General features: G+C 40.6%; 1 protein-coding gene, 1 non-coding gene and 1 pseudogene across 10 annotated transcripts; 2 read left to right on the top strand and 1 right to left on the bottom strand.

Moving 5' to 3' along the window:
- The first annotated feature begins 7,381 nt into the window (after positions 1 to 7,381).
- Positions 7,382 to 9,300, top strand: LOC118715733 (annotated as a pseudogene).
- A 25,429-nt stretch (positions 9,301 to 34,729) lies between these two features.
- Positions 34,730 to 34,846, top strand: LOC118715800. The gene has a single exon (XR_004986957.1). It is a non-coding gene; the product is annotated as a small nucleolar RNA SNORA32 (small nucleolar RNA).
- A 6,660-nt stretch (positions 34,847 to 41,506) lies between these two features.
- RAD18 (RAD18 E3 ubiquitin protein ligase) lies at positions 41,507 to 121,652 on the bottom strand. 9 transcript variants are annotated; one of them, XR_006741095.1, is made up of 14 exons: positions 121,499 to 121,650; positions 116,994 to 117,075; positions 110,324 to 110,385; positions 109,069 to 109,139; positions 100,284 to 100,618; positions 98,938 to 99,037; positions 93,754 to 93,938; positions 83,870 to 83,946; positions 82,605 to 82,665; positions 71,310 to 71,459; positions 67,224 to 67,398; positions 63,185 to 63,309; positions 50,898 to 50,960; positions 43,977 to 44,120 (listed from the first exon to the last, which is right to left on the bottom strand). XR_006741095.1 is itself a non-coding variant. In XM_045579117.1 (13 exons), the coding sequence occupies exons 1-13, from the start codon at positions 121,547 to 121,549 to the stop codon at positions 44,021 to 44,023; spliced, it is 1,488 nt and encodes a 495-aa protein (XP_045435073.1). In that variant the 5' UTR covers positions 121,550 to 121,651; the 3' UTR covers positions 41,507 to 44,020. The 9 variants fall into 9 exon arrangements, 7 of the variants coding, with proteins under 7 accessions (XP_045435073.1, XP_036286873.1, XP_036286874.1 ...); XM_045579117.1 differs by lacking the exon at positions 63,185 to 63,309 and having other exon boundaries at positions 41,507 to 44,120; positions 98,938 to 99,013; positions 121,499 to 121,651; XM_036430980.2 differs by lacking the exon at positions 63,185 to 63,309 and having other exon boundaries at positions 41,507 to 44,120; positions 121,499 to 121,651.
- Positions 121,653 to 123,490: the final 1,838 nt, after the last annotated feature.

Raw genomic sequence — 123,490 nt, forward strand, 5'->3', positions numbered from 1 at the left:
GCATGGACCAGGGAAGACAGTGATGGGCCAGGGGGACGGGCAGGAGTGGGCAGGGGTTCTAATGGGGGATCTGCCCCAGTAAGAGGAAGAACTTCCACCCTCTGGGCCTCAGACTCCTCACCTAGGTATCAGCTCTAACAATCTGAGTCTCAGAATTTCTCAGGACGGGTGTGTGGAGGACATTCACCTCACCAGGCCAAAATACCAGCTCATTGAGAAGCACAGATGGCTCTCTCCTTGTCGGTGCTGCATCCTGATTTCTACCCTAGCCATGCTGCTGGCACACAATGTATTTTAAGAATCAACGGCAAAGGCAGCTGGCAGCTGGTTTCCTGGTGCTACCTAGTGCTTCCCAGGCTCCCAAACAGGAGCTCAGGTTATCGCAGAGGCTGCAAACAGGCAGCAGCCAGGGGTGGGCCAGCAAAGAAGCATAGAGAGTATTTGTCTATGTGCACCCCAATGTCCTCCCCTACAGTCCCCAAATCTCCCCATTAGAAAGCTATTCCTTTGGTGTTAGCACTATCCCATTCCCACTCACTCTTAAAATACAACCAAACACAGCATATTAAGCCCAAAGTCCTGGGACTTTTCCCATGTCTATAGCTGTACCTTTCAGTCTCCCATGAGAAGGCCTCTTTCTCGGTCCATCTACTCCCTTTGCACTCCCTGTCTCCTGGGGTGAACACATTCAGACCCGTCACTTCACCTACTATCTACATGCTAAGCAGTCTCAAACCTACATCTCCAGCCAAGATTCCTCTCCGTGCTTTCTGGCCCTTATAACCCACTGCTTCCCAGACAATCCAAGTGACCCATAACCACCTCGAATCAAGGAGTCCATAGGCCTGTCCCCACCTTCCTCAGATGGTCCCTTTATCAATGACACCAAAAACCTGGCGGTCTTGTTTTTCTCTCCAGTTGCTCTCATCCCCCACCACCACCCACCCACCCAGTCACGCAGTCCTGTCACTTCTACCTTGTAAGCAGCCTGCAGCACCGTCCACTGTCATGATTCACTTGCCTAGTTCAGGTCTAATCATTTTCTGAAAAGGACTGAGTGAGTGTGATTAACTTAGGGATCTTATGATGGGGAGATAGCTGGATTATCCAGGCGAACCTAAGTGCTAGCACATGTGTCCCTATAATGAGGGAGACAGAAGGAGAGTTGGCCCAGGCAGAGGAGGAGGAGGCAAGTGATCACAGAGGCAGAGACTGGAGTGATGTTGCCACAAGCCAAGGAATGCAGGTAGCCACTCCAAAGCTGGGAGAGACAAGGGATGGATCCTCCCCTAGAGGATCCTCTGGAGGGAGCATGGTCCTGTTGACACCCGGGTTTTGGCCCAGTGAAACTGCTTTCAGATGCTGGCCTCCAGAATGGTAAGAGAACAAACTTGTTGCTTTATGCCACCAGGTTTGTGGTGACTTGGTACAGCAGCTCCAGGAAACTAATCCACCCCCAGCCCCAGGCTAGATGAGGTTCACTAGGACACCTGCCATGTCATGTTGTAATTTCTGTCCTCATGTCTGTTTCCCCAACATGCTATATTGTGTATCTTTAAGTACAGATAAAATAATGAGGCTTTAATAAATATTTGATGAGGAAAAGGAACAAATGAATGACATTACCCACTGCCTGGCCTGACCCATAAGAATCCAACATATTTGGGCTGTCATCACACTAGGCCCACCTCCCTCACCTCAGACCTCCAAATGCCAACTATTTGCTGAACTGTGATGCAGACTCTGCACCATTGGACTTGGCCTGAGCCACTGTCTCCAGCTCAGCCATAGCTTCAGGCCAGCGTGCATGAGAATCATCTGAGGGCTTGTTAAACTTGCAGTTTCCTGGGCCCTAAACAAAGTCTCTCAGCCAATGGGCTTATGAATCTGTAATTGGGAAGGCTCTCCTACTCAGCATACCCCAGCCAGGGTATGCCAATTCAGACAAGATAAATAAATAAGGACTAAGCTTCGAGCAAAACATGTTCCAATGCTACCCTCACCGATCTCGTCCCAAGCCCAGGCTCACTGCTTATCCCCTTCTGCCTGGGCTATGGAGAACTGACCTTCATGTCTTGCCCCTGAATCTCAAAGCAAGTCACTACTCCTCAGAGTCAAAGATTAATTAAGAAGTTCCTCTGCAAGTCCAAAGAGGTCTAAGTTCAGGAATCTGGAGAGTTTCTATAGCTACAGCAGCATGACACTGAACAGTGGACACTTCTGGTTCTTCCTCCATCCTCACAGAAGCCCAAATTTGTTTAGCTCTCTACCTCCACCCCCCTCAAGACCACTCCTGGATGACTCAAAGAAAAAAGGATTACTCTAAGCTCATGGTGAGAACCTTATTTCTCTTCTAGCCCGTGGAGTTCAAGGAATGGTTTCCTGTGGGATTTCTGGGAGAGATTTCTTTCTCTTTAGAAGAGTCTTGGAAATTAGTGTCCCTCTCCACAGGGTGCAGTCCCTGCTGCTACTGGCAGCTGCCCTACAACAGGAGTGAACCAGCCTTGGATGGAGCTGACTTTGGGATAACGGAAGGAATCAGGGTCTTGAAGACATGGTTATGCTGTTAGAAGAGCCAATCCAGAGCCTTACTGCCCCCTCAACTTCCTCATATATGGCTGCATGTTACTGATGCATCCTGATGACCAACCACTCTTCTGGAAAGAGCCTCCTCTTGAAGACCTGCTCCATGACTTAGACATTTGATCAGCCAACGGACTAGACTCACAGCTGGATAAAACTGTGTGGTTTGACCTCTGCAAAATCAGAGATAGGGCTTACATCCCTGGCCCATCCTCACTGCTCCTGGGATGTTTATTTCTAGAAGGACCTGGCACGAACACACCTGTAATGATGGGTGCCATCTACACCCAGCTGGTTCTGCATGTCAGATCAGGATGGAGCAACAGCCTCTGCTTTTTGTCTCTGCTAACAAAGGAAGTAGAGAATGGGGTCTGTCATCACTTCTGGGCAGATATGGGACCAACAGGGCGTCTATTTACAATTTTAAGGGAATGGAAAGGAGACTCGGCTTCAAGACTGTGATTGGAGCTATGTCTGGGCAGTACTTTCTCAGGACCAGCTTGCTGGAGTAGCTTAAGCAAGTCGCTTCAAAATAGCATCAATCCTTTGCTGGTGGACCCTGGCAATGGGGTGGGGAGGGGTAGAGGCAGGCTCCATCTTTGCCTGGCCCACCTGCTGCCCCTCTGCAAAAAGAACTGCAAAACAGCCCGGTGACAAAGTGACTGGTCTTCTAGAGTCCGATGTGATGGATCAGGTCACACCTGCACTGCTGGCAAGCTTCACGTCTTTGAGCTTTAGTTTCCTGGTCTATGAGATTGTGGTGACAGTACCCATTTCAAGGCCAGATATAAGGATTAAATGTCATGACCCCTGTCACTGAGGACACGCTAGGTACTAAATAAATGATGGCTTTTATTGTGATGTTTTCTTGTTATTATCTGCTTTTAATTTTAGAGGGGATGTCCTCAAAGCACAGAACGTGGCAGGCACTTCCCAAGCATGTGGACGGAACATCCAGGCCAGCTGGTCACTGTACGAGGGGCACTGTGATTTGCAAACTGTCAGGACTATGACTAAACACTTAAAGGAAAAGATGGCCTAGAGGTGGGACCGAATGAACTGAGGCAGGAACTGCACGGCGAGGCAGACGAGAAGGAATTCTAACAGCTAGAAACTGGGCAGAGTCAGCCATCTGCCTTTCGGGGACTGACAGACTCCCATGGAAAGCGTTGGTCTTTTCATGAAGTCATTGGGTAGTCAGACAACACTGATCCCCGTCCCCTCATTTTAGACCCCAGGAACCAGGGGTCCAGGAGAAAAGGGGACACGCCAAAGACAGACAGGGGTTGAGAGTTACGCTGGAATTACAACTGAGGGCTCCTGATACCAAAGTCCATTGTTCTGATCCTTGAGGGAATTGTGACTAATGGTGTTGAGTTTGCTATGACAGGTCATATTTCTCCAGATTTATTTGTTTATTTGAACTAGAATGTCCTTTCTGCACTCACTTGGCAAAATTGTGGAGGAGGCACAGGACTGTCCTCAGCCTCCCTGCCCTCCTCCCCATTCTCTTCTCTCAGCAGACAGCAGGGCTCCCCAGCCACCTCAGCTCACCCCCCTCACCTGTTTTCATCAGGGGTTATCACAATGTGTCATTATTTGATGGGTTATTTACTTATTTTCCGTGTATCTTCCCCCACTGGGTTGTACACTCCAAAAAGGGCTATGCCCCGTGTCTAAAACAGTATTTGGTACACAGTATGTGCTCAATAAATATATGTTCAAGGAACCAACCAACCAACCAACTCACTTACACTGGGGCAGTTAGGCCTTACCATGTTCCCTCCCATGGTGTAACATAAATTGTGAAAGAGGATCCTTAGGGAAAGCAGGGGTGGACTGGGAGGAGGCGACTAAGATGTGCTGAGCACTTTCTGAGGGCCAGGCCCTGAGCCAGGTTGATGCGCATTAGCCATGACAATGGTCAGACATGGCTGATCCCCTTGACAGGCAAATGCTTAACCCACAGCAACAAGTCTCTGTGGAAGGAATTAAGGCATGGTAGAAATCAAGACAATATTTTTGGTCTGAGAATGGAATCTTCCTGGTGCCTCTTTTAGCATACTTTATTGGCAATACTTGCTTTGTCTATCCATAGAAGGAGCCTACTTTGAACACCATGACCATAGCAACTATCACTGTCATCTAGACAAAAGGAATCCTAGGAATTTTAAGGACATTGTCCCATGGCTGCCTGACAAGCCCAAAGTAGCTGCGAATAAATCTAAAAGAGTCATATCTCAAAAACAACTGTGGGTATGACTTTTGTCATATGGATTGAGCAAAATCATCCTATTCAAAGGAAGCCCACACAGTTTTTAAGAAAATTCAATATGAGAAAGTGCTGCCTGCTTGAAATTGTTTAAATTTAGGTCCCCAATTTTCTATAGACAGGAGGCAGACAGAGAAAGCTACCTTGCTGCAAATGCAGGCCATTTCCCAGGAGTCCGAGAGGGTAGACCTAAGAGTCACATAAAAAATCAACTGGGGAACTACTACTTCCAGGGAGCAGGACCTAGACCTAATCAAGGAATAGTCCCTACTTTCCTGCTGGAGGACCTGTTAACAATAGACCTTTGGGATGAAGCCAGGGCTGCAGCCATGGAATTGAGGCAGCTGCCACAGCTGTGAAGGCCTACTCTTGCACAAATTTCATGCATCAAGCCTCTAGTATGGTCCCATATGGGAAAAAAAAATGTGGAAAAATACACTGTGTATCAATGGAAAACAATAGAGCAAAGAAAATAATCTTGGATAAATTTCTTTTTAAAAAATACATTTTTATTGATTTCAAAGAGGAAGGGAAAGGGAGAGACAGATAGAAACATCAATTATGAGAGAGAATCACTGACCAGTTGCCTCTTGCACGCCCCTTCAGGGGATTGAGCCAGCAACCTGGGCATGTGCCCTTGACTAGAATTGAACTCATGACCCCCCTCAGTCCGCAGGCTGATGCTCTATACACTGAGCCAAGCCAGCTAGGGCTTAAATAAATTTCAAAAACAAAACCTTGAGCAAAAGAAATGAGCCTAGCCGGTTGCTCCAGTGATTAGTGTGTCTACCACAGACTGAAGGGTTGTAGGTTCAATTCTGGTCAACAACACGTGCCTTGGTTGCAGGCTCAATCTCCAGCCCCAGTAGGGGCATATGCAGGAGGCAACCAATTGATGTGTCTCTCTCTGCATCAATGTTTCTCTCCCTCTCTCTCTCTCTCTCCTTCTCTTCCACTCTCTCTAAAAATAAATGGGGGAGAAATATCCTTAGGTGAGGCTTCATAACAACAACAAAAGTGAGACACCAAAAAATATCCTATATAATAAAGATGTAATATGTAAATGGTCGTTACGCCGTGAAGCATAATGACCCACCACATAGTGACCGGATCACGGAAGCATAATGACCCACCACATAATGACCGGATCACGGATCGACAGGAGGGTGGGACAGCAAGCTACAAGCTACAAGCTGGCTGCAGAGAGCTACAGGAGTGGGCAGTGCAACAAGCTATGAGGGGAAAGAGGGGACAGAGGGAGCTACATGAGAGCAGCAGCGAGCTAATGAAGAACGGATTCATGCACAGGACTACTAGTATTTAATAAGATTCCATGTATATAATATTCAAATAGGCAACACGAAGCATTAAAATTGGGAATGCATACATAGATGCTAATACTAAAGAAAAGCAAATAAAGGTTAATACAAAAATCAAGGTAGGGGTTAGTTATCACAGAGGGAGAAAAGGATGTGATTGAGGGGGTACACACTGATAGGTTTTTTTTTTTTTTTTTTTTACCAACATGGTGACCCATGAGTTGTTTTACCATAAATATGTTTTATCTTTCTATATTTGATATTTATTTTTCTCATTGAGAACACACAAACTTCTACTTCTGGTAATGACAGATTAAGTAATTCAGATTAACCCTCCCAGTGCGAACAACTACAAAAGCTGAATAAAATAATGATGATAACAATAATAAGTTTCCTTCGGGGATTAATAAAGCAGGAAAGAATGAGCAGGCCATGATTTGGAAGAAAATATAATGCAGAAAGCTGAGTGTTTGGGGCTACTTTTTCCAGGGTCAATTTGCTAGTTCAGGAAGAGAGAGAGCTAAGAGGCTGAGCGTGTTAATAATACTCCAGAGCCCTAACTGGTTTGGCTCAGTGGATAGAGGATTGGCCTGCAGACTCAAGGGTCCCAGGTTCAATTCCGGTCAAGGGCATATACCTTGGCTACGAGCACATATCCAGTAAGGAGTGTGAAGGAGGCAGCTGGTCGATGTTTCTCTCTCACCGATGTTTCTAATTCTATCCCTCTTCCTTCCTCTCTGTAAAAAATCAATAAAATATATTTTAAAAATAATACTAATACTCCAGACATTTTTGCCAGGGGAGAGGACCAAAGTTAAAGTCCAGGGACCACCACAGAGGAGCCGTGGCCACTCTCCTTGCCACGTGGACCTGGAAACCTGAATGGCTGCCTTAGGAGAAAGAAAGAATAGAAAGTAGAGCAGCTTGGAAGGCTCTGCAAACCAACTTCCAATCATCTCAGTGCCTACAACTGGCTCAAGTTCATCCTGAATCTCTAAAGCCCTTGATGCCTTCCAAGAGCATACACAGAGGCTCCTTGGAAAAGGAATAATCCAAGGCCTACGTCACTGGGTTTATTCTAAGAATGCAAAGGTTGGACTGGGCCTGGCTGTGGTGTCTTCAGCAGCACCAGTGCTGGAGGTGGCTGCCCTAGTGGCGGCAGTGGGAGGGGGTGCTGTAGTGGCAGTGGTGCCCACGGGTGTATGAAATGGCAGATTTCAAGGAGTTGAGGAATATGGCTCTTGGGCTACAAGTGTTACTAGGCTTTGCTGGATGAAATAAAAGTAGGCGCAAGCATGACCTCCTGATGAGGGTGCTGCATTTACTGAAGGGTGGCTGCAGCCCTGCGGCTCAGGCTGAAATCTGAGAATCGTACAGACACGGACACCCACGGCTCTTGAAGAACTTTCTAATGTATCCACGATCAAAGCATCAGCTTTCCATTTGGATGGTGGCCCACCACCTGTAGAGCCTGAGGAGGCTGTGGCTGGAATCCACTTCAGTTACACCTCACTCACCGTGCCTCTGTTTGTTCTGTGTTGCCTCCAGATACCTACTAAGCGCACACTTAGATGCAGCAGCCATCCCCCAAGGCCTCTTGTCCAGACTGTTGTGCAGTTAAAAACCTTGTCCTTTTATGATGTTCCTGATGTTCTCATCAAGCCCATGAGTTTAAAGCAGTATTCAACAATTTCAAGAGAAGTTTTTATTTTTGGTCTGACATTTGAACTAGTTAAGAGAGATAAGCATATCCAGATTTATTTATTTATTTATTTATTTAGCCAGGTGGTAGGAGAAATTATACAGTCCAAGTTCAGCAGAGACTTTGCTTGGAAGAAATAAGTTGTCCCCAGGAAGTTAACTACTATCTCAACAGTCTATGTATAAAAGCAAACGGGAAGCTTTTTATTTTACCTGGCTACGCACCACCACCTAAAAATGAGATCGAACAGAGGCACCCTCTGAACATTACATGTCTAGTAAGGTTATTTTCACCTGTGCCAAACCAGAGTTCCATTTCTTGGGCATCAGAAATTGGAAAGTTAAAGTAAAACTTACTGCAGATCCTGATAGTGAAATTGCCACAGCTTGTTTTTTTTTTTTGTTTTGTTTTGTTTTTTTAATATATTTTATTGATTTTTTTACAGAGAGGAAGGGAGAGAGATAGAGAGCTAGAAACGTCGATGAGAGAGCAACATCGACCAACTGCCTCTTGCACATCCCCTACTGGGGATGTGCCCGCAACCAACGTACATGCCCTTGACCAGAATCGAACCCGGGACCCTTCAGTCCGCAGACCGATGCTCTACCACTGAGCCAAACCGGCTTCAGCTGCCACAGCTAGTCTTAAGGCCATGGTCGGCAAACTGTAGCTTGCGAGCCACATGCGGCTCTTTGGCCCCTGGAGTGTGGCTCTTCCACAAAATACCACGGCCTGGGCGAGTCTATTTTGAAGAAGTGGCATTAGAAGAAGCTTAAGTTTAAAAAATTTGGCTCTCAAAAGAAATTCCAATGGTTGTATGGTTGATATTTGGCTCTGTTGACTGTTGAGTTTGCCGACCACTGCCTTAAGGTATCCTTGATGTGCCCCCTAGGGAACATGAGGCTGGCAATCCCACACTGAGCACTGGTTTGTGCACACCTCTAGTGTTTTGATGCTGCTCTGCAAATGTATGAGAAGGAGCCACCTGGATTTGTCTTGTGTGTGTCAAAAAACTGCCTATGAATGTCTAATTTTAGATGGGCTTTTTATGGAAATTCTCAGTGACTGTTCTGATGTGGATGAGATCAAATTCCAAGAGGATGGCTCTTGGTGTCCAATGAGACAAAGAAAGAAACTATGAGAGTATCCAGCCAGCCCTGTACAAAAATAGAAAGTTCAAGTGTCCTCAGTAATCTTGATCAGTGACTAGACAATGAGGCGGCAAGAAGAAAGCGGATGTGATCGACTGAACAACAGAAAGCTCTTCTGATGAAGAGGAAGACCCACCTGCCAAAAGGAAGTGCATCTCTATGTCAGAAACACAAGGCAGCCCAACCAAAGGGGTTCTCACATATGGGGGAGCCCCGTGTGATCGGGTGCTCCTGCTGCTGTTCCACTTCCATGAGCAGACCACATCACTCTAGGCAGCAGGCAGTACGTCTGTCACCAGCAGCCCCCATGAAAGTAGTCCTCACGTAGCTCATGCAGCAGCAGGAGGGAGACAGGGTCACAGCCAGCAGTGGAGGGAACATTCCTGACATCGACTCATTTGTACTGAAGGAGGACTCACTCGATGCTGGGAATCATTCATCAAAACTGCTCTTCCTTAAACCTCTGGCCCGGAGAAGCTATTTATTATTATTATTTGTGGGGGGGGGGGGGGGGGTAACAATTACTTTGATATTTATTGAAACATCAAGTGGATACTTTTGCTTTCTGAAAGAGGAACACAAACTGCAGCAAGGACCAAATGTCACACAGGATTGGTCTTATTCATGCTGTACTCTGAGCATCGGATGTGTTCAGCCATAACTGTATCTTCTTGGGGAACGGATTTCAATTTCGTGTTACTATCAATAGATGGATTCTACAAATCAGTTCAATAATTTTTTGTTGTAATAAACAGCAATAAAATTATGTAAATGTTCAATAAACGTTTTTCTATTTAAAAATATCTCATCAATGATTCTAAAACGACAGCAACTTTTATTTAATCTGATGTGATGGAAAAAAAATATATAGGAAGAAGCTATGTTTGCCAAATGAGTCCTTTCCACAGAGATTTGTCCTATTTTGTTGAACTGATGAAGTTTTGATAAGTGGCCATAGCTTGGGTTCCACTTTCCCTCCTGACCCATCAAAGAAAAATGGCCTTTGTGTCACCCATTTTCCCCTGGTTGTCATTTACACTTTGATAGTGTTTGCTCCCGAATGCAGAGAGAAGGCCTAGGATCTGGCTGCTCTTTATTAGTGAGTATGTTGAAGAACACTATCCAGATCTTACTTTGATTTTTTATAATTGGACATTCTCATTCGAGAGCTTTCTACATATTTCGGGGTTTGCCTTCTCAAAAAAAGAAATTCTATGCAGCTATTAAAGGAAATGTTTTTAGAGTAAGGTGGCTGGAATATTTGTCAGAATTTTGTTCATACTGTCCAGAAATATTGAGAGCTTGGATACAGTGAAGTACAAATTTAGGGGAGGTGGGGATAACAAAGTTTAATTTGTTCTTAAGAACTTCTTTTGCTTTTTTTACTTTAAAGAATAATATTGTTGAAACTTCTCAGATTTTAGTAACAGTGACCAAGAAAATATGTTTTAGATCTCTGATCATATTTAAAGAAAAAGCAAATAACATGAGATATGGAGGGCATCCGATTTCCTCTTTCATTTTTTAAAAGAGAAATATTTTACTTTTTTAAAGGGAAATCTTTCCTGAAACCACAAAAGACAAAACAGAATTAGAAAATATTTGAATTTAAGCAAGGAAGAGGTTAAGAGGGACCTGACCCCCACTTTGAAAACCACTGTCTTATAGTGTGTGTTTGATTTTAAATCCCTCAGAAAACTGAGTTTTAACCTTAGAGAAACATTTTCATCCAAATTTTATATTTCATCCAAATTCTATATTTCCTTTCTCTTCATTTGGCTTCCTAAATACTTTTTGAGTGCTCAAGACAACTTTCTCTCCCTAAGCTGTCTCTACTTTAAATAAAACATGTTTTTATTGATTTTAGAGAGAGAGGAAGGGAGAGGGAGAGAGAAAAGCATTGATATGAGAGAAACAGCTACATTAATTGGCTGCCTCCTATATGCCCCCTGCTGGGCATGTGTCCTGACTGGGAATCAAACCAGTGCATGGCCAATGCTCAACCACTGAACCACACTAGCCAGGCTGTCTCTATTTTAATCCCCTTTTTGTAAAATGACTACTCTGATTCTCAAGCTGAAGTGCCCAGATGAAGAGTATAAGGACAGAAAAAAAGGCATTTCTTTTTCTTTGCTGCCGCCTTACACAATTTATGAGAAGCACCTGGTAATTAATCTCCAAGTATGTTAGCTCCTCTGATTCATACTCTGTTTAAACTGCAAGACAAGGTACTCTCTTGCATACATACCCCTCCTCCCCCCCTGCTGGTTTTGTTTCTTTGTTTGTTTACAACTCAGGGAAATTAGTAGAAAGTTCTTTGCCCCCCTCCCCCTTCAAACAAGCCTCTTTTGAACTCTTCATAACTTCTGCTCCAAGAATGTTTTACAGGCTTTGCAAAAATACTGATAAGACATCTCCCTAGGACATCTGCCAGGACTGTCTCCTGAAGAACTAACAAACTCTTCAAAGATGATCCCCCTGATGTCTGTTCAGTTTCAGCCCCCAATCTTCCTCCCTTCCTTGTCACCTAGCCAAGGCTTTAAGGGGGGGAGGGAGTAGCTGGGGGATGGGAGGGGACAGCTTTTGTTCTTGACCTTGGTCCCTTCCCTTCGGGGAAAGTAAAACCAAACTTTCTCTCTGTATCTATCTCTTCTTTCAGTTGTGAAGAGCACCAGTTTCAGTGAGAAACAGACGCATTACTCTAGGGTTGGTGCACTCCAGGGAGGTGCCCAGTCCATGCTTGGTTTTTACACCTCCTCAAGTTTTCATGGCCTCTGTGCACCTTTTGTACTGATTCAAGTTCATATAATTTTCTTTGTCATCCCTTCTTTGGCTGCATCATCCCTTTCGTGCATTACCCTTCTTGGAGAGCTGCTTATTATTGTATTAATTCATGGAAAATAAACCTCTTGCAACACTTGAGGCATTGTTCCCAGTTTTATCTTGTCATTAGATTCCCAATTCATGTTACAGTCCTTTGATCCAGATACAGAATTTCTTCATAATAAAATTTTATGTTGCTGCTTTAAATGCAGATATAATGTCTGTTAACTTTGTAATAATATAGAAAGAGTAACCTGATTCGTGTGTATAATTTGTTAACAAAGAAATGTTATATGTTTGTTATTTTATTACCTTTTAAATTCTCAGAAATTCCCCTTCCAAATTTAACCAACAGAGTTTTATAAGGCAAATGAAATATTAATAGAAATTATTTCACTTATTTGGTTATTATAATGGATACCTTTATGCTTTTATAGTTGTGATTTGTTCCTTTTGATATTTTATGTGTTGTTTTAATGTGCATTTTTGGTACCTTCCACGGAAATTACATATAAATTTTTAATTTATCTCATGCAAAAAAATAAAGACAAAGTAAATAAAAATGCAAAGTTGGTTTAACAACAGAAAGATCAATTATGTGATGCAATTTTAACATAATTAAGGGAAGTCTGTATTATCTACATAGATACAAAACATATATTTAATAAAGACATCAACAACCATTAATAATTTTTAAAACTCCTAATAACGTAAGAAAATAGGTAACTTTCTGAATCAGGTAATGGATATTCTCAACAAAGTACTATAAAAATTATACTATTGGTAAAATATTGAAAGCTTCCCCACTTCTATTCAACATTATACTTTAGGTTCAAGCCAGTACAACAAGGAAAAATAAATAAATAAAACTATAAAAATTGTAAAGAAATAAAATCAAGTTAACAGAATATGAGAAAATAAATGAAATTTAACTGCTACTTCACACCATATTTTAAACCAATGGTTTTCAAGTGAGGGCAATTTTGCCCCTCTATGGAACACTTAACAATTCTTGAGACACTGATTTCCATGACTGGAGAGGGACTGTCCAATTAGCATCTAGTGAGTAGAGGCTAGATACACTGCTAAATACCAACATTGCTCAAGACAGCCTTCAAAAACAATGAGTTATCTGGTCTAAAATGCCCAGAGTGCTGAGGATGAAAATGCCTACGTTAAATCAACTCTAGATCTCCTGTAGATATAAAGGGGGAAAGTAAATTTGAAAATCTAAAAATAAATAAATAAGAAAAGTAAAGCAAAAAGGCTTCTAGATAATACAGGATAACATATCCTTGACCTTGAAATAGGTAAAGGCTGATTAAACAGAAAACCCAAAGCATCCAAAATGAAAGGAAATATTGGTAAAATAAACTACATTAACATTAAGAACTTCTGTTCAAAAGCTACTATGAAGGAGTAAAGAGTAGAAGATATTTGCAATATACATAAAAATCAGAGGACTCTTAGCCAAAGTATATAAAGAACCTATACAAGTCATTAAAAAAAAACAAAAACAAAAACAAAAAACCATTGGCAATAGGCTTGAACTTCATAAATTAAGATATATAAATGACCAATAAATTTATAAAAAGATCCCAATCTCATTAATAATTTTAAAAAGAAAATTAAAACTATAATGAGATACCACTATTCTACCACCAGAATGACTAAAATTAAAAAGACTGGCAATACTATCTTGGCAAGGACATGGAAAAACGTGAACTTCATACACTGCTAGCAGGCAAATGTTCTTACAGCTCTATCCACTGAACAAAACTGGGTAGGGCTAAATTCTATTTTATATATATATATATATATATTTATTAATTTTTTACAGAGAGGAAGGGAGAGAGAGATAGAGAGCTAGAAACGTCGATGAGAGCGAAACATCGACCAGTTGCCTCTTGCACACCCCCTACCGGGGATGTGCCCGCAACCAATGTACATGCCCTTGACCAGAATCGAACCTGGGACCTTTCAGTCCGCAGACCGCCGCTCTACCACTGAGCCAAACCGGCTTTGGCTAAATTCTATTTCTTAAACAGGTATGCTAATTTTGCGAAAATGTATTAACTGTATAATTTGTGCATTTTTCTTTATATACATTATCTATACTTCAATATATGTAGTACAAAAATTAAGTGCAAATAAAATAGAAAATAATAATAATAATAAGACCAGTATTTAATGAAATAGAAAACAAATGCACAACATAGAAAATTAGTTGGGTTTTTGAAAAAAATCCTAGGATAAAAAATTAAGAAAAGGGGCAAAGGTATAAAGAATCAACTGGGGAATATGAAAGAGATCATCAATACAGACCCACCAGAAACATGAAAAATCGTGTTTGGACCAAAGGCATGGATACATGGAACAGATCTCAGAGGATGGGAAGAAATCAATCAAAGGATATGTACGTATATATGCATAACCCATGGACACAGACAATAGTGTGGTAAAGGCCTAAGGGTGGTGGGACAGGGTGGAGGAGACAAAGGAGGGGGGAGGGAAGATATCTGTAATAGAGTCAACAATAAATGCCATAAAAATAATATACAATAGCTCTGAAAACTATATTTTTTTAAAGAATGTCAATTCTTCCCAATTTGGTCTATTGTTTCAACTCAATCCCAAACTCCCAGCAAGTTATGCTGAGTTATCAACAAACTGATTCTAAAGTTCATATGGAGAGGATAAAGACTCAGAATAGCCAACACAACATTTAAAAAGAACAAAATCAGAGGGCTGACACACTTCCAAACTTTAAGACTCACTAAAGAGTTACAGAAGTTGAGACAGTGTGGTATCAGTAAAAGAACAGGCAAATAGATTAATGGAACGGCATAGAGAGCTCAAAAATAGACCCACACAAATAGTTAACCAACCGTTGACAAAGAAGCAAAGCCAATTCAATGCAAAAAGGATAGCTTTTCAACAAATGATGCTAAAATAACTGGACACCACATGCAAAAAAATAAATAAATCTAAATGCAGACCCATACCTTTCACAAAATTTAACTCAAAAGAAATCAGATCTAAATGTAAAATGCAAAACTATAAAATTTTTAGAAGATAACATGAGAAAAATCTAGGTTTGGTGATGAGTTTTTAGATACAACACCAAAAGTTTGACATATGAAAGAAAAACTGGTAAATTGGACTCCATTAAAATTAAAATCTTCTGCTCTGTGAAAGACACTGTTAAAAGAATTAATAGACAAGCCACAGATTGGAAAAAATGTATTTGCAAAACAATCTGATAAAGAACCAGTATCCAAAATATACAAAGAACTCTTAAACTCAATAAGAAAACAAACAAACCAATTTAAATACAGAGAAAGATCTGGACAATTATCAGTGAAGATATACAGATGGCAAATAAGCATATGAAAAAACGCTCAAATTTATATGTCATTAGTGAATTGCAAATTAAAATGATACCACTACCCACATATTAGAATGTCTAAAATTCAAAAACTAACAATACTAAATTCTGATGAGGATGTGAAGTAACAGGAAGTCTCATTCATTGCTGATGGGAATGAAAAATAACCACTCTGGAAGAGAGTTTGGTAGTTTCTTATAAAACTAAATATTCTCTTACATAGCAGTTGTGCTTTTTGATGTTTATCCAAATTAATTGAAAACATATTTCCACACAAAAACCTGCATATAGATGTTTATAGACACTTTATGCAAAAGCTGCTAAAACATGGAAGCAACCAAGATGTTCTTCAATATGTGAATGGATAACTGTAGGTATTTTGGTTACTAATCCAAACAATGGGATATTATTCAGCAATAAAAAGAAATTTAGTTACAAACCACAAAAAAGACATGTAAGAATCCTAAATACAAATTCTAAGTGAAGAGGCCAATCTGAAAAGTCTACACACTGTATGATTCCAACGATATGACATTCTGAAAAAAGCAAAACAATAGAAACCATCAAAAGATCAATGATTGGCAGAGGTTCGAGAAAGTGGGTCAAGATACATGGATGGTGCACAGATTTTTAGGGCAGTGAAATTATTCTGCATGATACTGTAATGATGGATTCATGACATTATACATTTGCCAAAACCCAGAGAATTGTACTACACAAAGAGTGAACCTTAATGTAAAGTATAGACTTTAGTTAATAATAACACACTAGCATTAATGCATTAGTTGTAACAAATATACCACACTATAATACAAAATGTTAATAATATGGGAAACACTGTGTGTGTGTGTGTGTGTGTGTGTGTGTGCGCGCGCGCGCGCGCGCGCGCACGCGCACGCGCACTCACACGTGCACATCAGAGGTACTATATGGGAACTCTGCACTATCTGCTCAATATTTTTAAAAAATAAAAATTTTTTTAAAAATGTGCTCAACCTCATTGAGCATGATGGAAATGCAAATTAAGCTATAATGAGATACCACTAAAAATCTGCCAGAAGGACTAATACAAAAAAGACATAATATCAGATGTTGGCCAAGATCCAGTCACATATTGAAACCAGAATCTCATGCAAGTAAAGGAGGAAATATGAATTGGTAAAATCACTTTAATGAAGACAAACATATCTGTACTTTATGACCCAGCAATTCCATTCCCAGATATATACCTAACAGAATGTGTGTGCCAGGAAGACATATATACAAGAATGTTTACAGCAGCATTATTCACAAAAGCCTCTCCGAATCTAATTTACAAAATGAGAAAAATAATAACTCCCCTCAGGAAAGTTGTAGGATTAAATATCTATACAAAGTGCTTAGCACCCTGCTTGGCACCTGGCACCTTGGTCAATGGAAGCCATTGCTTATTATTTGTGGGTGGCATATTCAGGCTTTCAGTTGCAAAAACACAAAAGTTTACTGTGGCCCTGGCTGGGTAACTCAGTTGATTAGTGTCTTCCCAATACACCAAGGTACAGGTTTGATCTCTGGTCAGGGCAGATTCAAGAATCAACCAATAAATGCTTATATAAGTGGAACAACAATTCTTTGTTGTTTTTTTCCCCTTCTCTCTCTCTCTCTCTCTCTCTCTCTCTCTCTCTCTCTCTCTCTCTCTCTCTCTCTCTCTCCTCTTCTCTTCTCTTCTCTTCTCTTCTCTCTCCCTCCCTCTCTCTCTCTCTGTCTCTCTCTCTCTCTATTTCTCTCTCTCTCTTTTTTTTCTCTCTCCCCCTTCCCTTCCTCTCCTTTCTTCTCCCCTCCCCTCCTCTTCCTCACTCTCTATAAAATCAAATTTTTTTAAATTTATTCTGATTGACCAAAGCAAAAGAAGGAATTTACTGACGAGACATTGCACAGTTCTCTGAATCTAACACACACAAAAATGGAGAATCAAGCTCAAAAAATAGGCAGAAACCAGGAGGGTAGATGGCAAAAGCACAGCCCAGGTCAGGCCCATGTATCACTTCCTCTGCTGCCACTAGAGACCAGCTGTGGCTTCTGTTACTCTCTCAGCTTGTCCACTCCTCCTGTATGAATTATTTCTCATGTTACCATTGTTATTGTGAGATTCCCTCAAGTTTCAAAGTGCAAGGTGGGAGCATCTAGTTGGCCAAGCCTCGTTGGCCACATTTACCTGAGGGGCCAGGGACTGGGGAAAGGGAATGTCTGGTCCCCTTAGAACTCTAACGAGAGAAACAGAACTATACCTATCACCAATGAAGGCTTCCCCCAAATATAAATACAGGTCCATTACAATGGACCAGCCCAAATCTTTCTTGATTCTACACCTCCACTCAATTCCTTTAGTCCTGTAGAGGCAAAATCACAAATAGTACCTGGAAACACAGCGCCCTCGAGGGATTATGGTCTAGACAGAGAAACAGACACATAAATTGTCTAACTCATACATCTTACAGTGGAATGGGTGAAGCAAGGCTGCAAGTTGAGTCCCAGGGAGTCAGCCAGGATGACTATAGCAACCCAAGCCTCAAATCAAACCAGAAGAACTAAATCTCAATTAAATCCATTTTTGGGTGTTGCTCTAGATTGGAAGGTGTAGGTAAAAGGCCTTCTGGAAGAGCTGAGATGCAGGGGCTGACAATATCAGATGAAAAACACCAAATGGAAAAGTACAAGAGCAAGGTAGTAAATGCAATAGAGCCAAAAGTCAGGAATTATACAGGAACCAGAGAGAAGTGGAAACAAGTAGGGAAAACAAGCAAGTAAAGTCTGAGGCAAGAATCAGTGGGTGGGAGATCTTAACTTGCTGTTGTGATCCATTGGTTGTCAAGGATTAGTGTGCCCTGTTAGTTTAAAGGATCAGAGCCTAGACAGATATAACCAGCATTCTGCATCCATGGCCACACCCCTTTGATTGGCCTGGCTAAATCACAGGTGTATACCTGAACCAAACTTGGTCAACCAGATTTCCCCTCCCAGAATCCAGAACTGGGATCCTGATAGATGGTGTCAGAAACCTCAACTAAGACTGCAAATAATATGTATTTTCTACAAGAAGAATGGGGTGGCATCTTGTCAGGCACTTCTCAGGATCACACCAGCCTAAGTCTCAGGAAACTATTCTCTCCAAGCTGTATGATAACAAAATTATTTCCTAAGATCCAAACACCTGGATCCTTCTCAACACAAAATGTGACACCCATGGTAGGGATGTCAGGTACAACAACCCTTACATTTCATGACACACTATAATCTCTGGTGTTTGGCCCTCTCGGCAGACGTGAGAAAGACATAGCTTTAGATCCCGTTATAAAGGGTTAAGGAAAAAGAAGCCACTTTTCCAAAGGCACAGAGAGCAGAGTCTATGGCAGATTTCTTTTTCTATGGCAACAAATCCTTACCATCCCTGCATGCACACCGCCTTGCTATATGACTTTGCTATTTTGCTTTAAGAGATGTCTATTCCTTTCCATCCTTTGAAGCTGAACTTGACCATGTGATATGCTCTGTCCAGTAGGACATTAGCAAGTGTGACCAAGGCAGAGGTTTGAAAGTGCTTGCACACTGAAGGTTGCCCTCCTTGCTGCTGGGAGCACTGAGATCCCTTGGGAGTAAGCCTGGGCTAACCTCCTGTAGGATGAGATGAGAGAGAGAGAGAGAGAGAGAGAGAGAGAGAGAGAGAGAGAGAGAGAGAGAGAGAGAGAGAGAGAGAGAGACCTATTTAATTATGATTCAGGTATGGTGAGGCCAGCTGCCATTACAAAGATGGTTTCTTACAATTCTCAAGAGGTGGGGTCATACCACACCACAGGAGTCAGGAGGGCCACACGGAGAAGCACCAGGGTCAGTCAGGAGGCAGAGGGAGCCGGTGGAAAACATGGGCAGGAGCCATTGTGGTTTCCATGGTAGGAATGGGAGGTGGGTAACAGCCTCTATGCCAGTTACCTGGTGCCTGCCCTGAGTGAGCAGGGCAGGGGGAGAGGGACCCATAGTGCAGGAGCTCTTCAAGAAGCCTGGGTTGGTCAGTTTGCACATGACAGGTATGCCCTTACGGGAGAGTGATTTACTGTCTCTAGGAATTGGCCAACCTGGGTAGGGGCAGTCCCTCCGGGTCTGCAAGGCCCCAGTATGTTAAAACATCAAAAAATACAAAAAATAAGAGTATGATGAAGATAGTGAGGAGAAGAATGAAGACGATAAATTACTGCCATATATTGAAGACTTCTTTTTCAGGCATTATGCTTAGTCTGTAACATAAGGTGTTTCAATGAACCGTCACAATAATCTTAGGAGGTGTTTTATTATTATTTCCATTATACAGATGAGGAAACTAAATCTTAGACAGGTTAGATAACTTTCCCAAAGTCACACAGATAATAGGTGATAGAGCCAGGATTTGAACCAGGAGTGTCTGGTTTTAGAGCTCAAGGTTGATGGAAGATGTTGGTTCTGGTCCCACCCAGTATGAAGCCTGAGAAAGTAGCTGATAATGAGTCCTGGCCAGGGTGCCAGGATCAGGCAACACTCACGGGCTGCCAAGGAAATGTGGAGATTACGGGTATTTAAGAATTCCTGAGGTGCAAAGCCGAGCGTCTCCCTTGTTCCAGTTCTGCCTTCCATACCTTTCTTTAACACCAGGTAGCCGCTGTTGTCTCCAGCCTTCTCTCTGCCCAGTATGGGAACCAGCCGGGAGGGCAAAGCTGGCTGAGGCAGTGCCACGGTGCAGAGGGGAGCAGGGCCCCGAGTCGCTGAGGGCTCAGCGCCCATTTGGCACAGATTCCAGGCTGCTACTCCAGGCTGATTATTTTTTCTTTTGGGTCAAGGTATGAAGGGATACGGAGGAAAGTACTGAACAGAGATTGATGCTCTGAGCTCTCACTGGAGAGAGCTGACTGTGGAGCACCTGAGGATGACAGACATCTACATCGCCCCCCAGTGGCCTGTAGGACTGCATAGGCCAGGCTGCGCACACGCCGAACAGACCCCATCTGTTGTCCACATGTGGCCCAGCAGGGCTAGGAAGACCTCCACCTAAAGTTGTCTCCCCTGTGTCTTGTAAGAACAGTGAAATCCATCGGGTAGCGTCCAGTCTTGGGATTTAAGAGCTTTTCAAATGCTCAGAGTCCTCTGAGGAAAAGAGGAGCAGCACCTTTAGGCTTTCAAGTCATACTAGAGGCTTCCAAACATTCTAGGTTCACAATGTCCTTGGCGGGCACCGGCCTCTTTTCACAATGCCCCTAGGCTGAAAGAAATACCCAACAGTCCCTTTTATTGCAGAGTTAGGTCCAAGCAACTGACTATGTATGTCCTAGCAACAAATCATACACAAAAATAAAAGAAAAAAAAAATCTCTTTTAATTTCATTCCTAAATAACATTAATCACTCCCTCAGGGACACGTATGCCTGTTGGACACTGTACAGCATCTCAAACCTTGGATCCAACCGGCCATCACTGCCTTCAAGTCCCATCCCACGCTGATTTCACTGGCACTCACTTTCCATCGTGGCAAACACTGAAAACCCAACTTTGCAAAGGTACGTCATCATCGAAAGAAAGGGATACAGCCCTAGTTGGTTTGGCTCAGTGGATAGAGCATCAGCCTGTGAACTGCAGAGTCAAGGGCACATGCCCAGTTTGCAGGCTTGATGCCCAGAAGGTGGCATATAGGAGGCAGCGGATCAATGATTCTCTCCCATTCTGTCCCTTCCTCTCTGAAATCATTAAAATTTATTTTTTAAAAATTTATTTTTCCCTCAAAAATTCCAGATGCTGTCCAAACACCTTGGTGCAGTGTGGGAACTGCAGAGGTACACGTTGGCAGGTACCATTCAGCAGCAGACAAATGCCAGGGCCTTTCATAATGCAATACAAGGCAGGGGTGTGGGGGATGCAGGGCGCTAGGTTTGTGGAGTGAGGGAGGGAATGAAGGGTGATTGTGGCCAGAAGAGGCTAAATACCATAGGACCTCTCTGAGACTCTTTCCTGCGTGGTTAAAGAGATCTAATCCTAGCCACACCCCGCCTCCTTTAAGGATTGCCATGAGTTCAAAGGAGACCACGAACTGAGAATGCTTTGCACACTGTAAAGCCTGGAACAAGTGCAGGGTACTGCAGCTCACACACTTCCCCTCCTCAGAGAGGACTGGAGGAACCCTTTCCCACTAATTCATCACAGACTCCGAGCACCTTGGGGAAACATGGCAGCTTCCAAATGATGCTCATTTCCTTTCCTTTAGAAATCCATACACCCTGCTGGTTACTTCCCAAAGACCAGTCACTATCTCAAGGGCAAGATTAGTGCAGATTTCAAAACTCAGAAAGGTCTTTGAGGGAAGGAAGTGTACAACCCTGAATGCAGGCAAAGCACCATCAGCCTCTGAAACCTCACTCACAATGTTACAATTACTGTGCTGGGCTTCCCTCTCGACTACACAGGCTTCCCATCAAATATGAATGAGGAGGAGGTTGACTATATTACAAAATTAATCATGTAGGGTGGTGGTTGTCAAAGCCATTCATAATGGTAATTGTTTTTGCATGTGTTTTCTTGAAAGCAATTTCATGTTTATCAAGAGCTAGGAATGATTCTCTTTTCTTAGATACTTATATGGGCAGGAACAAAACAGGACTGAACTTTGCTGCACACAATAAATGTGGCTCTGAAAATATGTGTTAAAAGTGTAAGAAACAGACTTATTTTCCCCAAGTTAAATGGGAAGACAATGTATTCTTTAATGAAGACAATCTCCCACTCTTTCACCCCTTTTTTAGTTTAGATTTTCACAGATGGTTGTGAAAAGGCAACCACCATGTAGATTTTCAAACTAAAGGCAATGTAAGGTTCTTGCAATTGCAAAGGTGCTGAAAAGGGGGTAAATGAGTGTAGTCTGAAGAAAGTGTATGTACATAGTTCCACCAAACTGCACAAAAATTCTGCTCATCATGCCGAAACAAGTTTGGCTCAATGGATAGAGTCAGCCTGTGGACTGGAGGGTCCTGGGTTCGATTCAGGTCAAGGGCATATGCCTTGGTTGCCAGCACATCCCCAGAGGGGGGTGTGCAGGAGGCAGCTGATCGATGTTCCTCTCTCATCGATGTTTCTAATTTTCTATCCCTCTCCCTTCCTCTCTGTAAAAAATCAATAAAATATGAAAAAAAAAATCTGCTCATCATGTGTACAGGGTTCCAGGAGAAAGGAAGGGTTTACAAGCCTTCCTTCGACAGCACAAGAGAGCGAACAGGAGAGCATAAATGAACATGTTTTCTTGTGAGCACAGGACCGAGTCTCCCAGTGTGGACTTCCAGAGCCGCTTTGAAGAGACAAAGAGAGCATCATCTGAGTTAAGGCACAGATGAGCTCTCTGGTGCTCCTGACAATAGGGGTCACAAAAGAAAAACCATGACCATCCATACCCGGAATCGGAGGCAAGCATATCTGCAGTTCAAATCACATGTGGCATTGAGCAAGCCGCTTCCTACCTGTGAATGTTTCCTCATCTGTAGAATGGAGGCAATACCAACTTTTGGTGGGTGAAGGTCTAACATAGTGATGTAGGAGGTAGAGCTTCAAAGTCACAAAACCTATACAGAAGTTTTTATTTTCCTTCTGGCTGTGGGGCCAAGGAGTCGTGGATTTGTGAGCTGTCCCTGGCCCCAATCTTTCCACTCCCTCCCACTGGTACAAGCTCTGACCAGAGTGGTTTTCCAACGTGGGTGCATCTGGGACTCATCTGGGAGCCTGAGGCTGCAGAGAGGCTTGGCCTGTGTGTGCTCACCAATTCTCCAGGTGAGCCCGACACTCTCCAAAGGTAGAGAGCATTCCTGTCCTTAAAGCCCAGGAGCCCTTCAGCAAGAAAAACTTCAGAGACATATTACCTAAGTTAGTTCAGTGGTTCTCAAACTTGGCCTACCCTGTACTCACCCAAGGAGCTTACACTACTGAGGCCTAAGACTGCCGCCAGAAAACCTGATGTGACAGCTATGAGGTAGAGCCGGCATCTGGGATTTCACACTTCAGAGGTGTTATCATGTGCAGCAAAGTGTGAGAAGCAATGAGTTAGACCCAAGCGGAGCACTTGGTGGCCTCTCCTTACCCCCTTCCACCTCTTCCCCTCTTTTCCTGCCTCAAGGTGGCCCCTGAAGCATCGCCACCAGACCCCAAGAGAACAGTGGGCAAACCAAGTAATCCCAAGCCTGGCAGAAATGCCCTGCCGAGCTGGTGACTCAGCACACTATTTAGCTCTGGCCAAGTAGCGTCCTCAGCAAGGAGGTGAGCACAGCAAAACTGTAACATATTTTGGGCAGCCTGCCCCCAGCACTGCGCCCCAGCCCGCTAGGGCCTAGTTGTCAGTTGTCCTCCTCCCACTGGAACATAGACCCTAAGAGCTTAGGGGCTTTGCCTGTTTGCTCAGAATTATATCCCTATCTATAGAACTGGACCTGGCACTTAATAGATGCTCAGCAAATATTAGTGGAATAAGTGGATGTGATTGGGAATGGGCCATGTATTTATTGTATTATCTTTCCCAAGAATGCCTGCATTTCTATAGGGCATTCTGGGAAGATTAAATCTTCCAAAGCCTCCAAGAGATGGAATTCCAAATTTAATAGGCAGCTGGTCAGGGAGCTTCCTTAGGGTTAGGAACCTCAGCAGAGCTGAATTCATACCAGGGATAGTGTATACACAGAACATTACCTACACTAGAAACGAACTAAAGTTTATCTAATTTGGGGGCTTCAAGCTGTGCTCTGCAGAGACCTGTGGCTCTCACCAAGATCCTCAAGGGCTCCCTGGAGAGGATGAGGTTGAATGGGCAGGACATCCTGCTCCTCAAACCAGCATCAACCAGGGACCACTCCATGGAGCTGATTATGTTTTTCATAATCAGCTCCAAGTAAGCGTCCATTGAAAGAAAGGATTTTGCTTTTTTTTTAAAAAAAATGTTTGAAACAACTTGACCTAGATTATTTTTGCTAAACAAGAAAACCTTATACTTCCTTCATCAAGGCTGAGAGTTTATCCTCTAACTGGTGGGAAGGAGAGGCGCTGACACCAAGACACCATCCAGAAAGAAGCTTCTATTGATATTTGGTGCTACATGTCACTGAAGATTCTCTCCATCCAAGAAGAAGGACCTGAGACCTCTCTCAGAAGTTCCAGATTCCTACATCCTCATCAGTTCCTGCTCTTGTCAATCCAGATATGAGACTTTGGGAAGAAGAAACATGATGTCATCTCCTCAGCTCAACCTGACCAGAGGTTGGTCATGAGAAATATCATGGAAGAAGTGCCCACATAGCCTTGTAGATAAGGTCCCAGCCTCTAGAGGTCATACCAGCCCGCAGTGTTCTTGTTTGCCCAGCCATGGCAGGAGGATGTGCTAGAAAACCCTTACTTGAAATACAAATATATTGATCCTGGGTAGTAGTGATAATAACCAATATTTTACAAATAATTTTCTCCATTAGATTGTAAGCTTGTTAAGGACAAGAAATAATTCCTATTTGTCTTTTTATTTCTAAAGCCTGACACATAGTAGGTGACTCATAAACTACTGTTGTTTCACTCAGTTTCATATATGTCACTTAATACTCCCAATAATTCTATGACAAAGATATGGAAACTGAGAATCTGAAAGGGTAAATTATGAATCAAATTATAATTTGCCTACATTGGAGCCAGGAATAAAATCAGACTCTTGACCCAAATCTTCTTAATTAAATCCTATAATCATTCAAAAGCCTAGGGGTGTAGACCCAGTCTAAACAGAACATATCAACTAAAGAAGGACAGGATGCCAAGTCTGCAGCCCTCTGTCTCCAGTGAGGACCCCTCATCTAAGAAGACCCAAGGGAACTACGAGTGTTTCCTACAGGCTCCTGGCCTTGAAGGACGATGGTCTTTCTAGGGCATCTTTAAGAGCCCACCATTTTGCCTCCCCCGCCCAGCTTTGAGTCACACTTGTCAGCTAGTTCCCCACGATCTGTTTGCTGTTTGTGTCCTGACTCACTTGGGGAAACAGAAGAGAGAACTTGGCTGACCTAGTTTAGTCCCCAAACTTTCACATCAGTGAGGAGCAGAACATTCATCATAAGATCCTGAAGAATGCCACAGAGGATACTGGCTAAGGTGAGAATCTGACCATCCATGGAACACCCCCAGGTCTCCACACCCCAATGCCTAATAACAGGCTCCTAATAATAGGTTTCAGGGTTGCACCCTAAAGGAGGCTTTCACATTCACCAGTGGGAGACAGAGGTTGAATCACTGGGGTACATTTCCTGCTACACTTTCAGGAATGACATTCAGATAAAACAGCACCCAATAGAAGGAAGGGACATCTCTTCCTGGGAAGTACAATGTGCTAGAAGCTCCCTAGCACACAACCTTCTCATCCCTTCACAGAACAGCAACACATGCAGGTGCCTAAATCAGTGGGCCCCATGATTGACTTAGACCAATCAGGATTTGCCCTTGGAGCTGAGCTTATTCATTCCGAATCCTCATCCCTGGGGGAGAGATGGACAATGAAGCAAAAGAGGAGGAGGAAGAGGAGGAGAACAATAGTTCCCTAAACTACCACCAGTGTCTCTTACAAAGTTATGTTATTTCTCTACTTGCTGATCCAATTATGCAACCATTAAAATAATTTAAAAATGATATGGTGACATAGGCAAAATATTATAATTTAGTAAGATTAAAAAAAAAACACAGGATTGTAGCATACAATATGTCTGTATTTGGAAAATCATGTTCCAGAATCAAATTAATTCAATGACATATTAGATGATTAATATTAATTTAATTTTTCAATTTCTCAAATATCCTGTAATATTAGAAAATATTAGTTAATAATTGTCATAATTTAAATAATTAATCAAACAAAAAAAGCCCATCAGCTGAACTTAAGTATGGTCGAGATATTGAAAAGCAAACAGAGTGAGAGGATATTCTACCCTAGTCAGGGTTCAGATTCTTCTGAGAGCCAGGTGCTATGTTGAGAAAATGATTTCTCAAGGTGAAATTCTGAGCATCTGGCACCTCTCCAAATGAAATGTTTGTCTTTTGTTTTCATTAAAGCAAGTAAAACAGAAAAGCTTGATGAATTTAAACTATATGTGAAGGCTATGTTTTGGGTGGGCACACTGACATTAATACAGGCACCCAGAGGGAACTGGAAGAGACAGGTGCTTCCAGAGCAACTCAGACTGAGGCCTGAGTGCTACTCAGTGAGAGAGACAAACAGCAGTTTTGAAAACCAACACGGAATCTAAATGAAGTCTCAAGGGGAGATACTTTGCTCGTAGGTTCTGGTTCTCACTTGGGTAATTCTGTGTAGCAAGACCTCACATTGTGCAGCAGTAGATATAAATTATATATAGTGATAGTTAACACTTCTCCTGGACAACTCCAGCTGGTCTTAGAACAAATATGGTTTTGTCTAAAACAGAGTTGATTGCCCCCGTCTGGACACAGGCTTAGGAAAGGCTTGAAAGAAAGAAAATGGCTGGCTGGTACTGGCAATAATAATCCATTTTTAGGAGAGACATCCATTCAGGAAAGCCCTGGATTTGTACCAGATGTTAGATCCATCAGAATGCTATCAGCTGCCTGTAACATACAATCCCATCTTAAAATGCCAATACTAAAGTCATATGTTACTTAGCAGAACAAGTCCAGAGCTAGGAGAGCTAATGCAGGTGCCCAATGACATCATCAAGGATGTGGGTCTCCTCATCTTCCTGTTCCAGTTTTTATCCTGGGCTTTGCCTGTACTCACTCCCTTTATGTAGCAAGATGGTGGGCCCAGTGCAGCATCACACGTAGACACAATAAGATCCAGAGGAAGAAAGGAAACCTTCCATTCCTGTGTTTCCTTTTGACAACAAGGAAGCCTTTTTCAGAAGACCTTACTTTTTCTCACATTGTCTTGACCATAGCCGCACCAAATGCTTACACCTAAACCAATTGCCAGCAAGGGGAATGAGAAAGCCTAATGTAGTGAAGGTCATGGCCGTGTGAAGGGTAGATGCACCAATGGAAATAGAATTCTATTAGAAAGTGGGAGGAAGGCATAAAAGGTATAAACCAAAGCATTGCTATACCTCAGTACCCCATTCTGTTGACATTAGTCTCTTCCCCTGCAACCAAAAACCATCTCCCTGGCTGCTACAGTCTCTTTTTCACTTTCTAATCTATCCAGCAACTGGAAATGCTCTTCCCAGGTAGGTCTCACTTGGAGAACATCATGGCTTCTGTGGAGCTTGCTGGGAACTCTACACTCAATCAAACTTCCTTTCTCCGTAACCCACATCACTGTCCTTATACTCACCACAGTCAGTGTTCCATTTTAGTCAGTTATGCAGCTTCTTTCTTCCCCAAATTAGACCATGAACTTCCAGGGCTCAGACACTATGCCTGGTTTACATCTCAGTGCCCACAGTGTCCAGCTCTCCCCGTGATGTTTTGGGTTTGTTCACGGGAAACACCAGAGCTTTGCGTCAAGTAGCTGAGATCCAAGAAGCCATCTATCACATCTACATCCTGTTACTCAAGGCCAATGCCTAGGCTCCTAGCTAAAAACTGTCTAAGGAAATGTGAAACATGTGCAAGCTAGACAGGAGGCTGTCCTCCATTTGCTTGCTAATTTCAAGTACATGTGGACAGAATGCATCCTTGAAATGTTATTGAGTAACAAGCAAAGTCACATCCTCTGCAGCTTCCTCTCCAGCCCCAGGCAAAGAGGGCCAGGGTCACCCCCATAGGAAATGTCTCAGGAACACACTAAGCATGCAGGGAATAGCCAGTTCATTAACTTGACTTCATCTTAAAAACTAAGTTCAAACCAGTTACTGTTCACTCTTATTTGGTGAGTGCTATCCTGCCAGTCCTCAAGGCTGCCAGACCCTTTGCTTCAGAATTATCTCCCTTCTTGCACGATGCAGCCGAAGACAGGTCTCCTAGGCTGTGACCTCCATTTGCAAGTCTCCTATCTCCCATCTCTGCCCCTGAAGCAAAGGCCATAACACCTTCATGGTTCTCCAGGTGACAATGGAGACTGACTGGCCTCACTCATCTAGTGATGGTGTGTAGCCAAAGCAGAAAAGTGGGGGACTTCCCCCTACACCTAATTAGGTGCTAAAGTAACCCAAAATTGCACTAATTATCCAAGCAACTACTTAAAAGGCCGTTTATGTTGAAGCTACCAGTTTGAAAAGAGCACCGACTTTGAAGTCAGACAGAGATGGATGCAAGTCCCAGCTCAGTCACTCATCAGTTTGCTGAATGACCTGGAGCAGGCCAAATCACCTCTCTGAGCTTCCGTTCCCTCATCTCTAAAGTGGCCATCACGATATTGATCTCATAGTGTGATGTGGCAATTTAATTAAAAGAGAATGCAATCGAAGAACCAAGCATGGACTAGGAGCTCAATTAATGGAAGCCAGGACTCCTATTAACCCCTCTGTCCAGTGCCAACGGCACTGGCGGTGATTTCCAGGTTCACAGACTGTCCAAGGTGGAAGGGCTCTCAGATACCAACCTAACTCGGTGGTTCTCAGCCCCGCCTGAATCATGTGGGGGAGCTTTCAAAAAAACATCATTTCACAGGCCCAACCACAGACCAATTATATAAATCAGTACCCCTGGGGACAGAGTGTGGACATCTATGGCTTCTTAGTCTCCTTACTTTACAGAGGAGAACACGAGGCCAGGAAAGGTGACGTGGTTCTCCATGGTCTTTTCCCGTTTCGCACGGCCACATCAGGCCAGTGCTTCAGACAGAACATCGTGGGGACGCTAGTTCCGTGGGCCACGGTCCCTTCCAGAAGCACGTGCGACTGGCTTGTCCTCCGGGCCCTCTCCCCGCCCTCTCCTGTGCAGGCAGGACAAGGCCTGGGAGGTGTGTGTGAGGGCAGCGACGGGCAGGAAGGATGGGAACATTCTAGGTGGCAGGAACAGAGGGTCCACTTACCAGTCCTGCGCCCAGCTCCCCGGCGCCCGGTGCTGCTGCTGTCCCCGGAGACAGTGCTTCTTCCACCGGCTGCTTCCTACCCAACATCGCTGCGCTCCGGGGCCCCACGGCTGGCTGCCTCGGCCCAGCACCAGCCAGAGGCCCGGTGGACATTACAGAACCCAAGCGCTGTCCACTTCACACCTACTCTGAGCCCGGACTATGCGGGTAGGAGACATAACGGCGACGGGGGCAGACTGGCACCTGCCCTCCTGGTACCATCATGTGTCCGCAGGTGGCTCTTGGGCGGCGGGCCCTCTACCTCCCGCACTCGGTCTCTCACACCGGAGGCCACACTGTTTGCTAAGCGGTGGACAGCCGTCCTGCCGGCGCCCACTGCACACACACGGCGGGTAGGAAAGGGTTTCGGGAGCGCAGTTCAGGGGCGCACGGACTCTCAGAAGGTTAAGAGTTTAGGGGCCGCCGCTCGGCTTTTGCTGTGGAAACCTGGTCACAGGTCCCCGGACTTCGCCCGCCCACTGTGCCCCGCAGGCTTAGGGGCGTGGTCACTGGTGTGAAGCTGCATGGCACTGGGAGCTGTCACTGATTGGCTGGCTGTTAGTCACTGGAGTGAGGCTGTTGCTGATTGGCTGGCTGTTAGCCACTGGTATGAAGCTGTTGCTGATTGGCTGGCTGTAGGTCACTGGAGTGAAGCTGTTGCTGATTGGCTGACTTTAGCAACTCGGTCTGGGTGTGCAACTGATGCCTGAGGCACCTAGTGGGCCATAGCAAGCATCCCCTGCAGCTTCCTCTCTAGCCCCAGAAAGGTACTCCAACCGGTCTTTTCTTTTCTTTTTTTAAATATATTTTATTGATTTTTTACAGAGAGGAAGGGAGAGGGATAGAGAGCCAGAAACATCAATGAAGAGAGACCCATTGATCAGCTGACTCCTGCAAACCCCCCTCTGGGGATGTGCCCCTAACCAAGGTACATGCCCTTGACCGGAATTTAACTCATGACAATTCAGTCCACAGGCCGACACTCTATCCACTGAGCCAAACCGGTCTCGGACAGTCTTTTCTTTCTTGATATTGTATGGAGATGTCCCCCCAACCCCTGAACCCTTCTGGGTCCTTTTCAGCTAATTCTGGGTCCTGAAGGGGAGACCCTCCAGTACCTAAGGGCAGGAAGCTCACGGCCTTGTTAGGCAGTGGGGCACACTTCTAAAAGTGAACCTGTGGTGCAGGCAAGGTGTTCATAGAGCAAGCGTTCATGGTGTGTGTGCCACCTGTGTTTTCGCCCATGTAGAAAGAAGCCTCGGGGGCCACACGCCGCCCTACGCTCAAGGCCAATGAAGGCCAAGAGCAAAATACTAAAATAATGTAAGGCCACTGGAACCGAAGCATCTCCAAATGAAAAGCTGACAGAAACCGTGTGCTTCGTTCTCATTTAAAGGGTAAGAAAACCTGGTTCACAGACATGCCCACGTTCCCATAGCATGTTGCTTGACAAAGTGAGACCCAGGTATCCTCATTCCTTGTCCTTTACTGAAACCTACTGCCCCTGAACAAGAAGGAAGAAGCTGGCTGCTCTTGTTTAAAGTGATGGGGTGCCCTGGCCGGATAGAAAGTTTTGGTTAGAGCCAAGGTTGTGGGTTTGATCTCTGGTCAGGGCATATACAAGAATCAATCAATGAATGCATCAATAAGTGGAAAAACAAATCGATGTTTCTCTTTCTCTAAAATCATCTTTTTAAAAATTGAAGTGATGGGGAAGTCATGCATATAAAACCCTCTTGGTTGTCCAGGTGCCCTAATTTCTTACATCGGCCCTGCTGTTTTTCCTTCCCTCTGCCCTGGTGCAATGCTTCCCCTTGTTGGAATGTACTCAGCTGGAGCGTTGAATCCCAGAAGGCACCTCAGCTAGCATTTCTAAGCTGCATTTGCAGGTCTGTCCCACTGGGCCCCTCTGGAGGAAGGAGCAGAATGGAGGACACAGTCTCTGCACCAGAGGTCAGCCAGATAATTGGGCAGGTACCCAGCACCTCCCTTGCTTCTGAAGCAGCTCTTCCAGGAATGTTGGCAGATGCTCATGTGGGGCGGCACAAACACATTTGTCAGCAGCAGCAGCAGCTACCCTGTCTGGAAGGGTAATAGGGCCTGAGAGAGGCTATGGCGGCAAAGTCTGTCCTCTATGCGCACAGACATCTTCTGCTCGTTCATTTCGGAGCCTCCCCCTAACTACCCTGCTCTCTGGTTCTTCTCAGAGTCCTTCATCTCTTACCAAAACCTGCTTTCCCATGTACTGGTAGTGTTCCTTACTCTTACAAAGAACACGTCCTGGGCCTGCATGTGTTGGGTGCTAGAGATAGAGAGAAAGCACTAAAGCGGGCTCCTTTGCCCACAGGTAATCACAAACAAGTCAAAGAAAAAGATTAATGAATAGATATGAGACCAACAATATGCCAGGCCTCTGCTAGGCACTTCATATTCTATTTAACTCACAGCACTGAGAAGCAAATGTTATTTGTGGTAGACAGAACCCTAAAATGGGCTAACTTCCCGATCCCTGGAGCACATACTCTGCAAGTTCCCTCCAATGGAGTGTGAGCAGGATCTGTGAAGATAATGAGGTATCACTGTCTTCAGTAGGTCACATTATATAGGACTATCATAGAGGACCCCAAACCCCAGGTAAGAATGAGTCTCAGCTGACACCTTGATGTTAACCCTGCAAGAGGCGGAGCAGACAACCCAGCTACACTGTGCCCAGACTTCTGACCTGTGGAAATAGGTGGTAACTCTCTAACCGTGCAGTAATTTGCTATGCAGCAATAGAAAACTAATACAGGGTGATATTAAAAACACTTAAGAACTAGCAGGGCATGGGCACCAATCAATTAGAGTGGACACAGGCGCGCAAGCAGGTGGTGTGGGCAGAATATTAGCCTTGGAAGTAAGTTTTGTAATGCTCACTTTACAGATGTGAAAACTGACATTCAGTGGAAGTTGACTAGCCCAAGACTTCATAGTTAGTAGAGGCAGAGACAGATTCAGTCCAAGGTTTTGTGCTGAGCAGTTTAGGATAGAAGCCAAGAGCATAGGTTTTGGTGCTTTGAGAGCCATCCTTAGGGACCTGGACTTGATTTTCTGGGTAATGGTGAACCACTGATAAAGGCCAGTGAGATGTTAGGGTGGGATAGAACCTAGAGCATTTGGCAGGTATGTCTAACTTAGGAAAAGGTTCCATTGGAAAAGCAGAATTACAGCAAGTGACATAGAATACAGAGTCTGATAACAGGACTGGGCCTTGCATAGCTCTGACAGTGGGTTAAGACTATGTAAAGCTGTGCTCTTTGTTTCTGGTGCTGGGCCTGGAGGCATGAGAGGTCAGCCAGCTGGTGGTCTGGAAGGAGAGCTGGGTGTGAAGTTAAGGGAGAACAAGGACTAATGGGAACCAGGCAGCTGACCAGCAGCCCAAAGGACAAGCTGTGGCCAAACCCTCATCAGAGTCCTAAGATGTGGGGGCTGCAGAAACGGAAGTCAGGTAAACCCAGGTTCAGATCTTAGCCCTGCCACTCCCAGCTCTGTGCCTTAGCTCTTCACCCACTCATTGTACAATGCCTTTCATTGGTGGATCTTGCCTGTGGGAATTAGCACTGTGGTCGATTAATGTTGATTTTCTATTTCCCTGTGCTTCCATCTCCACATCTGTAAATGGCACTTGTGAGAATTTTTAAAGGAAAATGGAGCACCATGCCCAGCACACAGTGTCCAATAAATGCTAGCTTTTATTATTCAAAGATACCAATGTCCTAAAGAACATTTTCTTCTAGGTTAAATATCCCTGGTTCATGTCATGCTCTCGGGCCCCTCACCATCCTGGATCCTGAAGGAACATCCCTCGCCTACTGCCAGTCCTGTCCTTACCTATTCCTGCTGTCACCTCCAATCTTCAGGGCTAAGGGACACTGTGGAAACATAGGTACAGAAGCTGGGACAAGCTGTGCTTTTTCATCTGGCAGGAACAGGGAGGTGTCCAGGGAAGCTGAGAACAGCAGCCCTGGAAGTGAGTAGGGAAATGCAGCAGCTGGCAAGGGGCAGCAGGGGGTGGGGATCCCCACCCACAGTACTGCAGATCGTGGATGATGCCTTGGCCCCTCCCTGACCCAGTGCTCCCTGCTCCCTGCTCACTCCAGATGGGCAGCCATAAGAGAGGTGCCTTCAAAATTATAAATTCCCTACAATTCCCTGCTCCAGACCTCCTTGACCTAGAAAATCCAACCAGAAGAGAACTGCCATCCCATCTGGAGTCACGGAGCACCCAGGGAGATCTCACTTTAGCTCTGAGGAACAGGGCAGAGCAGACAGGCGCTGATCAGCATGGGCTCCTCGGTGCTCCTAGCAGGGGCCTCTGAGGTCACTTCACCTTTGCTGAGAAGACTGAGGCTGAGAGAAGGAAATGAATTTCCCGGAATCATAGGCAAAGTGTAGCAGAGCCTGGCTTATAGCCCAGCTGTCTCCTATAATCACACCCTCCTTGTTTCCTCCTTAACCCACCCACAATATCTGCCTGTGTGGTGTATACACACATACATATGTTATAGATATATACAGACATATACACCTATATAAGATTCTCAGTGAATGCATTAGAGACAATTTAAAAGATGTAGAAAAGATTAAAATAATCCTAAATTCACAAATGATGTAATATTTGGGGGCATTTTCTTTTACTTCTTTGAGCATACACATGACACATGAATACATAATAATACATTTTAAACCCTGGAATTTACTATAGGTTTGCATTCTCTTTATTACATTATCAAGTTATGTCTACAAGTATTCTTCCAAAACATTTAATAGCTTTAAAGTACATCATATGGATGTACTCTTATTTATTTCCTTATGGGTGACCTTGAGATTACTTTTTTATTTTGCAATTTAAATAAAACTTCCACTTCCAGACAAAACAGGGATCAGATTTACTCCCCATGCCTGGAAAAAAACCAAGGTTTTAAAGCCAGCAGTTTTTAAGAAACTGGTCACCAGGCAATGAAGGACAGAGACCCCCAAGAGATGGAGACCTCTAAGGACAGCGAGCCCTGGGACTGCTCCAGCGTCCTGCCTTGGTTCCCAGGTCCCAGTGAGGGTGGGCACCAAGTGGAGCATGACGAGCTCCCTGAATTGAGCAGGAGCTGGGAGTCCAGAGAGACCAGTTAGTCAGAGACACGGGGGGTGTTTCTGCACAGAGCAAACCCTGGAGGCCCTCAGGTCCGCCTGAGTCTTCAGCAAATATTGATTGGCACCTGTGAGGGAACTACTAGAACTGGACAGAACTATTTGAAAGTGAATACTCCTCTATGTGTAACTCATGTGTCAAATTAGAAATCAAAAGGGAAATTAAAAAATATCTTGAACTCAATAAAAAGATACTCTAATTTAAAAATGGGCGAAGAAATGGAATTTTTTTTTTTCAAAGAAGACACTGAAATGGCAGATACACACATAAAAAGATGCTCAGTAGAATGCAGTTTCTCATTTGCTGTGGACATGACCACAAAACATTTCCCCAATAGGTTTTTTTCCTGCTATGTTGGAAGCATAGCATTCAGCCCACTGGGGACATTTTACTAACCTTAATTTACATTGCCTAGCTCACTGTCCACTATAAATGTAACACAAACTCTATGAGGTTTTTGTAATAGCCGCTGGTAATCAGTGAGATTTTATGATAGCCTCTTAGATGTCTGGGGCCTCGCTGGCCTTTGTCTAGCTAATCCTCAATTACCATACAGTTTGTGATCATGATAATCTCTATTTCTACTCTATAAGATTGACAGCAGGATTGAGCAAAAAAGGGAATAGGATGATTAAGACAAACTCAGGAGGAACTAAGGCAGTGAAGGTACTCAGAACATGTGAAGTCCTTAAATAATTTACTAACTTTAAAAAATTGTGCCTATGTCACAAATAATAAAAGCCCTTTATACTTTTTGTAGAAAATAAAATAAAATAAAAAGATGCTCAATATCATTAGCTGTCAGGGAAATGCAAATCAAAACCACGAGATACCACTTCACACCCACTAGCATTGCTCTATAAACAGGACAGATTAATCAGAAGCATTGGGAAGGATGTGGAGAAATAGGAACCCTGATACACTGGTAGTGGGAAGTTAAAATTGTGCAGCCGCTTTGGAAAAGTTTGACAGTTCCTCAAAATATTAAACACACAGTTACCATATGACCTCCAAATGCCATTCCTATGTACATACCCAGGAGGGGTAAAAACACATGTTCACACAAAAACTTGTATGCAAGTGCTTAGGCACATTATTCAAAGTAGTCACAATGAATAGAAATAACCCAGATATCCATCAGCTGATGAGTGGATAAACAAAATGTGGTCTATCCCATATAATGGGATGTTTCTCAGCACTAAAAGGAAGTGGTGTCATGTACAATATGAATGAGCCCCGAGGACATGATGCTGAGTGAAGAAAGCAGTCACAAAGGGCCACATATTCATGGTGCCATTGACATGAAATGTTATGAAAATGTTCTAAAATTAATTGTAACAATGGCCACACAACTCTGAATACTAAAGCCATTGAACAGTATGTTTAAAATGGGTGAATCGTAGGTCGAGTGAGTCCTATCTCCATGAAGCTGTTAAAACAAGCAAAGCCAGTGTGGTCTCCAGGGGTTCGGATGCCCAAAGGATTGGTCCTGGTCCATAGACCCCAAGGATGAGCCCCCGTTGATGTTTCCTCCTCCTAATCTCTCCATCCCTCCCTTCCCCTCCCCTGCAAGCCTCACAAGTCTAGGTACTAGTAACCCAACACCTGAGCCCTGAGGAGACCATGGCAGCTTCACACCAGCCTTCAGTGAGAAGGAACTTGCCAAGTCAGAGCACTGAGGCCGTTTCTCTCCACCCGCAGCAGAGCAGGGTTCTGAGAGACTGGCCAAGGAAACACATGCTTCCCCTTTCCCACGGCCAGTGGTCCAGAGGAGTTGTGCTGGCTCCAAGATTGCAGGGGAGGGTGCCTGCCCAGCCCACACAGGGGAGCCCCTCTGCCCAGCGGATCCATGGCTGCCTGCGATAGGAACTTACTGTCCTGGTGTCCTAAAGAGTTGCAATTATTTTCTTAATGGCCAGTTTTTAAAAATCCAAGGAACAACTTCCGTTTGGAATTTAATATCCTGGTGTCCTCTATTTTTAAAACCTGCCCATATATTTTATTGCGATCATAGGACCATGAGTGGAGGCAGGGCAGGGACATTGTCCCCAACATGCCAAACACCAAGAGAGGAGCCCACAGTACCCTTAGGAAATGCCAGGGCAGCAGTGAGGGCATTCTCCCTCCTCCTTCCTGCTAATACAAACTGTATCCTTTCTTCAAAGCTGGTCCAAACAAAACCCCGTTTCTCATAACAAGTTTTCACTAGCTGATGTGAAATTAAAAAAAAAAAAAAAAGCACATGGCTAATGTGTTATAGTCATCGCTACATTTAATTAGCTTTGCTGGGAATTTCTCCTACCTTTTTACTTTCTGTGTGCCCATTTCTTGTAAACTGCACAAAGCTAGATTGTCCTTTTTCTAATAATCCATCCTGAGACACTCTCACACATACTAAGTGTGTGTTCTTGGAATATGTATTTTTATCTGTTTCCTTCTCTGGTGAAATTCTATAAAGCAGTAGTCGCCAACCTCTCGGACCTCACAGATCACCGGTTGGTGACAGCTGCTTTAAAGGGTTTCCAGCTATCCATTGCCTTCAGAGCTCCTAAATATTAGGTCTAGTAATAATTAATGTCGTTTTCTAATACTTTTTTTAAATCGAATTTATTTAAACAATACAACAAAATTTAATCAACAATATAGTTGCCGTTGTTTTCTACTACTTGTGCCCAACGCTCAGGAAGCATTTCAATCCCTCTGTTGTAAAATTCTTATGATTTTGATGCAAAAAATTCGGTCAATGCATTTTTGAGGCATTCTTCATTATTAAATTTTTTTTCCAAGAAGAAAGTTTTGCAAAGAACGAAACAAATGGTAATCAGAAGGGGCAATATCAGAAGAATATGCAGGTTGAGGGAGAACTTCCCATTCCAACTGGCGCAGTTTTTCAGCAGTGATTCTTGCAGTATGCGGTCGTGCATTATCGTGGTGAAGAATTACGCCCTTCCGATTAATCAGCGCGGGTTCTTTTTCTCTTAAAGCTTGGGCTAACCTTTCCAATTGGGCACTATACACTGCACTTGTAATGGTTTGGTTAGATGGTAAAAGTTCATAATGAAGAATTCCTTTAAAATTCCACCAAACACACAACATCACTTTTTTCGCATGCAAGTCAGGTTTTGGCGTGGGCTGCGGAGCCTCATTTTTGTCCAACCATTGAGGCCGCCTTTTCAAATTAACATACAGCACCCATTCTTCATCTCCGGTAACAATTTGCTCTAAAAACGGCAAACGGTTTTGACGAGAGAGGAGCGAACTGCAAATTGTGACTCTTTGATTACGGTTGTTGTCGGTCAACTCATGAGGAACCCATTTTCCAAACTTTTGGACTTTGCCAAGTGCACGCAATTGATTGGAAATTGTTTTTTTGTGAACAATTTAAAGTTGTTGCAAGCTCTTGTTGGGTAATTTGAGGATTTTGCACCAAAAGAGCTTGAAGAGCTTCTTGATCAAAATTGGACACACGGCCTCGACCACTCTTGTCATCTAACGAAAAATTTCCCTCGTGAAATTTCTCAAACCAACGCTGGCATTTTCTGGCGCTAACTGCATCTTGACCAAGAGCACTACAGATGTTTTTTGCAGCCTCACTTGCTTTTCTTCCTAATTGGAACTCGTAAAGCATGCAGTGCCGAATATGCTCTTCATCCGCCATCTTCTTAGCCCTAGTTTTGCAACAAAAACCAAACCAAACACAAACTTTTTCAAGCAAAACTTGTTAATTGCACTTCACACGTTCTGTAGATACCACGTGTTTGAAGGTTATGTCAATACAAGTCAACGCCAAGCAAGATTTTAAACGAATGTTTAAAAACGACATTAATTATTACTAGACCCGATACAATAACATTAAAACACCCAAGTACGTTTGGTCTTTATTTGCTAATAACACTATACAAGTGTCTTTCTCAGTTTCCTTCAAATTTAGACTGTTGGCTTTGATGGTTAACAGAAGTAACAGCCATTATGAGAGTTTTTGCACTTGCTGTGAAATTCCCACTGAAGAGTTGCAATAAGTTTCTTAATGACCATTATCTAAAAATCCAAGCAACAACGTCTATTTATTTTAATATCCTGGTGTCCTCTGTTTTGAAAACCTACCATATATTTTATTGCAATAATGTTCCAACAATTCTATTTCTGTGAATCTAACCTAAGAATATAATTCTATTATTATTTAAGACCGGAAGTGACCTAGATGTCCAAGAACAGGAGACTGTGCCGATGTGGAACGGAATCTGGAAGGATTGGTGGTGCTCGTTAACGGGCACAGATAATGCCGTGAAAGCGCCATGTGATGAAATGCTGAAGGCACCATGTGTGTTTAGTGTGGATGGTCCAGATTGTCTGACATAGCTGTGAAGTCAGTGAACACATAGTCAGCTATTTGCATGAGCATTTTAATGTTTTGTCTTTTGGACCAAAAGAGGATACATGCACAGGTTCCTAAGGATGGAGGGCACAGAGGGTATGGAGGGAATATGGAGATTAACCTTACCACCTTGGATTGACTTCTGAGCTCCCTAGAGAGAATGGTCAAAGTGAAATCTCTTTCCTGCATGTTTTCATAGGGCCACATACCTCTGCTTTATTGCACTTACCACAATTGTAATTCGTGTAATTATGCGATTAATGTCCATCTCTCTTTTTGGTCTTTGTTTTGCACACTACTTGACAGGAAGTCATGGAGAACAGGGAAGGGGGAGAGCAAAGGAAAGGTAAGGTAGAAGGGATACAAAGGGGGGAAGGGATAAAAAGGAGGGAAGGAGAAAGAGGGAGAAGTAAATTTTTACAAGGGACATTGTAAATTGGGAAAGTAATCTCATTGTTTTCACATCGTAAGACTAAAACCAAACAAAGGCTATCAAAATGATAATAAATTTAATGGCTGATTTAATACCCCTCTAATTTCATAATTAACTAGAGACCCAGTGTACGGATTCGGGCACCAATAGGGTCCCACAGCTTGGCCTGCTCCCTCTTGCAATCCAGGACCTCTCGAGGGATATTGCACTGCCGGTATTGGCCTGATTACCACAGGCCAAGCCATCCAACATCCCCCAAAGGATGTAGTAGTGCACGAAGTGGCAGGCGGCTGGGGAGGAGCCCAAGCCCGGCTGATGCCTCTCTGGGTCCGTTTATCCTGGCCCCGCCTGCCACCACCATCATTCAGTAGTGAGGAGGCTTGTGCCGCCATAGCTGGCGCCCATTGGTCAGCTGAGTGGAGTTCCCGCTGTGGGAGTGCACTGAGCGTCTGCCCCCTGGTGGTCAGTGCATGTCATAATGACAGGTCAAGCAGTTGCCTAGGCTTTTATATATACTAGAAGACCAGTGCATGGATTCGTGCACCAGAGGGTCCCTCAGTGTGGCCTGCGTGGATCTGGCAGAAACCAGCAGTCCAACGCCGCCTGCCACTCCTGCAATGGCAGGAGACTTTGTGCTAATCCCAACCCCGTTGTACCTGCTGCTGCTGCTCGGTAGTCTCGCTGCCGCTCTGCTGCGTTCTCCAGGCTGCAGTGGCCAGTCGTGAGTCCTGCATCTGGCGCCCACCAGTCAGCTGTGGGAGCGCACTGACCACCAGGGGGCAGCTCCTGCGTTGTGTCTGCCCCTTGGTGGTCGCTGCACATCATAGCAACTGGTTGTTTGGTCGCTTAGGCTTTTATATATATATTTATTATTTATAATAAAAACATATAATAGGAAAAAAATGTGCCTCATTTAAACAATTGTTATTTTTATCAGTGCTAAGGATTTTGTAATCTACTGTTTCTGCTTTTCCCTGGATCTAAGACAACTCAGAGTGCAATTTTCTTTTTATCCACAGTCGCTCTATCAGTGGAATGGTCTAGACAGCTGTTTTCTCTTCATTCTACAGGGCCAAGGGCCATAAGGAAAAAGTCCTCTTCTATTTGTTTACCCCTGTTGACATGAATCTTTATCATGTTAGTTTTTAAATCCATACCAGCCTCTCTATATAACTCACATTGTCCTATGTGTGTGAATTACTTTTTCAACTAGACCAGTGATTCTCAATGAGGGATATAAGAAGAGAAGGGGTCAGAGGATGAAAGGATAGGCTGACACTTAGAACCATCTCAACCTGTCCTTTCTAAATTACGTACAGCAGCTTACCTGTGCCCTCAAACCATAAGCATCACTGTTGTGAGGTGACACACCCACAGTAGCTGTTATACCCTAAGGGGGAGTGAGGAGGTAAAAGCAAAAAACAAACTAGTGATTAGGATCCTATTTTCACTAAAAGGTGAAATCAGAAGCTTATCAGTTTGTTTTTTTTGTAAATATATTTTATTTATCTTTCACAGAGAAGAAAGGAGAGAGATAGTGAGCTAGAAATGTCGATGAGAGAGGAACATCAACCAGCTGCCTCTTGCACACCTCCTACCGGGGATGTGCCTGCAACCAACGTACATGCCCCTGACCGGAATCGAACCAGGGACCTTTCAGTCCGCAGACCAACGCTCTACCACCAAGCCAAACCGGTTTCAGCAAGAAGCTTATCAGTTTTAATCCTGGATTTAACACTTACTTTAAATTCCTTATTCTCAAATAAATACCAAAATACCCTCCTTTCAATTTGTAAGTGGTAAATGTATGCTAAGTGTTAACAGCCAGAGCTCAGTAAACGCCCTTTAACCTTTATTTTTCAAGCAGACTTGGGAGGTCCTTGACATTAGGAGGTTTCTCAATCTCAGCAACAAGGACATTTTGAACCAGATAATTTTTTAAATTGTTTATTACAGTTGATAGTCAATATTATTTTATATTAGTTTCAGATATATAGCATACTTATTAGACATTTAAATAAATTTACAAAAATGATCCCCTCGATAATTCAAGTACCCACCTGGTACCATACAGTTATTACAATATTATTGTCTGTATTCCCTATGGCATACTTCACATCCCCATAACTATTTTGTAACTACAGCTTGTACTTCATCCCTTCACCTTTTTCACGTGGGTCCCTCTATCCCCTCTCCTCTGGCAACTATTAGTTTGTCCATTGCATCTCTTTTGTTTGTTCTTTTAGTCATTTAGACTCTACATATAAGGAGAATCACATGGTATTTGTCTTTCTCTGACTTATTCCATTTAGCATAAAAGCTTCCAGGTCCACCCATATTGTCGCAAATGGCTAAGATTTCATTCTTTTTTAAGGTGGAGCAATTTTCCATTCTATATATGCACCACGTTTTTATGAATGGATAATTCTTTATAGTGGGCTAAGTCGTGGGTCCCTGCCCCCAGTGGCACTCATATATTGAAGTCCTGACCCCCAGTCCCTCAGATGTGAATGTGTGTGGAGATAGGGTCTTTAAAGTGGTAATTGGGATAAAAGCAAGTTTATACAAATGGGCCCTGGTCCAGTCTGACTGGTATCCTTACAGGAGAAGATTAGGACACAGATATGAGAACAAAAAAGAAAGATCATGTGAGGACCCAGTGACAGCCAAAGAGAGGGCTCCCAGAAACCAAACCAACTGACAACCTGGTCTTAGACTTCTACCCTCCAGAACTGTGAGGGGAAATTCTCTTGTTTCAGCCACATGGCCTGTGGCACTTTGTTAGGGCAGCCCAGCAAATACTCTATGTTGTAGGATATTTAGCAGCTTTCCTGGCCTCTACCCATGATACTAGTGGCAATCCCAGTTGAGAGAGCTAAATACCTCCACACATTCCCAATGTCCCCTGGGGAGCAAGTTAGTCCTCCCTTCCCCACTGAGAACAGCCTCACAGGCGCTGTCATCTCTGCACTGCCAGTGCTCAGCATGGTGCTGCTACCTCACTGCGTAGACAGTTAAATATGACCTGAGTGAATTCACTGCCTGCCTCCGTGGCTTGGCTCTCACTGCTCCCTCGCAAACTCATTTTGCTGCAAACAGTGTAGTAATTATTTCCAGTTTAATTTATAGCAGACTATGTGCGTTTTACTGATACAAGCACTTTTCCTTTTAGCATGATTTCTGGCAACTCAGGCGTAAATATCATACCGATGTTAAGCCCTGTGCTGTCTGACATTGCCCACACACTGCCCCTCGGATCCTTCGACACATTCAGTGGGTAATACCACCTTTATTTTCCCTAATGCACACTCGTGATTTTAGGTCAGGAGTGGGGAGCTTCACTTCTGCCAAGGGCCATCTGGATACTTATAACATCATTCTTGGGCCATACACATTATCAACTTAAAAGTTAGCCTATTATTTGGGCAAACATTTAATTTATTCATCCTTAATGCCTTGGCAGGGTCAGACATTCCCCACCCCCATTTTAGATTAAATGGTTATGACAAATTATTATGCAATCACTTGAAGCTCAGGGAACTCATAAAGAAAACAAATGGCCATTTAAGTGTTAGAACGCTTAACTCTAAGTTATAAAGAGACTCCACACATTACCCTGAAACCTGAGAGCATACCAAAATGTCAAAGTCCACGGAGACACTGTCTGGAAAGCGGAAGTCACAAGCATCCTGGAACATTCAGACATTTGCTGTCTTAACACTGCCACATTGGCTAGCTTGTCACTGGAAGGCTGATGCATCTGGGCTGGGCGGTGGCGGAGGGTGAAGACTGACGGAGACGCCAGGCAGGCCTGAGGGACTCTGGAAGCGACGGGCACTGGCGCTCATTTCACACAGAGATCTTTCTGACCAAGCCCTTCGATGATTTGTAGCTTATACTCAAGATACTGTTTCAAGCACATGATTTTAAATTGATGTAGAGTCTAGTCATTTACAAAATCCATTTATTGCAGCATTCTTTTTAATGGCTAGGATTCAAAGTGTTAAAAATTCCATTTACCCAAGTGAAAAGAAAGACTAACAATAACCATTTGTCATTGCCATTTCTGAAGACTGCCCAATGTTTTTAATTTATTGTTTATGACTAACATCTGAATAATGTGTAAGACATGGGTCTAACAACTGACTACCTTAAACTCAGACAACAAACATCACTAACTGTTATAACGGGCTTGGTGGCATTCAGTCGCACACGCGTGCATGCGCACATACACACACAACACACATACACACACAACACACACACACACACACGCACGCACGCACGCACGCACACACTTGCACACCGAGAATGCTGACACCAAGGGTGTGAGTTATGACATCCTGCCTTTCTACAGAGGCCTTAACTCCTCGACTGCTCCTGTAGTAAAAAGTTGAAGAATCCTTTCTGAAGTGGGTTTCTCCATGAAAAAGAAGGAGAATGGGTTAAGGACATTTTGAAATCTAGAAACAAAGCCAAACAAAAAAAACCTTTGCAGAAAAAGCCTATGTACTATGCAAAACTGGTGAATGTGTGAAGTCAGGATTTGAGAGAAATACTCCCAGCAAAAGGTAACTGACCAAGGGAGGATGTTTTGTAACTTCCCCCTCCCCCTCACTGAAAAAGACAGAAGAATGAAAAGTTGGTTAAAAATATTTAGAATTTATACCCTTATGTGGGTATAAATATGAAATCTATATGGCAACAGAAGTACCATATTCGGATCACTACCCTGGGAAAGTCGCCAAAGTCACGCTAGTTCCTATTCCGCTTGTTTCTCGGCTCCATCTCTGCACTTTCTGGTCTTGTCCGACGATTCTGTGTTGGACTTGTTTCTGTGTCCTGAAGATCATTTCTGAAAACAATAAAATGGAATTGGCATCTTAGAAAACAATGACCGTTATTATTTATAGCAGTTTCTAGTTTACAAGTGCTTTCATAGACATCTTTTCACTTAAACCCCCAAACGGCCCTCTACTCCACTGACCAATCTGTTAAAAAAAATTATTATTATATATTATATATATTATTATTATATATTATATATTATACTATAACTAGAGGCCTGGTGCATGGAATTTGTGTACCAGAAAGGGGGAGGGTGGGAGAGGGCCTGCACCCTTTCCAATATGGGACTCCTCGAGGGATGTCCCACTGCCTATTCAGGGCAGTCGACATCCCTCTCACAATCCAGGACTGCTGGCTCCCAACTGCTCACCTTCCTGCATTCCCGATTGCCCCCTAACCACTGCTCTGTTGGCCTGATTGATGTCTAACTGCCCCCCTGACAGTCTGTTTGCCCCCAACTTCCCTCCTCTGCCAGTCTGGTCACCCCTAACTGCCCTCCCCTGCAGACTTGATTGCTCCCAACTGCCCTCCCTTGCAGGGTGGAGCCTCCCAACTACCCTCCCCTGCTGGCCATCTTGTGGCGGCCATCTTGTGTCCACATAGGGGCAGGATCTTTGACCACATGGGGGCAGCCATATTGTGTGTCGGAGTGATGGTCAATCTGCATATTACACTTTTATTAGATAGGATAGAGGCCTGGTGCACAGGTGGGAGCCAGCTGGTTTGCCTTGAAGGGTGTCCCGGATCAGGGTGTTGGAACTGAAAATGGAAACTGCCTTGGGTGGGATAAGAGAGTGGGTTCCCATATACAGATAGGGAGTTCCATGGTTTGCCAGGACCAAAGGAGGGAGCACCCAGGATTTCCTATCAGCTTGTCCAGATGTGGGGCAGAAGAGAAAGAGGAAGGGTTAAGACCTAAAAGCTGCCAGCAAACAACAAAATAATGGAACCAGACTCCTTATCACAGGGTGTAAACTGATGAAGAACTCAGTCCAGAGAAGTACTATTGTGCCAGCTCACAGCTGTAGCACAGTGGAAGAAGCACTAGACTTAGGCTTAGGAGATTCAAGACAATTCACCATCCTTCTGGGCTCAGATTTCTCACAAACACAGTGAGTGAAGTTTCTTCTCTTCCGATAAAATGAAAGTACCTAATCTAACAAGTACCACTGTTATATTAGTTTATAACAATGTAGCACATATTAGGAACTTGAGAGGTATTAATTAAATATTTTCTCTAATACTCCAAAGTAATTTTTTGCTAATTTTATTAATATTTACTTCCTAGAAAATAATGGAACAAAGAAAAGAAAAACATATCAGCCAACATGCCAACTTCGTTGGGATAAACCTATTTCTGTCTCTGGGTAAAGGTCTATTAAAAAAGGGTCTTTGGTTTTGTCACCAGATGATAGAAAACAGTTTGGTTTCTTTCTACTTAAATAGAAGGGTGACTCAATATATGCTATGACAGAACTGGTATCCAAAAAGACAAGAGGCATGAGCTAAATCTTAAAAGAGGAAAAGTAGGAAGGATAGCCAAAACTGGTTTGGCTTAGTGGATAGAGCGTTGGCCTGCAGACTGAAAGGTCCCAGGTTTGATTCCAGTCAAGGGCATGTACCTTGGTGGTGGGCACATCTCTCATCAATGTTTCTAACTCTCTATCCCTCTCTCTTCCTCTCTGTAAAAAAATCAATAAAATATATATATATATATTTTTAAAAGTAGAAAGGATAATAAGTGTGTCCAGAGATGATTTCCCAGATTCAGGACAGGCAGGCATTAATGGCAGTAGAGGGACACTAGGTTCAAAAGGAATGGACAATGAAAGGCGGTCAGTAAGCAAACAGATTAAACTTAAGATTCTGTGAAGTCAAATAAGCAATACAAAACAATCAGAGTGATGACTGGATGAGTTCTGCATTGTAACCTTTACTGCATACAGTTCTTGGCACAACACTTGAAAGGGAACAGGAACAGACAGACTGGGGCCTGTTTTCATGCCTGAAACTTGCAGAGGCAAGGAGCTTCCCAGGTTCTTTTGTCTCAAGGAATCATCCTTCTTTCCATTATAGGCCAGGCCTGGGATGAATAAGATCATTGTCTGCAGGCAAGTCCACAGGCCCACTCTGCGTTTAGCTTGCCTGGCTCTACACCTGCAAACGGAGGCCAGGCCCATCAGCAATAATTTCTTTCGATGGGCTTTTGCTCCTTGCTGCTCCTGAGTGGTTTCCCTTTCCAGAGTTTTCCTCGTCTAACTTGTAAGGATTTCTTGGGATTTGTTTTTTTCATCTTTTTTGCTTTTTGGTATATACTGAGGTTTATGTATGCTTATAATTACTTTGTCTTCCTGATGGATTGATCATTTTATCATTATAAAATATTTCTTTGTCTTTAGTTACATTTTTGTCTTAAGGTCTATTTTGTCAATTATTAACATAGCCAAGGCAGCTTTCTTTTGGTTATTGTTGCATGGAATATTTCTTTGTATCCTTTTACTTTCAATTTATTTATCTTTGAATCTAAAGTGCATTTCATGTAGAAAGCATATAGTTAAATCATGATTTTTCTTTAAAAAATCCACTGTCAATCTCTGCCTTTAAAAAAAAAAAAATATATATATATATATATATATATATATATATATATATATATACACACACATACATACACACACACACACACACACACACACACACACACACTGATTTTTCACCGAGGAAAAGATAGGGATAGATTAGAAAAAGTAATCCTCTCCCAGAATGCAAAAGTAATCCCCTCCCAGAATGCAAAGTGAAATAATACTTAGCTGAAAGTAATGCAACCAAAATCTCATAGTTTCATGCAACACTAGTTTGAACCATCAAATATTTCATGTTGTGTTCCTTAGATAAACCACATTTTTCCATTTCCATGAGAGAAAAACATCGATCAGCTGCTTCCTGCACACCCCCTACTGGGGATGAGCCCACAACCAAGGTGCATGCCCTTGACTGGAATTGAACCTGGGACCCTTCAGTCCACAGGCCGATGCTCTATTCACTGAGCCAAACCGGCTAGGGCCAATCTCTGCCTTTTAATAGAACATTTAATCCGTTTATGCTTCGTGTATTTACTGACAAGGCAGGATTTATGAATATCATTTGCTATTTGTTTTCTACAGTGCTTATGTCAATTTTTTGGTTCCTCTATTCTCTGCCTTCTTTGGTGTTAAATATTTTCTAGTGTACCACTTTACTCCCACTGCATCTCTTTTATTCTATTTTAAATTTCTTAGTGGTTGCCCTGATAAATATAATTAACATATTAATTTATAACAAAATATGCCTAGAAGGATAACATAGATACTTATAAAACTGCTACATTTGTTGAAAAGTAAAGCTGTGGAGACTTTTTCTGATTCTGCCTCTAAAGCTACATATGGAGCCCTGGCCAGGTATTTCAGTCAGTTAGAGCATTGTCCCAAGGTTGCAGGTTCAATTCTAAGTCAGGTCACATACAAGAAGCAACCAATGAATGCATAAATAAATGGGACAAAAAATCAATGTTTCTCTCTCCCCTCCTCTAAAGAAAAAATCCAAAAAAACAAATAAAGCTACAGTGTAGCATAAGTTTATTTACACTATTGTGCACTCAGCTGATATCAAGAGTCCTGGATTCTGATCCTGGCAGTGCCACTAACTAGCTGTGGACCTCGACCTAGTCAATTCACCTCTCTGGAACCCAGCTTCCTTCTCCACGTAATGAGGGGACTGGACTAGAGGAGCGCTTACATTTTTCCAGCTTTAACATTTATTATCAAATGATGGGGTTTGTTTGCTAAGAATTTTCTTATCAATAATGATTTTAAGAGGTCATCATTGTTAAAAATGGACTTGGGCTCGGGAATTCTGGGCTACAGCCTGTCACAGCCACTGGTGTCAAGATGATTCCCAATAAAAAAGAACATGATTACTGAAGGAGTGGCCTCCTCTCCCAGAATGCAACGTTAAATAATGCTTAGCTGAAAGTAATGCAACCAAAATCTCACACTTTCATGCAATACTAGTTTGAACTATCAGTATCTCATTAGTCTGATAAACCTACTCATATTGTATTCCTTAGATACACCACATTTTTCCATTTTCTAGCCACTCAGTTATGAAACTACAAAATGTCAATAGCATAGCAAACCTCTCCTTTGGAAAGATAGTATAGCTTATAGGTTAAAAGTGTTGACTTTGACACATTAAGCTCCTCTCAGTTCCATCACTCATCGCTTACTGCTAAGTGACACTGGGCTGGAGACTTACCTCTTTCAGCTTCAGCTACATTATAAAAAGGAATAACCATACATCACAGTATTGTCATGCTACTTAAATAAGAGCACAGATGTAAAGTGACAAACAGCCATAAGGACCATAAGGACATGCTCCAGAAGGTAAGGAAAGAGAAGACTTCCATGAGAAGCAGGTCTCGAGTTTAGGCCTGAAGGGTTAAGAGTAAACGAGAAGAACGATGAGAAGAAGATTCTGGGTAGAGACAAGCATGTTCAAAGGCTCTGCGGTCAGAGGGCATGTGACATGAGAGACACCTGTATCAAAGGAGCAAAGCACAGGTGTGTGATAAGACCCAAGACTGGAGAAGACCAGATCATGCAGGACCTTTCAGGCATATTCAAGAGTCCCTTCTCAATCCTAAAAGGAATAAGAAGCTGCTGTTTTTAAAGTAGAGAGATGAGTAACAGTGATCAGATTTTCATTTTACAAAGGTCACTCTAGCTGCAATATGGAGATTAGATTGTAAAGAAGCCAGAAAACAAGGATAGACAAATTAAGACACAATTTATTGCCCAATCAAGCTACAATGGTAGCATGAACTAGGGTGATGAGAAGGGTAGAAATAAATCAATGGACCCTAGAGATATTTAAGAAGTAAATCTGTAAGAGTGATCACAGAGGCACCATAGAACAAGATGTCAAGAAAGACAGATTTTTTTGTAAGAAATTAGCTGAAAAGGAACACCAGAAGAGGATCATGTTTTTATTTTGCTTTAAAAACTATTTTGGGGGGTGTAGGAGAGTAGATAAGGTCAAGTGTTCAGCTTTGCTGATTTTAAAGAGTCTTAAAAATATCTAAGAAGAGACATCAAGTAGGGAGTTGATATATGTATTTGGGGCTCAAGAGAGGTACTGGCAGGAGAGATAAATTTATTAGGAGATCAATTTAATCTTGATCAACATCAACAATTAATGATCTAGTTGAGCAAAAGGAAAACAGTTTTTTGTGTCTCAGAAGCCAAAGAAGAGAGGTTTTTAAGAAAGATGAAGAAGTCCTCGCTGGTTTGGCTCTGTGGATAGAGAATCAGCCTGTGGACTGAAGGGTCCCGGGTTTGATTCCGGTCAAGGGCACATGCCCAGGTTGTGGGCTTGATCCCCAGTGGGGAGCATGCAGGAGGCAGCCGATCAATGATTCTCTCTCATCATTGATGTTTCTATCTCTCTCTCCCTCTCCCTTCTTCTCTGAAATCAATAAAAATATATTTTAAAAAAAGAAAGGTGAAGAAGTCAATAGTATCAAGCACTGTTAATAAATCAAGAGAGATAAGGCCTAAAAATGTGCTCTGGATTTAGCAACATGGCAATCTTCAATGGCCTGAGTGAAAGCTATGTCAGAATGATGGGACTGGCTGAATATGTTAAAGAACAAGTAAGTGGGAAATAAGGAAACGGAGACTACAAGTAGAGATAATCTATTAGGAAAAGAAGGAGAGATGCAATAGCAGCTGGAGGATGAGAATGACTGAGATGAGAGGCTGAGGTGTTTTGTCTGCTGCTGTGTGGCTGGCTGGTTTTAGGATGGGAAGGATTTGAGCACACAGGAAACCCAACAAAAAATTACAGATGAGAAGGAAAAGTTGCCTTTGAGAGAAGGGACACAGCGAAGTTCCTGACAAGAGAGTTGTATGTGGGAGGAATTAGCCTCCAATATGTGTTAGGACATCCCTTTATTATAAAAAGAGGAAATGAGGATTAAATCTAAACAAATGCAGGCAGATTTTTATGTTTGGAAAGATGAAGATCCCACTATATGGCTTTGGCTTTCTCTATAAAAAAACAGATATTCAGCTGGGGAGGTGGGGGGGAGGGGGGAGCCGCTGAAATAAACTGAGTTTTCAAATAATCCTTGTGAAGAACAGGACAAAGAAGTGATCGCAGGCCCAATAGAATGCTGCTAGGCAATTCTAATGGCCTATGGGAGGTATGTGATCATGAAATTATTGTGTATTTTCCCTGCTATACTACAGGTCACTCCTGTAGGTGGAGATTAATGAAAATGTATTGTTTCTTGTCCCTGCTTACCTACCAGCGGGAACTGGAATAATCCCCCACCCCCACCCCAAAGTCTCATTTCCCAGACTGATTCATAAGTGGTATAGGAGAAGTAAAAGTGCATTTATTCTACACTAAACACATCTTATGGCTAGGAACATCTAGAAAAGGATTAGAAATTTCTAAAGACTCGAGCCAGTGCTTAAGGCCAAACTATAATCAACTATTGGAACAATTTGTCTTCAGAAAAACAACTCCTGACAAATATTCAGAATTATTACACTGAGATTCCACTTAGAAGCAGAAATATATAGAAACAAGTAATAAACTAGAAATCTTTACCTGGAGGTGTGTGTATGAATGATTACTATCTTAAATCAGAGAGCACAAACATTCTTTTGTTTGAAAATCAGCTGTGCAGAATTATAGTTTCTTAAGTCAAAACGGACACTTAATAATTACGAGAACTCACTTATGTGATGCTTCCCAGGCTTCCTCCTCTTCAAGAATATCTCTAATGATGTCCGAACTGGAACTAAAAGGATATGTGTCAATATTGCCAGACAATAAAAAGACCGTATGGTTCTATTTATATAAAATTCTATAAAAAAAAAAAAAAAAAAAAAAGGCAAGCTAATCTATAGTGACAGAAAGCAAACCAGCAGACCAGTGGTTACCTGTAAGGGGCACAAGATGGGTAGGGTGGGGTTACATGCTGGCAAAGGAAACTTTGGGAATGAGGGCAAGGTTCACCATCCTGATTGTGGTGATGGTTTCATAACTGTATACATATATATACATGTCAAAATTCATCCAATTATGTGCTTTAAATATTGAAGTTACTTTTTAAAGAAACCTTTATAAGTTAGCAATAATAATGAAAAACATACAAAAGCTTAAATAAATCTCTCAACATAAAACCTGGATTCAAATGGAATATAGTCAAAGGCCTTTTCAATTTCCTATGGCAACCCAAGATCAAATCATATGGTTTTTGTTGTTGTTTTGAGAGGGAAAAAAAAAAATCCATCAGTTGCCTCCTGTATTTGACAAGGATAGAACCTAAAACCTAGGTACAGTCCCTGACCAGGAATTGACCCACAACCTTCTTGGTATATGGGATAATGCTTCAATCAATTAAGCCACCCAGTCAGGGCTCAAACTGTGTCTTAGAAACTGCACTCTAGTCATGAGATTCACAAGAAATACTAAGTTCTGATGTGGCTTTTACTCCCTCTGTAAACAAAGTAAAGTAAAACTAAATTAATTTTAATAGTGCTAATAATGGAATTTGTTATAATGTAACCTAGCTTAAAATACTATGTATTTCTGGCCTATCTGTGCAGAGTAAAGAAAATTATAGAGGGCATGTATTAATTCTTTTTAAAAACATGTTTTTACTGATTTTAGAAAGGGAGGGAGAGAGAAATGATTGGCTGCCTCCTGCACGCCCCCTACTGTGGACTGAGCCCACAACCCAGGCATGTCCCTGACCAGGAATCAAACCAGTGACCTTTGGTACATGGGACAACGCCCAACCAACTGAGCCACACCAACCAGGGCTCATGCATTTATTTCATTATATCTGTTAAATCGAGTTGGCTCAGTGGATAGAGCGTCGGCCTGCGGACTGAAGGGTCCCAGGTTTTATTCCAGTCAAGGGCATGTGCCTTAGTTGTGGGCACATCCTCAATGGGGAGTGTGCAGAAGGTGGCTGGTCGATGTTTCTCTCTCATCGTTGATGTTTCTGATTTTCTGTCCGTTTCCCTTCCTCTCTGTAAAGAATCAATAAAATATATATTTTTAAAAAACACACACACACACACACACACAACTATTTAAGGCTTCAGCATCTTGTTCTTACCCAAATAAATCCCTACCAAATAAATATTTTTTTAAAAGGACATGAACAACAATTAATCTAGAAAGCATTTCTTTAGACATCCAAGGACAGAAGATCAGAGGCGCTGGAGGGGCAACTCGGAAGTAGCAGTCACTGCCACAGGATGGAACAGGCTAGAGTGAGAGGCTCGTTCTCAGGTCAGAAACAAGATTTGGAAATGCTAGTGTCAATCCTATTTCTAAGGACACTCTAGTAGACCAACGAGTTTAAAAAATATAGATTTAAAGTTCCAATGAACCATTCTCAAGCACTTCTGACAATCACTTTGAAGCAAAAACAGTGATTTCTGTAGCAAATGTTTTACTCACGGAATTTCTGCCAAATCCCCCAAACTCTCAAGAAGCTCTCTGCAGGCCCCCTCAGACTGTGGTCCCTGTGCTATGCAATGGCCTCGGTGATTCCCACTGCGCCTCACGTCTGGTGACCCTCTGACGGAGCTAGCTCCTTAGTTCTCTGGCTTTTCAGAAAAAGGGTTCTCATAGGTAGCAGCTTTTAGCATGGGTGGCTTGACAAAATAGGTAGTAATAATAATGAAGCATTATATATTATGTAATACTTTTTGTTTATATTTTATTCATTATATATGCCCCTGCACACCTTTTTTAAAAGAGTTATGCAGCGTTTGTGAGGCACTCTTTACTATAAGTGATACTTGCTGGGCATGTGCTTCTGCAGACCCAGTGCAGTCATTCCTTCAGGCCCCTGTGGGAACCACGGGCAGGCCTGTCAGAGTACCTAAGCCACTCCTACTTTCTCACACTGAGGAGGGCCCACTGCTCAAATGCAAGTGCCCCTGAAAATAATAACACATTAATTTATCACCAGTAATTTTCACCTTCGTGAAAACTGGCTCATTACAAGCTTTTCCATTAAACAGCTAGCTAAATGGAGTTTTTATAAGCAGGAGGCTTTAAGAAGATCAAAGACAGAGTTTACCAAGTTTATTATTTTCCTGAGAGACAGACTCAGACAGCCACTCACTGGGGAGGGCTTAGATCCACTGCCACCCCATTCCCACTGAGGCCGTCTAACACCTTCTGATCCCAAGCTTTGTTATTCCTTACCGTGGTGATAATTACTCCAACCAGTTCTTTTAAGGTAACTGTTTCGTTCCCTCTCTCTATTTAAGTTATATGGATGCCCTCATCCATTCTTTATCTAGATAGAGCAGTGGTTTTCAGCCTGTGCCCCACAAAAATTGTTAAATTACCCAATATCTGACTATTTAGTCAGGGACACTGACCTCTTTTCCCTGAGATTGCCAAACAAACAAACAAACAAACAAACAAAGGCAATATCCAACATAACAATAGCTGTTCAATGTGAATGAATCAAAATTATACGCACTTTTTTTGTTAGACTGGCAAAAGATATATTTTTTGGTGTGCTGCAGTTTCATTAATTAGTTTATGTATGCCATAAGATGAAAAAGGTTGAAATCACTGGGCTAGAGCAGTAGCAGTGCTTTTCAATTATTTTTCATTATTTCCCCCACATAACTTACCTTTTTAGACATTTTTCCTAATTACCACTCCATGAAATTTTAATGCCACAAATACAACGTATATCTACGTATGCATTGGGTATATACTGTGCTTTTTAAAAATATATATATATTTTATTAATTTTTCACAGAAAGGAAGGGAGAAGGATAAAGAGCTAGAAACATCGATGAGAGAGATACATTGACCAGCTGTCTCCTGCACACCCCACACCGGGGATGTGCCCGCAATCAATGTACATGCCTTTGACCGGAATCGAACCTGGGACCTTTCAGTTCTCAGACCAATGCTCTATCCACTGAGCCAAACCAGTTTCGGCTATACTGTGCTTTATACATAAAAGGAGTAAGATATTTGGGCCATCTCCAACTTCTACCCCCAGGGGACAAAACTGCTCCTGCTGAGAACCCATGACTTAGGAGAACTGGGAGCAGGGGTGGTAGGTGTCACACAGCTAGAGAAATAGTCAAGTCAGCTTCTAGTTGATTCCCCCAAACGCACGATGCAATTTTATATTTTTTCCAAATAGGAAGGTTACAAAGCATCCCTACTATTCTAGCTAAGTAAGCAGAATGGCCAAGCCTGTCAACTAACTTAGTAATCTGTGACCAATTTGCCTAGTAGCTTTCCAATCTCCAGTACAAATCACTGGATTGTTAAAGGAAAATATTTGCGGTACATTAGTGACATAATCTAAGAGGTTTTTGCTATGCCACCTCAGTGAAAACAGATGGCACAGGAGGCTGACAAAAAGCACATCTCATTAGTTGCCTGTAACCTCTCCTTCCTGAGACTTGAATGCCATGGACCACCCAGACTACGCAGCGCCTCGATTCACATCACCATTCCTTCTCCTCCAGCTCGCCACTAACCTGACTGACAACCAAACCAAGAAAGTGAATGATAAAATTCTGGAAAGTTTCAACTTTACCAAAAATAAAGTTTCAGGATTACCCCCTGCATCAGCTGCTCCAATTCTAGTAACTGCTGAGAAATGAAGCGTTGATACTAATACAATTGAAATATCAAACAGAACTGTCACGTTCTTTTTAAAGTTGTGTACTTATATTCTTTCCACTCAAAAGCTACATTCCTGAAATTAAACATGATTTTACAGAGACTTAGACTATGGGGCATAACAGTCAGTGGCACTAAAATTATCACTCTCAGATCTCTTCCTTGTAAACAAAAGTAATTAATATTTTTGAAGCCTTAGTCATTTTAATATACATTAGAGAGAACAATTCCTTTAATATACTTACAAGACATCTAAAAAGTCCTCCACAGGAGAAAATTCTCACTATGGTCAATCTAGGTCAGAGCATCACAAATCCACACAGCTGTAGCTTTAAATTCTTGGACAGGGAATGTTTTCAGAGTATACTGAGCTTCTCTCTTTTGGTTTGGAACATTCTGCAGACCAGGATTTAAGAAGCTGGATGGACATGAGGTCTGATATCTATGGAAGGGTGTTCATATCATGCTCCCTAGCTACAGTGGATATTATACAGATTAAATACATGTGAGAAAGACTCATTGGCAAAAATAAATATGAATTCTGAAGTCTATAAAATTCCCAACCTCTGTTCAGGAAGAGTCTCCTAATTCCACCATACTTAATATTTCATACCATTTAGACCTTATTTGCAGCTCAAGGCTTCAGAAGCATAAGCTACACTGGTTTTGTTGGTTAGTTGACTGGTTGGTTTTTGACCTCATTCGTCTTCCTAAAATGTTTTACTTTTGTCATTCTGACCAAAAGTGTAGCACATCTTATCAGGCAAAAGAAGGGAAACATTTTTGTGACATCTCATTTCATTCCACTAGTCAAGATTTTACCAACAAAGAGGAAAAGTTATATGCCCAATTCCTCTGGCAAAGGTATGGCTGGTAATACTATCCAGAGGGTGAAAGCAAAACTCTACCGTCAAAGTTAAGGTTTCAGCACTGTTTCTGACACTAACTGAATAACCATGGACAAGTTATTTCATCATCTAACAGCCATACCTATAAAGTCAGGATAATAGCCCATGTAGTTTACAGGGACACTTTTAGGATTAGACAATAGAACACATAGAATGTTCATAAAACAGCTCAGCACATAATAAGTGTTCAATAAATGTCAGCATCGTTTTCAGAAAACCCATTTGGGTCTGAATTACCTGAATAACTGCCTCAGCACTAAGCTTCAATCTGGCCTAGGAAACCTGGTCACTAGTGAGTTCTATTTTAATCTTTGATTTCCACTGTTTCTATGGCGCCAGGGTGCAAATTCATCAGAACCTGTTATTTATCCAGCATGGCAGGTACACAGGGTACTGTGGGGTAGGAAAAATGCAAGCATCTGCTATAAAAATCCTGTGGATTAAAGATTACTTACAAGTGAAAATTTTCTGTTATCTAGTAGTTACTCTCCCCCCACCCACCACCACACACACTATTCTCGTAATTGTGGCATTAATTTGAACGTGGTTGAGAATACTCAACTTAAAAAAAGCTCCTTTGGGACAGCTTCCTGGAGGCTCGGTGGGGTTCACATAACGTCCACCGGACAACAGTACTTAGAAGCTGCTAGCTACCACGGATCCTTCCTCACCCCCTCCTCTTTTTTAGTAATCTGTTCTGCAGGATAAGCAAAAGCTTGTATGCCAGAATTTTACTAGTAGGCTGACAACAACATACTAGGATAGTAAACATCCTAGGTTAAAAAAAAAATCACTAAAAGACAACAATGCCAGAAATGACCATTTTATGAGCAACTACTTCCACAAACTGTGATAAGCCGCTTATGTGGTACCTTTACTTCTTATGAGGACCCCTAGGTTCTAGCCCCACTTGACAGAGCAACAAAGGCTTGGAAAAATTTAAGTAAAAAAACAAACAGGGAAGTGAATGCAAAGCTCATCTTCTTTCTATTACACCATTTTGCTTCAAGTAGTGGAAGCAGAAAATGCTATTAATCTGCAGAGTTAAGAGTACCACTTTCTCCTATGAATTCACCAGTGAGGTCTGTCAGACAACATCAACAAGGTTCATGAATAAAGCAAGGCTAAGCACTTCCCTGCTCTCCACTAGATCTAAGAAAAGATAAATGAAAGTCTTCAGCCGAAACCGGTTTGGCTCAGTGGTATAGCGTGGTCTGCGGACTGAAAGGTCCCAGGTTCGATTCCGGTCAAGGGCACGTACATTGGTTGCAGGCACATCCCCGGTAGGGGGTGTGCAAGAGGCAGCTGGTCGATGTTTCTCTCTCATCGACATTTCTAGCTCTCTATCCCTCTCTCCTCCTCTCTGAAAAAATCAATAAAATATATTAAAAAAAAGAAAATCTTCAAATACGAGAAAAATATAAGAACTTATTTATCAAGTAATACATACTAAGTCCTCAAAAAGAGATGAAACAGAAAACCAACTTAGTTTATATTCTATTCATTAACAATATATGATCATCTCATTTGCCTTTTAGACTTACCCTTATAGGAAAAAAACAAAAACGACAACACAAAACTATTGTCGTATTTTATCAATGAGGAAACTGTAGTCCAGGGAAATGAATTCCACAAACAAGCACAAAGCTATGCTGAGCTGAACAGTGGAGCAAAGATGACTTGAGGTACTTGGATCTCGTGGACACAGACCATTTCATGGATTTGATGTCACAGTATCTTAGGGGAAGATACAACCCCTCAGAACAATGTCCCATTCATCCAAAATACCATTTTAAAAGATCAAAAGATATGGAAGAACTATTACATGTTCCCACATTTTCTCTAAAAAATTTCAACCAACAAAATTTACCACCTGAAACAAGATGAACCATTTAGCTTTCAGAAGTAATCTGAAGTTCATAAATGTTCCCAGGCAAAAGGGTATAATAAAATACAAAACAAGAGTGTGTATTAATAGAAAAAGGGTTTGTAACAACATTAAATTCATTAAATGTCACATTCTTAACAGTTAAAAACCGAGTATAATTGTCAATCTTTGAAAAGCAATTATAAAGTTGTAAACCACACTAACATATTTGTCTCACTTTTCTGCTTGCATCAGCAAACTTTATTAACCAATTTATAACAATGACATTGGTGAAGATAGTGATGATCTCCAAAAGTTTAAATCAGCTCTTTTTTATATAAAGTAGATTAATACATTTACATAGTTCAAAATCAAAATGACATAAAAAGATGTACCTACACTGAACCTGGCTGGTGTGGCTCAGTGTTTGAGCATCAACCTATAAACCAGGAGGTCATGGCTCCATTCCCAATCAAGGAACATTCCTGGATTGCAGGCTCCATGGGGAGTACAGGGGCGGGAGTGGGAGGTGGGGGGTGTCAGTGTGCAAGAGGCAGTGGATCAATGATTCTCATCATTCTTTCTCTCTCCCTCCCTTTCTAAAATCAATAAAGATATATTTTAAAAAATGTATATTAAGAACTTTCACTTCTTCAACCATTTCCCCCAGGTCTCCAACAAGTAATCAACAAGTAAATTCGCTTATTCTTCTGGTGTTTTTATGCAAAAGAAAACATATAAGTATATGTCATTCCTCCGCTTTTAGAAAGAAAGAAAAGAAAAAAAAGACTATGCTATTCTGAATTTTGTTCTTTTCACTTATAAACGAGAGGCCCAGTGCATGAAATTCGTTCACTCTGGGTAGGGGAGTAGGAGCAGGGGGGGTTCCTTCAGCTCGGCCTGTGCCCTCTCACAGTCCAGGAGCCCTCAGGGGATGTCTGACTGATGACTTAGGCCCACTCCAAAGTTGGCAGTGGAACATCCTTAGCGCTGCCACGAAAGTGGGAGAGGCTCCCACCTCCAGTGCTGCACTCACCAGCCATGAGCCCGGCTTCTGGCTGAGTGGTGCTCTCCCTGTGGGAACACACTAACCACCAGGGGGCAGCTCCTGTGCTGGGTGTCTGCCCCCTGGTCGATTTGCATATTGGCCTTTTATTATATACCTGGTAGGATGCTAAAAATCTCTCCATGTAAGTGCATAGAAATTTTCCTCTTTTAATAATTTAATAGCATTTCATGGTGTGCATATACTATAGTTTAATCAAGTAGCCCCTAAAAATGACAACTTGAGTAGTTTCCACACTTTCGCTGTTATAAATTCAATGAACAGCCCTGGATATAGGTCATTTCTGTATGTGTGCAGTGCAGGTGTATCTGTACAACAAAATTCATCAGAATACTGGGTAAAAGACAAAACAATAGTACTTTCGGTTGATCTCATCACATTGCCCTCCTTAGGGATTTATTAAGGTCGCACTCCAACCAGCAATAAATGAGTGTTTCCATGGCCTTATGCTACAGCATATTTCAAATGTTAAGGTTTTTGCCAATCTCAATAGATGAAAAAAGGATTTAATTTGCATTTCTCTTTCATGACTTTTGCCCATTTTTCTATTGGGTTGGGAGGTCCTTCCTTCTCAGTCTCTAGGTGCACAAAAAGAATATCTATTCTTGAATGTTTTTTAAAAAGTTCTATTAAACTGCTATAAAGGAGAATTATTAGCATGTCTTTTTCATTGTCAAACATTTGTACTGTTATATCTAAAACTTAAACACTTTTTAAAGCTACATATTGAAAATATTCTCAGTTGACAAGAAAAAAAAAATTATTCCAAAGCAAGCATCTATTACATTTTAATTTTAATTCTGGCTGCAATCCAAAATCATATTTCTAGTCCCCCTGTAATCAATGTAGGAACCCCAGCTAACCCCAATTAACTATCTATTCTGAGCTGTACATCAGCAACACACTGGGGAAAAACCCCAAGCATCTATTTATCTAATTTCATCTAGAGACTAATCCCATTTACAATTCTTAATGGCAAATCTCAAACAGGCAACCCTCACTACCAGATGATCCTTCAAGACTCATCTGGCATGTTGTTTCCCACTCTCAAAAAGACCTTCTCAAATTGCCTCCTCTCAGCTGGGAGTCAGGCCTTAACCACATTAAGAAAACAAAGCAGCCAGGCAGGAACAAGCCTGCCTTAGACCTCCCACCTGCACTCTACTAACTCCTTTGTCTTCCTTGCCATTACTAGGATGAATCAAGCCTGCTCTTAGCAAAGGCCAATTCTTCCATTTGATACACTTGATGCCTCCTCAGGACTTCACTCATTCAATTAGCTCCCCATCTAATCACTTTCCCCATCTAATTCCGCCCTTATTTCCCTTAATCCCTCCAGATACGGACTTAATCACCACCATCCTTCACAGCAAAAGTTACTCAGAGTTGTCAGTAGTTGTCGTTTCTCCTTTCTCCCTTAACATTTCCCCCTCAATTGGCACTAGTAAGTCTTCTACCCAAAACCCACTCAGGACCACACCTGCTATGACCTGTTTGTTGCAGAAATCTACAGTCCCTTCTTTAGCCTTATCTTATTTGACCTCTTCACCTGTTTTTTCTGTTAGCTTCCATGATATGGCAATGTCTCGTTTTCCCTCATTCTCCAGAAGTTTATTCCTTAAGTGTTGGAGGAAGAGAGGGTAGGGCCCTAAATGCCCTTCCCTTTTCTACAAGCCCATGGCTACACAATCTCTGTCAGCACCATGCCTTAGCGAATAGCTCTGGCCCTACTTTCTCCCCTTACCTCCCCTCCACCTTCTTGTTTGACATCTCTACTAGGTTACCTCATAGGCCCCAAACAAATCCTTGATACGACTTACCCCCAATCCCTGGCCAAACTTTCTAATGACATTCTCAAATCCCCCATCTTACTAGTAAGCAGCACCACCATTCACCCAATTGCTAAAGCTGAAGCTTTAGGACTCATTCTTGAAATTGACCTTTTCCTTGAACACCATAGCCAAACAATCTGCAAATTCTGCCAATCCTTCCAAAATATATCCTCAATCCCTTCCCCTCCCCCATATCTCTCTTCTCTACTGACCCACTCCACCATAACCCCTGGAATGGACCATCACAAAGACCTAACTGGTCTCCCTGGGCATGCACCTCTGGCCTCCAGCATCATTTCTTTGTGACACACAAATATTATCATTTTCTATGTGCCAAGGGAAAGGGTTTGGAAACACTGCATAAAAGAGAAGCACATCTTTTAGGCCAATCATTTTAAATTCTTTCTTTCTTCATTTATTTTTAAATTTTATTTTATTGTTTAAAGTATTACCACATAGTAGTACATATAGCTCCTCCCCCCACCCCAATGATCTTCCACCAGTCTCCCCTAGCCCTTGTCTCATGCCCTCATCCCATCCACCCCCAGTGTCTTGTGTCCATTGGTTAGTACTGTGTGCTGTGCTGTTGTTTTGTTTTGTTTTGTTTTAAGAAAGAGAAATAAAAGGACGGGTAGGTGACTCCAAACACTCGAGTCTTGGTTCTCTGGAAAAATTCAATTTTGAGATATAATCAAACATTTATGTTTAAGATTAATGGGCACATTTGAGACACAAAAGAAGATTACCAAATCTGAGAGTATAATATAAGGAAAAATTATTTTTAACTAGAGGCCCGATGCACAAAATTTATGCATGAGAGAGGGGTGTCCCTCAGCCCAGCCTGCACCCTCTCCAAACTTAGAACCCTAGAGGGATATCTGACTGCCTGTTTAGATTGTGAGAAACATCCCTCTCACAATCCAGGACAGCTGCCTTCCAACCGCTCGCCTGCCAGTCTGGTTGCCCCTAACTGTCCTCCCCTGAAGGCCTGGTCACACCTCAACTGCTCTCCCCTGCAGGCCTGGTTGTCCCCAACTGCCCTCCCTGCAGGCCTAGTCCCCCCCCAACCTGTCCTCCCCTACAGGCCTGAGTCCCCCAGAACTGTCCTCCCCTGCAGGCCTGGTAACACCCAACTGCCCTCCCTTGCAGGCCTGGTTCCTTCCAACTGCCTTCCCCGGCCACCCATCTTGTGGTGGCCATCTTGTGTCTTCATGGGGACAGCCATCTTTGACCACATGGGGGTGGCCATCTTGTGTTAGAGTGACAATCAATTTGCATATTACTTTTTTATTAGATAGGATAAATTGTCATAGCTAGAACTAGATACTGAATCAAGTTCTCAAGTTAAATGGGCAGGACAAAATCATGATGCTTCATTTTGTCTTATTCTTTAGACTGTAGGCAGTACAAATGATTGGTACAAATAAAATCCAAATACTAAAAGATAACAAGATCCTATTAACAGGTTACAAACATGTAGTCCCATAATGAGAAACAAATTAAAATACAAGAAACCTCTCGGTGATAGAAATGCCCAGAACCACTTAAGAAACTTTCATTTGAATACCGTTTTCTTTGATATCAGGGATCAAGAAGCTGGGAATGAAGCTCATGATGAGCTTGGCATGTCTTCTGCACAGCCAGCAACTTCTATATCATCTATGCGTGCACATTCAGCTCTGCAAATGTGGTGCTGGCCACAGAAACCCAGTATTAAGTCAAAATTCAGACCAAAAAATTCAGGTCTCGCCATCTGTTCAAGAACTTTAAAATCACCTTGTATTGCTGGATGTTAGGCAGTGGACACTGAGCCTCCCGGTGACTCAGTTTCCATACTAATGAAGTACTTCACTAAATGGTCTAGGGTATGAAAAATAAATATCCCTCCAAAACTATATTTACCCCAACTTTTCATGTTCTGATACATATTTTTAATTTTTTACTTGTTTTATTACCTACACAGGTTACAAATAGCTAATAAAATGTAATCATCTAGAAGCATACTTAAGCACACATTAATGAAATCTTAAAGGGTTCGACAACTGACTTCTACAAAATTAATTTAAAAAATAACAAGCCTTTGAGGCCCATCACACTTTAATACTTGAGTCTCTCTCAGGTCCAAGAACAGCTTGCACTACGTTATGTGGTAAAATCAATAGAAGTAAGCAAAGTCGGTGATCTAATATGTACCCATGTTCCAGAACTTGACCATCTGTGCGGGAGTGAAGAGACCAGAGAAGATGTGCAAACTAACACTGATTGTCCTTCTAGTAAGGCAACCGTAAAATCTACCATCTACACCCAGGCGTTCTGGAGAGTTCCACAGGGAGCTGTGGCTAATGATGTCAAGACAAGAAATGGAAACCAGCTACCTCAGGGAAACCAGAACATATGGCAATTCCACGTTTAATTGATATTTTTAATAACTCCAGTGGGTAGAGGGGTCAATGGGGGGAAAAAAGGGGACATCTGTAATACTTTCAACAAGAAAGATAATTAAAAAAATAAAATGAACTGCTGCTAATAAAGGAAGCAATGGCGCCTGATACAAGCATTCTGATGTAGCTCACATTGCAATGGGGAAAGACCTGGGCTGAAATGTATTGCTTTCAACTGTATTCACTAAATGACACATCATGTCTCTAGGCCTCCATTTCTTACCTGTGATATAAAGTTACTATATTTAGTGACTTCTTGAGGTACCTTCCAACTTGAAAATGTTTGTATCCTAACATCCTTTCTTGGGTTCTAAAGGTCTCCAAAGAGACCTCAGAACATCTGTTCCTCTGATTTAAAAGCAAAGGAGTACAAAGTGAGAAGGCAGAAAAAAAGCTCTAATTTTAACTTCCGAGGTAACTATAACAAATTATAAACTTGATCAACTGATTAAAAATACAAAATCCCAATAGCATGATATATCAATTATATGTCATTTCTATTTCATTCTCCTAAACAAAGTCAAAAGAATTCTGGTTTTGGCCTTTTTAAAAACAAAAAACTATAGAAAGCTCTTAACTGGCTGCCTACATTTGGGGGTCTGGGAGTGTTGATACAAAATAATTATTGATTTTATGTCTAACGTTTAGAAGGAACTAGTAGTTCCTTCAAGGTCTCATACTTATTCTTCTCAAAGCATTTTGAAAAATAGACTCTTGCCTATTCCATTTTTTTAAATTGAAGAATTAAATTCTGAATCAGTCAAGATTATATCTGTTTCATGAATCAAGCCAAATATGTGCAGAAGTATATGGAACAAGAATTCCTATGTAGTTTACAAAATGTCTGAAAACTAAAAAGGGAAAATCCACTTTAAAAAACTCAACCTTAACCAAGTATTACCATGTCATGCCAGTCAAAACTCGAAGCATCGTACTTTGAGTGACGATCAGACATGGCTATGAGCCATGACAAGAAGGTATCATTTGTAAGAGTGGCCCCGAAAGGAACTACTAAATTCTACAAAGCACTTTAGATAGACAAGTAATAACCCCCTGAAATTTTAAAATTCTTTTCTGACCCAGAAAATTGAAGGGCTCAGAGTAATTGTACAGAGGACCTTTTTACATCAGAGCAGTTCAAGAACTTGGTAAAATAAAAATATTTGCCACTTAGGATTGACTCAAAGTAGAAAAACCAAGAATTATAAAACAATAACAAAAAACTGTTGTAAAGATAATCAGATTACTCAGCATACGGCACAATAAAAAAAATAAACCCGAAGGTGCCAACAGGAACTGCCTACGAGTAAAATAAAACCTTATTAACAGCAAATATCCTTTGGCAATGAGCTCTGGAGAAAGAGAAAACTATCTGTACTTTCACCTTGTTCTTGGAGGATCACTTTTGCAAGTATAAATTCACTAATAAAAACATGCTAACTGACAAGGATGAGGCACATTGTAAATTCTTATGATGAAATGCAAAGACTGGGTCACATCCTCCGAGGTGAAATCATTCTATGAAGTAAAAACATTAGGAAAAAAAACCCCAAACTGATTTAAAAGAAATAAGACAATAGGGAAGAAAATATAATTCTTTCTCATGCTACATTTTGGATTAAATTTTAATATAGATGATAATAGACTTTATAGAATGCATTAAAACAGGGTTTATTAATTAATCTATGTGACTAAATGTAACATCTAATATTAAGTGAAAGGAAAAAAAGAATATTTAGTAACTAAACTTACTACAACCCAGAAATAGTACCCAATTTACCACTTCAGAAAATAACATTTTGATGACTTTGATTTTCCAACATTCAGTACATTCTTTAAATAATTTCACAGTAATATCCTTTTTAAAATAAAAAAGCTGTTGTAATATATATTTTTAAATGAAGTTTCTATTTTAAAATAAATAAAAATACAGAGAAGTGGCAGATACTCCAGAAAGTACCCATATACCCTGTACCGAGTTTCTTCCATTGTTAACATCCCAACCCAGACTAATGTCTGACACATTAGTCACAATCAGGGCAGAGCTGGCCTTTTAAAAATTATATCCAAGGAGGGTTAAAACTCACCCATTTATAAGGTACTTAAGACTTTCAAAACAAAAAACAAAAAACCAACCAAACAAACAAAAAACAAAAACAAACAAAAGCAGCAGGCCTATCTGCCATACCCAACAGAGTAACTCCAGAAGTGGGAGAGGATGTCCATATGCACAAAGCCCATCAATAGTGCTCTTATCTCTGGGAAGGAGAAACAAAGCAGGATAATAAAAGCACATTACTGACAACCAAAGAACTAAGGTAGTTCTATGCTTGTGACTTTTTGCCCAAAGCCAAGGTATTTTCATTTAGTGTGTCGATAAACTTCAGTTTGATGATGAATTATTTCACATTTTGGTTTGTCATCACACAAGACTTAAAACTAAATCATTTCTCGTCAACAAGCACATTTCCTTCCATCAGTTTTTGGAGCCATTTGCCTCAGGTAATCTGTCCTTTTCTCCTCTGCCCCCTCCCTGACATCTGCTCAGCTATCACTTCTTCATCAGCCCTAGACATCCTTACCTTTTCCCTTCCTGGCAGGCACAGAGGTGCAGGAGCTCTGGAATGCCAGCACATACCCTGTATTATTCTCTTGGGCTAGAGATACAGGTAAAAGCTATAGCAACCCATTTGTATCAATAAAGCATATGCAAAACCAAACCATTTTCCCATCTTCAGCTGGAATCACTGCCGTGGCAGGTCCTTTGAGTGCCCTGCTCCTTCCCGAGTCCTTACCCCTCAGTGTAGCAGGCCTGACTTCCAACTGTCAGTGCCTTTGTCTGAGCTGTCCTCTCGCTGCTAGTCGGCTCTGTTGCCAGCATGGGAGGCCGGAGGCAGCAGAGAGCAGCCCCAACCAAATAACTCCTTTGCCCTTTGACCCTTGCGTGGGGTGATTCAGGTATGTGTCAAGTCAGCTCTCAGTTCCCAGGAGAATTAAACTCCAGTTGCTCACAGTGATTTCTGGTTTAAAAACATGGCCCCCTTAAATGCTCTCTTCCTGTTCCTGTCTCACACCCCCACGCCCTACAGTGGTTCCTTCACCTTCCAAACTAACCACGTCCACCCAATCCTTGTCTCAGGAAACCAAACCATTTCAAGAACTGTACTTTTCTACTCTTTCAAGAATGTTAAGAGCAAGGCAGGTTGGCCATAGCATCATTATCTGTCAGGAGAACAAACCTGGGCTCTGAGGTTCAAAATAGAACTAGACCTGGGTTCAAATCCTTGTACTGACACATTTATGCAACTTATTCAACTCCTCTGACCTTTTATTTCTACTTTCTAAAGTGGGGTCTGCCTATGGATTGAATGATATAATACATGTAGCACTCTTAGCACTCGAATAGCGTTTGTAGAAAACAACACACTATGTGTCTACAATAGCAAGACTTTACCATTCACTGTTTCTTCAATATAACTACTAATCCAGGACACTCTTGTCAGGAAGCTAACTGTTAAGACAAAAGCTTCCTGAAAGATCCAGCAGCTTTTCAAGAGAAAGCATCAAAGGACATACCCACAGGAGTTTTTGAACCCCTCATCTCAAAATCCTCATCTTGCTGTATCCATCAATTCTGAATTACTAGGCTTACACAATCCTAACCAAGACCTGCTCTAAAAGACCTGTCTAAAGCCAAGGCCCAGGCCGGGGAGGAAGTCTGCAATCAAGTTACGTGCCTTGGCTGGAATCAAACCTGGGACCCTTTGGTCCTCAGGACGATGCTCTATCCACTAAGCCAAACCGGCTAGGGCTAATGATTTTAAAAATCATCTGGAAAATGACTTCCCTCCAAATCTCTCATTTTTGAAGTTTCCCTATTGATTCTACTTGCTCAATTTGTCCCCTTGAGGACAAATTCTATTTTTGTTTTACTCTCTGTGCACTGGCCTTCTGGTCATCACTATTTTCTAGTGTAGGTATCTTTACCTTCTTCACTCATTGTCTTGACAAAAGTTTCATCTCCTATCATACTCTATCCAACTCCAGGAAAAACAGGGTTATAAGGGCTACAAGTAGAAAACAAAGCCCCCCTGGGGTTACTGCACATCCTCTCCCACGCACTGCCTCGCTCTCACTGTGAAGTCACCACACAGTGAAAGGTGACGGAGGAACTGCATTATGCCTCAAAGTTATTTCTAATTATGTGTGCCTATCTTAGCACAGGAAATAGACATTTAAAATAGCGACTACGACTTTCTTACCTATTGAATGTATCTGATTCGGATGAAGAAAGAGCATCTTCTTCGATATCAGTACAGCTGGAAGAATCATCAGGTCCGTCGGGCTCACATATCCCTGGGGAGCCCAGCTTTGGCTGAGGGAAGTGGTTTATTACTAAGGCCATATCTGGTAATTTCATTTTATTATCTTCCTGATCTAAAACGAAAACAGGAAACAGTTAAGAGTACCTTAAAATCTACAACCTCTGCAAAAGTATTTCCAGAAACTTAATATTGTTATTTGTATTTAGTAAAATACAAGTTTATTTAACATTGATTCAAAAAGTGTAGTGACAGTCAGAGAATCAGAATCAACACTACAATGGTGCCATCTAATTATACTGTCCACACCATGTATTACCAAATTAATTTAAAAACAAAATTTGAACCAGGAGTGGGGAGAACTTTGTGATTCTACTGCAGCTTCTATTTACAATATTACTAAAGAATTCCAGAATATTTACAAACCAGAAAACATTGGTAAACATAAGAAGCGTAACAAAAAAGAATTAAAGACTCAAGTAATAAAACAATCACAATATTTGTCACTGGCATTTAACTAAATCTGTTACAATGAATCTAATACTCACCATGGAAAAGAAAAACTAATCATACATATCCAGTATTTTTGTTTGATCCAATACTTTTCGATCAAAAGAAATATTTTATCACATTTTTATGCACACCCCTTGTCATAATCTCAATTTCCGAGGTCTCATGGCAGATAGAGACACAAGGTTTGCAAAAATGGCACCAGTAGGTATGCTAGTAACGAGATATCTACAAATGTGAGTGCAGAAAATAAAGCCAGTGACGAATTCTTCAGAGTTCCGGCCTCGCCCTCACAGCCTGTTTCAGAACTCCACTGGGCTTTCATTTGTGCCCTTTTATTATTATTTTTATTTTTTTAAAATATATTTTATTGATTTTGTACAGAGAGGAAGGGAGAGAGATAGTTTTAGAAACATCGATGAGAGAGAGTCATCGATCAGCTGCCTCTTGCACACCCCCTACTGGGGATGTGCCCACATCCAAGGTACATGCCCTTGACCGGAATCGAACCTGGGACCTTTCAGTCCCCAAGCCGACGCCCTATCCATTGAGCCAAACCCTCGGCCATTTGTGCCCTTTTAGGTTCAGGACAGGAGGCAGCACTGTACTTCCAGCACAAGCCGTGAGTGAAGCCATTGCCTGAGTTCACAGAGAGCAGAGCTTTCGCTCATCACTCCTCCAGGGCGCGTTAGGGGCAAGCAGCCTTTCACAAAGCACACTACAAAGAACTGCCATGGTTTCATTAAAAGGAGAAAATTATGGAAAGAGAATAAGATAAATTCTTCCCCAAAAAAACCCCACAACCTTTCAAAGTCCATATAGTCAGGATTTTTCCAGAAATTATTATATAACTTTTTGTTATACTTTAGAACATCATATATCACAAGAGTGCAGTTTCTATTGATAAAACTAAGCTCCTGAAGTTGTCTGACCTTCAGTAGGTCTAGTCATTACCCTCTAATGTTCATCTGTGGAAAGAAAGAGAAAGAAGCTAACCAGGCCAGCCCCTTGTAAAGAAATACCAAGATCGTGTGAAGAAAAATCAATCACCCAGTAAATCCAGGCAATCCTGTCACTCAACTGGCCAGGAGAACGCAATCACATTGGCAAACCAGGGAACAGAATCTTATTCAACTGAAAACTATCTTTTATTTTTGCACCTGTGTTACAATCTCCTCTTACTTCTTCCCCTGTTTAATAAGCTTCTATCAGATAAATTCCCTCTTGGGGACAAACATCATGCAACAATTTGTGGGCTTTGAAAGTCCTTCAAATCTGTCCATAGATGCCCGAAGAGACTTCAAATTAGAGCCACAAAATATGAGGCTCCAACATCCCACTTCCCTAAAGACATGCAACAAAATAAAGGAAGGTTTTACTTGACAGAACACACATCTTTTTAAACATATACTGGTACAGCAATGAGCAAGTTTATTCTAAAGAGAGAAAATTACACAGTACATGAAGTTATGTGATGCCATCCAAAGCGCAGCCTTTCAGTCAGTCTGTAATTCTGTCTTACTCTCTCTCTCACTCCCCACCTCTCTCAGACCTGCGCATTCATGCATAGCAACCTACCAGTAGCACTCATCTGTGAACCCCAGAGACAGCAATGTCTAAGTGCGGTACACATATATATAGGGCAAAGTAGGTTTACAGTTGTTCATATGGAGAATACAATAAAAAAATAATACAAGAATAAATTTTTGCATACTTACTATAAATCTACTTTTGCCCCATCCTGTATAATACGTAACCCCTGAGTACAAGCAATCAATCACTTTCAAAGAGATTCAACCAATAAACAAAATTATCCTCCAAATCTGAGATAATAAGCCAGATTTTCTCAGGAGCTGAAGCACTTCCTAAGACTATCCTTCAACAACCACATGAACAAATCCAAGTTGTTCACCAAGACCATGAGGTATATAGTCAGGCAGCAACCTATAAAAGACACCAGAATTTAGGACAAATAAATTACTTACAAATAAGTCTAACTAAGAAGGTAAAAGACTTGCATACTGAAAACACAAAACGTTGTTGAAAGAAATTAAGAAGAGATACATAAATGAAAGATTATCCTGCATTTATGATTGAAAGATAGTATTGTTAAGATGTCAAAACTGCCGAAACCGGTTTGGCTCAGTGGATAGAGCGTCAGCTTGGGAACTGAAGGGTCCCGGGTTCGATTCCGGTCAAGGGCATGTACCTTGGTTGCAGGCACATCCCCAGTAGGGGGTGTGCAGGAGGCAGCTGATCGATGACTCTCTCTCATCGATGTTTCTAGCTTGCTATCTCTCTCCCTTCCTCTCTGTACAAAATCAATAAAATATATTAAAAAAAAAAAAGATGTCAAAACTAACCAAAGCAATCTCTAGATTCAATGCAAATCCTATAGCAATTTTTACAAACAGAAAAATCCAACCTAAAATTCACATGAAATCTCAAGAGATTCAAAATAACCTTGAAATAAGAAATGAATAAGAAAGCTATAGAACTCATATCAATTTCAAAATTTATTACAAAGCTACAATAATTTAAAAAGTATACTGCTAGCATAATGACAGATACAGATCAATAGAATAGAGATTACAGAAATAAACCCTCACATATATGATCAACTGATTTTCAACAAGTCAGAGTATTCAATGGGAAAAGGACAGTCTTTTTAATAAATGGTGCTCAGAAAACGATTATCTACATCTGAAAGAATGAGTTGAACTCTATTAACTCAAAATGGATCAAAACCTAAATGTAAAAGATAAAACTCTTAGGAAAAAACATAAAAGAAAATCTTCATGACACTGATTTGACAACAACTTCATGGACAGAACACCAAAAGTATAGGCAATAAAAATATTTGATAAATTCTTCAAAATCAAGTACCTAGATACATCAAAAGATACTATTAAGCAAAAAGACTACATGCAATGCTTACAAACATTTGCAAATCACATATATAATAAAGCATTAATATCCAGTATAAAGAACTCCTAAAACTCAAGAATGAGAAAAACAAAAACACACCAAACAACCCAATTAAAAAATGGGCAAAGGACTTTAACAAACAAAAGGCCAATAATCATATTTAGATATTTTAGAGAATGGAAGGGAGGGAGGGTAAAGGGGAGAGAGAGAGAAACATCAATGTGAGAGCTTGGTTGCCTTCCCCACTCGTCAGGAACGGGGCTAGGGATCGAATCTGCAACTCAGGTAGGTGCCCTTGATCAGGAATCAAAACCCAAGACATGTTGGTGCCCGGCCAATGCTCTAACCACTGAACCACCAGCCAGGGCAAAGGAAGCTTTAGAAACTATCTCAGGTCATCCTCCCAGTCATTTTTCCCAGAGCTATAAACCTAGTTGATATTCAACAACTGCTTTAAGTCTAAAATACCTTTCACCATGTCAAATATCTATTAAGTACAAAGTAAATTCCTTTGGCTTAATTTTCTTTTTATATTAAAATGAATAGTGAAACTCAACATTATTTCTGTTTTTAATTAAAGTCTCTTACCCAGGCATACAGGGAATAGCATTTTTGTAGGTTCATCTTTTTGACATTTCAACAGTTTTCTTGTATCCTTTTTTGACATTTCAACAGTTTTCTTATATCCTTTTTTGGCCTGATCCACCAGAAGCTGAAATTCATTCTGATGTTTTTTACCTGAAATTAAAAAGATTCTCTCAGCAAAGCAAGGACTATAAAAGTTATACATCTATAACCATCAAGAAGTGTACAAGCTCGCTCAAGAATAGCACTCTTGGGAATCACTTGCAATAAATGAAAAAGCTGGCAAACACAACAATACAAGGTGCTGGGAGATTGTGGAAGCCTTTCCTAACTCCTTCCTCAGCTACAAACACGGAAACATGACAGTCCTAGTTCGCTACTGTAGGTTTCTTCCCAAACCCAATATTCCAGAAAGGCTTTTGATAGAACATGAAAGATACTGCTTTTTTGTTGTTGTTTATCCTCACTGGAGGATATTTTTCCCTTTGATTTTTAAAGAGTGCATTGGAGGAAGGGAAGGGGGGAGTAGAGAGAAACACTGATTTGTTGCATCCCACACTAGCCCTGATGGGGATCGGTGATCAAACCTGCAACCCAGGTGCATGTCCTTGACCAAGAATTGAATCCATGACCCTCAGGTCCATGAGCTGATGCTCTAACCACCAATAAACACGGGCCAGAGCATGCTTACTTAAATATATCCAAAAGGCACCTTCTAATTTCTAAGACACCATTCTAATTTCAAAGACACAAAAGAATACTAAGGTGAATATTAATTAAATATAAAACCAGAAGCCGCTAGGAAAGTTGGGTAATAAAAACAAATAATATCCATTTCAAGTCCCTTTTCTTTCCCTTTACACTTCTTGCCTATTTCCTATCAGAACCCTTTGAGCAATCAAAGACATTCCCTCCACCAATCTACCTCGTTACACCTCTGAAAAGAATTTAAGCCTGACCTCTAGGTCATCATTAATGAGTTAATTTACTCAATAAAGAGTAACCAATAATTGTTAGAGCGTGACTTGAGGATTATTTGTGATCTGAACCGTGGTTCAAATAGCTGAGATTGCACTTTACTTATCTAGCATCTATAAACACTGAAGCCATGATTCAAAATGTCATATTTTGAAAAAATTCATTTCAGAAATAATCATACTGCAAAAGATTCTTTTAAAACAAAGTTTTTAAACTGTTGCTTACAGTAACCTGTATTTCCCTCAAGCAAATACTAAGAACACCTGGGTGTAGGGGAAACTGCATTTCCTAGGGCTACCCTTCCGATTCCAGCCATTCCCTGTCTGAGATGTGCTACGGCTCTGGCAAAGTAGGTAACTGACGGCAATGGAAAATTCTTGTCTACACAAGCAAAATCCCGGGTGAGGAAGGCTCAAATGACTTCCCTCCTCACTGTAGAAGGAGCCAGGTTTACCTCCATTTGCACATTTATTTTAATATCCTGATCAATAAATGTACTATTATTAGCCACTAGGGAGAGACTGCTTCTAATTTTAATACATTTATGTGTATTGTGTCTGTATGAAAACTCCGACTAAAACCCAAGGTGCTGGGTTATAAAGTATCTGGTAAGTTTTAAATAAGATACTGGTTAAAATTTCAGCAAAAGAAATATAAGTTGGCCATAAAGGTTACTGGGAAACTAGCTTTTTAGAAACAGGTGAGATCCTAAGATTACAAGCTACTGTGTTTCCCTGAAAATAAAACATCCTCCGAAAATAAGACCTACTTATAGGTTTCCTTCTGAGTGAAATATAAGGCACCCCCCCCCCCCGAAAATAAGGCACCCCAGGCTCTGTCTCAGAATGAAAATTAATTTACCGTAAACTGGTCGCTAGGGCCACTCCGACTGGCGTCTAGTAACCAGTGAAAATAGAATGAAGAGAAATCAGCGTGGAAACTTTGTGAAACCTAAACTGCAAGAAGTTGTGACTTGGGTGAAGAATTCATGGGAGAAAATCACTGACAGTTGCATTGCAAATGCACTGCGAGAGGTTACCTTGACAAGAAGTACTCATTTAAAGACAGGGCTATTGCTAAACATGAGAGATTTGGTCCACTGATTCTGAAAGAAATGGAGTCACAAGAAATTCACCAGGAAATTCAGGAATTGGATTGTTATGATGATGTTCCAGAAGATGATGACATGATTGTCATTGAATAAAGAAGTAAATTCTTGATACTGTAGGATTCACAGTTTGTCTGGTTTGTGTTGACAACTACCGTACTACCGTACTGTATACAGGTAATAAATTTCCTTTATTTTCATTAACAATAAATGTGTACCGTATTCTTCTTCATGGAAAAATAAGACATCCCCTGAAAATAAGACTTAGTGCATTTTTGGGAGCAAAAATATAAGACACTGTCTTATTTTTGGGGAAACAGGGTAGGTGATCTTTCAAGTCCTATTTAACTCTATGCATTTAAGGATAATTATTTTGTACTTCTTCACCTCCCCAAAATAAAAAAGACAAATAGGCTCACATCATGGCAGTTTTTGTAGGGAAACAGCACCATGGGGTCTCTGGAATTTATTTAGAATAGGTGTAGGCCATTTTCCACTCCATTGTGTAGCTGTGGATTGTGGGTTTAAGAATTACACAAGAAACCTGCTAAAGTAATCTCATTAACAGCCTACGAGGCTTAATGACTTTATCTTCTGAAGCAATAAAATCCCAGGATTAAAAGATATTTTCTTTTTTAAATCTAATTACTCCTACACCTAGGCAGGAAACCAAAAAGTAAATGGCAGCCACTGCTCTGGCTTTGGCCCAAGAAGTCCAATAATCACTGCTCAAAAAACAATTTCATAAGATATATAAATGTTGAATCACTAGGTTGTACATCTGAAACTAATATAATATTGTAATCAAAAAAGAGAAAAAAGAAAAATGCCAAGAGACTATTCTATGTAATAAAAGTTTAATATGCAAATCGATCAAATGGTGGACTGACTGGTCGCTATAATGTGCACTGACCACCAGAGGGCAGATGCTCAATGCAGGAGCTGCCCCTGGTGATCAGTGTGCTCCCACAGGGGGAGCACCACTCAACCAGAAGCCGGGATCACAGCTGGCCTGCGCAGTGGCAGTGGCGGGAGCCTCCTGCCTCCATGGCAGCACTAAGGATGTCTGACTGCCGAAGGGGCCTAAGCTGTCAGTCGGACATTCCCCGAGGGCTCCTGGACTGTAAGAGGGCACAGGTTGGGCTGAGGGACACCCTCGGCCCCCAGTGCGTGAATTTCAGGCACTGGGCCTCCAGTGACTAATAAACCTGTTCAAACTCATCCTTCACCTCATTTTAGAAGTTCTGCCATTTGGCAAGGAGTACTTTATCAAGTTTTAAATCTCCATTCTGCTGGTTAGATGCCCTGCATTTACCACTTAAAAGTCTTAAATGGCTCAGATAGTTGTGGGAACTAATGAATAACCCCACATTCAACCAAATCAAATTCAAGATTTTTAATACCTGAATCATATCACCCTTTCTGCCTCTTCAAGTTGAAATACCACAATCTTTCTAGTGCCAAGTCAAGCCCTTCACTCTCTGACCACCTTAATTACTCTTTTTTTAGACCAGCTTTTACTGCCAGATGTTTCTGGGTCAGCCTGTAAACCAGGGGTGTATAAGACCAAACCAAGCTCTTCCAAGACTGGACAGGCTCACCCCCTCCCCAGCAGTGACACCAAAGAGATACTGTTGCTTCCATCACTGTGAGTTTGCCAGTTAACCAATACTTTGCTGATGAGATGGGTAGTGATATTAAGGAATGCTATGTTTTAAAAATGTTTTTAATTTTTTAGAGAGAGAAAGGGTAAGGGAGAGAGAGAGAGAAACATTGATGTGAGAGAACATCGATGAGAAAGAACATCTATTAGCTGCCTCCTACACACCCCTCATGGGGGATTGAGCCTGGGCATGCGCCCTGACTGGGAATTGAAGCAGCAACCTCTTGGTGCATTGGTCAATACTCAACCACTAAGCCACACCAGCTGGGCGAGGAATGCTATTTTTTAGTATTATAATATATAAATAAAATATGCAAACATTTGGATGTCAATAAAACAATATTTTCCAAATAACCAACAAATGATGTTATAAATTCACAGATAAAAAGTGCCTGACAAGAGGATTTTAATGTAATTAAAGTACAAAAACTTCATTAATATATTTTCAAATTCTATTGTAATTAACATTTCTGAAATAACTTGGTGTTGTATCAAAGAATATCCAAGTTATCTAAAACATTTATTGAAACACTCTTCCTCTTTTCAATAACCTATCTCACAGACTGGATATTTTTCATATACTTTAAGCAAAATAACACAGGATGACAGTTTAAATGCAGAAGCTAGTATCAGAATTGAGATGTCTTTTATTAAGCAAGACATTAGGGAGATCTGCAGAAAACAGAAAAGAATGCCATTATTCTCACTACATCTTAAAAATCAGACTTGAGAAATACTTTACACAAAAATTAATCAATTTTAAGTGAACACAATGTGTTTTTTAAAAAATGTATGGTCATTTAACTCCCAACACACTCACAAAACCAAAGATTTAAATCACCCAAAGAGTTCTTCATGACCCTTTGAAACCAGTCCTCTCTCTTCTTCCCACCCACAGCCCCTGGCAGTACCAAACTGCTCTGTTCTATCGTTTTGCCTTCTCTAGACTTTATATAAGTGGAATCATTCAGTATTCTCCATTTTAATTTGGTTTTCTCTTAGCATAATGTTTCTGAGATACATCCATGTATAAGGGGTTAATTCTTTTATATGGATGTACCACAATGTTTATGAACATGTAGGTTGTTTTCATTTTAGGATAATATGAATAAACTGCTATAACATTTGTCTATAATACTCAACTGTTCATTTACAACTGATAATTTTTTTGTAAATTATATCTCAATAAATATGACTGTAAAAATCTGTATAGACATATGCTTTCATTTGTTTTGGGTAAATAACTAGGAATAGAATGTATGATAGGTATATGTTTGTCTTTATAACAAACTGCTAAACCTTTTACCTAAGTGAATGTATCATTTTGCATTATCACCAGCAATGTATGAGAGTTCCATTTGCTATACATCCTGTCAGCACTTACTATTATCCTCTTTCAATTAAAATAAGTGTGTAGTATTATAGCATTATTTCACTGTCATTTTAATTTATATTTTCCTAAAAACTAATGACTAGTAAAACCAACTATTTGGTTATTTGGTGTTTGAGTATCTCGTTTGCTGAAGAATCTGTTTAAATCTTTGCCTTTTTAAAAAATATGGCATACGGCAGAAACCAGTTTGGCTCAGTGGATAGCACATTGGCCTGAGGATTGAAAGGTCCCAGGTTCCATTCCGGTCAAGGGCATATACCTTGGTTGCGGGCACATCCCCAATAGGGGTGTGCAGGAGGCAGCTGATCCTTTTTCTCTCATCGATGTTTCTCTCTATCCCTCCCCTTTCCTCTCTGTAAAAAATCAATAAAATATATTTTTAAAAAAATAAAAAAAAACCTCTTCTCTTTTCTAATACAAGTATTTCACATTATACATTTCCCTCTAAGCTCTACTTTAGCTGCATTCCACATTGATATGAAGTATTTTCATTCAGTTTTATATAGCTTAATCTGTTTTTACTTCATCTAGTGTATATTTCAATTCAGGTATATTTATCATAAAATGAATTGCATTTGAGTTTTTTTATATCATCCATTTCTCACCTCAGCAGGACCCCACTTAATTCTTCCTTCTTGACATATGGAACATATTTATACATGCTGTTTTAACATTTCTGTCAACTAGTCTCATCATCTGTCATTCCTGGGTTTGGTTTTATTAATTAAAATTTCTCCTTTCCATGAATCTTATTTTTCTGCTTCTTTGAATTCCTGGTAATTTCAATAGGATAATACTATCAATTTTATTCTCTTGGTTGCTAATTTTGTTCTTTCCTTAAATTGTATTACATTTTGTCCTGAAGAATATCAAGCTACTTGGAAATAACTGAGTAATTTCAAGGCTTGTTTTCAATATTTAATAGGGCAGATTATGAAGATAATAAGAAGACAAGCCACAGACCAGGAAAAAATATTTGCAAAAGATATATCTGATAAAAGACTGTTATCCAAAATACACAAAGAACTTCCAAAACTCAAGAAAATGAATGACCTAATTTAAAAAATGGGCCAGTCCTGGCCAGTTTTGCTCAGTGGATAGAGTGTTGGCCTGTGGACAAAAGGGTCCCAAGTTCGATTCTGGTCAAGGGCACATGCCTTGGTTGCAGCACATCCCCAGTAGGGAATGTGCAGGAGGCAGCTGGTCGATGTTTCTCTCTCATCGATGTTTCTAACTCTCTATCCTTCTCCCTTCCTCTCTGTAAAAATCAATAATATATATTTTTTAAAAATGGGCCCAAGATCTGAACAGACACTTCCTGGAAAAAGATATATAAATGCAAATAACCATATGAAAAAATGCTCAACATCATATATCAGTACATAATTGTATTAGAATGGCAAAAACCCAAATGCAGGTATGGATGAGAAGCAACAGTAACTCTTATTCTTTGCTAGTGGGAATGCAAAATGGTATAGAGATTTAAAATACAAATTCTTACAAAACTAAAGATACCTTATGATCTAGCACTCACATGCCTTAGGATAAATATTTGTATTTATCCAAATATATTTAAACATGTTCACACAAAAACCTGCACAAGAACGTAAGGAACTTTTTAAATAACTGCCAAAAGAAGCAATAGGTAAGTTGATCATTAAGTATTAGGTAAATTGATAAACTATAGTACATCCAGAAAATGGAATATTGTTTAAAGCTAAAAAGAAATGAGCTATCAAGTCAGAAAAAGATAGAGAAACCTGAAATGCATATTACTGAGAAAGAAGACAATTTGAAAAGACCGTATACTGTATAATTTCAATTATATTACATTTTGGAAAATAAAAAACTATAAAGACATTGAAAAGGTAAGTGGTTGTCAGGGGCTAGGAAGGAGGGATCAATGAATAAATAAAGCAGTGAGTATTCTGTATGATAAGATAATAACAGATACATGTCATCATATATTTGTTAAAGCCCATAGAATATATTCCACCAGGAGTGACCTACTGTAAACTATGCACTTTGTGATAAGGACGTGTCAGTGTCACAGATGCACCATCTCCCCTGCCATCTGTGGAGGGATGTTATGGTAGGAGAGACGGTGCATCTGTGCACCAGGGGAGATATAGGAACTCGCTGCATTTCCCCCTCAATAGTGCGTTTTTACTCTAAAACGTAAAGTCTATTAAAAAAAAAATTTAGTACAACCATTAGTGAAAAGAGGAAATTAGTACAACCATAAGTGTAAAGAGGACAACAAATAACTGCCCAAAGGCCAAATCCAATCTATGGCATATTTTTGTATGGCTCTCTAGCTGAGAATGCTTTTTATAACTTTATAAAGATGTGTTAACAAATAGAACATTTGACAAAGACCAGATATAGCCTGCACAGCCTAAAATACTTATTATCTGGCCCTAAAGTAGATTAGGTTAGCCCAGCTGCTGAAGGAATAATATCTTTCTGAGGATGCTGTCTGATATCCCCAAATATTGTGAGGTGTGTGCGTTGTTGTGTTTTTTCTGTACTAGGGCTTGTGATGAATTCAGATTGTTCCAGACCCTGTGTGAACTCCAGAAACTGTTCTGTAGCTAATCCCTTCAGTTAGCCCTTTCCTAGCCTCAGGCACAAATTGCTAGGCAGCCAAAAGCTTAACAGGGTCTTCTATGTATCATATAGAGCTCTCCTCTCTCTGAGGTTCTCTCTTCTCTGGTAAGCTGTCCCACAAATTCTAGCCACCTTGGCCTCCCACAACTTTCATTGCCGGTTTACCTACTCAGTGATCCACCAGATAATTTTGGGGTTCTCCTTACCCAAAGCCTAAAACTGCCACTAGGCAGTAACCTCTGGAACTGGAGAGCTCTCCAATTTGTTTTCTTTCCTTCAGGAATCACATGGCTGTGCTACTTTCCCCCAGCATCTAAAAAAACCCACTGTTTCATACATTTAATCTGGTTTTCTAGTTTATTAATGAAGGAAAGTAAATATAGTCTCTGTTATGCTATCTGGGCTAGTAGAAAATTCCATTTATTTTGATTTTTGTTTTGTTTTGTTTTGGGAACATTATTTTCTATCAGGTTATGTTAATGTGTAAATGGATTTGTTATTTTTTAAAAAGTTAATAAATAATTTTGAAATTTCTTGGTTTTAATTTTCCTTTGATCCATGAGTTATTTGGAAGTGTGTTGCTTAGTTTCCAAATATTTGGCAGATTTCCAGGAGGCTTTGTTACTGATTTCCAACTTAATTCTATTGTGGTCATGTTACAGTAGGCAGCTTGTTAGACATTAACAAAAAGGAAGGGAGCAAACGGAACCAGACACCTGATCAAGCCAGATTAACTAGAAAAGGACAGTTTCACTCACTCCAGGCAGAAACTTTTCAGTCACCCCAGGAGCAACCTGCACCATTCCAGCTGGTTGAGCAGGGAAGGAGAAAGAATGAGTGCATGAGTATTAGAAACCAAAATGGCAACCATAAAGGGGGAGGGGACTAGCCTGGGGAAGTCTGGGGGGGAACATCTAATAGGGTAAGGACACAAAAACCAGAAGATCCAGGAAAGAGATTGGATGGGGAGGGCATGGGCACTGCCTAGGAAAAAATCAGGAAAGGGATTGAAGGCTGAAGAGTTAAAAAGAAAGGCTGCTCTTTTCTGAGCTCAAGGAAATATATAGAAGCTAGACAAAAAATTCAGCGTGCGTGCCCTCCTTGGAGCACACTCATGCTGTTCTTTTGGGCACGTACTTTTTGCCTTCTTTTCTCTTAAACTCTGAGGATCCCCACCAGACTTACCACCAGGGAAGCAGCAAGCAGTGGCAGAGGACTCTCCTTTTGCCTCTGTTCATGAGGCCGCTACTATAGCCAATCTGCTCTAGGCCTCTCCAAGGGTGTACGACCTCGCTCACTCTAATAAATCTTGCCGCTTAAATTCCTCCTATGTGCTAGTCTTAAATTCTTTTCCTAAAACACCTCAGAAAAATCCTATTTCCAGACCCATCGGGTCCTGGTCCTTCTTCTGTAACAGTCAGAAAAATACTTTGTATGCTGACTGAATACACAAGTGAACCTTCTGCAGATTCCTAGGGTGCCCCCCCTCTGCCCCTCCAGCTCTTCTCTCCTTCTTCTTCTTCTCTTCCCCCACTCCACCATCCTCCCTCTTTAAAATAAAATTTAAAAAAACAATAAAAAACTACATGCATGTAAAACATTAATTAAAATGTTTAAAAGAAATCAATAGTATATTTAGAGCCAAACACTAAATCAAAATGTATGACTACATAATAAGAACTTAAGCTTTAGAAGAGCCTGACAGTTGTGTGTTTTTGTTTTGTTTTTTAAAGTATATACTGAGGGCTAAACCAATTAGTTTATAAATATATATTTTATTGATTTTTTTACAGAGAGGAAGAGAGAGAGGGATAGAGAGTTAGAAACATCGATGAGAGAGAATCAACGACCAGCTGCCTCTTGCACACCCCCTACTGGGGATGTGCCCGCAACCAAGGTACATGCCCTTGACCAGAATCAAACCCGGGACCTTTCAGTCCGCAGGCGGATGCTCTATCCACTGAGCCAAACCGGTTTCGGCTAAACCAATTAGTTTAACATGATCTATTTAGTAAAGTTTTTTTTTTTTTTTTTTTAAGATATTTTTAGATATTTAGATATCTATTTTTAGATATTTAATAGTGGGCAATAGATATTTGTATATTGTCTTGCCTGCATCAAATCCACTTCTTTCTTAGTGAGGCATATTTGTTAGATACCGCTCTTTTAGTGATTTAAATTACTTTCTCTTCACATAAATTTTCTGTTTTCCTTATTGTTACAGGCCTTAATTTTGCCAAATCAGTCAGCACTTGGTTGTCTCTACCTCTTGTCTCAAGAAAAATCACTTTGGCTTTCCAAAAGTTGATTTAAAAAAAAAAAATCGCCAAATCCGGTTTGGCTCAGTGGATAGAAACTGAAGGGTCCCACGTTTGATTCCAGTCAAGGGCATGTACATTGATTGCGGGCACATCTCCGGTGGGTGGTGTGCAGGAGGCAGCTGGTCGATGTTTCTCTCTCATTGATGTTTCTCCTAGCTCTCTATTCCTTTCCCTTCCTCTCTGTAAAAAATCAATAAAATATATTTTTATCTTTCTAGCAACAGAGAAATGACTTTTGTTGTTCAGCACAGGTCATCACACCTACATCTAGTGTCTGTGTACTACTGCATCCTCCCTCCCCAAATAGATCACTACTGAATCTGTCCCTTCAAAACTTAAGAACTGAAAAAAGAAGACAACATTCTCTTAGCACAACCAAAACACTGTATGTGTGGTATACTCATTCAACCACTATTAACTATCTACTGTTTGCCAACCACTTAAAGTTAAGCTAAAAACAAACCAATCAAACAAAGGATAACAGCTTCCTAACAGATAAAACAGTAATGTGTTAGCTATAGGAAAGATATACACAAAGTCCATTTAAGAAAAAGGAAATGATAAAGTTAAGAAGTTGTTAATGCCTAATAAAATGAAAACTCTTTTTTGGCACAAATTTGCAAGCTATTAGTGCTGAAATTCTTTACAGTATTGTCATTGGGTGGCTTGAGGACAGGAAAGTCAGAAATGTTTCCATTTTGATCATATTTTCTTCTCACAAGATGCTTTGAGAGCAACTAATTAATATTTGCAAAGTGAGCCGGCACCAGTTTGGCTCAGTGGTAGAGCGTTGGTCTGCGGACTGAGAGGTCCCAGGTTCGATCCTGGTCAAGGGCATGTACTTTGGTTGCGGGCACATCCCCAGTAAGGGGGTTGCAAGAGGCAGCTGGTCAATGATTCTCTCTCATTGATGTTTCTAGCTCTCTATCTCTCTCTCTTCCTCTCTGTGAAAAATCAATAAAATATATTTAAAAATATATATATCGATATTTGCAAAGTGCTTAGTGATAAGCTTGAAGTAGAATGCTAGTTACAAATGAAAAAGCAGGCACATTGACTTATAAAAAAGTCCCTGTCTGAGTAAGCACAACTAAAATTCAGTCTCTTAAGTAATATTAACAAGATAAGTGTGTACCAAACATTAATATAAAAAATTTATTTTAAAACTTTAAGTTAAAAACTGAAACCCAAATTCTTTAAATAGAGAAAACCTCCTACAACTTACGGTATTTACTATGGATTTCGTCTATTTCCTTTTCTGTGTGGTCCTTTGTAAAAACCATTACCTAAAATAATAAAAAAATTCCTCATTAAAAATTCATTAAATGACAAAAATAGAAACCAGTACTATAAACTTTAAAATCTCAAATGTGGATGTTTAAATAGAATAAAATAATCACTGATTTCTGTTTCACATAGACCTAGGAAAAGTAACTCCTGAGTATTTTCTTTGAATATAATTAATTTATATTTTACTCATTACTTATTTCTCATTCATGTAGAAAATGCAACATGAATTTCATTAGAATGCATAAAGTATTAATACAATAATTTACTTTCCTTTTTTCGATAGGTAATTTTTTCACATTCATTAATACAACAAACCACAAAACACTTGAAACTACAAAACTGGAGACATTTAGCAAATCATTAATAAGGCAGATTTTCTTGTTTGCCTTCTATCTTTCCCAGCCTAACTTCCCCAAATCTATTAGAAATGTAACATATAGGAAAAATACAAGAAATATTACATTTATAGTTCTTTTTCACATCTGAGACTTAAATAACCAAAAGTGTACTTACATGACTCACTACCATCTCCATCTTACAGTTCACACTCAGTAATAAAGTTAATGCAAATCTCATTTTTTCCTACTACTGCTTATAAGCTCACTCCCCGCTACAAACACATTATGGATGGTCTGGGGGAGAAAAGTCTACGTGGGAGAGCTCAAAACACTGCCTTGACATCCTTTCCTCAAGTTTTGGGTCATCATGCTAGAGAAAAGCAATAGTGAAACATTTTAGGTTTCTAATTCCCTCAATAAGCTCAACAGATATTCTATAAACTCCTACAATTATTTAATTTCTCAATCGGGACAATCATGGAATTGCAGAATGCCAGAGCTAAAAGGGGATCTTAGAGATCATAGAGTTCAATCCCAAAATTTTACAGATGAAGATGGTAAGGGCACCAGAGGTTAATAGCTTATCAGATACAATGAGCAGAGAAAGGGCCGATATAAAGGCTCCCGGGTATGTAGACATATGCTTTCTCTACGGACTATAACCCATTAATAAACTCTAGATTGCATTCTGTGCCAGAAGACTGCTAAATATGATAGAGTTTTGTGTTAAAAATGAGCTGCAGGTAAATCATAATATATTAAGTGGAAATGTGTTCTAGTACATTCTGGCTTGCTTTAATGTCAGGAGAGTATTCAACTTTCCTTTATTTCTACACCGATAATGAAATAGACCATAACATACTCTTTCACTGAGTTTACTAGCTTCAAGACGCATCCTAGTCTTCTCCATATTTTCAAGTTCTTGAACTATTTCAGCAGCTGTTAAAATATAAACACATATAGCCAATATTAATTATGTCTCTCCGCCCCTCCCTCTCTCTTCCCCTCTCATTTTCATTCTCCCTAAATATCAATGAAAAAAATACCCTCAGGTGAGCATTAACAACAACAAAATAAACAAGCCAATAGTAAAAATAAGATATGATTAAAATACTGAATCCAAAAGACAGCAAAAAAGGGTGAAAGAAACAAAAAATATGTAAACAAACATTTGGCAATATGTTAAGGTTAAAATCAACTGTATATAATTACAATACATTAAATGTAAATGTCTAAAAGTACCAATAAGAGACAGAGAATGAAGATCAGATAAAAAGAGAAAGGCCACACTATATGCTTTCAACAGAGAACTCATCCTATATAATAAAAGCCTAATATGCAAATTGACCAAACAGCAGAACAACCAGTCAGCAGGGGAGCATGGCCAGAGAGTGGAAGGCGCCAAGCCAGCCAAGGTAGGTGCCCACAGGCAGAGGGAAGGAATGGCAATCAGGGATCAGCGGCCACCAGTGGTGGCAGAGGGGCAATTGGGGGGGGTGCCAGCCACTCAACAGCCAGCCACTCACCAGCCAACCACACTGTTCCCTGATCGGCCCACCAGTCACCTCCTGCAGAGGAAGGCCCGTGGAGAGCAGGTCTAAGCTGTCAGTTGGACATCCCCCAAGAGCTCCTGGACTGCGAGGGGGTACAGGCCAGGCCAGGCTGAGGGACTACTGGCCCCCCCCCCCCGCCCCTGAACCCAAGTGCACAGGGCCTCTAGTTTTAAATGAAAGGCATAGATAGGTCAAAATAAAGTATGGAAAGAGATATATCATAAAAATACAAATTTTAAAAAACGTGAAATAGCTAAATTAACATGAGGCACAAGAGACTTCAGAACAATGAATGTTAACAGGAATAAAGAGGAAAATTATATGAATGGGTCAATTCACTAGACATAATCTCCAATGTGTTTGCACCTGAAATAGAAATTTAAAATATATAAAACAAGTACTTCTGAATTTAAACAAGATAGACTAGACTCACTCACTGCCTTCTCAGTTCTCATATTCTCCCCCATTATGAATAACCAAACATCCTAAATATAACACAATAATAAGAGAACTCTGAATAGTGGAAGGAGGAAAATGAACTAAGGATCTAATAATTTGAGGAACAGCACCACTATGGGGTCTCTGATTTTTCTTTTATCTTCTATATATCTGAGACTATTCTTTGGTTAAGCATGCAACCCAGAACCACCAACAGGCACAAGGGTGGGAAAAGCCCCAAGAAAACCTGGAGAAAAGCATTCCTTAAACCTGCACAGGATGTCCTGGACACACCCCTAACTAAAAGTATAGAATATGGCAAAAGGTTTGAGAACTGAATCACAGTGTGGAATTCCAGGTTTCAGAGTGTCCTCCAGATAGAATTACAGGATATAGACCAGAATAATACTACATGAGCTCTGAAAACTAAATTGTCATAAGAACCACAGCTCACAAAAGTAGGCCAGGATCTGCACGCTAACCAAAAAACAGGGTGGCTGCCTGCTAAAACAGAATATTTAAATAGGTTCTAGAATCTCATAACATCATACTCAAAATGTCCAGGATACAATATACTAAGAAGCATGAATGAGAAAAGACAATCAACAGATGACAACACTAAAGATGACTCAGAAGTTGGAATTATCTGACAAGAATTTTAAAGCACATCATAAAAATGCTCAACAAGCAACTAGAAACACTCTTAAAACAAAAGCTGACAAAACTATTATTGTATATAATACTTTTATGATAGTCATAGGTATATTATAAAAATACATATTTTAAAAGTTACATTTAAGTTATTAATTTCTTGTACTGAAAGGCCAGGGAGGAGGGAAGAGGGAAGACTGGATAGAGAGTAGTAAAAAAAAAAATTTTTTTTAATCTGGAATTCTTTGTTTTGCAAAGAAGGTATGTTTTGCAGTTGTGTAGTAGTACAGATGGAACAATTGTGAAAGTATTTTAAATGTATTATAGACTTGAATAATTAGTAAATGTCCTGATGCTCCTGGGAAGAAAGATTCTCCCTGTGGAAAAAGAGAAATACAAATAAGGAAGAGAGAAAGTTAATGAAGAATCCTATGAGGTTAGAAGTGTTAGTATGTTCTCTTGGTTTCAAGTGGACTTAAATGTGTGCATACACATGTATGCATATGTTTATGTATGAATACATTCCTGAGTTCCATAGGTTGAAAACACCTAGAAGCAAAGGCAACATATTTTGGTTTGCAAAAAAATAAGCAAAGATCCAAAGGCAAATGGCTGATACTACACACACACACACACACACACACACACACACACTAAAGGCCCGATGCACAAATATTGTGCAAGGGTAGGCCTTCCTTTCCCTGGCTGGTACCAACTTCCCTCTGGCACGGAGGACCTGGGCTTCCCTCACAGCCCTGGCTTCATCCAGAAGGTCGCCCGGAAGGACGTCCGGTCTAATTATATACACACACACACACACACACACACACACACACACACACGAGGCCAGGTGCACAAAATTCGTGCACAGGGCATGGAGAGGGGGTTTGGAGTGTCCCTCAGTCCAGCCTGCACCCTCTCTAATCTCATACCCCTCGAAGGATATCCGACTATCGGACATCCTTCTCACAATCCAAGACTGTTGGCTCCCAATTGCTCACCTGTCTGCCTGCCTAACTGCTCCCCTGCCAGCCTGGTCGCCCCCAACTGCCCTCCCCTGCAGGCCTGGTCCCCCTGAACTGTCCTGCCCTGCAGGCTTGGTCCCCCCAAACTGCTCTCCCCTGCAGGCTTGGTCCCCCGGAACTGTCCTCCCCTGCAGGCTTGATCAGCCCCAACTACCCTCCCTTCCAGACTTGGTCCCTCCAAACTGTTCTCCCCTGCTTGCCTGATCGCCCCCAACTGCCCTCCCTTGCAGGCTTGGTCCCTTCAAACTGCTCTCCCCTGCTTGCCTGATTGCCCACAACTGCCCTCCCTTGCAAGCCTGGTCCCTCCTAATGGCCCTCCCCTGGTGGCCATCTTGTGTCCACATAGGAACAGGATCTTTGACCACATGGAGGCAGCAATCTTGTGTTGGAGTGATGGTCAATCTGCATATTATCTTTTATTAGATAGGATAGAGGCCTGGTGCATGGGTGGGGGCAGGCTGGTTTGCCCTGAAAGGTGTCCTGGATTCAGGATGGGGGTTCCCTTGGGGCATGGGGCGGCCTGGGCAAGGGGTCTGTGGTGGTTTGCAGGCTGGCCATGCCCCTCCACCACCACCCCCTGCGACCCAAACGAGGCTCTGGTATCTGGAATTTATTTATATTCTACAATTGAAACTTTGTAGCCTGGAGCAGAGCCAAGCCTTCTACTCGCTCTGTGGGGGCAGCCATTGCTGTTGGGATTTATTTATCTTCTATAATTGAAACTTTGTAGCCTGGAGTGTAGACCTAGGCTGACCAGGGCTGCAGAAGCTTGGCTTCCTCCATCACCAGGGGCAATCCTAGCCTCCTGCTCTATCCAGCTCCAAGGCTGCCACTAATTTTGTTGGGATTTATTTATCATCTATCATTGAAACATTGTAGCATTGAGTGGAGGCTTAGGCTGGCAAAGGCAGGCAGAAAGCTTGGTTTCCTTCATCGCCGGGAAAACCCAAGCCTCCCTCCTGCTCTCTGTGGCCGCAGTCATCTTGGTTGTGTTTATTTGCATATTCACTCCTGATTAGCTAGTGAGTTTGGCTTGTGGGCATAGCGGGGGTATGGTCAATTTGCATATTACTCTTTTATTAGATAGGATACACACACACACACACACACACACACACACACACACACGTATAAAATACATTTATATAAAATAAAGAAGCTCCCACTAGCCAAATCTGAAAAAATATAAAGCCAATATAAGGGTGACAGTAAGTTATAAATATGTGAGTCTACATTGATTGTAGACAAAGAAAGAAAAACAAGAGGGCTTTTGTTTTCAGAATCATGGCAAGTGGCAACCAGCAAATGTGAAAGTAGTGCTGAAGTTAGAAAATCATCATTTTGCAACTACCATAGAGAAGATAAAATTACTAATAAATGCTAAATACTGGGGTAAAATTTTAATGATACATAAAATATTTATATGGTATTAAAATATTTTTATACAGACTTCTTATTAGTATCAAGGGGAAGACTATACAATGGAGAAATTGACAATATGATCAAAACTGCAATCAAATTGAGGGGCACAAAAATGTTGAAAACCTCTGGCTGTGACTGATGTTCTGAAAAGGACAGAACATTACTATATCGTGTTCATTGAGTATTGAAACTGATCAAATACAGGAAGGGGTAGCCAGAAATTCATCAACATTCAGGAATGTGCAACCTGAATGTTATTATAAGAAAATATTAGACAAAGTCAAAATGAGAAACATTTTATTTGTGGGAGGAAAAAAACACACACAAAGACTATATTCTTTTAAAATGCCAATGTCATAAAAAGACAAAGAAAGGCTGAGGAATTGTTCCAAAGTGAAAAAGATTGAACAGATATTACAACTGAATGCAGTATGTGATCCAAAACCAGATCATCACTGGAGGGAAAGAAAATCTACAAAGCCATTTTTGGGTCCATTGCTGAAACCGGAATTGAGATAATAAAATACTGTAACCAAGTTTAATTTACTGAGATTGATAATTATATAAGAAAGAATATCCTTTTTCTTAGGAAATACACAATAAATATTTAGGGATAAAGAGTCAAGATTAGCCCTGGATGTTGGGTCCCAATCAGTGGTGAGAGCATCCCCTGGAGCACCAAAGGGTCTCAAGTTCCATTCTTGGTCAAGGGCACGTACCTGAGTTGCAGATTCAATACCAAGCCTGGTTGGGGCACATGCAGGAGGCAACCAATCAGTCAATGTTTCTCTCTCTCCCCACTTCCTCTCCCTTCTTCCCTCCCTTCCACTCTCTCTAAAACTCAATGGAAAAAATATCTCCAAGTAAGGATTAACAACAACAACAACAAAAGAGTTAAGATTATACAACTTACTCTCAGACTAAAAAAAAATATGTAGCCCAGCTGGCATGCTCAGTGGCTGAGTGTCAACCTATGGAACCAGAAGGTCACAATTCAATTCAATGAAAACAAAAAAGAAAAAAGTGGAATTCAATGAAATACAAAATAGACAAAAAATGAGAAAAGAAATGAAATTGATAGTTGGTTCTTTGAAAAGATCAATGAAATTGTTAACCTATAAGTAATCCAACCAAGAAGAAAAAAACAACAAAAGGAAGACACATTTCTAATATCAAAAATGAAAGACAGGACATTACCACAGATCCCACAGACATTATAAGGCTAATGAAGGAATATTATTTTTTTAAGTTGGTAAACTATAAATTCATCAACTTATATAAAATGGATAAATTACTTGCTAAAGACAAATGGTGTGCTTAATATTCAAAAATCAATGTAATGCAAATCAAAAGCATAATTACATATCACTTCACACCCACTAGGATGGTTGTAATAGAAAAGACAGAATAACATAGCAACTATGTAAAGAAACTGGAACCCTCACGCACCACTAGTGGGATGTAAAATGTTGTAGCCACACTGGAAAACAGTCTGGCAATTCCTCAAAATGTTCAGAGAGTTACCAGCTGACACAGCAATTCCATTCCTAAGTACATATCCAAGAGAAATAAAAATGTATGTTCACATAAAAGCGTGTACAAGAATGTTCACAGCAGGATTAGCCATAACAGCCAAAATGTGGAAAAATCCCAGATGTCAATCAATTGATGAATGGGCAAAAAATGTGGCATATCCATACAATGAAATATTGTTCAGCAATAAAAACAAATGAGGTACTGACCATGGATAAATCTTGAAAATATGTTAAGTGAAAGAAGTCAGTCACAGAAAGCCACCTGTTTTTTATGGTATATTTATATGGTATTAAAATGTTTTTATACAGACTTCTATTAGTATTAATTTAAATGAAATGAACTTCCAGTTTCCAGCTCTGCTTGTAAAAAGCCTGGAAGTTGCCCCTCAGTCCTAAAAACAAGTTAAAGGCTGAAAAGAGCTAATGAACTTCTCACAGCAGACGAAATGATGTAGCCATTAAAAAACAGGCTGGGCCGGGACCGATTTGGCTCAGTGGATAGAGCGTCAGCCGGCGGACTGAAAGATCCCAGGTTCGATTCCAGTCAAGGGCATGTTCCTTGGTTGCAGGGACATCCCCAAAAGGGGGTGTGCAAGAGGCAGCTGATCGATGATTCTCTCTCATCAATGTTTCTAACTCTCTATCCCTCTCTCTTCCTCTCTGAAAAATCAATAAATTAAAAAAAAAAAAAAAACAGGCTGGAAATTTTTTATATTTTTAAGTATACATAACCCACGTGACACAGCAATTCTACTCCTGGATATTTATCCCAGAGAAATGCAAAAATCTGTAAGCCCGTGATCATGACAGCTTTACCCATAAGTGCCAAAAACTGGAGACAGCCTAGGCATCTATTAATACGCAATATAGCCATACAATAAATACAACAACAGGGACAAACCTCAAAAGTACTGTGCTGAGTGAAAGAAGCCAGATACAAAAAAAGAATGATATGCTGTGCCATTTGTATTAATACCATTTATCTGGCATTTTAGAAAAGGCAAAACTTCAGGGACATAAAAGAATCAGTATTGCCCTAATGGATTTGGCTCAGTGGATAAAGTGTCGGCCTCCGGGCTCAAGGATCCCAGATTCGATTCCGGTCAAGGGCATGTACTTTAGTTGCAGGCACATCCCCAGTAGGGAGTGTGCAGGAGGAAGCTGATCAGTGTTTCTCTCTTATCAGTGTTTCTAACTCTCTATCCCTCTCCCTTACTCTACGTAAAAAATTTAAAATTTTTTTTAAATTAAAAAAAAAAATCAGTATTTCTCAGGGTCTAGGGTAGGGGTGTCAAACTCAATCAGAGAAGGGGCCAAAATCTAAAATCCAGCCTAAATCACGGACTGAATGGTTTACTGAACAGTCATAAACTGTAATTTTGATGGAAACGCAGCGAGTGTAGTGATGACAGCGCGGTGCGGGCCACATTGCAAGGCCTGGCGGGACGGATTTGGCCCGCGGGCCTTGTGTTTGACACATGTGGTCTAGGGTAAGGGAGAGGAAATTTACTGCAAAGAGGCAGAAAAAATTTTGGGGTTGCATAATTTTAATTGAAGTGATGGCTAAATGACTATATATACATTTGTCAAAATTTATTAAACTATACACTTTAAAATGATTAATTACATCATAAGTAAATTATACCTCAATTTTTAAAATACACTCATGAAGTCCTAGCCAGGTGGCTCAGTTGGTTGGAAATAAACTAAATTCATGAATTGGAAGATAATGTATAGCTATCAACTTTTCCCAAATTGATCTATAAACTCAATGTAATCCCAATCCGAGCAGGTTTTTTCTTGATGAATATTTACAAGCTTATTCTAAAATTTATATGGAAATGCAAAGGGTCTAGAAAAACTGAGGCAATCTCAATAAACAGCAAAGCTGGAGGAAGTACATTACCAGACAAGATAATAAGATCTATTATAAATTAAAATTAAGACAGTACACTGATGATAAATAAATGACTGGATAAACAATGTCCAGAGACACATATAGTTAGCTGACTGTCAACAAAGACATACTGACAATTCACTGGGGAAAAATGGTTTTTCAATAAATGATGCTGTGTCAAATGGCTATCTATATGGAAAAAACACACACAAAAGAATTTTGCTCCATAATTCACAACATATGCAAAAATCATCTCAAATAAACTTTAGGTCAAAATGTAAAAGCAGTAACAATAAAACTTTTAGAAGAAAACAAGAGAAGATTCCCATGATCTTGTGGTAGGCAAGGATATAAAAAGCATACAGCAAAAAGAAAAATGCAACCAATTGGATTATATTGAAATTAAGAACTTCTCAACTGAAACCAATAACAATGAAAAGGTGAAATGGAAGAAGGGATTTAATATATATATACATCCAGCAAGATTTGTTTATTCAGAAAATTTCATGTATTCCCACAAATAAATAAGAAAAAATAGATCCACAGCATAGAAAAATTGGGCATAAGACCTAAATGGGTGTTTTACCAAAGAGGATATCCAGATGGCCAATAACCATATAAAAATGTGCTGAACATTATAAATCATTAGGGAAATTTGAATTAAAACCATAATGAAAGATCCAAATGGATCCATTAGAAGAGCCAAAATGGAAAATTGACTAAACTAATGTTGTTAAGAATGTGGAAAAACTGGAACTCTCACATCCTCCTGATGAGAATGTACATTGGTACCGAGTTCTCGGCTGTATCCACAAAAGCTGAACATCTGCAAAAACATACTATTCCATTCCTAGGTACGTATATTCAAAAAATTTGTGTGTCTGAATATTCAGAGATACACAGAGATTATTCATAGCACCATAATTTTGATGAGCCAAAGAATGGAAAAATTCAAATGTCCATTAACCATGGATTGGATATCACTATAGATTAGAATACTCAACAGTAACAACAAAATCACAAATGTACACAAAAACATGGATGAAACTTATAATGTTGCGCAAATACAGACTCAAATAATTTATATAAGCTATCTATTATTCCGTTTATAAGAATAAATTACAAAGACATTTGTCCTTTGTGAAACTTATTTCATAATAATTCACCAAGCAATACACTTATAATTTGTGTATTTTTTCTGTTAACATAGTATACTTTAATTTTTTTAAATTGACAATTCTATATATGCTCATAACTGAAGGAACTCTGAAATATGTCTGTGGTTAAGTGGAAGGAACAAATGGTTAAACAGTGTGTATAGTCATGCACTGCTTAACAGGGATACACTGTGAGAAATGTGCCATTAGGCGATTTTGTTGTGCAAATATCAGAGTGCACTTACACAAACCTAGATGGTAAAGCCTGCTGCACACCTAGGCTAAAGGGTATAGCCTATTGCTCCTAGGCTACAAGCCTGTACATGCTACTAGGCAACTGTAACATAATGGTAAGTATTAGTGTAATGCAATACAATATTAGGTTACAATATGACATTTCAACAACTACATCATCATTAGGCCATAGGAATTTTTCACCTCCATTACAATCTTAAGAAACCACTGTCCTATCTGCGACCCATCGTTAACCAAAATGTTATGTGGCAGCTTGACTATAAAATATAACAATTTTATAAAACAATAATGATCAAGAACATATGTTTACCTACAATAATCATAATGGTAACATTTACTGAACACTAAATACTTGCTAAGGCACTATGCTAGGCATTTTACATAAATTTTTTCATTAATTCCTCTCAAAAACACTATGAAGTAGGTAGTGTCATAACCCTTATTTTATGGATGAGAAAACTGAGATAAGAAACGTAAGGCACTTCCCCAAAGTCACGCAGTCTTAGAGTTGCAAAGATGGGACTATAACCCAGGTTCTCCAGATCAACTCTATGCCACACTATCTCTGGAAAGACACATAAGACTCTGGCAGCAGAAACCACTTCTGAGAAGGGAATGGGGACTGAGACTGGCTGAGAGAAAGACTGGCTATCATAGTGTATCTATTGTAGTACCTTCTGAAGAAATACATTTGCATATCTTACCTATTTTAAAAAATGTATCTATAAAAAGGTTTTTTCTATGGTTTATAATCCATTAGCTACACAAAGGCTTTACCCAGGACACGCATAACTCATTGTTTTATTGCTTTACCTGATTTAGGATGCAAAGCATCACACTGGGCATTATACATGTGAACAAATTCTTGGTGCCTTTTAATGAGCTGTTGTTTACTTCCTTGAGTAGATAATCCATGCTGTTTTAGCTTTTTCTTTAAATCACGATCTGATAGCAAACTATATACAGTTTTGGGCAGCGGCTTCCTTTTGTGAACAGAACTAAAAAGAGGAAAAAAAGAGGTCACTGAGGGTTGTGAATCATCAAATGCTTTGCATGTAAAATAGTAATTTACCTTTTGACTCAATACCAGTTGATTGAGAGAACACAATCATTAAGATAAAAATGGGAAAAAGAAGGATGGAATTTACAAATAAAGTTAAAAGTGTTCAACATGACCAATATGGGGTGCCAGGGGACATTCAGATTGAGGGGTCTAAGTGAGCCAAAGAATGGAACTCCTGGTTATTTTAAGCAAACTTAGAGAAACTTATGTGTCAGAAAGAGGTCAGTCCTAAAGATGCAGACCTGGGCCTCACATAGAAGGCTTGTGAACTATATGCTATGAGAACCACACTTACACAGATTTATGCAATTCTCTATCACTTTATAGCACGCTTTTCCTAAAATGTACCTATAGTTTCCATGCAAAATCTCTATAAAAGCCAGTTATATCAGATGATTACAATACAAATGCTATTGAGTATTAAGCTATGGATTTAACACTATTATCATGTATTATACTAGAGGCCTGATGCACGAAATTCGTGCAAGGAGTTTGACCCCCACCACCAAGGCGGATGCCTCTGCCTTGGCCTCTGCCTGCTACAGCTTCCTCAGGAAGGACGTCCGATCTAATTAGCATATAACGCTTTTATTATTATAGATAGCTTCTTTAGAAGAAGTTTTGCTCTACAGGCAAAAGTGCCCCTCAAACTCAAGGCAATCATATTGCAAAAGCAGTAGATGAAATAAAAGAACACCTGTTGGGACAATTAGCTTTGCCCAACTCATTACCACCAATGAAAAGAGAACTCAGAAAATTGACAGGTAGATGATATTCTTGTGGTATCATCTTCAAAGAACACAACTGAAAACAACAGCAAAAAACACAACCGGGGTTTGTTCTCTTCAACTTAAATTAATTATACTAACAAATACTGTATATAAGGCATTGCAAGAAGTATATCAGCCAAAACTGGTTTGGCTCAGTGGATAGAGTGTCAGCCTGTGGACTGAGAGGTCCCGGGTTCGATTCCGGTCAAGGGCATGTACCTTGGTTGCGAGCACATACCCAGTAGGGGGAATGCAGGAGGCAGCTGATCGTTGATTCTCTCTCATCGATGTTTCTAACTCTCTATCCCTCACTCTCCCTCTCTGTAAAAAAATCAATAAAATGTATTTTTTTAAAAAGAAGTATATCATCAAAATCACCACCTGGCTCTTCATTCTACTTTCATAATTAATATACTGATCAGCATTAAAATACAATTTTTAAATATAATAAACCCTATTAAATGACTTTCTTTTACTCCCTCCAAAATATGTTATTAAACATTTGTTAAAATGGAACAGAATTCGCACCAAGTGCTTCTCCAGCTGGTCTGAAAGGTCCAGAAAAATAAAAAATAAATAAAGATAAATAAAATGGAACAGAATTCAAACTACCTATGGATATCAATAATTGAGGCAACTTTATAAACATGAACAAGTTAATGAGTTTTAATCTGATTGTAATCTGTTTCTCCGAGTGCATCACCTGACTCAATGCTATGACATTTAGGTGCTTAGTAAATATGTATTCAAGGCAGTCAGTACAAATCATTTTTAAATAAGACTATAAAACGTTAAGGAAAAAATTAATAGGAAGTTGAAAGCAATAGGTTTATTTAAAAAAAAAAAACCTATAAGATTATTCAAAAGACTTCCATATACTTATTAATAAAAGGTCATGCTACCCAAATTTGAGTGTATATCATAGCGCTCCCCTTTCCCCAGGACAGCTTATTTAGAATGCAGATTCTCAGTCACTTCGCCACATCACCCCCAACTCACTTGGTCCTGAAGTGAAGCCGTAAATCTATATCAATAAGGTTTAACAGGGTAAATCTGATCCAAATAGAGAGATATGGTAGTGATATACCGACTGAAAATAGACATTTCTCTACTAAATTATTCCTTGGATAAATTGTTTATTTTATGTTCTAATAAAGTCTAAAAGCCAGAGATAACTATTTAATTGCAGAAAGACCTATAAAACCTCAACAAATTACATTTTTTCCTGAAAATTGCACTTCTTATAATAGACAGCCTATTGAACTCAATGAGACTGATACAATTATGACTAAATAAAATCTCAGTAGGTAGTCAGAGCTGAAACATTCTGTATGAATTTATAAAGCACATTGTGAGGAACAAATCACTAAGTCTGTATATCTAAAATATTGATATTTATTTGATCAAGGATAGATGATTAATTTATGACTATGAAATCTAATAAAAAACTGTACTGTTCGCTAGCATTTACAATGAAAAGCACCAGCAGAAATCAACAATTTCTACCAAGAATGTTAAATCTGAAGCTTGATAAATGTTTCCTAAAACATGAAAACGACACTGATCTTTCTTCCATGACTTAGTGAAACGGAATAATGAAGTAAGAGTCCTGAGAATCTGAAGACATCAAAAGAAAGAGCATTCTTTGAATCAACTCTGATATGAATCTGCACAGAATGGACATCGAGGAATGGCCTGCCAGGGTGTTGTGGAGAAAAATTTTTACATGTCAGAGACTCTTTTATGTGAACAGACCCCAGGGCCAAGATGTAAGTTCTTTAGAAATGTGGCTCAAGCCGAACCGGTTTGGCTCAGTGGTAGAGCGTCGGTCTGCAGACTGAAAGGTCCCGGGTTCGATTCCGGTCAAGGGCATGTACATTGGTTGCGGGCACATCCCCAGTAGGGGGTGTGCAAGAGGCAGCTGGTTGATGTTTCTCTATCCTTCTCCCTTCCTCTCTGTAAAAAATCAATAAAATATATATTTTTTTAAATATGGCTCAATATTTCCCTAAGTGCATCTTCACAGACACTAGTTTCACAAGATATAAGTTATGAGGACAAGTAGTTTTGGGAGTGAAATAGATTTAGAAGTTACTGGATTAAAGAAAAATCCAACAATGCCCTTTAATGTAGGACTTCTCAGAGCCTTCAATCAATAACTAGTATGGTCTTCCTGAGGGAGAGTAACAGTTTGCGGTGCTTCTCAGCTGCACAACACAGCAACTGGCAGGACTACAGCATCCCATGGAGCAGGGCTGGAACAACTAGTGCAACTTGAACTTAATTATACATGGATGAGTATGTCTTCGAATTAATTGAAAGAGTTAAATATGCTAGAAGAAATATGATGGATGCATCTAGTAAAACAGCAGTCTAAGCAAGGTATCAGTGTTGATTCCTAACTTTTCAGGAGAAAATGCTCAGCCTCTTTGTTCCCAACTCTTTCTTAAAGAAGAAACATTAAGAGAAATGCAGGTCATCAGATTCTCATGGCTTATGGAAAATAATCCTTGGCATGACACAGCTTCATTTATTCCAAATCTCAACTAACAAAGTAACCTGAAGAAAAAAAACACCTAAATTTTATTCTGGTCAACAAATTTGCCCACTGGGAGGGAGTGCTGTGCACACAAGACTGCGCAGGAATCTGTGGAGGCACCTTGGGCCCTGAGGCCACCATGGGTAAGGGGCAGGGCGAAGGGGGAGGTCAGGGGAAGCAGTACAGCCCCCTCCATCTCTGCTTTAATGCAGTGCAGCCAATGCTACCTATGTCATAGGTTTTAGTTCACTGCTAGATTTTACTTGAAAAAGGTGCATTAACTATCAAACTAGAAACACTGCAATAAGAACTGTCAATTAACGCCCCACTGTAAATCAATAAAGCATTATCATGCTGCATATGCTACCTTTTGTAAGTTATAACAGCATGAGTTTGTCCCCCGGAACCTGAATTCACTCCATAATTATTCATAAAAATTGTGACACCATTTTATCTTTAATCACAAAAAATAGTAAACGGTCCTGTCTTACTAACATGGTTTTTGGAAAATACTCTTCCAAGTCCTTCAAAACAGACCAAACAGTAAGAGCCAATCATTCTACTCACCCCACTCCCCGATACCATCAATTTCTTCAGTTTCCCTCCTCTCCTTTTCCAATCTCTCTGAATTATCATCTACCCCCCCTCCCCTCCCTTCAGAAGAAGGGTTCTTTCTATACATCAAGGGCATCTTCATGACTGGACTCTTCATCTCTTATGCTCCCAACCTTGTTTCATCTATCATCTGTTCTCTCCCTGGAGACAGTGGAAAGAGAGAGACTGAAAGCTTAACCAATTTCTATTTTAAAAAAATAAAATCTTCCTTGATCTTGATGTTTACTCCTTTCTCAGACTATCATCTCATTTCTCTTTGCTTCATCACTGGACTCCTCAAATTTATAGCTTCTGCTTATTATCTTCATTAACTTCAGATTCCCTAACACCTTGCAATATATCTTTGACTAAAATTTCATTCCCAATTTGTATGTATAATAACAGTGGCCTGCATCAATAAATTACTGTGACTTTGATATATAAAGGAGGCAAAACGGAAGTTTGGGTGCAAACAGTGAGTTGACTACTTACTACCTATGCCCCCTGGTGGTTGGGGGCTGGAGCAAGAGGACATTCCATTTCACACATACCCTTTTGTACCTTTTAATGTTATAGGTAGATAATTGCCTATTGGGGAAAAAAAACAAGTTTTGTTTTTGAAAACCGCCCCCCCTTTTTTTTAAATTTTAAAACTTACGGGCATCCTAAGAACAAAAGAAAGATTTTATATGTTCTATATTCAGAGTCTAAACTTGCTTTCTTTGCCTAAGGAGCTTTATGGTAGTTCTAAAGTTTTAAGGGAAGAAAACAAGTTAAAATAAAATTTAATTCTAAGTCAATAATTTTCTTATTAAGTCAATTTTTATTAGCAGTTAAATTCTATAGTTAATCCTATTTGGCAAAGGAAATGGAAGTGTCAACTAGCAGGAGTAAAGGAAAGAACATGTGGGAGAGGGACTTGGATAACTGGTCACTAGGATACAATGAACATTATATTTTCTGCCCCAGATGTATAAAGCATATGAAGCACCCAGCTAAAGCCACTCACTGGTTATGCTTAACTTTCTTACCTTCTGAGGCTCTCCTTCTTCTCTTCACGGGACAAACAGCTGTCCAAGTGCTTATTGATGTGATCTTCTAGAATACTGACCCCACAAACAGGACAGTCCACTGCATTTTTTTTTTTTAAGAAAGAAAGAAAGAAAGACTTTATAGCTTGTAAAATGGGCAAAAGTATTATAGCATAGATTTTCAGAGATTAAGATAATAAACAGAATTCCAACATTACATGTACTTAGAAAAACAGAAGAGAGAAAGAATGACCTCTCCAGGCAATCAGAGTGGGACAGACAGATTACTGGGTAATGTCAGACAGGTTACAAGTTATTGGGGAAAGTCATATAATTCAAATCCTGGGCCTAGAAGAAGACTACAGAAAAGTGTGGAAATGTGTTTATTAGAAAATGCTTTGATTAAACCTTTTCTACCAAGATGTGACCAAACTATAAAACTAAACTTAGGTTTTCCCAATACTTAGGAGGCATTACTGCATGTTAGCTCCGAAGCAATCATAATACCTGAGGAAAACACACTTAGCTGGGGGCAGGATAAAGGGGTGATGGTGCAGCTAGATCAAAGCATTTACTGGTTTAAGCCAATTACTGCTCAATTTATCAATGGCTACAAATTGGTTAATTTAGCTCTTGCTTGTAAGTTAAAATTAGGAAAACGCAATCATTCTCCAACTGTTTCATGGATTGTGATGATGTGTGGTGCTGTCTGAGGGCCTAGCCGCCCCTTTGGGTAACAGGCAGGACGAAGGGGAAGAGCAGGTGGAGCAGCACATCTCTAAGGCAGCAGGGCCTATTGTATCTCTTCTATCTCTTTTTCAAATTACGGTTCCTTGTAAGATTTCATTTGAAAAAATAATGTTGCTAAAGGAAACAATTAACTATCAAGCTATAAATACTACTATAAGAACTGTGAATTGACAGACTGACCAAATATAAAGTATGCTAGGAAATGCAGGTAAAATTCACATACCTTTATGAATTTTAAATACTTGCATACTAATAAACTGTCAATCTAAATTTAATAACAACTAATAGCCTGCACTGTGTGTGCTATGAGTGTACCAAAGATGTCTAAGACCCAGCGTCCTCTAAACTTCACTGGCAAGAACAGACATGAAGCAATAAACAAGCTGACCCACTCAACAAAAAGTTAAGCAAATTACACAAACAGTCCAGAAAACATGTGTTGTCAGACTTTAGTGATATGAGCTATCAATATTATCTAACAAAACCAAAGTGGTTAGGCTCGGGAAAGAGTCTAAAATGCTGCTTATTTATTCATCTGGAATGCGGATAAGAGGATTCCCACTGAGTCAGAAAATACACGTGAAAATCATTCCTACCTTTGGTAACTTGTTTCAAAGTGGATGTAGAGGGTGCCTCCGGAACATTAGCATCCGCAATGCTTGGAGCTGTCCTTTCTAAAGGCGTCTCTTTGGTCTTTGCAGAACTGCTCACCTCTCTTTGAGAGCTGAATTTGTTTTCCTTCTCATTTATCAACAACTCTGACGTAGAACCATTAGTTTCTCTGATCAAGAAATTCTCCATTAACCTGCTTCCTTGCTTTACAGACTGTTTGAAGGCCACAGGAGTGTGGGCTTTGGCAGCAAGATGCTTTGAAGAGGCAGAAGCAGGAGAAATGGGTGGTGACTCTAAGGCAAACTGCAACAAATGATTCCTGTAAGCACAAAAAACACAGCGGGTAACTAAGATACCAAGTGATGTGTAGTAAGTTAACTACCATAAGCTGTTTTCCCAATTAACACTTATTTCTATGAAATATAGAACTTACTCCATAATGACAACCAAACCAAACTGTTTCTTCTAGAATAAAATAAATAAAAAATAATATATCTAACTTTAAAAATCAGTTAATCTATTTAAAAAATGGAGGGACTTCACATTCTGATGATGGAGAATAGCTAGTCTGAGAATTAATGTCCAATCATAAATATCTTTAAAATCTGGATAAAATATATAAAACAACTGTAAGCATGGGCTATAATCAACAGAAGGCTGGAATCCCTGCGAGAGAAACATGAGGTATTTCCCCCAATAATGTTCCCAGGGAGCATTTCCTGGGAGTTATATATTAAACTGAGTCAAACACAGACCAGCGGTCTCACTGGGTGGAGGGAACAGAGACCACAGCTCTAGGGAAAGGTGGCTAGGATTGGAGGGACAGGCTGGTAGGTAGAGGTTAGCCAGGGAAAGGGAACCCCAGAAGTCTGCTTAGAAAATGTTGTCAATTCCTGATCATCTCCAAGACTGCACAAGCATAAGAGGAATCAGGAGACACTGTGGGAAACAGATGCCAGGAAGCTGAGTCCCAAAGGTCAGTGGACACAGATGCTGGAAGCTGAGATTCTAAAGTTCAGCACTAGACAACTGTTGGGCATTGGAGCCCAGCCCAAGCTGAGAGACCTCGGTGTAAGATCTCAGACATTCAGGTGTAACCCCACGAAGGCTACACGTAGGAAGAAGGATCACACCCTAGAACTATAAGTAAAACTAAAATAGACCAAACCTAACAAAACACTAAACCAGGCCCAGACAAGATAAAAGTGAAGAGCTGACAATTTAACTGCCTATCAGAACAAAAAATTCAACATCTTTCAAAGAAAAATAATTCACAGCCCCTATCATATTTTCACTCATAATGTTCAACATACAATTAAAAATTACTAGGCATGCAAATAAGCAAGCAAAGTAGCTAATAATCAAGAGAAGCAGATCCAAAGTCATTCAAAGAGTAACTATGTCATCAAAGTAACTATGATGAATATGTTCAAGAAAAAAGATGAGAACATAACCAAATGGATAAAAAGATAGTGTCTTGTAAGAAGGAATTAAAATCCATCCCAGGAAGGAAAAAGGCGTATCATAATCAAACCACTGGAAAATAAAAAGTAATGAGGAAATTTCGTAAGTAACCAGAAAAAAATAAGACACAGCTTCTCAATCTTGGCACTACTGACATTTTGAGTCAGACAATTTTTTGTTGTAAGGAACTATTCTGTGCATTGTAGGAAGGTTAGAAGCAACTACAGCACCCACCAAATGTCAGTAGCATATCTTCTTCCCAAACAGATTGAGACAATCAAAATGCAAGGTGTCCCCCCAAAAAGTATACAAGCAATGTCTGTAGAGTCTATATTGCATTTTGAAAATGAAATATATTTTAATAAATATTGCCTTTATAATTATTCAAAGTGTGTATATTTTTTGAGGACACTGCACATATGCTTACATTACCAAATGTCCCCTGGGGAGGGGCTAAGAGGAAGGCAAAATCACTCTCAGGTAAGAGCCATTCATCTAAGGCTGTGGTCGGCAAACTGCGGCTCACGACTCACATGCGGCTCTTGGGCCCCTTGAGTGTGGCTCTTCCACAAAATACCATGGCCTGGGCAAGTCTATTTTGAAGAAGTGGCATAAGAAGAAGCTTAAGTTTAAAAAATTTGGCTCTCAAAAGAAATTTAAATCGTTGTACTGTTGATATTTGGCTCTGTTGACTAATGAGTTTGCCGACCACTGATCTAAGGGAACAACAGGAAGAAATATCTTTGACTTCTCAATTCAGAGTTATCTCAAAAAAATTAAAAATGGAACTGCCTTATTCACTGATTCCACTTCCTGAGAATATATCCTAAGAAACCAAAAAGATGTTTCATGAAAACACTAACCAAAAGAAAGCTAATGTGGCAACATTTATAGCAGACAAAATAGACTTTAAGGCAAAAGGTATTATGAGAGAAATGCAAATTAAATGACAATGAGATATCTTTGCCTTAAAGTTTATTTTGTCTGCTATTAAAACCACTATGCTACCATTTCACTCAACAGAATACTTACAACTAAAAGGATTTGGAGTAACTGAAACTACATACACTATTGGTGGATATAGTCAAACCCAATTAGAGCACTGTTGGACAATTTCTTTTTTTTCTTCTTTTTAATTTATTGATTAAGCTATCACATATTTGTCCTCATCCCCCCCATTCCCATCCCAAACCCCTCCACGAATGCCCCCACCCCCCTGTTGTCTGAGACCACTGGTTAGGTTCATATGCATGCATACAAGTCCTTTGGTTGATCTCTCCCCCTTACTCCCACCCTCCCCTACCTTCCCTCTGAGGTCCGACAGTCTGATCGATGCTTCCCTGTCTCCAGGTCTGTTCTTGATCATCATTCTATGTTGTTCATCATTTCCCCTAAATGAGTGAGCTCATGTGATACTAAATATACACTTATATGAACCAAAAATGAGATAAGCAATAATGGTTATGCTGAGAGGCAAATGAATCAGTCTGTAGTGAGTTTCTTTCTGGGCCAACAGTTCTTCTGAGTCCCAATTTCTATGTCAAACAGTTCCTTATGTGTACATGCCAGCAATGATATTTCAGTTTTGGATGGTGGTAATGCAGGTCCGACCCTCTCGACAATTTCTTATAAAGTTCAATATCCATCTACCCTGTAAGCCAGCAATTTCATTCCTAGATATATAGCTAAAAGAAATGAAAAAAGATGCCTATACAAACACTGCCTGCACTGTTCCTGGCAACTTTAATCATACTAGCTATAAACAGTAGCAATCCAAATTCATCAATAGATAAATAACGAAACTGTGTATATTCACAATGAATACTATTCAGCAATAAAAAAATAATGAATACTGATACAAGCAATTGAGATGAATTTTACTTTATGAATATGCTAATTTCAATATTGCAATGATAAAATTATGGCAATGCTAAAATTAAAACTCAATTCATTTCTTTGTGTGCCCATCTCTAGACAGTGGAAATATAATTGATACCAAAGTAGTCTCTGTCTTCATGAAGCTTACACTGCAGTAAAGGGAGAGAGAATAAACACACCAAATATACGTGAAAAGTACTAGGGAAAGAAAAATGGGCTTCAGACTCCACAGGATGGTCACAGAAGATCTCACCGAGAAGACGACTCGTGAAAAATAGAGTCCAAAGCAAGTGGAAGACTAAACTACATGGATATCAGGGAAAACTGTTTCACTAAGAAATACTAGTAAGTCAAAGTCTCTAGGGTCAGAGTATGAATAACATGTTTGAGAAACAGCAGAAGGCAGTGTGACTGGAGCTGGAAAAAAAGGGGGGAGAGAAGTAAGAGATGAAGTCAGAGAGGGATCCTATTAGGTAGGAAGCAGAAGACTACCATTGAGGACTCAGGCTTTCGCTTCCAATCAGATGGGAAGCCATCTCTGGATGGTACTGAGTGTGACCTGACTTTTTACTGTAAAGGGTCTCCATGGTGCTGTCCTCAGAAGAACTGTAAGAGGGCAAAGAAGAAATCAGATCACTAGGAAGTGATCACAGTAACCTCGGCTGACATTGGTGGCCTGGACAGAATATTGGTAAGGTGATGAACAGCTGTCAGATTCTGCAAGTATTTTAAACACATAGCCAACAGGATTTACTGGTGGAATGACAGATAAATATGAAAGAGAGAGGTAAGGATGACTCCAAGGTTTCTGGCCTGGGCAAACAAAAGAATGGAGCTGCCATTTACTGAGATGAGGAAGATTGTGGGAGCAGCAGATATGGAGTGGGGATTGAGGAGTGACATAGGGAGTTTGGAGTTTAGTTTTGGCCATGCGGTCAAGAGTTTCTTTCTTTCAAGAGGACCAGTGTGAGATGTGAGATGAGCAGTTGGATATATAAGGCTAAAGTTTTGGGAAGAGATCTAGCTGAAGGTATAAATTTGGAAGCCATGTATGTACAAGTGATATTTAAAACCATGGTATTATTTATGGCAATTTACACAGCTTTAAAATGATGGAAGGAGATTGGACTTGGGGCAGTGAACACACAATGCAATATATAGATGATATGTTATAGAATGATACACCTAAAACCTATATAACTTTTATTAAATAATGTCTCCCCAACAAATTTAGAAAATAAAATTTTTTTAAAACATCAATCCTATTCTAACTCTTCAAAAAAAAAAAATAATGAGAACACTTTATTTATTTAATAAGAGAACAACATTCTATGGTGCCAGCAGCATCCTGATACCAAAGCCAGAGAAAGATTCCATAAGAAAATTACAGATCAATATTCCTTATGAGTACAGATACAAAAATCCTCAACAAAATATGACTAAACCATATCTGATGGCACATTAAGAAGGATTACACACTATAACCAAATGGGATTTACCCTAGAAATGCAAGGGTGTTTTAGTACAGAGAAATCAAAGTATACATACAGCATACTAACAGGAGTAAGGAGAACCACCATAGGATCATCTCCATAGATGCAAAGAAGCACCTGACAAAACTTCAACACCCCTCATGACAAAGACGCTCGGCAAATTAAGAGTAGAAGGATAGCATGACCAGTGTGGCTCAATGGCTGAGTGTCGACCTATGAACCAGACAATGGTTCGATTCCAGGTGAGGGCACATGCCTAGGTTGTGGGCTCAATCCTCAGTGGGGGCCATGCAGGAGGCAGCTGATCAATAATTCTCTCTCATCATTGATATTTCTCTCTCCCTCTCCCTTCCTCCCTGAAATAAAAATTAAAAAAAGTAGAATAGCCTTTTCAAGCAAATGTTGCTAAAACAATTGGATATCTATATGCAAAAATTATCAACTTGAACCCATAACCTTGTAATACATATAAAATTACGATATATGATTCTACTTATATAAAAACCTAGAAAATGCAACTATAGTTAACAGATTAGTGTTTGTTTGGGAAATAGAGCTGTGAGGGTCAGGAGAGAGGGATCACAAAAACTTTTGTGGGTGATGGATAGGTTCATTACTTTGGTTGTGATAGTTTCATAGGAATCATTATTAAGACTTAGCCAATTGCACACTTTAAATACATACAGCTTATTGTATGTTAACTATATTTCAATAAAGCTTTAAAAATATTTTTAAATGAGCTCTGTAAAAATATTAATTTCAAAACAGTTATTTAGATTTAAATTGAATTGGTAATTTTTCCTATAATTTCCATCACTGTGATGAATACATATTAAAGTGAGTTGGTATTACAATGCCTAAAGGTATTAGTTATAAACACACATTTTTTTGGATGAATTATGGACTTTAGAATATTAAATCTTGCCCATTTGTTAACTATATACTACCTTATCTCCTCAGAAGGCAGCTAAGAAGAATCAAGATTCAAAATAGGTCTATGGGTGGACAGGGGCAATCCTAAAATCCATGCAATCAAGCCCGTGGACTTCAGTAACTAGTGAAATTCACTGCAAGTGCCTGTTCTGATCTGAAACATGCAAACAGCAATCTAGGACCATTTAGTTAGATGGGCAGAGGCCCACTACAGCATCAATTCTTATTAGCACCTTAGGGCATAAACATGTAATAGGATAGCACTATATTAACAGAGGTACAATATATATGATAATAGGGATGTTTGTAGGTTCCTTTATTCCAAGTACTATCCTGAGTATCATTTTGAGTTACTCTTCATTTCTAATTCTTACAACAATCTCTCAAAGTATCAACAATATTGTTCCCACCTTTCAGATGTGAAACAGTGGTCAAAAAGGTTCAACATCTCGATCACATTCACATCAGAACTAGCAGGGCCAAGACTGGAATCTACTTCTACTTTAAATTTCACCATAAGAGAAGATAAAATTATATTCTACATACTTTTGTGAGATGCCAAGGGATTTATCTATCACAGTTATAATCTAAAATGTTCAACTTCTTAAACGTGGAATAAATACATGGAGAAAAATCCAGACCTCGATGGTGAATAAACCAAAGTATTAAATTATGTTCTACTTTCTCAATTCATAAAAATAATGATAATGATGTAGACTGGCTGCTATGCAAAAATACAGAAACAGTATTTTCTTATTTAGATCAAGAATGACATTCTACTAAGACAAACATATCTTAATTAAATTTTGTACAACACACAGTTTCTTAAGGCCATTATTTTAAATAAAATTGAGTTGAGAAAAAAACAACACTGTTCTTTAAAATAAAAGGCAATAGAAGAAAATGTAAGATGTGCATGTCAGCCTGTGTCTGAAAACCTCTAGAATTATTTCCAATACCCTTTTGTTATCCCATTTAGAATATTAAAGTTTTAAAAATTATGTCATAAAATGGCAATGAAAAGTCAGGAAGAAACAAAATCAACAAACAATATTAATCTCTTACATTTTTGTCATAAAAGTAAACCTCTTCCCTTGCCAATCATAAACCAGATTTTAAATAATAAAATTAGCTTGAATTTCATTCCTAATTTTGCAAATGAGATACCACAGTGCTTTAGACATGACAAATGTCAGAGGAATGTTCACCATAAGGCAACTCCAAGGCTAACAAAAGAAGTCAATAATAAAAACCACCCCAAATCTACAGAGAATGCTTCCCACTCCACCACACCCTCTATAATGAATAATTAAATAATCTACTCCTTTTGGGAGGGAGAAAGGGGAGAGTTCAGTCATTCCAAGGCCTCCTTTTAAGTTACCAAAAGGTCTGTGAACCCAAAGATACTGATCGCTTCTCTTCTATAACACTCCCTTTTTCTTAGCAGGGCGGTTGTTGTTTTCAGTACCAGCAGAAGAGGAAAAAATAAGCCTGAAATACAATTATACTCTCTCAAAAATTCCTTCCTAAGATATGACTCCATCTTTTCTCACAGGCTTCAAAATCAAACTGACTGAAAGACTTTAAAATTTAAAAAGCAATTAACTTTATGAGAATCAGAGAATCTGAGAGTTTCTTTATCCAGTAAAGCTTACCACCTTTTTATGATTTTTCTTAGGGAAATAACTAACCAGCCAATTTCTAGAATGTCATACTTGTAAGTTCAAAATATTAAATTTGATCATTTTTTAGGATCAATCATTATGCAATTCTACTGGAAGAAATCTCTTTACATTTTTAGATGCAAAGTAATGTACACCCAAGAATGCTCCAAAAGCCTGACAGTCATACAGTAAGTACATGGGCACCTACCTTTAACTAAACAGTCTGTTTATTCTTAATAAAAAGTCCTACTTGACTTGCATGATTTAAACTAAAAATAATTCAAGATGCCGTTTGGTAAAACATGCCTTTTTATATCCCTTTAGGTGAACAAACTCACCTTTACCATCATGCATATCAGTTAAGAAGAAAAGCTACATTTCTGACTTTTATGAAGTGGTTAATAGATATTTCACATGGCACATCATTTTATACATGCTAAGAAAATCAGATTAAGAATAAATGGATTAATATGTGATAGGCACAGAAACAATTATAGATGTATGTGCATACATGGATTAGTAAATACATAAATATACATGCACATGTTGCCCAACTGTCTATGGAGAGGGCCTAGAAGCAAGGACAACCCAGTAACAATGAGCACAGCCCACTCTAGATCCTGATTTCTAAACACCATCCTATATAATAAAAGGCAATATGACCCTAACAGCATTACGACCAGTCGCTATGATGTGCACTGACCACCAGGGGCAGCTCCTGCGTTGAGCGTCTGCCCCCTGGTGGTCAGTGCACTCCCACAGGGGGAGCTCCACTTAGTCACAAGCCAGGCTGACAGCTATGAGCGAAGAGGCAGTGGCAGGAGCCTCTCCCGCTTCCTCAGCAGCACTAAGGATGTCCAAATGACAGCTTAGGCCTGCTCCCTTGGGAAGGTGGACATCTCTTAAGGGATCTTGGACTTCAAAAGGGCACAGGCCGGGCTGAGGAATCCCGCCCCTTCCAGTGCATGAATTTTCATGCACTGGGCCTCTAGTCTCCAATAAAAGGAACCAGGGCTCCTTGGGAAATAGTTGACTCTAAGCATGGGGCAGGAAAAATAAAAAATGAAACTGGAGTATCTTTGTAGTACCCAAAAGTAAGTGCATGTTCAAATCTGCATTTTAACTCTTGTTTTTCATAACAGGTGGATTTCTGTTAAGTAAAGGGAGAAAATTCCATTACAATTAAATGATCTATGCTTGATAAATAACTACTGTTGCCTCCCTACTTTACCCCAAATACACAACCCTGCCTTCTCTAATCCCCAAAAGTGCAGAGTAAAAAGGGGACACAATAAAGGCGAAAGTAGTTAGGGGTTAGTCACAAAGTCAAATCATACCGTGCAAAATTCAAGCTTTTTACCAGGTCATCCAGCGCACGGTTATTTTTCAGGTCCGGCTCTGTGACTGTCTAAAAAGGAAAAACAACAGATGGAAAAAAGTCATAAGCAATAACTTACTTGTCATGGTCTTGTTTTTTAAAATGTGTGACCCATCCTCTCAAGACTCCCCATCCCATTAAGTCTTCCAGGAAAGTCTCAAAATAAAGTTTATCTATCTCACACGAATATGCTATTTAAAAACACTGAGTCAGTATCAGCCAACTGGAAGTCTGATAAAAGTTCTCTAATGCATATGGTAAAGTCATATATACTCTGTACTAAGGTAAAACTTAATATGAGTGAGGATGCCAACACTCACCTTTATCAAACATTTCTCCCAAAGAACAGAAGAGATGCTCTCTTAAAAACAAGATTGGTTTTTGGGAATGCAAGATGAAAATGGTAAATCCAGTAGTTATTTAGCATAAATGACATACAGTTCATCTCTGTGATAATACCATCTTGACAAAGATAGGATGCCTGATGTTTTAAGAGCTTAGACTCGAGAAACAAACTATCATTTCTTACACAGGGTCTTTACATAATAACTCAAGAGAAGTTCAATGGTATCCTCACACCATGAACCTAACAGAACGAGAACCCAAACCCTTTAACTAGGCTAAGTGTCTTTGCTGTTAGGCCTTACTATCTCTTTTTCTTCTTTCTTTACTCCCATTAATGTCTACTTTCCCTTTTAACCTATCTTTTCAACTAGTTTCACTACTTGAAAAGGTTCAGAAACCACTAACAAAACTAACAACAAATTTCCTGAAGGTCTGTTTTCGGAAAGAGGTAAGGATTAGGCTGGGTTCAGCCCAATGGCCATGAATCTTTGCCTTCTGCACAAATACTTACACAATCACTTGAAAAAAAATAATCCTACCATCATCAGCTTTCCTATCAATGTGAGAATAACAAGTGAAAAGCCATAAAAACATGGGTCTTAACATTTTATGAGTGCTACATTCTGGCCTTAAAATTAGTTTTTCCTCCTAAAATATATTTAGGTCATCAGAAGTTCCCAGAAAAACTTGAACAAAGCACAGTTCTCCATATATGTGTTTTAGAGGTTCTTTCTCTCAAAATGTCTTTTTTACAGCTCAATTCAATAATTACATATCTACCCTTGGGCTTCTGCGCACACATGAAGCAGAAATATTTGCACCACTGAATTAAGTTCTTTTAAAAACAAAAAAAGGAAAGAACAACTCACCACACAACAAGTTGGACACTGTGTTTTATAGGACAAAAATTTTCTTATACAGAGAGAACAGTCTGCAAAAACATAAATGCAACATAAATTAGTTAAGCTATATTAATAAAACAGGAATCTGACTTCTAACAAAATCTGACTTAAGATGTAGAGTATTTCCATCATCTAAGGAAGTGGTCATCAATTGGTGGTCTGCGGACCACTGGTGGTCCGTGAGGTCTGAAAGTTTGGTGACTACTGATAAGGTATCTATATATATAAAAGCCTAAGTGAACATTATGACCAAACAACCAGAACGACTGGTTGATCAGTCACTATGATGAGCAATGGCCACAAAGGGGCAGATGCTCAACGCAGGAGCTGCCCCCTGGTGGTCAGTGTGCTCCCACAGCCAACCTCCTGTGGCCAACCAAACTCCCATAGCCCTTCTCCCGGCCCCTCCCATTGCCCAGCCAGCCCCCAGAATACCCCAATTGGGAGGGAGCGGGTGGCCAGCCAAAGGGAGGGGCTGCAGGAGGTTGGCCAGCTGGCCCCTGATAGGCCTCAATCGCTGGCCAAACTGAGGGACCACCACCTGTGCACAAATTCATGCACCATACCTCTAGTATCATTATAATATCAAAATTCTAGCATCTCTATCCTACCCATGCATAATTGCAAATGTGATTAAGTAGCACTTTTAGGAGAGAGAAGCATCTACACTAATAAAAGAGAAACATGCAAATTGACCATATCTCCGCTATGCCCCCACCAGCCACGCCCACCAGCCAATCAGAGTGAGTATGTAAATTAACCCAAACAAGATGGCTGTGGCCACAGAGCAAGCAGGAGGCCTGGGTTTCCCTGGCAATGGAGGAAGCCAAGCTTCTTGGCCTGTCCTGGCCTCTACTCAAGGCTACAAAGTTCCAATTATAGAAGATAAATAAATCTCAGATACCAGTGTCTCCACTTGGGTCGCCGGGGGGCATGGCTGGCCTGCAAACCACCACAGGCCCCTCACCCAGGCCGCCCCATGCCCCAAGGGAACCCCTACCCTGATCAGAACACCCTTCAGGGCAAACCAGCTGGTCTCCACCAGTGCACCAGGCCTCTATCCTATCTAATAAAAGAGTAATATGCAGATTGACCATCACGCCAACACACAAGATAGCTGCCCCCATGTGGTCAAAGATGGCTGCCCCTATGTGGACACAAGATGGCCACAAGATGACCAGCAGGGAAGGGCAGTTGGGAGGGACCAGGCCTGCAAGGGAGGGCAGTTGGGGGCAATCAAGCCTGCAGGGGAGGGCAGTTAGAGATGATCAGACCAGCAGAGAAGGAAAGTTGGGGTGACCAGGCCTGCAGGGAAGGGCAGGTGGGGGGACCCAGGCCTGCGAAGGGCAGTTGGGGGGAACCAGGCCTGCAGGGGAGGGCAGTTGGGGGTGATCAGGCCTGCAGGGGAGGGCAGTTAGGGATGACCAGCCTGCAAGGGACAGCAATTAGGGGCAAACAGGCTGGCAGGGGAGCGGTTGGGAGTCAGCAGTCTTGGATTGGAGAGGGTGCAGGCTGGGCTAAAGAACACCCACCATCTCTCCTCTCCTCCCCTCATGCATGAATTTCATGCATGGGGCCTCTAGTGGGTTATTAAAAATATAAAACAAGCCAAGTTAAGTTCTTTGGGAAGCAAAGGTGAATAAAGGGGACTTCTGGTTTCTGGTCTGGCATGTAAGGAGCGCAGAAGTCATAACTCTATCTAACAACAAGAAAAAGACCATACAGACTGAAAAACCAACAACTCTTCTTGGATACACCAGAGAAGTGAGGTCACAGGGCAAACTGCCCCCAAATTGGAGACATCAGGCTGGAAATAGAATCATAACTTACCAGTGTAGAAACCCATACTCAGAAACTTGCATGGGAACCGGAGCTGGGGTAAAACCTGAACTGCAACTGACAAATGGTATGGACAGTCTGAGTTTAAAAATTCTAAGGCAACACAAATACTGGGGAGCGGGGTGAGAGTGAGGAGGGGCTCACACTTACGTGTTTTCATTCCAAGAGTTCTACCAGGTTCTCAAAGTTTCTATCAGACAAAAAATCCCCTAGTCCTTCTGCAGGAGGAGTGGAAAAGTAGTTTTTGAAATGGACCCGAGCACTGGGTTCTTCTTAACAAGGCCTGCCCTCAAGAAACTGTTCTACCGGGGGCTATTCTGTTAGGCTTTATCAGAGCCCAGCTGACCTGGGGGAAGAAAAATAACCAACTCCAGCTACTTCTAGCTGTCCCGTCCACCTGTGGAAGTTGGAATTGGGGGTGGGGGAGGGGAGAGAGACCTGAAAAGCATGTGAAGTGCAAAGTCCAAGGGCACACGCTGACCAAAGGCTGAGACCCAATCACAGGACTACAGAACACACCTCACCACATTACTGCAAGCCTATTTACTGACGTTTCTTTTACCTGGTACACCACATCCATAAATACTCCACATAATTAGGGGAAAATTATGAGGCATACCAAAAGGAAAAGGAAAAAAAAAGTTTGAAGGAACTGCAAGCATGAGAACCAGTCAAATATGGCAGGGATGTTGGAATTATCAGACCAGAGATGTAGAACAACTATAATTAATATGCCAAGGGCTCTAATGAACAACCCAGATCAGATGGTAATATAAGTACATTGCCTCCCAAAAGTCCCATCTCCAAATACCATCACTTTGGGAATTAGATCTTCATCATAGGAATTTGGAGAAAACACAATTCAGTCCACACATTTTACTACTTGTCCTCAAAAATCCGTGTCCTGCCGTGGAAAACATCTGCCATTTCACCAGCCCCAAAAGGGGCCGTGAGCGTTAACAAAAGAAAGCTGGACAACTTGCTGTGCTCAAAAAACACACAGGACAGCAACCAGAGGCCAGCCCAGCTCAGTGGCTTCTCCTTTGGGGGAAGAGGGTAGCATGCACCCAATAGTTCAGCTTTCCAATGGGCTCCTGAGGGACTGGCCTCTGTCTCCCTCACTTGCAATGCTGATAGGATGGGGCTCACTCCAGATGCCTGGGGGCCACTAGGATCGGAAGAGCACAGAGTAGCTCATTATAGCTCCACAGGTCCTGCAGCACCACAGATGGAGAGGAAGCAAGAGATTACAAACGAATGAAAAAAAACAACAAAGAACAGCACAATGTCTCATTGGGAATTTACACTCACAAATCCAGAGACTACGCATCCACAGAAAAGGTTTGAAGACACTCCAGTATCTCTAGCTGGGCTGACCAATGAAGGTCTTTCCTTAAGTGAAGGCAGTTTATAAAAACTGTGATATGTGGCAACTGAGAAAGTAGTAATTTTATTTAACTTTAATTAGTTGTAAATAAAATGTAAATAACCACATATGGCCACATTTAGCTATGGTACTAAACAGTATAGGTTGAAATAGTCCAAGTAAAAACAGATATTGTCAAACTGCATTACAGGGCAACACCCAAATATAAGTTGTCTATAAAAAGCTATTTCTTAAATATAAAGAAACACATAGGTTAGAAGTAAAGGATGGAAAAAGCTAAACCATGCAAATACTGATCTTAAAGAAGTGGGAGTGGCTACATGAGTATCAGAAAAAAAGGCAGACTTCAGAACAAGGAATATTACTAGGGATAAAGAAAAACATTTCATGATAACAAAATGGTAAATTGATCAAGTAGAAAAACAATCATAAATAGGTATACACATAATAAAAACACTTCAAAATACGTAAAGCAAAAGCTGATAGAAATTAAATGATAATAAATCAATCCACAATTATAATCAAGGATTTCAACTCTCCTCTCTCAATATTGATAAAAGAGAGGAAGAGAGACCATAGAGACACAGAAAACTTAAGAGCACTATCAACATATTTGACCTAATTGACATCTATAGAACAATCTACCCATCTACAGAACATTTAAGTATACATGAAACATGAACAAAGAAATTACCATACGCTGTGTCAAAAACTAGTCTCATTTTTTAAAAATATATTTTATTGATTTTTTTACAGAGAGGAAGAGAGAGGGATAGAGGGTTAGATAGAAACATCGATGAGAGAGAATCATCGATCAGCTGTCTCTTGCACACCCCCTACTGGGTATGTGCCCTTGACCGAAATCGAACCTGGAACCCTTCAGTCTGCAGGCCGACGCTCTGTCCACTGAGCCAAACCAGTTTCGGCAAGTCTCATTTCTTTAAACTGAGACTGAAGGCTCCTGGGCTCGATTCCGGTAAAGGGCACGTACCTCGGTTACAGCTCGATCCCTGGCACTCGCCAGGGCCCGTGTGGGAGGTAACAATCCATGTGTCTCTCTTGCATTGATGTTTCTCTCTTGTCTCTCTCTCCTCCCTTTCACTCTCTAAAAATCAATGGGGAAAAAAAAATATCTTGGGATGAGGATTAACAGTAACAACAAAAGTGAATTTAGCAAGATCACAAGATAAAAGGCCAATATAAAAAACTATATTTCTATGTGCAAGGCCTGTGCACTGGAAACTAAACAATGTTGTGGGGAGAGATGAAAGAAAAGCTAAAGAATGGAAGAATATGCCATATTCCTATACTGAAGACTCAACACTATTAAGATGACACTTCTCCCCATATGGAGTTCTAGATTCAGTGCAATCCAAATGCACAACCCAGTAGCCTTTTTTGGTAGAAATTTGCAATCTGATTCTAAAATTTATCTGAAAATGCATGTAAAATGTAAAGATCCTATAAGAACCCAAATAATTTTGACAAAGAAAAACAACGCAGGAATACTTTCAATGACTGACTTGAAAACTTTCTAAAAGTTACAGAAATTAAGACAAGGTGGCATTGGCCCAAGAACAGACATGTAGATCAATGGAACAGAAGAAGAGTCCAAAAACAGGCCCATGTGTGATTGCCTACAACCGTACTGAGATAGGGAGAACTTGATCAGGTGACAGAAATGTTATGTATCTTAAGTGAAGTGGTTTCATGATATATGCATTTGTCAAAACTCACAAACACCTGTACACTTTACTATGCACTTACAATGGATGTATTTTATGTTATGTAAATTATACCTAAATAAGGATGCCTTTAACACACATTAGAAACAGTCCCCAAAATTTACCTTGGTTATTAATGTGAATCTGGCCTAGAAAGAAAACTGACATTTACTAAAGGCCTATCATGTGCCAGATACTGGTCTCTGCACATTTAATTCTCACAATCCTCTTCTAAGGTAGAAAATGCTCTCAAGATTTTTACTTTTGAATAAATGTTGGGCATTTGCAAACTCACCATCCTAGTAAGTAGGGAGTCAAAAGTCAAACCCAAGTATGTCTCTAATGCCCATGCTACTTCCACCAGCATCCTCTAAGTCTTCTCTATAGAAACTTTCCCACCAAAACCATTTTTTTAAGTCAAACTTGTTTTTTTGTTTTGTTTTTAAATAAATTTTTTTATTTTAGAGAGTAAGGGAGAGGGAAAGATAAAAACATCAATGATGACAGAGGATCACTGATCGGTTGCCTCCTGCATGCCCCCTACTGGGGATCAAGTTTGCAACCCAGGCCTTTGACCGGAACCAAACCAGGGACCCTTCAGTCCGCAGGCCAAAACTGTATCCACTGAGCCAATCAGCTAGGGCTCAAACTTGCTTGTTTTTTAACTTTCCATGACAAATCAACTTGAAAAACAGAGGACAGAAAGATCATGAACTTGGATAATCCATAAACTGGATAGCCAGCTCCTGAACAATGACAGGCTCACCTGTGTGCTAAATACCTCAAGTATAAAAAGCAACTATTACTTAGTTGAATTATCTTTTATCCTGCTAAAAACAAAAATTAAAAAATTTAACATTCTAAAAGTGCTTGGTAAATAAAGAACTATGCATTGTGGCCAAAATCTTTATTGTCATAAATACTATAAAAGGCATAAAAATAACCAAGCAGGAAGTAATAGAAAATATAGGAGGTTTTGTAAAAACTTCAATATTCAAGAGGAAATGGTGAAAAAGACCTGAGAACTTCAAGATAGAACTAAAAGTGAGAAATAAATGTATACATATCTTTGATGTTAAATTAATACTATTTTATAGGGTCCCTATTCAGAGTATGCTGGATGTTCAAGGCCACCTGACCATGAGAATCTTAATCAGGGTATCCAAGGACTATACACAGGTGCGAGCAAGGCCACAGTAATCTGTATGTATACTGCGCAAGCGTGCCCTTCTATAACCCAAAAGACTGAGGTCACTATTTGGAAAGAAGTAACAGAAAGGATGTCACTGACCAGCTCAGATGCGGCTGCTTGGTGAGGCTGCTCCCATGTAAGGCAGGCTGCTGCTATGTGGGGCTGCATTGCTAACCAGCAAGCTGCTGCTGTGGGTACAGAGGCTACTGCCACTGTGTGGGAAAGATGTATTGTTACCTCGCCCGTGTGTGGCTACTGAATGGGACTTCGCTTTGAAGGAACTATTTTGTCTAATAGCTCCTTGTTAGCAATGGCTACATGGCACTGGCTTCTGCAATAAAGACTCTCTTATATACCCACAACTTCTCATGGCTTCTCCGTCTCTGAATACCCAGCATTCAAAAAGGTCCAGTCACTGGCAGAGGGGCTCGAACCTGACACTAACTTACATAAAAATCACATTTTTACTAATTCACAGAAACAGTATATACTTACAGTTATGTGAACACTGAGGAATCATCATTGCTATGTTGAAATATTCAAAGCAAATTCCACACCGTAGCAAATCATCTACTGTCTGAAATGCAAATAATACACATAATACATTTATGTATCAAAAAGACACCCACATTAGAATGTTCAGCACAGAACTCTTCCTACACCACTAAAAAAATAACTTAGTAATACTTATTTGTCAAATATACAAACTTCACATAACTGCAGGAGATCTTAATAGAGAAAAACATCCACCCATGTGACTCTTACACATTCAAAACACTTTAGACAGATCAAGCTGACAGTGTACAAATTTTTACACAATATTGTTACTCCTTCACAAAAGGACTGCTACTCTATTCCTTCCCCACTTCCCACACATTCCCAGTTTGTACTCCAATCCACCTCTTCTTCAGACCACATCCCCTGGCCTACAGTCACCGCTAAGGGAAAGGTAACAGTAGCCAGTTAGCATAAAGGTTAAAACCAAATCAGAGAATATTAAAGCCAAACATTAGAAATTATCTAGTTAAACCCCTTACTTTACACCCGAGGAAATTAGTATTTAGAGCGGGCACATATATGGGACATGAGTCCAGCCAGGACTAAACTTGCTGTCTCACTACTGGCTTCTGCATGGTTCCACAATGGAGCCAAACAAAGGAGCCCGAGGGAGACCAGGACCAGTGACATTTTAATGTTTATTTCCCTAGGTTGAAATAAGGGAGGTGAAGTGGACAATCTGAAAGTCCGACAGATATATGTCAACCTGGAATGCAGCCAAAAAGGATCTACTCTCACAATCCCAAATCTTTAAATCATTTAAAATAAAATGTTTTTCAGTAGAATACTGAGAAAATAGTTAAAAGACCCAAAAGAAGAAGCTCTCTTATGCACTGATACAGAGGGATTGTCAAGATAAGTGAAAAAAGACAGTACATATAACTACCTTTTGCTTAAAAGGCAGGGGAGAATAAGAATGTATTCTATTTTTATCTTGTATGCAGGTATAAAGAAATTCTGATAAGATAGAGAAGACAGAAAAAAGTAATAAATAATAATCACAGGAGTTAGAAAACTGGATAGAAGAGGGACATGTTGGGAGGCAGACTTTTACTTTTCATTCCATGTATTTTTTTAACCATGTGAGCATATCAAAATTAAAAAAAAAACAAATGAAAAGACTAATGTCACTAATAGTACATATGATGAAATATTATGTAGTCATTTAAAATATATATGCTTTTAAAGAAAAATGCCTAGTGGCTCCTTGTTTTATGTAAATTATACATGCTCATGTTTTAATGGAAACTGGAAAAAAATGCATCAGAGAACAAATCTATAACAATAATAAATAATAACAGAACCATGTAGTTTAATCTCCATAACAATCCAATGAGGTCTACAGCATCTGAATCCCAGCCTTGCAGACTCAGACTTCAGAGCTTAAAAGCGACTGGATCAAACACAAGAAGTTCACCCCAAAGTAATCCCAAATTTTAAATGCATTTCCACTTTGTGGGCATGAGCACACACAAGGTAAATGGACCAGAAATAAGAGAAGATGTTAAACAGTAGTTATCTCTAGACAACAGTCGCCAACCTTTCAGACCTCACAGACCATCAATGGTCTGCAGACCACCAGTTGGCGACCACTGCCCTAGATGATAGGATAATGGGTAACTCATTTAGTCCTTTCTCTTATCCTGGAGTTTAATTTTTTTTTCTATTGTATACACATACATTTATAAACTGTCAAAGCCAGAAATTTTTGTTATTGTCAACCTAGGGAAATAAACATTAAAATACCAAAACCTTTCATTTTATATAGTAAGCTACCATTGACTCAAAAAGCAAGAGGACTGCCCTGGCTGGTTTGGTTCAGTGGATAGAGCATCAGCCTGCAGACTGAAGGGTCTCAGGTTCGATTCCGGTCAAGGGTATATACCTTGGTTGCTGCACATCCCCAGTAGGGGGCATGCAGGAGGCAGCTGATCGATATTTCTAACTCTATGCCTCTCCCTTACACTCTGTAAAAAAAAAAAAAATCAATAATTTTTTTTATTTTTTTTTTAAAGAGGATTGCATTGAAAATTGATTAAGAGCAGAAGAGAACTGGAAGACAGAGCCCTGGCATCTAATCTATTGTAATTTCTTCCCTATAACCATCCACTTCCAGTGGAGGAGTGGTTCTAACAGGTCTGCTGAGCAAGATCTGTGGAAGGTGATACCACATCAAAGGAGTTGTTATATAACACTAGTGGCCTGGGGCATGAATTCTTGCACATTGAAAGGGTGGGAGTCTGATGGCCTGGGGAAGGGACCAAGAGCTTGGCCATTCCAGCCAGCTTACCAGCCGACTCCTGGCACAGGTCTTGCTGGGTGTGTAGCCGGTGACAGGTGGGGCAGGGGCCTTGGCCTAGTGCTGCCCACAGATTCCCCCCTTCCCCTCATTCACTCCAGGTCCCTGTTTGCCATCGGCAATCAAAGCCTGCGGGCGAGGGAAAGGGGCCAAGAGGTGGTCGTGGTCGGTGCACCTCATAGTAACTGGTAGAGCGGTTGTTCTGGTCATTCTGCCATTATGGTTGCTGGGCTTTTATTTTCTTTTCTTTTATTTTAAAATATTTTTTTTTATTGATTTCAGAGAGGAAGAAAGAGGGAGAGAGAGAAAAACATCAATGATGAGAGAGAATCATTGCTTCCTACAAGCCCCCAACTGGGGATTGAGCCCACAACCTGAGCATGTGCCCTTGACCAGAATCAAACCTGGGACCTTTCAGTTTGTAGGCAGACCCTCTATCCACTGAGCCAAACTGGCTAGGGATAGGCGCTAGAGATGGGCTTTTATTATATAGGGTGTGCTCAAATTTACAAACAAACGGTAGCTTTACAGGTTACAGAACTTTCACTTCCTTTATCCAATTACATCTTCACAACAACAAATAAAAAGGGGTTGAAACGTTAACATACATTAAATACTAATAAGATGCATCAACTGAATGTTTGACTTCCAGAGACCTTCAATCAACTGGCAAATAATTTTGAGCACCCACACATTAAATACAGTGACAAAGTCAGACAGGATCACTATCACGCACATCACCTCATTTAACCAACCCTACAAGCTGTTTATTTTAGCCTCGGGTTTATAGTTGAGGAAGTTCAGGTCAGTTTTAGTAACTAACTCAAGGTCACACAGTTCAATGAGAGGCCAAAATCAGTCTTAACCCAGGACCACCATTTCTGCACCATGTCCTGTTAACCATAGCAGTTCAAGTGTTTGTTTACTCTCCAAATTGATGTCTAATTGCTTTTCACCTTAAAGATTTTAGTTGTTCTGCTTGCATTACAGAAATTGATCACCTTGTAATATATATAAAACTATTTCTTAGCATTTATATTTGGGCTATGCTCTTGTGAACGGGCCTAACTGCCTTAACTCAAATCTGTGCTCTACTCCACTGTGCGTGAACACCAAAGCCACCATAACTGAAAACCACAGCTTTCCTAGCTCCTTTCCACAATGTCAGCTTTCACCATGGGGTAATCTCCACTCCCCAAGGACTGCAGATGACACTGTTGACCACAGGAAGAATAAGGTTCACATTTACTTTAACCTCCCACAAATCCCTTCACTTAATCCTCAGATCCGCCTTCTGAGTCAGTGGGGCAGATACCATAATCCTCAAGTAAACAAAACCTAGGAAGAGAAAGAGAAAGTGATCTTTCCCGCCGGGAGAAAAACCAAGCAACTGATTCTTAGCACAGCAAAACGTATTTGCTCTTGACCAAATCAAGCAGGAATCCTGGGCTCACCACCACCTAAATGCCTTGCCAAAAACCCAAATCATGGGCGACATGATTCCATTAGGTGAAAGGCTGACTAATGCTGAGCCTGAGTCCTCATCTCTTTGTTTAAAAGAGACACATGCACAACTGTTAGGAGTTAGGAAGGAGCCAGGGCAAACCAGCACTAGGCTTCTTAAGGGGAATTAGAACAAATTAAAGAAAACGTCAAGGAGTCTACCTGCTTGACTCGGTGACTAAGTAAATGCTTTTTTGATGCAAATTCTACCCAAAATCACGTCCAGTGTCACTTCGGAAATTCTAGACTGAGGTACGGGAAAGAGTTGCCATCATGCTTACCACGCAGTAAACCCTCCGAAAGGGTTAATAACCGCTGTCGTTTCCCCGGCTTAGGCTAACGGTCCTTCCCCCGCGGACCGTTACTGTCCTCTGCTGTGGCCTCTCTTCTAATACTGTCACTGCTGTGGCTGACCTGCAGAACGCCCGGCTCCTGAAGACCGCCAACCTCAGCTCAGAAACAGGAGCCGAGGCCTGTCCCCGGGACACTGAGGCCCGGAGCCGCGCGGGCGGCCGGTGGGCAAGTGGCAGAGCAAAGCCGGGCGCCCTGGCCCAAGCCGACCCCTCGCGCCGGGTCCTCTCCAGGCGGGCCTGGCCTCCCGCTGACACCCGCGCGCCCCCTACCTGGCCGCGGCACTCACCTTCATGACTTCCAGGCCCGGGGGCCACCGAGGCTCGCCCAGGGCATCCATGGCCTCCCCAAAGGATGCCAGGAGTTCCACTGCCCACTGATCTCCCGCGCTCCACCGCCACTCGAAATTCCCCGCGCTACCGTGTGCGCTACGACAGCAGCCCGCGACGCGCCGGCGGCGGCGTGTGCGCGGAGCCTGCCGGGAGTTGTAGTACGTGGGCGGAGCACAGCCACGATGCTATTACTGCGCATGCGCCTGATCCGCCTTTCCAGCCGGAAGTTGAATGGTTAATGGGCCCGCATCCGCTTTTATATTTTGAACCTTAATGAGTAAATGTCTGTTGAATGTTGGGGAAAAGACATCCAGGAGTCAAACCAAATCCACACTTTATGAATCTTTCAAGGTCTAAGCTAATGCTTTTTCCTCCGGGTTGCCTTCCCTCACTGCTATATAACTGCTGTGAGCAAGGGCTTTCATATCTATTATTTTATCTAACCCCGTCACAATTCTGCGAGGTAAGCATTATCATTGCCAGTTTACACAAAAGGAAGCTTCCACTTAAAAACTTGAATAGCGTGTTCTTTTTGTTGTTGTTTTTTTCAAGATTGAATAGAGTGTTCTTGATTCACACGGTGTCATTGTCCAGATTATACAATCAGGACCACTGGACTTTGAATAGATGCACTTTTATCAAAATTAAATTAAAATTAAATTTTAATTTTAAGTTATTCCTTTTCTTAATCACCTTAACTTTGTATAACTTTTCAGATATTTCCTATGCTAATACATAGATAAGGTTTTCCACAAATCCTATATAATGAAAGCCTAATACTCAAATTGACCGAACTAGTCACTATGACACGCACTGACCACCAGGGGGCAGATGCACAATGCAGGAGCTGCCCCCAGCCTGCAGGCCCCAGGCCAGCCAAGGCAGGAGGAGGAGGGAGGGCTCCCAATCACCCTGCCAGTTGCCCCACAGATGGGCCCTGATCACCCACCAGGCCTACGGACCCTACCTATGCATGAATTTCATACATTGGGCCTCTAGTGTTACTATAAATTCAAAGCTCTATCAACTTGAGTTTTTCTATATGTTTACTTAATGATACATCTTGATACCTCTGGATGTTAATACATATAGCTTTACCTCATTCTTTTTAATAGCTATGTAGTCCATTATATAGATACACCATAATTTATTTATCTACTCCAATACTGAGGAACATTTAAGTTGTTTCCAATTTTTCACTATTGCCAAGTGTTGCGATGAACACACTATATAAATGTTGGCACATTTGAGCCTGGATATATGGTGGATGACTTCCAATAAATGAAACTATTAGGTTAATTTGTTTACACTTTTAAACTGTGCTGTGTGATTTTCCAAAAAGGCTGTACCAATACATTTACCCTCTCACTAAGTGGGTATAAGAGCACCTGTTGTCCAAAACTCACCAGCACACCACCCAGCCTCTCTGCTCAACTCACTCTCATCGGTTGCCCAAAGTGGGCCATTGTCAGGTCTCCTGGGCAGCAAGTCAACAGTTATATTGCTCAGGGTAGCTTGCCACTGCCACTCCTCCTGATCCATGCATTCATTCATTCATTCATTCAGATATTTTTCTAAGTGCTTACCTTTGACACTCAAGCTTCCTTGTGAAGTAGGCAGAGATGAGGTTGTTATTGCCATTTTATAGACACAGATACTGAGGCTCAAAGAGATTAAGGCTTCATTCCTTTGGCCTCTCTTTTTAAGGAACCTCTGGCTCCAGAGTCAGAGTTGTACTCCACTGATTTTTCCCAAATACTCACTGGGCAATAAGAATATTAATAGCAGTTGGGCAAAGGACTTTAACAGACATTATAATAATAACTGGCATTTATTAGACACTTGTATGCAAAGCATTGTTCTAGGTATTTTTACACATGCTGACTTATTTCAGTCTCCAACCAAATGAGAAAAGGAAAGTAACAGGAAATTTGCTCAGGGCACTCTGC

Source organism: Pipistrellus kuhlii, unplaced genomic scaffold, assembly GCF_014108245.1.
Source record: "Pipistrellus kuhlii isolate mPipKuh1 unplaced genomic scaffold, mPipKuh1.p scaffold_m20_p_11, whole genome shotgun sequence".
Lineage (NCBI taxonomy): Eukaryota > Metazoa > Chordata > Mammalia > Chiroptera > Vespertilionidae > Pipistrellus > Pipistrellus kuhlii.

Bases quoted from the DNA above. Each gene is read 5' to 3' on its own strand.
- RAD18 (XM_036430980.2), bottom strand. From the start codon at position 121,549: ATGGATGCCCTGGGCGAGCCTCGGTGGCCCCCGGGCCTGGAAGTCATG. The intron at 117,076-121,498 runs GTGAGTGCCGCG...TTTGCATTTCAG, and splicing joins CGGGCCTGGAAGTCATGAAG to ACAGTAGATGATTTGCTACG. The intron at 93,939-98,937 runs GTAAGAAAGTTA...TCCTCTTTTTAG, and splicing joins AAGAAGGAGAGCCTCAGAAG to TTCTGTTCACAAAAGGAAGC.